Below are 106,515 nucleotides of genomic sequence, written 5' to 3'. Positions count from 1 at the left end.
AGGTAAAAATAAAGCAGCAAGAAATAATAAAAATCCTACACCTTGAAAGCAGTATAGGGGAAGCCAGATTGCGTAGTGATATTTTTTTATTAGAATGCCATGATTCTGCAACAGTATGGCATGCCCCACACCTTGGGAACTATAGTGAGGTAACTTTGAAGCGGAGGTGGCTTACATGCCTTCATACCATATCATGGAGTAACAGGACTTAATATTCATATTAAAATCCCATAGAAATATGATTCAGTGAGAGAAGGAGAAAAGATTGTCCATATGCCATCAAATGCACCAAAAATAAACTGTGATAGAAAAACGATCTGTAAATGGCTCTGTTAAATGAATACATTATATACCAAACTAACTTCTTACATAAAAACAGACACATTTAAATATAATGCCTAATAAAAGAATCTGCCTGTTAAACTAATTATATTTTGGTGCAGCTTTTTTAAACACATTTTTATTGGGTCTACTTTACCATAACACAAGTTGTATTTAGTATTCAGTACAATACATTGACAATATGGGTTTCTTTGGCCTCATGGTTTATTTGAACATATTGTCCCATGTTTTGCCCCATTAAAAAAATACGCTTGATCACAATTGAGGTGGAGTATTATTGGGCCTTCTTTCGGGGTTTCAAAAAACCAGATTATTATTCATTCATATAGTGCTAAAAGTGTGTTAGGTATTTTACAAACCAGTAGAAACACAAAGCCTATTAACCTCAACGCAAAAGGCCAGATTTTGTACTTTGAAAATAATCCTGTGTTGTGTGGCAATGCAAAGCTACACCATTCCAGAGAGAGAAACTGTGCCAACTGATGTGCAGGGAGAGTGTGCATGCTGCACCACTGCTACTGTGTATCCCCTTCATTGTTGCTGATCAGATCTAGTGGCTATTGAGGGGGAGAAGAATAAAACATTTCCACACTTCCTCCCTGCCCCATTTGGGGAGATCTGGCTCCTAGAGGGTACAGCAGGGAGCAAACCTGGAACACAAAGTCTTAGGTTGTTCCTGGCCCTTGTGAAGTATGTGCTCTTTGCAATCTCCCTCTACCATCACTCCATGAACCTGTGTAGTACTAGGGCCAAACTAGCCCAAAGAACAGAGACAAAGGGCCTGATTCATCTCCCACTGAAGTCAATAAGTCTACTGACTTCAATGGGAGTTGGATCAGTTCCAAGGGATGGGAAGCAACAACTAGCAAGTGAATAAGCAGTGAAGTTATCAGGCCTATTGTTAGTTCTCCCCTCCCACCCACTCACCCCCACAAATTATTTTTGTTTGTTTGGTGTTATTTTGTTAACATTTTCTAAGGGAAGGCCTAGGCTTAGTTGTTTATGGAAGAAGTTAGCTCTGAAGGAGGAGAGAGAAGATGCACAGTAGAACGGGCTAAGAGAGGGCACCAGAAATACAGGCAATATGGAAAAAGACACAGGGATGAAAATGGAGGAAATGCCACAAAGAGGGTGGAAAGCTAATTGCCAGTACAGAAAGGGTCTGCTTCCAGTTGTTGTTTTTTTGTTTTTTTAAATCCAAAACTTCACTTATTTCCCTAAGGTCACTTTGAAACTATGTAACACTAATTGTTCCCTGTCCCTTAAGTCTATTAAACCCATGAAAAGCACAGTATCATAATATAATTTGGTATAAACTGTCTTGCTTTATCAGCCTTTTCCAAAATGCTATTTAAAAAGAGTGAAATTGGAGCATTGGCTTGACATTCAAGTGCCTTAAATCCTCTTATCCTGAGAACACTGGATGAAGTAAGTCCTGGAATGCTAGATCAGCACTTTGAGCCTGAAGCTTCCAAATCTCAGTTGCTATTCCATTTGGTCCTGAAAGACAGACAGGAGAAAGTGGGATCCAAAAAGGTCTAACTGGCCTAAAAAGCAGAAACTATTGCAGCATTCATGAATGCCACTTGCAGTCATTGTCATCACCAGTGCAAACACTGTCATCAAAGGAAATTCTTTAGAGAGTTTTATAAGACAAAAATCATTTTATCAGCTTGATTGCAGGATTTAATTCATGTCAAGAAAAATAATATGATCCCAAAATTAGAGTGAATAATAGAAAGCATTAAATATTCACTTAATTAACAGAGGTTGTAACAAAAAGATATATTGCTACAGGAGAGGCGTCTCAGCCAGCTTTTCTTGCTTCCACTTGTTTTAACTCATATTCTTCTGTAATGGCTTGAGATTTTCATAGTTGATGTGTGGTGCAGCCAGGGGTGTCACAGTGAAGTTTCAGTCTCCTAGGAGGATTTGGCCAAAATTCTCAAAGGCAGAGAACATGGGGAACAGGCCAGCCACTACCTCTGAGGGGGCAAAAGTTGGGGGGAGGGAGACAACTGGCCAAAACCCCTCTCCTTCCAAAAAGGATATCAGAGGTGGAGGGGAACAGAGGGATTGGCTAGTGTTTTTTTCCCACCAAACAAATACAGCAAAAAGATAAGGGAAGTGAACCCAGGCTTTTTTCAGGGGAGAATGGAAAAGTCATGGATTTATAGTTTTGAACCTAAGTTAAGCAGTTTCAGTCCAACTCAAAACCCAACTGCAGAGGTGAGAAACATCACCAAACAGAACTGGGGAGAAAGCTTGGGGAGGAAGTCTCACAAACCCCTGCGAAGTGAAACTGCTGTTATATTGAAAGGAGCTATCTGCCAATCTTAACATGTCTCTTGTGCTAAGATGGGCACAGCTGTAGAGATGTAGAGCTGGTGAAGTCAGAGAGACACCATGCTGAGGAAGGCTTTAGGAGTTCTGCCTCCACCAGACAGCAGGTGCAGAAGCGCCCAAAAAAAGTGAGCAAAATGCTTTCGATCCCACCCACTTTGGCAGAGTTGAGTCAGTTTCTGGGAAGCCTCATCCTTTAATTGTTCATCCCTTACTTGCTGAAGTTGGCTGGCAGATATGAATTGCTGCCAGAACAAGGTCAAAATAAACTTTGACTCTGTCTCTCAAGCATTTTCTTCCGTTGGTGGCTGCTCAACTGGAACTCTAGATAGAATGTCCGTGGCTATGAGTTCTTTCCCTGGTACATATTCAAAATTGAAAGAAAACTGCATCAGCCACAGCTGAAATCTTTGAAACCTAGGTGGAAGGTCACTGAAATCAATAATGCCATTAAGGGTTTGTGGTCTGTCTACGTTAAAATTCAAGTCAAACAGATGTGCACAGATGAGCCATTCACGGCCCAAATGATTGTTAGAGTTTCCTTCTCCACTTAAGCATACTGCTGCTCAGATTCTGTGTGGCTTCTTGATATCAATGCAACAGGTCTCTAGTCTCCTGTCTGGTCTTGTGTGTTAACTGCTCCAAACCCATAGAAAGATGTGTCTACTGTTACTGTGTTGGATAGTTTACCAAATATTGTGCCAAAACAGGTGAAAATGTCAGTAGTTATTTTATTTTATTAAATGTGTTTTGTTGCAATATTGTGACCATTAAGGAGATCTCTTATGGGTTTTGTTACACGAGCTAACTTTGGTAAGAATTTTCCCAAATGAGTTGAGGCTGGCTTGTTGGAAGCATCTTAAAACTGCACGTGGTTTCTCATCATGTTCATTTTTCTCTCTGCCATATACCAACACATCATCTGCATGGCAAAGGATGCCAGGCAAACCTGACATTATAATCCAAAAGATTTTCTTTTGGAAATGTTCTGATGCTAAAGACATGCCAAATGGAAGATGATAGAAACAGTACTTTCCTAACAGGGTGATGAATGTAGCAAGGGGATTTGCCGGTAGCCTGCAGGAGCATCTAACTTTGAGAAGACTTTGACTTCTGAAAACTGACCTAATGTCTGGTCAACTGTGGGAAACATATCTTTCTCTGCACACACTTTTATTACATTGGATAAAATCCACACAAATCTGGATTTTGCTCCTGGGATTTGGTACTACAACCATGTTCTTCTATCTGAGAAATAATCCCCATGTCTTCCATTCTCTTTACTTTTTTTTTGAATTTCCCTAGCAAAGGTATAGGGATGGGGCTGTGAGAGCAAAAGGAATCAATGATGGCACCAGTTTTATTTTCTACTCCCCTGACAGCTTTCCAAGCCCTGTGAAGACATGGATACATCTTCTGTATGCTTTGCTTTTTGCCACTAATGAATTCTAATTTCTCTTCTGTAATTCTTATATTGCTGGCAACCCTAATAGGAGAACTGTCAATCCTTGTATTACATATATTATTTGATGAAAACATTTCCCTCCTTTCTCCAGTTTTCCAAGAAACAGGCTACAAACATCAAATGTATTGTTAGCAGCCTAACATAACATTTACTTGGTCTTTGCAGATCTCTATCTGGGATTGATTATAATCTTTTTTTCAAACTGCAGTGACTGCTGCCCCACTATCAGTTTAGAATTTAAGGTTTTGACCACTTAGATTCATGTTTGTGTACCAAGGTGTTGTATCTTCTGTTGAAGACATGGTCCTTAGAAGTATGGACTCCTTGTCATACAATGATAACACTCCCTCTTGGATTGTTTCCACTTCTTTCGGGGATCTGCATGCTGTTGCAAAATGTCCCATTTTGTGTCATCTCCTATATTCTGTCTCTTTTGCTGGCATTGTTGCCAACTGTGGCTGGTATATTGCCATATTTTCCAGAGCTTTTCTCTCTTATTAAGGTTCTTTGCTCTCCAACTCTCTAGTTGTGCATTTTTCTTATGCTGTAAATTTGCCTGCATTGTTCCTTTCATATTTGTGTCTTTTCTCTTTACTGTATCAATATTGTCTGATGCAGTCTTCCCTATGCTGCTAGCATGTAAGTCACATTGCTGTTCCTTTATGGTTTCTTGCTTTCTCACTTTCAGCTATAGCTTTTCCTAGTGTGAGATCTGGGTCTTCCTGAAGCTGTGCTGATAAACTGGTCTGTCTTATACCAACACCTCTCAACATTCTTATTTGCAATATTCATTAAGACTATGAACTGCAGTAATGAAAGTCTCAGCTGTTTTCCCCCTTGGTCCTGGCACCTCCTATTAAATCTGGCCCTTTCATATATAATATTGTCTGCCTTTCAAATGGGCATCAAAAGCCTTTTTCACTTTGGAGTATTCTTTCTTTTCCTCATCAGTGAGGATATCATCACCAGCATCACCCATGGCAAATATCAGGGCATTTACCTGGTATTCTTGTGCTTTCTCTGTTACACCATAAGCACTCCAGAATCACTTGAATCTACGGATCCAGCAAGGCCAGCTGCCTGGGATGCCAAAAATGGAAGTTACTTACTGTAACTGGAGGTTCTTCAAGAAGTTTGGATTCCAAACATGGATGCACATGCGTGCCATGCACTGGAACTGTTTGAAGTAGTATCCATTGACCCACATGTGCATTGGCCACATGGGGCGTCCAAAGTCTTATAAGTCTATGCGGGTCAACAACCCTCCAGGTCCCTCTTACTGAAAGGCACAGAACCCATAGCAGAGAGGATGGGGGGCGGGACTGGAATCCAGATAGGGACCACACATCTCAAAGAACCTCCAGTTACAGCAAGTAACCTCCATTTCTTCTTGGTTGCTGGTCCCTATGTAGATTCCACACATGGGTAACATAGTGAGCAGTATTCAGTGTGGAGGTGGGAATGAGGGCTTGGTAGAAGTGATAGTTTGTAGGACTGCATGGCCAACTGCCGCATCTTCTGCACCTGACTGGGCTATAGCGTAGTGAGCAGTGAAAGTGTGGATGGAAGACACGTGGCTGCTTTACAAATGTCCTGCCATGGGATGTCTGCGAGGAGGGCGGATGTGGTGGCTTGCGCCCTTGTGGCGTGAGCAGTAATGCCAGGAGGTTGAGAGACTCGGGAAAGGGCGTAACACTCAATGATACAGTGTGAGATCCATTTAGAGAGGCGTTGGGAGAAAAGGGTGCAGTCTCGGCAGTGTTCCACAATAGTGAGAAAGAATCTGGGTGAGACTCAGAAAGCGTGGGTGTGTTGGAGATAAAAAGCCAGCACATGACGGATGTCGAGGGAATGTAACACATGCTCCCTGAGGAAGGTGTGTGGTTTAGGGTAGACGGTTAGGAGGTGAATGACTTGACTGAGGTGGATCAGAGAGGCCAACTTAGGGGGAAACTTGGGGTGGATTCATAGGGAGTCCTTGTCTTTGTGGAACACTGTAAAAGGTGGGTCAGCCATCATGGCTGCCAGTTCTCTAACCCATTGAGCAGAGGTGATGGTCACTACAATGATCACTTTCTTGGAGAGTATTCACCTCCACACTGAATACTGCTCACTGTTACCCATGTATGGAACCCACATAGGGACCAGGGGCTCGAAGTGTGGCCTGGTGAGGGCTGAAAGGACAAGATTAAGGTCCCAAGGGCGGGGGCTTTGGACGTCTGCCATTACCTTGGATGGGTTGCACCACCATGAGAGGGAAGTCGAAACTGAGGGAGAGGGGAGGACTCATTTGTAAAGGTGATCCGTCTGTGGATTGTAGACAGAGTGAAGCCACAGTTGAAGGCATCGTAGGTATAGGCAGGCATATGGAGTGATGGAGGTGCATGCTGCCATGTCCCAAAAGTTAAAGGCACTGTTGGAGGCATGTATGGGGACAATGCTGCAGTTCTGCAATGAGGAAAGTGAGGGCAGTGAAGCAGCCCATCAGAAGGAAGGCCCATCCCACAAGAGAGTCCAAGCAAATGCCTATAAAAATGAGTTTGTGAGTAGGCACGAGGGTACATTTGTCCTCATTGATGCAGATGCCCAGTTGGTGAGGAGGTCTCGCGGTGTACAGATGATGACAAGGAGATGTTTGTGGGACGACGCAACCAGAAGCCAGTCATCCAGGTATGGAAACAAGGAATGGCCAAGGCGTCGCATATAGGCCACAACAACTGCGAAGGCCTTTGTGAAAGCATGGGGAGCAGTGGCGATCCCAAAAGGGAGGACTCAGAATTGGTAATGGGAGAGTCCAACTAGAAAGTGAAGGAATTTGCGATGGACGGGATGAATGTTCACATAGAAGCATGCATCCTTCATATCAAGAGCCACAAATCAGGCTCCAGGGGGAAGGGAGGGGATGATCTGTGGGAGAGTGACCAGTCAGAAACAGAACTTGTGGAAACCAGTTTAAATCCTGCAGATCCAGATTAGGGTGAAGGCCACCCCTTTTTTTGGTATAAGGAAATGGGGGAAGTAGAATCCATGACCATGATAGTGGCATGGAACATGTTCTATGGCACCCTTCTGGAATAGGGTGTGTGCTTCCTGTTGGAGGAGGTTGTGTTGAGATGGGTCTCTAGGGCCACCACGAGAGGGTAATGAGGAGGGAGGAGAGGAACTCTATGATGTACCCCTGGTGGATGACGTCCAGTACCCAGTGATCAATGGTAATCTTGCTCCAACTGTGCTCAGAAGAGCAAGACAGACCCCAAAGCCAACCAGAAGGACCATAGGAGGAGTGAAGGGAGGTTCACGTATTTTGAGGGAAGAGTCAAAAGGGATGTTTGGAGGGGTGCTGCAGGAAAACAGAGAAGGAGAAGGTGGGGGTGGTGAGATATTGAGGTCATTAGGTGCATTGTCGGCTGTGGGGCTGTTCCTGCTGGCATAGAGAGTAGAATTGGTAGGTAGGTCAGGTGGGGTATCTAGAGTGGAAGGAAGCACGGTGCAGGTGGTGAGTTGGAGCTGGAGTATAAAGGCCCAAGGACCGAAGCATGGCATGAGAATCTTTGAGCAAGTGAAGACTCATCGGTCTTATTGCTGAAAAGCTTCTGGTTATCAAATGGGGATACAAGAGATTTTTAAAGCTGCTCTAGCTCACAGAAGGAGACCAGCACCAGAGACAGCATTTAGCCACACAGCTGAACATCAGCAGAGGGGGATAAAAACAGCAAAGATTTTATCTGCTTCAATCAGAAAAACAAAAGTGGTGACAGTATCGTGATGTTTAGGGATGAATAGCAATATAGTTAGTTTTAAGTTTAAGGCTTCTGATAAGTAGTAATTAATGATAGTTTAGGGTAAGTTTTAGTTAGAAATCCAAAATGCTGGCAGATGATGTCATCAGTCAGAGGAGGAAAAGAAACAAAATGGAGGTGTTAAGAAACTGATCAATAGCAAAGGTATGATGGGGTGAAATAAAGATCACTCCGAATACCTATAGCGAGGGATCAGTAGGTAAGGAGGAGGATCAGGGGGAAGTCCAAGTTTGAAGTAAATAAGCAAAGCTAATTAGCATATCAGATAGCTGATTGGTTAAAAATGATACCATCTTGGAGGAGGAATGGGGGAGGTCTGAGTTAAACAAGGCGAAACTAATTAGCATAGTGGACAATTGTTTGGTCTAAAATGATCTCACCCAGGGTGGGAAGAAGCCATTGATTGACATTAAGAAAGCAACCAATCAGAAAGGGTCTGAAAAGGTCAGAAAAATCATATAGAAGGCAGAGAGCTGACAGGTTTGAGTGTCGGTGATCGTGACCAGAGTAGGAGAAGCAGGATCAGAAGAACAGCAGCAGCACCCACAACAGCAGCAATAACAGGGACAACAGAACAACTTGACAGATCAGAAGGATCTTTAGTTCATAGTTTCTCAACCTGTCGTACGCGTACCCCTGGGAGTACGCGAGACACAGGCAGGGGGTACTCGGGAAAAACAGAGAGAAGGGGAGGCAGGCAGTAGCTGCCGACTTCTGGGGAAGCCTGGCGGCAGCAGCCCACTTCCCACCCAGCCCCTGGCTTCTGGGGAAGGCAGGCGGCAGCCCCCTCGCTTCCTGCCCAGTCACAGCTCTCAGCTGGGAGGCAAGCAGCAGGCACCACAGTCCCAGGAAGCTGGACTGCAGCTGCCCGCTTCCTGCCCTGTCACAGCTCTCAGCTGGGAAGTGGGTGGCAGCCCCCAGCTTCTAGGGGAGGTGGGCAGCAGCCCCCTGCTTCCTGCCAGGTCACAGCTCCCAGTTGGGAGGCAGGCGACAGCCGCTACAGTCCCGGGAAGCCAGGCTGCAGCCACCTGCTTCCTGCCCGGTCCCAGCTGTGAGGCAGGCGGCAGCTGCTGGCTTTTCAGGAAGGCGCGTGGCAGCCGCCTGCTTCCTGCCAGGTCACAGCTCCCTGCTGGGAGGTGGATGGCAGCCCCTAGCTTCTGGGGGAGGCAGGTAGCAGCCACCCATGTCCCGCCAGGTCCCAGCTACAAGGGGGGGAGCCCGGTGGCAGCCTCCTGCATCTTGGGAGCTAGGCTTGCAGCTGGGTGGCAGCCACCCGCATCCGGCTCCGAGCCGAGGGACAGCCTCCAGTGCTCTGGCTTGAAGACTGGCAGCAGCTGCCTGCCCACATCCCTGGGTCCCAGCTGGCGTGGAAGCCTCCTCTGCCCACCTCCAAGGCTGGCAGCCAGGCAGCAGCCGCCTGCAACTTGGCCAGAGGGCAGCCTCTCTCTCTGGCTCAAAGCCAGGTACCCAGAAAACTTGTCAATTTCACTGCTCTAGCTGAGTAGTGAAATTGACAACCATGACAGCCCTAGATTTTACCAGTTTAAAAATGTTAAGAGGGGCCCACACAGTGTGATTTGCCCCAGGCCTGCACCCCCACTAGGGACGGCCATGGGGAGTGCTACTATCCACTCTGTGCTGCTAGTGTCTGCTCACACTTCAAAAGTTCACACCTGTCTGAGGAGAACACCAGGTGACCCCTGCCATCAGGCCATAGTGATTGGCTGGTGTTGACTTTTGCTCCTAGTATGGAGGAAGGGGAAGAGGAAGGAGGGGAGAAACAGCAGAAGGTTTTGTGATCTGCCACAGCCACACAGCACTGCAGAAATCAGAACTCTCCTGCTTTATGAGAAATACATTCGTTCAGGAATAAAGGTGAAAAAGACTGTTTCTCAGAGTTTAAGCATGTGCTTAAGTTTCCACTTTTAGTGTTTGAATGTAACTGGGCTTGTGTTACTGTTTTAATTTTACTGATTGTGAGGGTGTTAAAATGGATCGTTTTCTTGTTAAAAAGAAAAAATGCAGATTTAGAAGAAAGAAGTTCCCATACAAATGTGGAACAAGTGTTGGAGCCAGAGGATCACGTTTCGGGGGGAAAAAAAAAAAAGCATCAGTAGTGAAAGTACAAAATCTTCAAAGGTTCATAAAGCATGTAGCTACGATGCCAGTTATCTGGCTTTTGGGTTTACAACAAACAGAGGTATACCTCCATTACCACTTTGTGTGATTTGCAGTGAGACATTGTCTAATCACTGTATGAAGCCTTCTCTTTTGAAAAGGCACCTTCAAATGGCACCTGATTGGAAGGACAAATCAATAGAGTTTTTCAAAAGAAAATGCGAAAGTTTGACAAAATCAAGTGCTGCTATGAAATTGTACTCTGCGATCCCTAAACAAGCTCTACAAGCTTCGTTTGAAATCACACACATGGTGGCAAAAAAAACCACATGCCATTGCTGAGAACCTTGTCATTCCTGCTGCTCTCAGAATTGCTGAAATCATGTTTGGCAAAACAGAAGTAGATAAAATTAAAACCATCCCACATTCAAATGACACCATGACAAGAAGAATTGATGACATGGCAGAAGACATAATTAAACAAATTTCAGAAAAAATCATCCAGAAAAAACAGTTCGCTGTACAGATTGATGAATCTACGGATATATCCAAATATGTACAACTGATGATGTTTGTCAGATAAATTGATGATGAAGACGAGCAAGGAATACAGGAACAAACATATGGCTGCAAAGAATTGGACATAAGAACAACAGGAGAGGACATTTCTAAGATCTTAAATGAGCACACTGTAAAAAATGGATTGTCATGGGAGTGGTGTGTGTCTGTATGCACAGACGGAGCAGCAGCAATGGTAGGTCAACGAAATGGTGTTGGTGCTCGCTTAAAAACTATAAATCCTTCAATCAAGTGGAACCATTGTATTGTCCATAGACAGGCATTGGCTGCAAAGCTACTGAATGAAGATTTAAACAGTATGCTAGGAACAGCCGTGAAAACAGTAAACTTCATAAAAGTGCGGGCTCTGAATTCACATCTTTTCCGATCGCTGTGCCATGACATGGGATCTGAACATATTACTGTACTTCACACTGAAGTTCGGTGGTTGTCACCTGGAAGGTTGTTGAATTGCCTGTTCAAGTTGAGATATGAAGTTACTGTCTTTCTCAGAGATATGAAATCTGAATTCTTAAAGCATTTTGAAGATGAAGTATGGATTTGCAAATTAGCCTATCTTTGTGACATTTTTGATAAAATCAAAAACTTGAACCTTCAGCTTCAGGGATACAACACAAATATATTTATCTTGCAAGACAAAGTAAGAGCTTTTGGAAAAAAGTTGAGGTTCTGGAAAAATCGAGCTTTATGTGGAAATTTTGTTTCATTTTCACAGTTCTCAGAATTCTGTGAAGAAAACGAAATCACTCTGAATGAAGGTGTGAAAGAAAATATTAAAGAACACTTGGTAAATTTAGAGTCAAACTGAACATTATTTCCCTAATGCTGAAGAGCATGAAGATCCACAGAACCTGTGGATTTTGAATCCATTTAACGACAGTGCTATGGAACAAGCACGGATTCCAGAAAGCATGAAGGTTTTTGAGCTTTGCACGGACAGTACATTGCAGAAGATGCAGAGTATGGGACTGGGTGACATCCCTGCATTTTGGCAGAAAACAAAACGGGAATACTTACAGCTGAGAAACATGGCTCTCACAGAGCTTCTCCTGTTTGCCTCAACATATTTGTGTGAGACCGGTTTCTCGCACTTGACTGGGCTAAAATGTAAAATAAGAAATCGTTTGTGCCTGGAAAATGATCTGATCGTAGCAATAAGTAGTTTAAAACCAAGATTTGGAATGCTTATGTCATCCAAACAGGCCCAAGTTTCTCATTAAATCCAGCTCTTATAAGAACTCATTTTTATGTTATTTTGTTAAAACTAGCAAAAAGTCCACTCCAGTCCCAAATTTGTAGAACAATTCTAGAGGGGGAGTATCAGTTCCAGTAACAAAGATACCTATGTTTAGACAGTTTTATTAATATAAATGTTTGTTATATTGTTTTTACTGTTCTATAATTTTTATGATTCACATGTTATTTTGTTTCAAACACTTGTAAAAGTCACTAAGAATAAATCTTATATGCTTAATTATTGTATGCCTATTTGTGTGTGTGTGTGCATGCCTTCATGTCTGCCTGCACGTGGGTGTGTCTCAGCATGTTGCTGCATGTGTCTGACTACGTCCTTGTGTCTTTTTATCTCTGAACTACAGGTCCAAACACTCCCTTCACCCACTGCCACCACAGTATTCTTGGAGACATACCCTTTTTAGAAAAAGAGCAACCACAATCTTCCCTCTTGCCCTCCTTCCCTGTCTCTCTCTCTCTCTCTCACACACACATACCCTCTTTTCCGGTCTCTCTCTCTCTCTCTCTCTCACCCCTTCCTCCTCTCAAACCTATGGCAAAAAATTTGGCGTGCCGCACATTGCGTGGCGCTTTATATCCCCCAGCATTGGCATGCCACTCAAAGTCTCCTACCTTTGGCCAACATCACCTCTAGCACAGGTACATACTTGAGTTGTGCACCCCTGGTGTAAAAGTGGTAACCCTACCCACACTAGATCTGATATCTGTCATATCACAGCCTTATATACTCAGCCCTTCTTCAGCATATGGCTCCCATTAGTCTGTAAATATAAAATCCTGTGGAAAATTGAGTGTTGGGGTACTTATTACAATTTTCAGAAGTTAGGGGGTACTTGCTACTTAAAAGGTTAAGAAACACTGCTTTAGATGACACAGAGAGATTAAATCCAGAGAAGAAGGAAGTATGATTTTTCCTTAAAAATAAGGAATGGATGCATATGACTGTAAATAAAGCTGGATGCCTGCACTTGAATTATCTCTAGCCCCACCCATTCTGTTCAACATTCATAGAATGTTTGTTAGTTTATGAAAGTAATCCCTAGTAATGTTAAGTAGATTATTGTAATATAATGTTATTGTATACATATATATAAGGGAATTGTGTATTACATTGTAATAAGTTTGGTCTTACATACATGTGTATGCAGGATTTTTTTATGTTATATGCTGCTACATTGTATGTTTGTTTTGCCAAGCTGCAATTAATTCTAATACATGCTACAATGTTATGAACATTTACCGTATTGTGTTGTGAATACTGCCTTACAACTTTAAAAATTGTGTTATATGGTACCATATATAGTTTGTAGTATTTTAAGTGACTTATTTCATATGTTTCATTGTATTGATTTTCAATTTAAAATCCAAATGTATTAAAACTAGTAGTTAATAAAGAGACATTTGTTTTTGAAGAATTTACTGTCTAAGTGTCAATCCTTTGAGTGGAGGGCTGTATCTGTGTCCTCTCAAGAGTAAACCAAGGTAGGCAGGTCTACGGAGTTTTTCTATGATTTAAAATGGGAACCCCTAGTAAACTCTTGTAAATCCCCTAGGACAGACCACTTTAATTACCCGCTTATAGAAGTAAGGCCGGTGAGCGGTATTGTTAGTATACCCAAGCCAACACAGGGCCTTGTTGGTTCTGAGTTTTAGGGTAACAATGGGTGGTTCTCAAGGGTGGTCTGCACCTCCCTAGGGAAACCAGAAATATGGAGCTAGGAGTCCCTGCAACGAACTACACCTGATGCCAGGGAGTGTGATGCCATGTCTGCTGCATTAACTGCCACTTGGAGGGAGACCCTGGCCACTAGCTTACCCTCATCAATAAGGGACTTGTATTCTATTTGTTTATCCTCTGGGAGGGAGGCCTGAAACTCTGCTAACTTAGAGTATGATCAGAAGTCATACTTTACCAGCATAGCCTGATAGCTGGCAATACGGAATTGTAGACCCTGCGATGAATAAACTTTGCACTTGATCAGGTCAAACTTTTTGGCCACTCAATCTGGAGGACTGGTCTTAAAATGTGTTGCCGGGCATGCTCTGTTATCGCTTGGACCATGAGAGAATTTGGTGGTGAGTGTGTGAAAAGGAAGTCAGTCCCCTGGCAGGGACAATAGCGCCTTTCCACTCATTTGGGTGTCAGGATACAGGATGGCAGGGCATGTCAGATAGCCCAGGCTGTTTGAAGGAACACACTGTGGATAGGGAGTGTGGTGCATGAAGGCCCAGCTGTTTGAAGGATGTCTAGGAACCCGTCCTGAGAGTACTTCACATCCTCCGCTGGAAGGTGAAAGGCTGTTGCCATGTGACACAGGAGGTCCTGGTTTTGGTCATGGTCATCAGGGGAACAGAGAAAATGGGATGAGAGTCTCATCCAGTGACGAAGAGGCTCCCATCAGGATCATCAGTTCAGACGGTTTCAGCGGTTCCCGCAGTACTGGAGGCATGGTGGTGTCTCGGGGTTCCTCATAGACCAAGGGTGGAGTGGTGTAAATAGATGAAGGCTGACGATGAGAAGGCAGCAGTGCTCCGTAGCCACAATAGGGGTCCGAAGGGTGCCAGTAGAACCAGGCATACGGGTCTGCCTATACTGGTGGTCAACAGGAGCATCTGACCCATGGCTCAGCAGAAAGTCCATACGCTGGTGCGCAGGGCAAGCATTGCAGCTCTGGACTATACAAATGTGCTGGTGAAAAGGCGGGGTCCAGTTCAAAGAACCATTCAGAGTTGGAGGGCAGGTCCAAGAAGGGCAGTGTCATCAGGGCGGGCAGAGCTGGTGGTGCATGATGGTCCTGCAATGAAATCTCAGTCTGTGGGGCCTGTGGCGCCAACGTAAGTGGAGTAGGACATTGACAGAGGAGCAACGGTTTGTCCACCAGTGAGGGAGGTTGTACGATCTGAGGCAATTCATTCCACGGCGGGGAGCCCACATAGGGCAGAACAACTTGGCTGTAGGCATGAGGAGAGAAAGTCGGCTGGGTGTGCACGATACTGGCCATGAGATGTCGGATGGATCCAGCGGTGTGGACAAAACCAGAAGCAAAGGTGGTGGTCCAATGACTGAGGCTGAAGACAATGCTGGTTGGTCTCAGCGATGCTTATTCTTGTGTTCTGCCTTAGACTTTATGGGAGGTGGAGCAGACGGATCAATATGAGACTTCTCACCCATCCCGGCATAGCACAGAGAGGCAATGCTACGTTTAGGGGTGGTCTCTCGTGGGGAGCCACACTTATGCCCATGGCTATACTTCTTATGAGCATGGCAGGCTTTTGCTGGTGCTGCTGGTAATGCTCTGGTGGGAGAAGTGCTTGCCGATGGTAAGGCTGGGTGCTCCAGTGGGTCCACCAGTGCCATACTCAAGTGTGCACACTGGCGCATTGCCTCCTCCATGACGTGCTTACAGAATCAGAGTTCTCCAGACTCATGGGTCTGCGGTGGAAAGGAGCAGCAGGAAGAACAATGGGAGAAAACGTGGGCTTCACCCAGGTAGTAAAGACAACGTTGGTGCTCGTCGCTGATTGAGGAGGAGTGCAGGCATAAAGCACAGTTCTTAAAACCAGCTTGCCAGGACGTAGTCCCCCGCAGTGGGTGGGACGTCCTGCACAGGGTAAAGCCACAGAAAGCTAACTGACTATTAACTATCAACTACGAATAGAGAACTATATACAATGAATTAGAAACAGTCTTAAGCTATGCAGTTCAGGATAACGAAGAGGAAAAAGTGGTTCTGACTCTGGCCATGAAGCGGTTAAGAGGGAACTGGAGGGGCGTCAACCCATGCGCAGCCTCATAAGACCTCAGAAGCACCACATGGCTAAAGCACAATGCACATGTGTCGATGGATACTATTTCAAACAGTTCTGCGCACCCACGTGTGGAATACACATATGGACCAGCACTCAAAGAATTAAATTTCTCTAACAGACCCATTTGTGCTATGGGCTCCATTACTGCACTGAGACAGGGCTCTGCCACCTTCCTACTGCAGCTTTAACAGGTCTCCTGCCTGATTTTCAACTTCCCACTTACTCAGCACTCTGGGGGACTTTCTTTTTTCCTTTTGTCATTCTTTAGAGAGAAGGATTCACTCATTTCTGACAACACACAATGTGAAGACAAACAAAGAGTGATGCCTTAAGCAGCAACCAGGTGTATGGATCTGTGGCGTCTGGGACAACTGACATTCTCACATCACCACCAGGAGGGCATACAGAGCCACATCTAAAGACCACTGTGGAAATTAGGCACCACAGGAAGCATTGCCCAAAGGGGACAGAGTGTTAGCACCCTGCAGCCATCTGATTGCCCCACACTTACTATTTAACCTTGGATAGTGCCCCAGGAAGTTGTCTGGGCAACCACTCAGACTTCTGTCTTGCTGCAGCTCTAGATCTCATCTCCTTTTGTCTTGCTCACAGATCTTTGGTCTCTGACCACAGCTTGACTCTGACCCTGACTCTTGCCTTCTGACTCCACCCTGGTAGCTGCTTCTGATCTCTGATGCTGGCCTGCCTCTGACCTTGACTCTTGCCTACTGATTTAGGCTTTCACACTACTCTGATCCCTGCTTGCCAACCACCCCCTCATGGCTGTCCCTTGACTCTGCAATACCAATCCAGCAGTAACCACTATATCAGAATGCCAATGCCCTGGTCCCTTACACTAGACAACTCTCTAGCCAGAAAGTTCCTATTTTACCTTTCATGTAAATAAAATATGAAGAAGCCAGGACACACCGAACTAGAGCATTGAGACATCTGAGAAGATGCTAAAAAAAGCAAAAGTGCAAAAAACTCACAAGCTGGACTTCTCATTTAATTGGAGGACAGAGGCTACCAGGTTTGATGTATAAAATTGAATTTTTGGAAAACAAAACAGTAGCATGAAACATTAGATACTTGAGTCTTAACTTAGAACATAATCATTTGATTGGAGATGTGACTCTCCAGTGTCTCAGGGCCACATTTTAAAAGTATTTAGGAGTCTAAAGATTCCAACAGGAACCCAATGAGATTGTCAAGAGCCTAAGCACCTAACTCCCAAGCATCTTGGCACTTTTGAAAATTCCAGTAGGTATCTATTAGAATCTTTAGGTGCCTAAATACTTTTTAAAATCTGGCCCTTAGTAGTTATGGTTGATGACTCTCTCAAGGAGAATGTACCTTCAGGATCCCAAGAAAAAAATGTGAGCAAAATAACTATGGAATTATGTTCATCTTTCAAGTGTCAGATTTATGTGACAGAGAGCAGACATTGACAAGAGGAAGACAAAGACATAAATTGCAAGGGACATGAGCCATAGGGCCTCTGTACAGATAGCTGTCATATCAGGGATTCACCAAGCACAAAGCTTTCTGGGCGCAATACCTACCCTTCCCATGTGGGCACAGGAAGACGAGGACATGGAGATTTCCTCACAAAATATTCCCTCATGCTTTTAACATGAGAAGACAATTTTGTCAATATATTTTGTAATCTACAAGGCTGCCTAACATATTTTAGCAATTTGGTGAAATTCGGTAAACAGGAAAATCTCTCTGGGAAATAAAGTTTCTTTCTTCTATAAGCTAATAGATATTCATTTCCATGTTGGCTTTCTAGCATTTTGCTGTTTACCAGGAAGAACATTTTCAGCTTACTACCTTAAGGCAGTAGACCCCTATTTAGTTCCCAAATCACTGAGACACATACACAAGCAGTGGGATGAATATATGTCTGCTGTAACTCCAATGAAGTCAATGAGTTTAATGGGACAGATGATTTCTTTAAAAGATCAATAAAAATTACATTTTGATGCATGTGTTTTTTGGCACATAAATAAGTGCTTCCCTGTAAAACCTCTAGATCACATACCCATGACACACAGCAGGGGCCTCAGGGTCCATCTCTTCTCCGCAACACCAACAATTTTATCACAGATAGTCTACAAAATTTCTTCAGGAAGGGTAGATTCCAGCAGGAGTGGAGAAGTGTACATTTTAATCAACCCCTGCGGAATTCTGACATCAGGGCAAGCATTCATGGAACTTTTCTTTCTTTAATAGTAGACATGGACAGGTTTATGGTAGAACAGAGATAATCCCTCATTTGGGCATTTTTGGGAAGGAGCTGGATTAATAGGTAAATTATCACAGGATGACAATGGGTAATGTGAAAGGAAAAGGGACTTCTTTATTAGAGAGGGGAAATAAATGGAGTGGGGGACAATTACATAAGAGGTAAACAAACTACATAAAATATGGTTAAATAGAAAATGTTCAAATAAACAAAAATCAGAAACAATACATTAAAATATGAAATCAGAAAGTTAATCACAGAAATAGTAAATACAGCAAGAAGAGATGTTAAAAATGAGCAAGGGCTACAAAACTAACAATCAGAAGGCAAATGGCCATGAGTTAAAAAACATTAGGTAAAGGAAAAGGTAATATAGGTAGAATAAGACAGCCTAAGATATTGACTAAAGACCAACGAATTTCAATGTTGTCCTCAAATTTCTGTGAGCAACAAGTTTTGTCAGACAGAGGAAACTTCTGTTACCCACAGAACACAAGACAGATAAATGCAGCAAGACAAATACAAAGCAAACTACATTTTAACAGCACAAGACTCAAAATATACAGTCTGATTCTAAATTAGCCCTAGTGTTAAAGGTATCTTTCACCAAGACTATTATGAAATATAATTAGAAAAAATATCAATAAGGCATTTTGCATTTCTTAATACAATAAACATTTCAGGATTCGCAAAATATAGTTTATTAAAAGGCACAACTGATTAAATATTTACAATAGTAAGGAACATTTGAGCAGGGGTGTACTAGAAGTTTAATTTCTGTAGTTGTGATTGCTGCTTTCTTAGAAAGGTTTAGAAAACAAACCAACAAAAAAACCTATCGCTGTTGACTAAGGAGTTTACTGTTAAGGTTCAACCAAAAATAATGATCATAGCAGCAGAATATATGCCAAGTCACACATCTAAAAGAGTAAATCTATTATTTATTTGAAAAAACACTTCAGCAAAAGGCTGTAAGGCCTGAAGTACATTACAGGTCCTAGAACACATTTCTGCAACCTAAGGGCAAGTATGCACAGTAAATCCAAACTCTAATCAAAAGCATCTCACTAGAACCTTTGGAGAATCTATGGGTCAGTTAGTGTCTGATGAAGATCAGTAAATATATTCAGAACAAGCTGTATTTTATTCTGAAAGTTATTACATTAGGCACTGTTCTTAATTTTCTATGCATTTTTGGTATAGTGAACCATTCCCCAAATCTGGGGGGAGATGAGGGAGATGGCTTGCATCCTTCTCACAAATGTAAAAGCCAAGAAGAATCTGGCCCTACACATTTCATAAAACAAATTTCCTCTTTTGTAAGCAACAGATTCTAGAGAAAAAACACAAGTGTTCATATATAATATATATAGTTAAATCTAAAGCTTCTCAACAGTATATCATACAACTGGTACTTATGATGTATAGTAAGTTCTCTCTTGCATGTACCCTTTTACCTATGTTGTATTCTAGTTTCTGTTTTTAAAATAAGCTACAGTATTTTAATGAGAAGTGATCCTACTGCCAAATGGAAGTGTATAAAGCTTCTACAAATTTTAGTTTTATTAAACACAAAATGTACATAAAAGAAATATTAGCATAGTTCAAAGGAGGTGTATGTATAACTTATATACCACTCTGAAAATTTACTCAAATATTTTCAGATTTGAAACATTCATTCAAAAAAATATATCAAGAATAAATCCTTATTTAATTTACTCCTCATTTGGACTGTTTTGTTTTGTTTTTTGACATTCTATGTATTCTTCACTTCTAAATTCCCCAAGCATTCTTTAAAATATTAACAAAATCTTCATCATCCAAAATTCCAGTACTTAATCCTTCATAGTAATCTTCAAACTCACAATATGACACTTCACCGGGATTGCTGCAGGTATCTGCTAGTGTTTCTAGAAATGAAGATTTAATTTCTTCCTCTGTAGCATCACCTGTTAAAATTTTATTTGCCATTAAACATTCTCAGGAACACTCAATATATAGCATTTGATATATTTAAGTGAAAATAAACTTTTAAAATTGTGTTTGCGAAGATTTTTTCCTTTAGCAAACTACAAAATTTTGATTTAAAAATATATTTATGAAAAGAAACAGTTGCTGTCTTTACTTTTAACAGAATTTGGTTTACAATACATGGGTAATACAATCTGAATAGTGGAGACTTTTTTCCCCCATTTGATTTAGGCTTCTAGAACTGTCCCATCTTCATAACACAGGATGTCTCCTCACATTTATCATCATCATCAACACCACCACCACCTCTTCCTCATCAGTCCAAAACAGATTTAAATGGATAGTGAGATCAGAAGTATTTTTCTTCAAAGGACTCCAAAACAGAATGATGCACTATTAGAGCACTTCTGAATTACTGACAGTTTAATCTTTAAGTGAATTTGTTTAGTTCAATACAAATTCAGAGCTCTAGAAACATCTTAAGAAATTGTTTGCATTCTAAATAAGTGTTGGGATTGTAACACATGAAGTGATTTCTTCTTGATCAAGATTACATCCCAAATTACTTTCAGCATAGAAAAGAAGTATCCTCTGAAGATATACATCTGAATGGATTACCACGGTTGTGGTGAAATCCTGGCTTCATGGATTTCAATGGAGCAGGGATTTCACCCTGGGAGTCTGTGGTCTAAGCACATATCCAGTCAGTAAATCCCCTAAACCACAGTTCTTAGCTATTAGACAATCTTATAAAACATCCATTATCCCTGTCAATGCCAATACTGCCCCCATGGCTTTCTTTGGTTAGTTCTTTTTAGGAGCAAAAAGGAAAAATACTCCAAACCACCACCTAACAACAAATCATGTTAAATGGAAAAATACTCCAAACCAAGTTGAAGAGTATAAATTACTCTATAGGAATGCAAATAGATGGTAGTCAATTGAAGTGTATCTCAAAAACCAAGAATTATAATTAAGTAATAGTCCACCCTCCTTGGGCTAGCTATTCCTTCAGCCTTCGCACAGGGCTCACCTTCTCTTCTGGCAGGTGTTTCATAACTGTCTTTTTCTTCTTATTTTTAGGTGTATCAGCATGCCACATTAGGTGGCATACTGGAGGTATAAAATAGGCTCAGGCTCATAGACTCAGACACAGACTCTAAGGTCAGAAAGGACCAATGTGATCATCTAGTCTGACCTCCTGCACAATGCAGGCCACAGAACCTCACCCACCCACTCCTGTAAACTTCTAACCTATGACTGAGTTATTAAAGTCCTCAAATCATGGTTAAAGACTTTAAGGTACAGAGAATCCACCAGCAAGGGAGAAGTGCCCCATGCTACAGAGGAAGGCGAAAAACCCCCAGAGCTTCTGCCAGTCTGCCCTGGGAGAAAATTCCTTCCTGACCCCAAATATGGCGATCAGTTAAACACTGAACATGTGGGCAAGACTCACCAGCTACACACCCAGAAAGGATTCTCTGTAATAACTCAAAACACACCCCATCAAACATCCCATCACAGGTCACTGGCATATCTACCATCAGTAGTCAAAGATCAGTCAATTGCCAAATTAGGCTGTCCCATCATACCATCACCTCCATAAATTTATCAAGCTCATTTTTTAAGCCAGCTAGGTTTTTTGCCCCCACTGCTCCCCTTAGAAGGCTATTCCAGAACTTCACTCCTCTGATGGTTAGAAACCTGCATCTAATTTCAAGTCTAAACTTCCTAATGGGCAGTTTATATCCATTAGTTCTTGTGTCCACATTGGCGCTGAACTTAAATAATTCCTCTCCCTCCCTGGTATTTATCCCTCTGACGTATTTATAGAGAGCAATCATATCTCCTCTCAACCTTCTTTTGGTTAGGCTAAACAAGCCAAGCTCTTTGAGTCTCCTTTCATAAGGCAGGTTTTCCATTCCACAGATCATCCTAGTAGCCCTTCTCTGCACCTGCTCCAGTCTGAATTCATCTTTCTTAAACATGGGGGACAAGAACCGCACACAGTATTTCAGATGAGTTCTCACCAGCACCTTGTATAACAGTACTAACACCTCCCTATCTCTACTGAAAATACCTCATCTGATGCATCCTAGGACCGCATTGGCTTTTTTCACAGCCACATCACACTGGCGGCTCATAGTCATCCTGTAATTAACTAATAGGCCTAGGTCCTTCTCCTCCTCTTTCACTTCCAATTGATGCGTCCCTAATTTATAGCAGAAATTCTTGTTATTAGTCCCTAAATGCATGAGCTTGCACTTTCCATTATTAAATTTCATCCTATTTCTATTACTCAAATTTACAAGATCATCCAGATCTTCCTGTATGATATCCTGATCCTTCTCTGTATTGGCAATACCTCCCAACTTTGTGTCATCCGCAAACTTTATTAGCACATTCCCATTTTTGTGCCAATTTCAATAATAAAAAAGGTTAAAAAAGATTGGTTCCAAGACCGATCCCTGGGAAACTCCACTAGTAATTTCCCTCTAGGCTAACAGTTCACCTTTCAGTATGACTCGTTGTAGTCCCCGCTTTAACCAGTTCCTTATCCACCTTTCAATTTTCATATTAATCCCCATTTTTTCCAATTTAACTAATAATTCCCCATTTAGAACTGTATCAAACACCTTATTGAAATCTAGGTAGATTAGATCCACTGCATTCCCTTTATCCAAAAAAATCTGTTATCTTCTCAAAAAAGAAAAGTTGTATTTTATCCCAATTACCGTTAACCTCAATGTCCTTAACTACTTTCTCTTTGAAAGTTTTTTCCAAGACCTTGCATTCCACTGAGGTCAAACTAACAGACCTGTAGTTACCCGAATCACTTTTTTTCCTTTTCTTAAAAATAGGAACTATGTTAGCAATTCTCCAGTCATATGGTACAATAAACATCTGAGTTTACAGATTCATTAAAAATCCTTGCTAATAGGCTTGCAATTTCATGAATTAGTTCCTTTAATATTCTTGGATGGAGATTTGTTTATCCTTCCATTTAGTTTGAACTGAATTAGCTCATGGACGCTTGAACCAAAGTTGTCCCCTACAACCAATTCTTATATGAGGTCCTCACTACTCACTAATACCAAATCTAAAATGGCATCCCCTCTCATTGGTTCAGTAACTATTTGATGAAGGAATCCGTCAGCTATCACATCCACGAAAATCTGGGCCCTATTATTACTACTAGCACTTGTCTTCCAATCTATACCTGGGAAGTTAAAGTCTCTCATAATCACACAGTTCCCAGCAGTATTTACTTCATTAAAAGCCTTAAAGAGGTCCCTATCCATGTCCAAATCAGATCCTGGTGGTCTGTATCACACCCTAAACACTATCCCAGGGGAAACTCTAATAGTTTTCTTCCCCAATGTGATTTTTACCCAGACAGACTCTGTCTTATCAATTCCATCACTTCTAATTTCTTTACAGTCTACCTCCTCATTGATATACAATGCTATTCCACTAACTTTGCCTTTATATGTCTTTCTTAAACAGCTCATACCCTTCAATTCCTGTACACCAGTCTACTTCCTCCATTTTGTTACCCAGGCTCCTCTCAACACTGTCCCTAGAGGAGGACAGCAAAGGCGTGACAAGATTCTGATGATCAACAGATGGCTCAGGCAGCGATGCTATAAGGAGGGCTTTGGGATATATGGTCACTGAGAGGCATTCATGGACAGAGGGCTGTTCTCTTGGGATGGACATCACCTGGGTAGGGAGTCCTTTTGCTTCAACATTAGATTTAAACCTTGTACATTCTGTTTTATACCCCTGAAAAGAAAACTGGCTATTAACAGTAAAAATACCTCAAGTTGTAAAGGATTAGTGAACTCACTACTCCAGAAAAATATTAATTGTTTATTCAGAAGGTATTTTATATCCTGGATACATTTATGGCTTGTCTCTACAGCAATTCAGAGTATAAATCTACTGCGCACAAGCTTGCCACGCACTAAGTGTTCCTGTGGACCCTGCTGCCTTACACTAAAGCTTCCGTAGTGCACTTTGATCTATCATGGCTTCAAACTCTCTCTAAGGTGTCCACATCTTTCCTAAAGATCTGGCATCCAGAACTGGACACAATACTCCAGCTGAGGCCTTACCAATGCTCAGCAGAGTGGGATGATTACCTCCTGTGTCTCACATATGACACTCCTGCATAGGTGTGCGCAGCACATTTCATTAGGGTGTGCACCCAGGGAATTTTCTGATATTTTCAGGCGTGTCATTTCAGCCACCGCAGCAAAATCTGCCAGCTCCTTCTATTTCCGCATCAGCTTGTCAATTTCGCTGCACTATTCCCCACCGCCTCTTGTTCACCACCGAAAAAAAGCACTGATCCATGCATTTTGGCGGCGCCTCCCTGTATCTTCCTATTTGACACCCCTGCATTAGGGTGTGCCTGGGCACACCCGGCACACCCCGTGCACACACCTATGCACTCCTGTTACTATGTCCCAGAATGTATTAGCCTTTTTCACAACTGCATCACATTGTTGACTCATTTAATTTGTGATCCACTATAACCTGCAGATCGTTTTCAGCAGTATTAGCACCTAGCCAGTTATTCCCCATTTTGTAGTTGTGCATTTTATTTTTCCCTTCTTAAATGTAGTACTTGCACTTATCTTTATTGAATTTCATCTTGCTGATTTCAGACCAATTCTTCAATTTGTCAAGGTCATTTTGAATTCACAAACACCTCCCAGATTGGTGTCACCCACAAACTTTATGAGCATACTCTCCATGCATTATCCAAGTCATTAATGAAAATACAGTGTAGTACCAGAACCAAAACTGACCCCTGCAGCACCCCACTAAATACACCCTTCCCAGTTTGACAGCAAACCATTGATAATTACTCTTTGAGTACAGTCTTTCAACCAGTTGTGCATCTACTTTTAGTAATTTCATATAAATCACATTTTCCTAGTTTGCTTATGAGACTGTCATGTGGGTCTATATCAAAGCCTTACTAAAAACAAAATACATCATGCCTACTGTTTTCTCCCTATTCCTTATGCCAGTAAACCTCTCAAAGAAGGAAATTAGGTTGGTTTGGCATGATTTGTTTGACAAATCCATGCTGACTATTTCTTATAACCCCATTACCCTGTAGGTGCTTATAAACTAATTAATAATTTGGTCCAGTATCTTTCCAGGTATTAAAGTTAGGCTGACAGTCTATAATTCCCTCATCAGTTCTAATAAGACACACATATTCTATGATTCTGTGGTCAACTATAAGTATAGGACTGGTAGGGACCTCAATAGGCTATCTAGCCCAGTCCTTTGCATTCAAGGTAGGACTAAGTAGTAACTAAATCATTTTTGACAAGTGTCTAGGAGTTTTGACCAGTGGACAAAATAATTCTCATTAACAACCTCAAGTCCAAGCCATTAGGAAACAGTTTATAATAACAGGTATTGTATCTCTGCTAACAAGTAAGATCAGTTAGCTACTTAAAATATTTCTTTTTACATGAATTACCTGACAACACTCGAGAGTGTTTCTTGGCACAATAACATTTTCTGATATCTACCATAGGTACATTGCCAGTTTTGTTGAAATCAAGTTTCATATAAGCCTAAACAAAGATAAAAAGGAAATGTGGTCCTGAAGTTAGCAGAAATTATGATATGAATGTATTTAATTACATCAGATATTTTATGTCCAATATAATAGATTTTACTTAGAATGAAATTCTTACATATTTTACATGCGCAATCTCAGTCTGCAATTTAGTCAGAAAACTGACTCAAAATATTGTGGGATTCCATAGTTACTTTCTCTCAATTACTTCTATACAAAATTTAATAATTTTTTTCCCACTAACACAGCAAATTCAACCTAGGATCGGATCTGAAATCAAGCTGAGTTCTGTCTGCCTCTGGCAACAACAGTAACAGATTCTGTAATTAGATCTTAATTGCAACCAGTTATATGGGGCAGAAAAAGAACTCAGTTAAATCTCCCATAACCGTATTGCATTGACAGTGTTAGCAGTAGGAATACAATCTTATTTCATGCATTACTCAGAGTATGGACTCCGTATAAGACTGGGAGAACCAGGTCTTTTAGGAGTAAAGATACGCAAAAAAGGGGCATTGTTCTTAGTATTTAACTTCCAGTCACTACAATATGAGATGGATTCTAACAAGGGTCCTAAAAAATGAAAGGTTCCATATTATGTTACCAATCCCTTTATCTATCCAGTTTTCATACATGCAGACTGGTATTTTAAATAAATAATAGTGATATCTTGCTCTCATACGGTGCTTTTCAATTGTAGATCTCAAATGGTTTATAAAAGAGGTTAGTATCATTATCCTCATTTGACAGAAGGGCAAACCGAGGCACACAGCTGACATGACTTGCCAAAAATCAACCAACAAGATTATGGCAGAACCAGGAATGGAAAGCTATTCTAATTCCCAACCCCATGTCCTATCCACTGGACTGCACTGTAAGAATGGGTAAGCATAGGGAGCACACTAACAACTCATGACATGATGGAAAGTTTTTGTTGTCAGTTGTGGAAATTCCACACAAGCCAAAGAGATGCAGCCTTTAGATTAGTTTAACATTCTTACATTCCTAAATTTCAGATGCACAGTTTAACAAAATCAAAACTAAAATATTATTAATCAAAAATAGGCATTCAACAATTTCAAATTTTTCCCATATATATTGTTATACCTATATTTAGAATAATTAAAACAAACTTACTTTTCTTACAAATTCTTTTCGATACTCATTCATTTCCCCAATAATGGCACGAGTGAACTCCCCATAATCGACTTTACCATCACCGTTGTCATCAAGAATAATCCACAAAGACTCAAAATCCTGCAATTTAAAAGAGTGACTTTCCGAAGTTAGTTCTTAAAAGACCTGTCTTAACATAAGCTGGTCAGCTCATTTATAATAGAAGGTATTACAAATTAATAAAAGAACCACATTATTATTGAAAGACTGTAATTTCATTCACCAAATCACAAACTATTATGTAAAACAGACTGACCATTAGTAGTTAAAGCAAGGACTAAGGGCTTGATTGCACCCTCTTGGTGTGTATTCGGGCCCGAGCCCTTTGAAATTCCCAAAGCTTAATGAGAACCTATAAAGGCTTAAAAACCTATGCCACTGCTATTTAGGAGGCAAATAAATCCTACTTCTCCTCTGGCATAGATGCAGCAAAATCATGCCCCACAAAAATTTTGGGGACTAAATAACCACTTGATAAATCCAACCTATCTTTACTCAATCTCAAAACCCAGCACCTCCTGCTACAAGAAATTATTTTATTTTATAGAGAAGATCATTAAATCCAGCTCCCCTTCAGATCAACAGAAACAAGCCAAGAGCAGCAATAAAAGCCAGGCTCTTTCCAAGAATTTAGGCCAGTAACACAAGTAGCAGTCATGGGAGCACTAATGGCAATCAGAGCCCTACATACAATTGACCTCTGCCCTTCCTGGATGGTAAGAGACTGGAAAATTTCTGGGACCCTTAACTAACAGGGTTAAAATAATATCAACATCTATTTTGGCAATGGGAAATTTACCACCAATCTAATACATGGAATAGCCTAGCCTGCAATAAAGAAACTATCAATCTAGTATACAGACACCATAAATTACCAATCAATCAGTAACCTTTTTCTAAGCCAGTTTCTCCTACCCTACCTATCAGCTGGATGTACACTAGCTCTCTCTTAATTAGGCTCCAAAAACTTTTTAAAATATTATTTTAAAGGGAACTTGTAAAAGAAAAAAAATGGGTTGTGTCCTTTCTGCTTCTTTATGATTTTTAAAGAAGGCCTCAATGTTACTTTTTTCAAAGGGTTTCATGTGGGACTAAAAGAAGAAGTACCAAAAACCACAATAAAAGCAAATACAAGTTATTAAACTAAAGATTTCAATGAAAGCAAGAAGTGATTCCATAAACTTTTAGAAGACAATTGCTTTGGGATCTCACTCTTAATTAGCTGCATCAAGACTTACCTCTTCAGGCACTTCTAAATGAAATGCCATTAAAGCTTGTTTAAAGAGTGCCTTAGAGAGAGCTCCATCTCCCTTTTGATCCAGTTGTCGGAAGTATTTTCCTAATCCTGTTACAACACGAACTCCCCTTTTACTTAGCTTCTTTTTAAGTATATCTAAGGACCAGAAGAAATATAAGAAACAATGTTTACCTGAAGATGTTTTTTCCAAAAAAACTCCCACTTACCACACTGCTAATTAAACAGCACATCCATGCATCCAAGTTCTCTTGTTCTTGAAGTGTAAGGGCAGGTAAACATTGCCCTGCAGTTTGGACTGCGGGGTGTGAATAGCAGTGCACACCAAAATGCTGCGCTGTAACTCCCTCATGTTGACCCTATGTGCACGAACTTAAAGGTTCCTAGTTTGCATTAATGTAGTCCTGTTTGAAGAGGTCTATGTAAATGTGAAACAGCAAAGTCTTCTCTCAAAAGTCTGTACACTGGAATTGATAGATGAATTAAATCTTCCAGTGAACACCAATAAATGTGCACTGACATCTTTATTAGTAAGCAAAATATTTAATATGCAGACCATGAAAATCAAGAACACATCCAGTGTATTAAGAATGACCAAAAGAGCTATCCAACACGGCATTAAGAAAATAGCTTTGTATCTGTGACAAAATGGGGGAAAATTATTAAAATTCAGTGTCATATGAATGGGGTTCTTAACATTTCTTTCATAGGTGGTTACTGAAAGCAACATTTTATACATTACATTTGTAACTAATCTACAAGGGCCTGTGCTGGGCTTTTCCTTTGTCAAAAAAAAACAAAACAAAAAAAAAACCTCTCAAAGCTCAAAGGAAATGCATATATTAAAGCAGAAAGCAAAATACGCATATGTTTGCATTCCTTTCCTCTGATGTTTGATGCCAGTAGTAATACCTATTGTATTAATTTAAATTTCTTGCTCATATTTTTAATTTTTTGAAAAAAGAAATCATTTTAAAAACTTCATTAAGTGCTCTTTTAGATGAGTTGTGAAGACACAAACAAAAATTAAAAATAAACATAATTGTGGTAAGTATACAAACCTCGAACAACCCTGAAAACTATGCTCTCATCAATCTCTTCCTGGGTAATGTCTTGCTTGATTTCCACAGAAGTAGTTCTAAAATTAATCAGTTCATAATGATAAAGTTACATTCTACATTACCAAAACAAAAAGATTGCTACAAAAAATGTTTTGAACAGAAATAAACATAATTCTTATACCACTCTCATCAGCATACTATCTGAGTGCCTTAACTTTAATAGATACTGGCACACAAAACGTTCTTGTGCAATAGCAGTAGGAATGAGAAATTTCTTACCTGATAATTTTCTGTTAGCAGTTTCTCTCAGTCATCACTAATAAGTAACACTTCTCACCTGTGAATTCAGCAGCAATGGTGTTGCTAGAAGCTGCAGTACTAAGCCCCTTCCTTTAGTTTAGTTCTTCCAAAGCTGTATAAATTCTCTATCAACCAATTATTAGCATTAAGATAACAACCTGATATAATATATAAATAACTTTAAGACAATTTTATTTCCAAGTCTCCCTTTAGAGAAATAATTCAATTTGTTACAACAAATTGTATTACAGTCATTTACCAGATGGCTAGGGTGGGTTGAATGAGAAGAGAAGCTGCTAACAGAAAGAAAATTATCAGGTAAGAAATTTCTCACTCTGCTGAACAGCTTCTCTCCTCATTCACCACGAATGGGAAGCAGAAAGCAATGAATCACAGGAATAAGGAGACATGGCATAAGCAGAATTTTAATTATTATTAGAGTCAAATAATTAGCAGAAATAGAAGACCCTCCATACACTGCAAGACTTTTGTCATTTAAGGAATTATTTAGGAACCAACCCAGCAACACTTTCCTACCAATGGAAGCCACTGCAGAGGAATGGAAACCTACTTTGCAAATCTTTCCCTGAGTCTCATACACTTTTTCCCATAATGCCACAATGGACGTTGTAAAGCCTTGACTCTTTCATAATTTCCCACATGCCAGCTGGTGCAGGATTTTAACATCTCGCCTGCAGCAACTTTGAGGCCCTAAGCCCCTAGCATTTTGGACAGAATGAGGTGAACAAGGTACAACTGGGATGTGTAATCTGACTGATTGGGAGCTTTCTGAATTCTATCAAGTAGCTGTGTCATACAATCTCCAGTACCCACTGATCCATGGTGATATTGCCCTAATGGTGGGCTAATAGGGCAACATGTCCCCCAAAGGTGGCACAGGGGACTAGAGGCTATGACATGGGGGGTTCGCAGTTCTCGACCATTGCATCAAAATTGGGCTTTCTGGTGATGACGTGTGGAAATGGCAGACGGCCATGGCCGCTGGGATCAGGGGAGCCGGCAGGCTGGCTCTTGGTACTTATCATACATGGATTTGTGCAGTGGGTAGGTGGCGCTGCCAGAACTGCGGTTTAGATTGGTACCTGGTATAGGTGGGTTGGTACAGTGGCAGATCTTGAGGGACCGAAGGGTTGCCCGTGAGTCCTTCAGTAAATGCAGGGCCTCATCTGTTTTTAAGGAGAACAGCTTGTCCACATCAAAGAAGAGGTCCTGGACAGTGGACTGGACCTCCCTGGGAAAGCCAAACAACTGGAGCCACATGTCACGATTCATCACCACCTCTGTGGTTAAGGAATGGAAGGACATGTCTACCTGGCAGCTGACTTTGGCCATCAGGTGGCCCTCATCCAGCAGGGCCTGGAACTGCTGGCACTTGTCCTGCAGGATATCCTCCAAGAACTCTGCCAGCTTGGTATAATTGTTAAAAGCATACTTCACCAACAGAGTTTGATAGTTAAAAATGTGGAATTGAAGAGCTGTGGACGAATACAGTTTGTGGCTCATGAGGTCCAGCCATTTGTTGCCTTATTCGGGGGGACAAGACATGGTAGAGTGCTGACGTGGCCGTTCCATGGCCACATGCACAACCAGCCAAGATCCTCAGTCATCACGGGATCCAGAGGCACCAGCAGATCTCAATTCCGCTTCATCTTGCCCCCTGCCTTAGGAGATAGCCCTGTGGGGTCATCATATGATGCCTCACTCAACCACACCCGGCTCAGGGAGGAAACACCGTGTGTTGCAGCAATCCACAACAGGGACCACTGCAGTGTTCATGAGAGGGCTTGCAACCTTCCTTGTGCGCCATCTCATGTCTCGGCAGTGCTGATGGATCTGGGCATGAAGCCAAAGGTAGAGCACTCCCACCAGTGAGAGATGGTGCGTCATCAGCACCGATGGTCTGGGATCAGACTCTGCATGAAACTGGAGGAACTTACGGAGGCACAGAAGATGAGCATCACAGGTCCCTGACAGGAAGGACTTGCAAATATCACAGCGGGTGACAAGGTGCATCTTGCCCAGGCAGTAGAGACAATGCATGTGCTTGTTGCTCAAAGAGATGAGTGACGGCATGAGGCGCAGTTCTTGAACCCCAGAACTTGGGGCATAAAGAGACCGGGGAAGGCCCCATATGGAGCTACTATATACACTAACTAACTAACATATTTACAGAAATAAGAAGAAAAAAGGAAACAGAACTACCTATCTACAACCGACCATCATTTTCGTAGAAGCCATGAGCACGAAGAGAGGTAGGACCATGCGGTAGGAGGGCACGTCACCCTACACGGTCTCTTATAACCTTGCATGGAGCATGTGGTGATGTAAGACATCCAGGCAGGTCAACGGACACCACTGCTGAAAAACGTCTGGCTTCAAAGCCCAGCGCACATGTGCACCCACTTTTGGAACACACACATAGGGACCATCACTCAAAGAAGAACCAGTTGTTCTGAGACAACACAGGGAGGATAGTTAATAGAGTGACCATTCAGAACCTCATGTACCTGATATATTTGTTTAGGCTGCAAAGGCTGAGGATGGGTCTTACCTCTTCTTTGGATTTGGAAAATACTGGAAGTAGAAACTATGACCCCAGTGTTCTGGCAGAACCTCCTCCACCACTCTCATTGCCAGTGGAGAGCAGACCGCTTAAAGAGTAGTATCTCATGAGAGGGGTGGGGAGGGAGGGTGGAGAGGAGCTGGATAGCATAACCCAATCTGACAGTGTTTAGGACACATCTGTCGGTAGTAATCAAGCCACTGATGGTACCAAAGCCAGCGTGCTCCAAGTACCACATTGCTGATATGGAAGGCGACTCCCCCAGGGGCAGATGGCTGTAAAATGTCCATCAGTTTGTGGATGTTCTTCTATAAGAACTCGGCTTGGATACCAAAAAAAGCAGCAACATATCACAAAAGGTCTTAGTACACCTTAAAACCCTCTGGTACTAAAAGGGAGGATGAGCCAGGTAGCACAGCATCATCCAGAGATGAAAACAAGGTCCTTAACTGGGCCAAAGCTAGATCCTGTTCCAGGGCTGATGGATGCAGACAGGGCAACTGTGGAGGCTCCACAGGGAGAAGGACCACTGCTCATCAGTGGCTCTTGATGCCAGTCAGGCGATGAAGAGCGGAAGATGACCACCCTGACTCAGATGCAGAGGAGCCTAGAGATCCCGGAGATAAGGGCAGAGCAAGACCAGAGGGAGCTAGTAGGTGGTCTCACTCGTCTGTTGCCCAGAATGAGGCAGGAAGTGGTGCTACTGATGGTAGGGGTACCGCTAATACTGAGCATGCCCTAAGCCACCCCGGACGCATTTGTCGTGCTGAGTGCAGCAATGCCAAGGAGTTTCCAAATACCAAGGTCCCCCATACTGAACCTGGTACTGGTCCTGCTTCCACAGGAAGGGGAACATTGGGGTGTGGTGCCGACAGACCTGAGGATTCAGTGGTTTTCAATCAATAGGACTGTAGTTGATGCAACCCTGGCAAAGTCCTGAACCAAAAGTCAGAGGAGGTCTGTAGTTGCTTGGTACACCACTGACATGGAAATGGTCGGTTTCAGCCTCAACGGCTGCCCAAAGGCTGCAACCAGAGTCAACAGTACAGGGTTTCTAACTGTCCTACTCGGTACCGGGGAAGGGTTAGAGGTATCCATGCTATCCCAGACACCAGCACCAGCTCCATGCTCGTCCATGTTTTTCCTGGAGGAGGCAGAAGAGTCACCCTGAGCCTAGTTGACAGGTTGAGACCACTAAGAGTTCTGACAACAGCCATGGGCAGTAAGAAGGAACTGAGGGAGGATCGGGATGGCACTGCCTTATGTATCCAGAAGAGGGGCTAGGGCCACAAGGCATGAGCACCACTCCTGCATGGGTACTGCTATGCAAATTTATCCGGCTTCAATGCATACATCTAAGTGAAATACATGGTTCCATCTACTTGAAGAAGAACTGTGTCATCTGGCAGCATTTAGTTTGTACTTTCCTGCTTAAAGAGACACATTTTAATGTGATCAGGGAAAGACACCTAATTTGTATTGTATCCAAGGAGCGGTTCTGTGTCCTCATAATGAATTTCTGGAGATTTATTTTGAGAAATCCCATGTAGGGTTTGACCCAATGCACGACATCAGCAATCTTATTTGCTGGAGATAACTGGCTTTGACAGTGATGGTTGAGGCCTCTTTGCATTCTCAGTTACTAATTTTTTTAATATTTTCTCAAACAGCTCCTCACATGTAAGTTTAGATGAAAAGTTGACCTGTTTGAGATGACTGATTGCTATTCATCAGTGGAACCTGGCTTCCTTCTAGCCATTGCATTAGGAACCATGGTTTGTCACGTCACGTCAAGGATTTGACCAGAACAAAACCCCAACACCTCTCATTTTAAGCAAGGATCATATCCCTAGTCAATGAGCCATTTGCTTGCCACCTACCAGGCTTTAAAATTTCTATGTAGTTGTGTCCTCACTCTTACAGTCTATGGGATCTTTTGGAAGGAAGTCCCCTTCTGAAGATGTGACTGTCTTTCAGAAAGGATGCTACTGCTGAACCAACCTTAGGTTTCCAAAACTTATGAAATTCGTTTATGTTTTTATATAACATTTTAGTTTAACTTTTTTCTTTTCGTCATGTGTGTGCAGTACTTCCCTAGACTGATTAGAAGAGGTAAATAGTACACTGTTCAACCTGGTCTGGGAACCCTCAACCAAGAAGGGGGACTCGTCAAATACTATTTTTGTGGAAATAGACTACTAAATGGACCCAGGAGTCTGAAAGGATGCCTGTTTGCTCCCCCATACTGCCTAGCACTCATTTGAGTACTTTAGGAGACTTAGTACCACTTGGGATTGTACTCAGTAAGTTGTTTTGAACATGTGAAGGGATTTTTCACTTACCTCCTTATAGAAGAGTTCCAGAGGGGTAATTGCTTTGCTCACCCATTCTCACCTCCTAATCAATGACTGTCATTAGCCCTCAAGTACCTGGCTTTCATCCACTTCCCCCATTGTTCTCTATGCACTTGTATATCTATGTTTCCTATTTACTGTATCATTCTACCTCTGCATCTGACGAAGTGAGCTGAGTCTCACGAAAGCTTATGCCTACAAAAATTAAATTTGTTAGTCTTCAAAGTGCCACAGAACTCTTGTTGTTTTTACCTCCTTGTAATTCCATTATGGTGCAGCTACATAAGTAGAATCCTCATGTGTTTCTATTTTGGTCACAGACTGCCTGAAGTGCTCCTTACACTTTAGTGTGGAGCCAGCATGTGATGGGAAAAAGGGAAGAGAGAGAAAGACTCCTTCCTGTCCCTTAGACCCCGAGCCCCTTTCGCTGGCACAGCAGGGTCTATGGGCTGAAAATCAGATAGACCCAATTCCCATTACACTGCAGCCTGAGGCAGGGCTTCACATGAGTGACAGGCTTCTTTGAATGCTCAGACATGCTGCAGGGTTGGGGAGGGCAGGGAACCTCATATAACACTCTAGGAGAGGGCCCCTGGGAGGATGAAAGCCCCAAACATTTCCCTCTGGGTGAAAAAGCAAAGGAGAAAGAGTTTAACCTTTCATTTTCACACAACTTGCTCATTAACAATATGAATTGCTGCCTTGCAAAAGCAAGGTTCCTTTTGCTTTTTGGGGAACTAAAGTCTCTGAAGTTTGCAAGATTTTCCCCTGAACAGACTGTGTGGGGTTTTCCTCTCCAAGGGAATCCTCATGCTCCTAATCAAGACTCCCATGGTGGAGTCAGAGTTTCGGGCAGAGGTCAAGGCCCTTCATGCCTATCCAACAAAAAAGCCCCATGTCCTGGCAGTGAGGGTCCACGACTTATGGCAGCGGGGTATAGCACCCCATTAAGTCTCCTGAAAAACTGCCTATAGCGCCTCTTGGACTTGGTTTAATGCTTGCATGGCTTCTTTGCTGCCACAGTAGGGGGCACAGGGAAGCCACTTAAGAGGTCTTGTACTAGAGAAGCCAGGGGGTTAAGAGCCTTAATATTTCAATAATTCCTCACCTCAGAAAAGGGAGAGAAGAGCTAGAGACTGAAATGAAGTAGCTACTGCACAAAATCAAATACAATTTAAAATTATAAAACAAAATGGTTGAGAGAAACTGATCCACAAACTTGTTTTGCCCACGGAGGCAGAAAATCCAGTGGCCTGAACTGAAAGGTGAGACTCAGTCCTGAAACCTTCAGCAACAATACTAGACTATCTCTGAATTCCAAAGGTGGGAACTATTACTATTAGTGATGAATGAGGAGAGACGCTGTGCAGCAGAAATGTAAAATGCCTTACATGAATTATCAACAATTAAACACTTGTCCTCCATTTTGTGAAAACCTTGCCATAATTAGAAGGAAAAAATAGATGTAAATATCATAGATACATATTTCTGGACACTACAACATGCAGATATAGTTATAAATTCTATGGGCCTGCTTCTCATTTACACTATGGCAACTTCACACCACAGTGTAAAGTGTAATGGGACCATAAAGTGGGTATGAGTGTAAATGATAACAGGATTTTTATAACTAGACATTTCAATACACAGTATGAAATATGTAGCAGTAGTCAATTAAGTTGTTCAAATAAAGAAAGTCTTTAGATACTGAATGAATGTCTTAATTATGACATTGTTATTGTTTTTATAGGACAGGATGACTTAAATCCTGAAATATCTATTATTGGCTAACGTTGACTCTTCATCATAATTTGAGTCAACAAACTCCATGAAAGTACATCTTCAAATCACTTAATAGAATTAGAATTGTTCAGGCAACTCAGAAATGGAATCATAATCTTCAAACAAAATTATTTGTAGCAAAAACTACTGTACTGACAATGAAATCCAGAAACCCAAAGGAACACATTAAATGTACATGACAGTTTACTTTTGCAGAGATATTCAGTTGAGAGTCATATTTACAAAATAATGTACATTCAGTGATTAGCCATTCATGTAACCAAAGTTGAAAGGTTACAAAGGTGAAATAAGTTTTTAAAAGTTCCTTTCTTTCAGTGTATGAAATAACTCAATTTAGCAAAGCCTATTTTGAAAGAATAAATGTAGGAATTCCCCTTAAATAAGGGTTTTCCATTGTAAAAAATTATCTCTAAGCTTTATTACATTTCCACCCTGGACTTCACTGGGCATAGGAAAGAGAGGAAATGTATAGAGAAAGGAGGAATCCTACCTCACATCCACAGCCCACCCTCCTGCTGCAGCATCTCCTGGGGATGAGGAAATTCTGCTGCAGAGGTGGCTGAGTCTCCTTTCTGTGGGAAGGGGAAAGATCCATGTACAGCATCTCTCCTAGGGACATAACCAGTCCCTACATTCCTAACTAAATGTATTAAGACTACTCACATTTCACAGATGTTTATTCAAGTTGTCTTCTAAACCAGAAATGTCACTCACTGCTCATTAGGTACACTACAAAGTCAGTAATTCAGTGGTCAAAAAACCCCAAAATGCTCTAAATGATACTCTTATTCATTCTTTGCCACACTCAGCCATGCTGGTGAAGGTAGTGAAGGGCCAAATCTAGTCAAAATAGTCAAACCTTTGTTAGTCTGCACTGACTAAAATGACAAGGACTAGAGAGAGATTACATGGTTACATTCTCTGGCTTTCATGTTTTCAACTTGGCACCATAAGTAGTGTTTTATTCCTTTCTTTTCTTCCAGTTCTTTGGCCTTCTTTCCCTTAAGATAGGGAGCAGACAGTATATTCTTTCAAATGAAGTAATCTAAACTGTTACCATCAGAAAAGTTTCAATATACAATTTGTCTCTAAATAGTTTGTCTTTAAATTCAAATTCAGCACTAAAATGTAGTGAACAAGACATTTAAGGAATGTAATTCTTTTATTTTACAATTATCTCCTACATCCCAACAAACAGTTAAAGGCTCCTTTGTAGGTTATTTCAATACCGTTCATTTAGATGTCTAGTTATTCCTAACAAGACCCTAAATGCAGAAACTTTCAGCAGTGTGAATAACATGTATTTGTTTAAAGCTTGTATATAAATTCTTCATTTCTGAAGATATTTGCACAAAAGGAAAAGGAATTGAAAAAGCTAGTCTATCACACTTACTTTAGAATGTCCACTGCAGCTTTATCAATATTTGTGACACGAAGGGTAAGTACTGGGTTCTGTTTAATACTTTCTGGAAGGCTAAGATTATGACTCAGAAAAGTCAGGTTAGCACCCTGTAGGTGATAACAAATGAATGATTTACAGGTAAGTTGTATATTCTATAAAATATACTATAGCAGATATTCATCAAGAACTAGAATTCTTAACATTTTAATAGGAAAAAATGCTATTTTAGGACAACTGGAATATGGCACAAACTTCTAGTTCATTATTGTAATTTAAAAACACCACAAAACACAAAATTTTAGTTATTCTTAAAAGTTAGAGAATCAGTAAGTCAAATTTTATGCTAGCAGCTGTACTTATATGGAATGAACATGAATTCCCATCAGAATATGCATGTCTGCCACACACCTAATGAAATCTAACTCGCAACTTTGTGTTTTACTTGGTCATCAGTGTCCTCTCCCCTTTCAGAGTTACTCACTTTTGTAACAATATAGGTTTATTGTTCCCTTCTGAGTGCAGCTACATGCCCCCTGGTGGAAAGAGTAGAACATGCAGCCTGTTTTGAGACTACGGTTGATATCTAGTATTTGGCTGACAGTGTGCTTTTATATAGCAGAATGGTCCAGACTGGAGCTGGGCAGGAAAGGGTTTTCCCATTTTGTGAAAACCTAAGACTTCAATAGATTTATTATTTCACAACAGAACAAAACAAACCTTTCAAAATGTTTGAAAAAATGAGCACATCCACCCCAGAATAGTAGCCCACTGGTTAAGGTACTCACATATGGGACATGTGAAACATTAGTTCAAGTCCCTGCTCTGCCTGATTTGGAACAGGGACCTAAATCTGAGTCTCCCACATCCCAGTTGAGTGCCCTAACCACTGGGCTAATGACTATTCTGAGGGGTAAATCTCCCTATCAAATTTCATCCTAATCTGAGAAATCAGTTTCAACTTCTTTCATAGAAATAGATTTGTTCCCACAAAAAGTTTTAGTTTTGCTGAATTGGCATTTTCCAGCAAAAATGGGTTAGTAGAAAAATTTCCAACCAGCTCTAGTCCAAACCCATTAAGATTTAAGGCCTCAACCAAAGCAAAATGAAGACAATGGAAAGACTTTCACCGCCTGCTGCATACTTTGGATCAGTCCCTCCCTTTCCCATGCTAGATTAGAGTCCTTGCTTCAGCCCTGAATTCAAACAACCCAAGTGGCATTTCCAAATCATCAGCAGAGTTGATATATATTCAATAGAAAAATACTTACAACATAAAAGTCACTAAGATCATATTGTTTTCCTTTTCTTTGTCCATGCTGATGACTATAAATTCCTTTCGGAATGAAAGGTAGGGCATTTGTTCTGTGAAGTAATTTAAAATAAATTTAAATAATTAAATTTGAAAGTAAATTCTTCTGGATATATTCTGGAAGATTTTTTTCTTGAGAATTTTTAAGTGTTATTTATCCTACCTATTTTTTCCAAATTGTCGATATTCATATATAGTAAGAGATCGGTCATATATAAAAAAGAATCCAATCAGCTCTCTGCAAGCATCACGCCCATTTCTAGAATGGTAATTGAAAAGCACCATTAGAGTTTTGTGTTTAATGTAATCTATTTCAAGCCGAAATGTAATGAGTACACATCCTGAGTAGCAGTTCAATGGCAGATGCCTAACAATATTATATAATCATTATTTTATAAGTATATTATTGGTTTTAATTGCTTTAGCTTCATTTGAAATGTTGTCCAATTTAGCTTGTGGATCCAGACACATATCTAAATTCAGTATTAGGCTACTTATCTAAAATGCCTTCCATAATCAGGTATGCAGCACATGCAGAAGAAGTTTTCACAAGTCAACCAAGAGATTACATGTATTAGGACCAGCTATGTTCACCATGATCTCTGAAGATAATGGGCTGAATGCTCAGCTGTGTCCAGAAAGCACTGGCTGCAGCAAGAGACACCAGAAAGGAGTCCTTTACATAACCCTGACTCTGGGGTCAAATAAGCCTCAAGGCTGCTCTTAACTATGTCGGCATGTAACAGCCCTGAAAGAAACTTAAAATTACACCCTGTTTAAAATTACACAATTACAATGTTTGACAAAGCCCTGGCTGGGATGATTTAGTTGGAGTTGGTCCTAATTTAAGCAGGGGGTTGGACTAGATGATCTCCTGAAGTCCCTTCCAACCCTAATATTCTATGATTCTATATATTATAAACACATTCACACATACTTCTAAACAGACATGTAATGTATTGCAATTATTTCAATATGCAAAAGAAAATAATTCATTACTCACAGAATTAAAAAGGAGCTCTGTGAAATTTATGATTACCTTGATATAATTCTGCCATCAAAGCGTAACTTATTAGAAAGAATATTTTCAGTTAATGCTGATCTAGTCCTTATTCTGTTAAAAGAATACATGACATTTATCAACAGATACATTCCAGAAATGCAAAATTCTGCACGAAATATCAACTAATTCTAGATCTAACAATAAACCTGGACCGTGGTAACGTAGTTATGAACTGAACCAGTTTACCCCTCCCAGTTGAGTCATAAAGCAGATGAAAGAGGTGGAATGAAGGGAGAGCACAACCACTGTAAATCTGGATACCTTCGGGATCATTAGTTATTTAGCTGTGCTGAGAAGAGTTATGAAGCTGTTGGCTCTTTTTCTTCATTGTCTTTGGCTCCCTTGAGGAAAACAAATGCTAGCAAAGCAATACTCTTGGAAGAATAGTCCCTTAAGAACTTAACAAACCTGCTACTTTATCTTAACACTGAACTGGCATTCAATAATGGAGCCTACCTTGGATTTACAATGCTGGATATCGGGTATGCAACTGCAAGATTGAAGAGTCCCTAGGAAGTGGGTTAACACACAGCCTCTGAAGCACATGGGATGACTTAATCAGTCCTTACTACTGAGCTGCTCTTCAGCATGAAAACCATTTGGCTGCTGGTTCCTCACTCAGAACAACTCCAGGACCTCTTTACATACTTGTATGGTCTGCATCACCATAGTATCAAAACGTCCAGTCAACTTCAGTTTCAATTTCTCTAGATCAGTTTTCCCAAAGTAGAGGCATGCCCCCCTTGGGGCACGAGAGACTTGCTGAGGGGGGCCAGGGCAAGACTTCAAAATTGCTCCAAAAAGTCAGAGCTTTCTTTTTTTTTTCTTAAATGAAGTCTCTTACAATTATATTTGAGTACTTGAGTGAAAATGATGCAGAGATATCGGCCTGCATTTATAGAGAGCCTGGAACAATAGCTCTGCAATATGGACTGCCCCATCCATTTCAATGGGTGTTAATTCAGATATCAGTGACAATATTTTAAATGATGAAGTGTGTTGAGGTGTGGGGGAGGGGGAAACACAAAGGTGTTCAAGTTAAGATGTGCAGGCTTTTAACAACCCATGACATAGTTGGGGGGAGGGAGGGGAGCAGCTGTCCAGCTTTTAACAACTTTGGAAACTCTGCTCTAGATGATCTGTACTGTGGGAAAATATCCACAAAAGCTTAAGATGCTTCTTCCAGGTTCTACATGTGGTTTTGGTAAATCTTTACACACAAACAAATCATGAGGAAAGCATCACTCCCTGAGGCAGACATTTTTCTGTTACAGACATAGTTTCACTGCAGGAAGGCATGCCTGAAGCTGCTGAATTTGGCCATAGGAATGGATAAAATACATGAAATGGCAAGAGGAAGGCTTAGTGGAGACCTAAAACAAGAACCAAAGAGACCAAAACAATTGTCATAAACTGTAACAATAACTAACATTAAATATCATATCCCAAGATTACATATATAAGAAAAAATCCGAACCTTTCCATGAATTGGGGCTGATGGGGACAGCAAAGGCCACCACTGAGCTCCTGCTCACTGCCGACAACAGTTAGAAGGAAATGAAGAGTTGGACCTGTGCACCCTTTGGAGCATGAGGACACATGTAAGATGTGTGTGAAACACAGACACTGCTATCTAGAAAGTTCCAACCTGGCTTATTCAAGGCATATAAATCACCTATGGTGAAGATCATCTAGGCAGTACTCAAGGAACTCACTCATCTTGTTTTTGATTAAACAAACTTCACTACACTTGGTGAAAGAAAAAGAAAGAGAAAAAAGAGAAGGACCAAGCACAAAAAAGTTTCAGCCTGAAAGAAATAGGTTTTGCTAAAGTTATGACTGGTTGAAATTAGGGCTATAAGTCTGTAGCTCAAAAAAACCCCAAATAACCACCACAAAAGGAAAAACTTACTTTGTTTCATGTAATGTTCTTTTTCTAAAGCGCAAGGGTGCAGTCCCAAGACCTGCAAAGGTATGATCTCCCTGATAGGTACCAATATTTGTATTTTGCTCTGGATCACTTATTACAGCCCTGACCGAAAAAAAAAGAACCAAAACAACATTACTCTGTGGTAATCTGTAGATCATTTATGTTCTAACTCTTGTAAATGCTAGGGTAATACAACAATAAAACTTCACAGACTGGCATTAATCATGCATACCTGGGTATATTATGGAAAATAAGCCTGATAATCAGTTATTTTAAGCACAAAGAAGTGGATATCCTATTGTGTTGCATCACATGTACTTTTAAATACGAAAAAAAAAAAAAAAGGAATTTTTTTTTTTTTTTTTTTTTTTGTGCAATTTGGAGGGGCATAAGGTCCTTCTTATCCCCTCTGTCCACTGCAAAGGTTCTATCACTTTCCTGTGGGTCCTCCCAGAGACAGTTATTGCTGTTATTTATACTGGCTAGTGAGAGTCACCAAACAGAAGCACAGGACAGTTCCTCCCTCAAGGCACTGAAATATTGTCTACAGTGCTCCAAAGACCTGCCAGCCCATGCGTCTTAACTGTCTTGTATGTGACATTGGACAACTCAATCTCTCAGAGCCAACTCTGTAAATTTGGAACAATATTGTCCTATCTCAAAAGGGTATTGTGCTGATTAATTCATTACAGTTTGTAACAGTTTGAGATTCTCAAAAGAAAGGCACTAAAGAACTGTAATGTATTATAAAAGGCACCAATATATTTTGCAGAAAGGCAGGAAGATCAGCTTTCAAGAATTTGCTACTGTAAAACATTTAAAATTAGGGTGCAAGTGCTAACATAAATATTTAATTCTTCTGAGCAATATTTAAACCATAATTGTAGCATTTAATTAGAAGGTTGATCATTTTCATCATTAAGTTTTACAAAAAAATAAAAGAATGTAAAGAATGTTTACAAATTAAAAAAACAAAATACTTCCTACACAAGATGACACACTTTCATATAATTGATTCTTCTATGTTGTAAACTTGTCATTATATTTTGTATATTCTCTCACCTAGATAACTGATCCACCATGACTTGCTCTACTACAGTTTGCTTTCTTCTTTCTGCAGCTACATCCTCCTGAAATGAAAGACCCATTAAGAACTTATGAGATACAATAAACACTTTCAGAAAGTAAGGTAATTTTTAGATTTGCATTGCAGTTAAGCAATGCAATTGCCAATATGAAATTTTCAAATGTTTTTTTTAATCAAGAGAATTATACTGTGAATGAGGGTCGGTTAAAATATAGCCACATAATGCATTCTGATATAGTTAAACTGTTTACATATGCATTAGGTCTGTTTATTCTGAGCAGGCTTTTTTCCTTTCCAGATCTCTGAATTACAGGTATTCAGTTTTTATCTGTGATGCAATGAAGTGTTACAATTATCGGTGTCTTATACTAAGTTATTGAACATACTCCTCCTTGTCCATTACCTGCTCCAAGTGATGGTTAAAAGTAATTATAGACTAGAGGACAAAATGATAACAACTGCAAGCTGTCGTCCATGGATCATTTCCTAAATGTCCCTTGATTTCAACACTAAGAATCAAGCAGTGGGTATGTTGAGAAGGGAGAATCCTATTTTAGAGGGTGAAACTTCAACATCTGAATTTCAATTCAGTGACAGAAGACATCTTTTTCTTCTCTAGTGCATCCTTCATTCAGCTGTTAGAAAAATACATGGCGGGGCTTTTACAAAGCAACAGACACAAGTATTTGATTTCAATGGAAGTCATAGGACAAAAGGAAGGAACTCTACTATGAACAAAATAGCCCTTTTATTCAGGGTGAATACAGCTTCTCCTGCAAAACGCTAACTATACTTGGTGACATTCTAAAGCAAATCACAGAAATTGTACGATGGTCTTACTTAAACAGGGGAATTCTCATTTCACTCATACTCATAGATCATGTATATATTTACTATGCAAAATATCTAAAAACTATTCTACACAGGACTTTATATTGCACTTGTCTCCATAGTATCTGAGTGCCTTCCCGTAGTGCGTTAAGCCAGGTGACCACAGGTCTGTCACGTATTGTTTGTTCTCTCATTCACTCCACAGAGGAAGAAGTGCATGGAATGATGTATCCCGTTTTCGGAGGGTGTTGTTGTGTTAAAAATACCTGTTGCAACATGTTTATGTTGGAGAAGGCAAGGTCAAAGAAATGCACATTGCACTTGGAGTGGAAGTCGGTGAGGTTTGTGATAGGCTTCAGTTATTGGAGGAGTTTATTGCAGAGTTTGGGACAACTCCTGGAGAAGATCCTGTCTCCCACACAGATGAGCTTTACTCTTACTGTTGAGAGTTCCATTGTGCCAGAGGAGCAACGTTGTTGACCACAGTCTTCGTCCAGGAGCTTTAAACAGTCTTTTAAGTATCCTGGGCCCATGCCATGGAGAGCTTTGAAGATAAGGACCAAAACACTGAACTTGAGTCTACGGGAAACCAGTGTAGAGAGTGCAGGACAGCGCAATGCTGAGGAGACGTGCTGCAGTGCTTTGTACTTGTTGAAATTCCCTAAGTGCTGACAGTTTCATGACCAGACATATTGCATTGCTGTAGTCCAGCTAAGAGGTGATGGAGGCATGAATAACTGAGGCAAGCTTTTCATCCACCAGGATGGGACAGAGTCTCACAGCCATTGTGATGTGAGAGCTCAGCAATGGCGAGGAATCCAAGAGCACTCCTAGACTATGGACTGAACTGACCAATTGTGGATGCAAACCTTCACAGAGAAGACTACATCGTGGTTCCTATCACATCAAAATACCCCTCAATACAAATACAAAATACTCCTCAAAATACAGTGGCTCACCTCTAAATTATTTTTGATACTGCAAAACAACAAACAGAAGGAAATTACAGAAAAAAATCCACTTTACAAGAATTTTTTAATAATGGTTACACTCAAAGGGAATGTTAACATATATTGTATATTTAAGACAATCTTTTTAAGGTTTTTTAAAAATAAATATACACAACTGACAATAGGTCTGATATTTTTGGAAAAGAAAAATCTTATGGATGAGAATTATATCTAAAATTATATCTATTACATATTAAATCTCTCTCAAAGCACTAAGGATATGACATAAACCAACTCAGAACTGAAATTCTAAGTTAAGGATGCCTTGGCAGCTTTCACTCATTGTGCCTATGTATTCTTTTATAGGAGATATCCAAGTTCAACAACTATTTCAAGATGCTCTGACAGAACCAGTATCTAATCACAACACAGTGAGCTCAATACATCAGATCATCCATAAATTAAGCCTTTTTGTTTTGTTTTATTGGTGTAGTCCAGCAAAAAGACAAGTCCTGGAGGCTGTTTAGCACTTTCATACTGTGGAGAAATTTCATACTGTGGCCTTGGTAAGGAATGGGTGGATACTGAGCATGGCAAATGCATGACTGCTTAAATACAATCCAGTGAACATAAATGGTACATGTAGTGGCTAATCTAATTACTCCTACTGTCAAACAGGAGTTGTGATTAAGAGATGCTCTTGGAAAGAGAGAGGATAAAGCTATGAGTGCCAAACACTGACAGAAATGCTTTTAAAGGTTCCCTTGACATCGGTCAAACAGCTACTTAATGACTCAGTGTATGTTGGTTACAGTGTTTTTGACAGCCCAATCAGCTGGCAGTGCCCACTCCTCTCAATTTTCTGCACCTTAGTTGATTGTGAGTAACAAAGCATGACACTCAGCAATTTTAATGGTGGCCCAGAACGGCCCTTGCACAATTCTCATCCCTGCAGTACTGAGCCCTTAATAGTAAGGGTTTTTTTTTTAATTGTTTAAATAGTTAACAGATGAAGTATGTGTTATAGTTATGCATCTGAGAGTTCTCTTATCATGCAAGGAACTACTGTGCCACATCTACATTCACTTTCATGGGAATTAGAACCATTTAACTGTTTATGATGATGCAAACTTCTATTCAAGCAGATGGGCAAATAGTACTTTCCATTCATTCTACTTGCATTTGCAGTCTCACAAAAAGTTGAATGTCTTACATGCTCTGTCATTATGCTAACCCATTTCAATAGACATTTGTGTCTACAAAAAAAATAAACTATGAAAACAATCACCATTCATGTTCAGTATTGAATCATGAAAAGCCAGAGCTCACCCAAGTTCAATTTCATTATAAATAATCCTAAACTGTGATTGAAGTTCATGTACTATATTTGTCTGCACAGTTCTGACAAAAGATCACAGAAGAGATAGAAGAGACCTATTAGGTCACCCAGTTAATTTCCTTGTGAATGCTAGATCATGAAAGATTTCATCAATATAAATATATTATGTAAAAATACACATATATACAAATTTCTATCAGTGAGATTTTCAAAAATGCTCAGCACTGGGCCTAACTCTGATCCCACTGAAAACAACAGTTACATTTCTTTTTACTACAATGGAAGAAGTTGGGCACTGACTGCTTTTGAAAACTCCATTCTATATTTGTACAGTATATCAAAATTTATACTTACAAGCTTTGATATACAAGGATATTTACATAACAATACCATCCAGGAAACTTACAGCTTCTAACTTCCTTATGCTGTGCTGAATAGTGTAGGGCTTGCTTGTATAGCACTGCTGCAAGAGGGCTTTCTCATCAAGAGCCATAAGATCATGACCAGTGCTGTCTTCAGGCTGTGGATCCTACAGAGAAATAAACTGTATTTTACTTACAATATCATGGACAATCACTGTAGCAAACAAAAAACATTTTTAACAATATATTAAATATATTTTTCTTTGGTTTAGACTTCTTTTGTAACAAACATTTCTTACAGTTTTGCAGAAGTTATCAGTACTCTAAAGAGGAGATCAATGTACAGGGTAAATATATTACATTTAGAAATGAGGGGGAAGAAATACAAACTTTTTTCAGAAGAATTCACCAGAAGCTGAGTATTTTTTTAATCAAGTTTAATTATGCTGAATGCAAAGATTACTTTTTCATAAAACAATTACTTAACTCCCAGGACCTGATTTAAATAAAAAATTCTGAATCATAGAATCATAGAAATGGTAAGGCTGGGAGGGCCCTCAAGAGGTCATCTAGTCCGTCCTTCTACACTGACATGGGATTAAGTATACTCTTACACAACCCTGACAGGCATTGTCTAACCTATTCTTAAAACCTCCAAGAATAGGGATTACACGACCTCCTTAGGTAACCTATTCTAGTTATTCTCACAGTTAGAAAGTTTTTTCTAATAGCTAACCTAAATCTTCCTTGCAACTAAGCCAATTACTTCTCGTCCCACCCTTGTTGGACATGGAGAACAATTGATCACTGTCCTCTTTATAACAACCTTTTACATATTTGACGACTGTTATGTTCCCCCTGAGCCTTCTCTTCTTTAGACTAAAAATGTTCAACTCTTTCAATTTTTCCTCATAGATCATGTCTTATCAGTTTTGTTGCTCTCTTCTTAGACGCTCTCCAATTTGTTCACATCTTTATTAATGTGCGGTGCTCAAAACTGGCCATAGTACTCCAACTGAGGCTTTACCAGTGCAGAGTAAAGAGGAACAATTACCTTCCATATCTTATATAAACCCTCTTGTTAATATATATCCCACAATGACATTTGCCTTTTTTGCCATAGTATTTCACTGAATCATATTCAGTTTATGATCCACTTTAACTGCGAAATCCTTTTCTGCAGTACTACTGATTCACTAATTATTTTACATATTGTATTTCATAGAATCATAGAAATGTAGGGCTGGAAGGAACTCAGAGAGGTCATACAGTCCATCCCACTGTGCAGAGGCAGGACCAGTCCCTGAGAGGTGTTTGTCCATCCTGTTCTTAAAAATCTCCAATGATGGGATTCCACAAACTCTCTTGGATGACTATTCCAGAGCTTAATTATCGTTCTCTTGAGAAAAATCTTTTTAATATCCAACCTAAATCTCACTTGCTGCAGATTAAGGCAACAATTGATCAGTGTCCTCTCTAGAACAGCCCTCAACTTATTTAACAGTTATCAGACTCCTCTTCAGTCTTCTTTTCTCAAGACTAAATATACCCAGTTTTTCTTTAGCCTTTCCTTATCTGTCAGATTTTTCAAACTTTTTATCATGTTTGTTTCTTTCCACTGGACCCGCTCCCATTTGTCCACATTTTTCTTAATTAGTGGTGCCCAGAACTGGACACAGTACTCCAGCTGAGGCCTCACCAGAGATGGGTAAAGCAGAAAAATTACCTCCCTTATCTTAAATACAACAATCCTGTTAATACACCACAGAATATTAGCCTTTTTTGCAACTGTATCACGTATTCAATTTGTGATCTACTATAACCACCAGATTCTTCTCAAAAGCACTACTGCATAGTCTATTATCCATTTTGCATTTGTGCATTTGATTTTTTCTTCTTAAGTGTAATGCTTTGCATTTGTCTTATTGAATTTCATCTCATTGATTTTAGATTCAATTCTCAAATTTATTGAGATCATTCTGAATTCCAATCCTGCCTTCCAAAGTGCTTGCAACCCCTCCCAGGTTGGTTTCATCCACAAATTTTATAAAAATACTCTCCATTATCTAAGTTGTTAATTAAAATTTTGAATAGTACTGAATGCAGAACTGATCCCTGGAGGACTTGATATGTCCACTCCGTTTCACAGAGAAACGCTGATAACTACGCTTTGAGTACAGTCTATGAGTTATGCAACCACCTTACAGTAGTTTCATCTAGACCATATTTCCCTAGTTTACTTATGAGAATGTCATGTGGGACAGTGTCAAAAGCCATACTAAAGTCCAGAGATACCATATGTACTGCCTCCTCCATCCACTAGGCCAGTAATACTATCAAGCAAGGAAATTAGAGTGGTTTGGCAAGATTTGTTCTTGACAAATCCATGCTGGTTATTACTTATCACCTTAGTATCCCTCAAGTTTCAACAAACTGATTGTTTGTTCCAATTTGTTCCAATACCATTCTGGGTATCAAAGTTAGGATGACAAGTCATAATTTCCCAGGATCTCCTTTTCCACATTCTGAAGATAGGTACTGTTTGCCCATTACTAGCTCTCTGGGACCTCGCCCGCTCTCCATAGTTATTGGAGATAATCACTAATGGTTCAGAGATTGATTTACTAGCTCACATATTCTACTGTGATTTTCGTCAGGCCCTGCAATTTGAATACATCTTGCTTATTTAAGTATTTCTTTAACCTGTTCTTTTCCTAGTCTGATCAGAGGTCCTTCTCCCTTGTTGTTAATTATTAGTTGTGTTGAACATCTGGACACAATTAACTTTTTTAGTAAAAACTGAAGTAAAAGGGTAATTAAACACTTGATGATAAAAATCAAGATATTTAAAATAATATATCCTGATTTTTTATTTTACATTTTTTTTTTAAAATATAAGAATTGTTTTTACTCTTCTCATGTTTAGAAATGTCTTTTTAGTGGGCCCAAAAGCAACATCACCAAACATACTTGACTCCAACTCTACTCTGCCCTCCTCTTCCTCTCTGAAAACATGCCACCTGCTGTCCTTTCAGTTTCAATTTCAATTGTGCTGCTCTCCTAAACACTCTCTTGCAGGCCAAGGAGAAGCACAGCATGCAAATGAGTTTCTTTTACACAGGTGCAGGACAGTGTGATGTTATGCTTGTGCAGGAGAGAGGAAGTGAAACTGACCATCAATGGAACACTACCACTGACAGAGTGCTGTACAATGAACCAAGTAAACACAGTCATCAAAAAGGAAATTTTTCCTGTCTTGATTCTCTTGCAGTTATAGGTTCTCTTAAATTTTATTTGAACACTGGCAAGTACATTTGCAAAGGTGATTTCAAGTGGACAATCCTTTTAAGAGAATCAAGCAATATACACAGTACCCATCTCAGCCTGGGACACTAATCTCTCTCTTCCATAACTTTTTCTTTTCCATGCCATTAACATTCAGCAGCTAAAATTATCCTTCACTCTCGTCATGTCAAGCATGTCACTGCTTTTTTAATCCATTCATTAGCTTCCTCTCTTTTTCCATAGTATTCAAACTCATCGTCTTTGATCAAGGCTTCATCCAATTTATAACTCTTCAATGGCCATCCCCCTCCTAATATCTCTTGCTCACCTTCTACTCCCATCTTAATGTCTTTTTCATGCTTTTCCTCACACCTGGAATGATAACTCTTCCGGTGTGCCCAGAATCCTCACCCTGTTCCTCTTCTTCAAAAGAAAATGAAAGGTAACTTTTTTCATTTTGTTCTTCCATTGTTGATCTCTACTCCTCTGCTGTCTACTTCCCATCTTTTACACCACCTCAGTCTTATTTTTTTTTAAATAGCAGAACTTAGAAGATTCATTAGTAATATAATACAATTATTATTTATTGTTTGTATGGTGGTAGCACCAAGAAGTCCCAATCAGGGGTTGGGACCCTGTTGTGCTGGGCACCATACATACATGGAATAAATTATCCCTACCCCAAAGGACTTACAATCTAAATAGCTCACATTATCTTTATGTATTTTAACCCCTTTCCCTCTTTTTCCCACCTCTTCTTTTGTCTGCTATTTTCATTTTCTGTTTGTCTGTAAGTTCTTTAGAGCAGTGGTCATATATTTTTTTCTGTTCTTTGTAAACTATGCTAAGTTATGGCTCTATATTTAAATTAAAAAAGATTGAAAGTACTTCCCCATTCCAATGTACCATCATCCTTCCTCTTTGGAGTTATCAATTATGAATTTTCCTTCTAATAAAAGTGCAAACAAGAAATCTCCTCTATAGTTCATGCAAATCTTGCTCACCTGGCTGGGAGAAGTGCCTTTCCAGGGCATATGCTTGCTCTCCAACTGGAGACTTACGCTTCTAGAGTTCATAAGAGGAAAGGGTTCAAATAGATTTCCTCTATTGTAATGCCTATTTAACATTTGAAATGCTCAGATACTATGAGGAAGTACATCTGCAAGTTTAGAACACAGGTTACCTCTTTATCTGCTGTGTTTCTTGAAGATTCCTCAAGTAGGTCCTTGGTTTTTTTCTTTTCTGCAGTTCTCTGAGAAAACTGTTTATACCCCTCTTTCATTTCTGCTTCATACTGCTGATACTTTAGTTTGTATTTGTCTGTTGGGGATGGCAGATTTTCTGGTATTGTCTTTTGCTCCTGCAAAGAAAGCTAAAAAGCAAAGAATAGTCAGAAATAACAGCCTTCTGCTGTGATACACGTCAACGCAGGATTATTATGTGCATCCAGTACAACACTTTACAGTTAAAAGACTGATGTTCCTTGATACCACACTTAACATTTAGAAGAACATAAATACTGTTGTATAATAACATTAGGTTGTTCTCATGAAACTCTTCTTGTTTTGCCTACGTCAATTTTTTTTTTTTTTTCAGTGAATAAAGTGACTCTCAACCATACCCAGAAACCAAAATTCACCTGTGGTCTCTTGCCAGCCTTTGCAGATGCAGAGGACTGTAAGATTGGAGCTACAGCATGAACCCATATATAGTTTGAAATGCTGAATGAAGGGGCCAAAGGTTATCTAAATCAGACATTGCAGTGGTACTGGGTAATCATTGGAGTGCTGCTCCCTCACCTTCCCCTATACATTGCTCAATTCCAAGGACAGCATCAGTTGAAAAACTTTGGAGCCAGCTACATAGTTCCTTGAGATCCCACTTCCCTTCTCCTGAAGTCAAGTGCTGTGCTACAAACAGCAGCAGTAAAAACAGGGTTGGGGGAGAAACCAATATGCTTCTTATCTCCTCTCCTCTTTCTTCCACTGAGTCTTAACACCTACAGGACTTTGCTGATTTTTTGCCACCCTCTCCCATCTCCCAGACAGAGTAGTGGACCCAGCAGGTGTCACCTTATGAATCATGTGTGGGTCCTGCACCAGTTGTTGAGCAGTGGTATGTCTACACCACAGAGACTGTACCATTTTGGCTTAGCCCCATAGTGTAGACACAGCCTACATTGACAGAAGGATTTTTTTATTTTGGTGTAAGAACAGAACGTTACCTACATCAATGGAAACACACTTGCATCTACATAGCTGCTTCTACATTGGGGGTTATGTCAGCACAGTTACATTGGCTGGGATGTGTTTTTTCTCACCCCTGACTACGCAGCTATGCTGATATAACTTTCAAGTGTAGACCAAGTCCTGTTCTAGAACAGTATTCCTTGCACCATGAAACTAGCCTCCCTTGGAAGATGTGAATCTCTTTCAAGAAAAGTGTAGGCAAGCCTATAAAAAAATGCAGAAATGAGGAATTATTTCCCTTTCACTTGATGATTTTCTGAATGTTCTACAGAGAGGATTTGGGGCATGCCAACACTACAGCCCCTACAGCACTGCGTCATTCATCAGCAGAAAACAAGGTTACTTACCAGTAACTGATGTTCTTCGAGATGTGCTGCTCATGTCCATTCCACTAAAGGTGTGTGCACGCCTCCATGCACGGTTACCTGGAACTTTTTTCCCCTTAGCAGATCCCGTAGGGCCGGCTCCAGCACCCCCTGGAGCCCCGTGCACAAGCCGCGGTATATGAGGCGCTGCCGGCCCTACGCCTCCTCAGTCCCTTCTTTCTGCCAACTCCAGCAGCGGAGATGGGGGTGGGTTGTGGAATGGAGACGAGCAACACATCTCAAAGAACATCAGTTACTGGTAAGTAACCTTGTTTTCTTCTTCGAGTGCTTGCTCATGTCTATTCCACTATAGGTGACTAACAAACAATATCTCTGGAGGTGGATCGGAGTTACCGGTGAGCTGCTCTCAGCACCGCTCTGCCGAATCCCGCATCCTCTCTTGCCTGCTGGACGATGGCGTAGTGGGACATGAAGGTATGCACTGATGACCAGGTGGCAGTCTTGCAGATGTCCTGCAGGGGCACTCTCTCCAGGAAGGCTGTGGATGAGGCTTGGGCTCTGGTTGAGTGCTCTGTGATGGTTCCTGGAAACAGCACCTTCGCCTGCTCATAGCAGAACTTGATGCATGATGTAATGCACAAGGAGATGCACTGGTTGGAGACAGGTGAGCCTTTCATCCGGTTGGCCACTGCGACAAAGAGCTGTGTCAATTTCCGGAATGGCTTTGTATGCTCAATGTAGAAAGCCAGGATTCGTCTCGCGTCCAGCGAATGCCATCTTCTCTCCTCCTCTGAACAGTGAGGTTTGGGAAAAAAAACACAGGGAGAAAAATATCTTGGTTACAATGAAATTGGGAAACCACCTTTGGTAGAAAGGCCGGATGCGGCCTCAGCTGGAACTTGTCCTTATAGAATACTGTATAAGGGGGCTCTGAGGTCAAGGCCCTAATCTCGGAAACCCTCCTGGCTGAGGTAATGGCCACCAGGAAGGCCACCTTCCATGAGAGCATGAGCAGATGGCATGAAGCCATGGGTTCGAAGGGGAGCCCCATGAGTCTCGAAAGGGCCAGGTTGAGATCCAAGGGAGGCCCCGGGTCATGGACCTGTGGATAAAGCCTCTCCACTCCCTTGAGGAAACTGACTGACATGGGATGGGAGAACAGCAATCTCCCCTCTATAGGCTGATGGAAGGACGAAATGGTCACGAGGTGAACCTTCAATGAGGCCAGCGCCAGACCCTGGAGCTCTGGCTGGAGCAGGTACTCTAGGATCACCTGTCTAGGCGAGAGACTGAGCGGAATACCCCGGGACGCCGCCCAACAGATAAACTGCCTCCACGTAGCCCGATACATGACCTGTGTAGAAGATTTCCTGCTGCCGAGCAGGCTCTCTCTCCCTCTGTCAGCCACAGAGCCTCCAGGCTGTGAGGTGTAGGGAGTCCAGGTCCAGGTGCAACAGGTGACCGTGGTCCTGGGATAGAAGGTCGTGCCGCCTCTGAAGCTCCAGAGGTGGGGCAATCGAAAGGTCCAGCAGCATGCTGAACCAGTGCTGTCTTGGCCAGGCCGGAGAGATGAGTATAACATTCGCCCTGTCCCTCTTTATTTTCAGCAGGACTTTGGGTAGGAGCGGAATGGGTGGGAACGCATACATGAGGGCCCCCATCTGGTCCATAAGTAATGCGTCGGAAATTGACCCAGTCTCCTAACCCCGGAGCAAGCAGAACCTCGGACACTTCGTGTTCCAGATCAACGCGAATAGGTGCTGTTGGGGAATGCCCCACTTCTGGAAGATCAAAGCCACCACCTCTGGGTGCAACGACTAGTCATGGCAGGGTAGAAACGACCTGCTGAGGTGATCCGCTTCGTCGTTCCTCACTCCTGGGAGATGAGAGGCAGTCAAGTGGAAATCATGCCTCATGGCAAAGTCGCACAGACGGATAGCTTCCTCGCAGAGGGCTGACGAGCACGCTCCCCCCTGCCTGTTTACGTAAAACATGGCTGCGGTGATGTCCGTCAGCACCTGCACCACTCTGCCTGTCAGGAATCGGAGGAACACCTGGCACGCTAGGCGAATGGCCCTCAGCTCCTTCACATTGATGTGCAGGAGCCTCTCCTCCCCGACCAGAGCCCCTGAGTGCCTAGGTTGGCGCTGATGTGGGCTCCCCATCCTACATCCGACACGTCGGAAATTAGGGTGACCAACGGGACCAGTTCCCTAAACGGAACGCCCTTCATCACTGCCCTGGGAGTCCGCCACCAGTTCAGGGAGGCTAAGACAGGCGGGGGAACTGTGACCACCTGGTCCAATGGGTGTCTGCTCGGCACATATACCGAGGCCAACCATGCCTGAACCGAGCCTCAGGCAAGCTAGTCTCACTACATCCGTGCAGGCTGCCATGTGGCCTAACAGCTGCAGGCACTCCTGGCTGTTGCAGTGGGGCATCGGTGCAGCTGGGAGATGATAGAGACCATCTCATCGAAACGTGGCTGAGGCAGAAAGGCTCTGGCCTGGGAAGTGTCCAGAGTGGCCCCAATGAATTCTATGTGTTGCACTGGGGTTAGTGTGGACTTCTGCTCGTTTATGAACAGTCCCAGTCTGCTGCACGTGGAGCAAGTGAGGGTCATGCTCTCCTGTACTTGGGACCTGGACCTGCCCCTGATAAGCCAGTCATCTAGGTAAGGAAAAATGTGCACACCCTTTCATCTCAGGTGGGCAGCCACTACCGCCATGCACTTGGTTAACACCCTTGAAGCCGAAGATAGGCCAAAGGGTAGGGCTGTAAACTGGTAGTGGGAGCCAACCACCGTGAAACGGAGAAAACGCCTGTGGCTGGGGAGGATAGACACATGGAAGTATGTGTCCTTGAGGTTAAGGGAAGCATACCAGTCTCCTGGATCCAGGGAAGGGATTATGGAGGATAGGGAGACCATGCGAAACCTGAGTCATTTGACATATTTGTTTAGATGATGCAAGTCTACTATGGGTCTCAGACCCCCCTTTGCCTTGGGGATGAGGAAATACCTCGAATAGAACCCCTTCCCACTTCTGCCTTGAGGGACCATTTCCACCGCTCCTATGTTGAGGAGGGTCTCCACCTCCTGCAAGAGGAGTTCTTCTTGAGAGGGGTCCCTGAAGAGGGATAGAGCGGGAGGATAGATGTAAACTGTAGGGCATAGCCTCCTGAGACTATCCCAAGGACCCAACAGTCTGAAGTGATCTTTGCCCCTTCGGGATAGAAAAGCCTTAACCTGTTCAGGAAGGGGCGGGGCAGATCCAGGAGAGCAGTCGGGGCGCCACCCCTAGGCGCACCATCAAAATTGTCTCCTCTGGTTGCCTGACCTCCTGGGGGGCCCCTGCTGGGAAGCTGAGGATGAACTGGGGGGCTGATTTCTCCTTCTAAACCCCCTATTCCTATCCCTATAGGGTTGAAAAGGCCTGGGCAGAGGCCTTGGCTGCTGCTGCTGCGCCTGGGGCCGTGACTGACGCCTGGAAAGTTGGGGCGTGTACAGGCCCAGGGAGTGAAGCATGGCCCTGGAGTCCTTCAGACCATGCAACTTCGCATCGGTCTGGTTGGAGAATAGGGCCAACCCATCAAAGGGGAGGTCCTGAATAAACTGCTGCACCTCCTGGGACAGGCCTGAGGATTGCAGCCATGAGCTCCTTCTCATACAGATGGTGGAGGTTATGGCCCTGCCTGCCAAGTCAGCAGTGTCACAGGACATCTGGAGCACTGCCCTAGCTACCGTGGTTCCTTCCTCAACAATGGTGCTAAAGTCTGCAGCCTAGTTCAGGGGCAGGGCTTCAGCAAACTGCCTGAGGGAGTCCCACAGGTTGAAATTATATCTACCCAGGAGGGCCTGATGGTTGGCAATCCTGAACTGCAGGCTTGCCATGGAATAAACCTTTCTCCCAAACAAATCCAGCTTCTTATTGTCTTTGTTCTTGGAAGTGGACCCTGGCTGACCTTGCCTGTCTCACTGGTTAGCTGCATCTACCACCAGTGTTCCCGGGGCAGGATGAGCGAACAAATACTCAAACCCTTCAGCCAGGACATATTTTTTCTCGGCCACCTTTGATGTAGGGGCGACCAAGGAAGAGGTTTGCCACAGGGCCTTTACAATCTTAGGGACCCTTTCATGGACTGGGAAAGCAACTCCAGCGACTGGGTTCCACGTCGTGGACTGCGCGGTGCCAAGTCCTCCGATGGCGATTGGGTTCTGCGCCGCCTGGGTGCAGACGAATTCCTCGGTGCCGCATCCTCCGACGATGACCAGGTTCTGCGCCGTCTAGGTACAGGCAAACTCCTTGGTTCCGGGGATCTGGAATGGGAGCTGTCCGAGCACTGCCTGGCAGACCTCGACGGGTGCCGCCTCCTGGCATGCACTGCCTCCGGTGCCAGAGATCAACATTGGTGCTGAGAGGGAGACGCCACATCCTGTTCCGGAGCAGGTCGGCTTGATGACGCTGACCTAGAGCGACTGCTGGGGGAGCGGCTCTGCTCTACCTCGGAGACCATCCAGCAGGAGATCTTCCTCCCTTTATCGGGGATCTCCACCACCATTCAGGAGGACACAACGTGGGTTTCCCCCGTGACACCGGCCCCTTTTCCCTCGGCAGAGGGGGGCCAGAGGTGGCGTACGCAAGGCCAACAAGGCTCTTGCCGCCTGAAAAGCCACCGATGTCGATGGCGTCGGCAGGGGCACTCTCCCACTCCCAGGACTCGGGGGAGGCTTCCTGACCAGACATGCAGGCACCGGAGAAGACTTGATGGGCCAGGTCCAGTGCATCTTCATACTTGACTCTGCCTGTACTGACGGCAAAGGGGAGTGTCCGCGCTCCACACGCTGCTTCTTCCTCTTCAGTGCCGGCGATGTTGCGCGGTGCCGAGTTGAGGCCGGTGCTAGAGGTGCACTCTGCATCGAGGTCATGCTTGGTGCCGAGGTGGAGTGGGCTGACTCAGACACCGGGCGGAGTGCTGCCTCCATCAACAGGGCTTTCAACCAGATCTCTCGGTCCTTCTGAGTCCTCGGTTTAAAAGCCCTGCAGGTCTTACATTTTTCTTTCCTGTGGGCTTCCCCCAAGCACTTAAGGCAGAGGTCGTGGGGGTCGCTGAGCGGGAAGCCCTTCCTGCAGGAGGCACACGGCTTGAAACCCGGCTACTGGGGCATGGTCCGGCTGCTCTAAATCCCCGCAGGGACTTGCCTTATCTCTAATTACACTAACAACACTTAACTACCTAACTAACTAAAACTAACTTAGAATATCAAACAAGTCCAAACAAGGGGAATAGTACTTGCTGTGAGGAAGGCTAGTTCCAGCAACTGTCACGGACGGAAAGAAGGAACTGAGGGGGCATAGGGCCAGCAGCGCCTCATATACCGCGGCATGTGTGTGGAGTTCCAGGGGGTGCCGGAGCCGGCCCTACGGGACCTGCTAAGGGGAAAAAAGATCTGGGTAACCATGCACAGAGGCATGCACACACCTATAGTGGAATGGACATGAGAAAGCACTTGAAAAAGCACAGGTTTTTCTGTTGCTTTAGTTAAATCCATCTCTCCAGGATGAGGAAGCTAGATCGATGAAAGAATTCTTCCATTGCCCTAGCCACATCTACACTGGGAACTAGGTCAACCTAACTATGGCACTCAGAGTGTGACATTTTTCGCAGCCCTGAGTGATGTAGCTAGGTGAATCTCATTTTTATGTGTGGACCAGGCTATAGAACAACAGCAGAACTGAGTAGGAATGACCAAGAAATAAAGAAAGAAAATCTATATTTAAATTATTCTTCCACTTAGTCTCTTAGGGAAGATTCACTTTTAAAGTTTCCTACTGAGGAAGCATGATTTTTTTTATTTTGTGTGAAAGTATTGCTACAATAAGGCACCTGAAGCAACCAATACAGAAATCACAGCCACACCCAAAAATATGTTAAAATATTTCAGTGGAACTTGAATACCTTTTCTTCTCAAGGTAAACTAGATGGAATAGAAACATAAAGCCGGAGACTGAGCAGATCTATTCTATTTAGGTTCTTATACCGCATCCACCACTGTGGTATTATGCTTGTTATTAGAGATTACGACAGAGATGCAGAGAATGAGACCGAGACACACACACATACACAGACTTAGTCTACACTACAAAGTTTTGCTGGTATAGCTATGTTGGCCAGGATTTATTTAGAGTGTGAAAAAAAAAATCACACCCCCTAACTCATAGTTTCTCAACCTGTGGTATGCATACCCCTGGGGGTACGTGAGACACAGGCAGGGAGTACGTGGCAAAAATCCCAGTGAAAGGAGGTGGGCAGCAGCCGACGACTTCTGGGGGAGGCAGGTGGCAGCTGCCGGCTTCCCGCCCGGTCCCACCTCCTAGCTGGGAGGTAGACAGCAGCCGCCCCAGTCCTGGGAAGCTGGGAAGCAGCTGCCATCTTACTGGGACGCTAGGTGGCAGCCGCTGGCTTGCGTAGCAGCCCCTGGTATCTTGGGAATCCGGGCAGCAGCCACCTGCGTCCTGCCCGGTCCCAGCTCCCAGGTGGGAGCCTGGCGGCAGCCTCCTACACCCTGCAAGCTGGGCTCGTAGCTGGGTGGCTGCCACCCGTGCCCTGGCTCTGAGCCGAGAGACAGCCTCCCGCACTCTGGCTTGAAAACGGGCAGCAGCTGCCTGCCTCCTGCCCACATCCCCGGGTCCCACCCTGCGCAGAAGCCTCCTCCACTCCAGCTTGGAGCAGGTGACAGTCGCCCACCTCCTGAGCTGGCAGCCAGGCAGCAGCCACCTGCAACTTGCCCAGGTGGAAGCTCCCCTCCCTGGCTCAAAGCCCAGCGCCCAGAAAGTCAGAGCCCAGTGGCTTGCCCAGTCCTGGAGTCGGGCTCTAACCACAGGCTTACTTGTCAATTTCACTGCTCTAGTTGAGCAGTGAAATTGACAACTATGACAGCCCCAAATTTTACCAGTATAAAAATGTTAAGAGGGGCCCACACAGTGTGATTTGCCCCAGGCCTGCACCCCCGTAGGGACGGCCATGGAGAATGCTGCTATCCACTCTGGTGGGCTGCTAGTGCCTGCTCATACCTCACAAGTTCCCACCTGTGTGAGAACACCATGTGACCCCGCCATCAGGCCATAGTGACCTGGCGTTGAACTTGGCTCCTATATGTAGGAAGGGGATGAAGAAGCAGGGGAGAAACAGCAGGGGGTTTTGTGATCTGCTACAGCCACATAGCACTGCAGAACTCAGAACTCTCCTTCTTTACGAGAAATACAGTCATCCAGCGGTAAAGGGGGAAAAGATTGTATTTCTCAGAGTGGAAAATTCAGTGTTGAGGTACTTATTCAAATTTTCAGAAGTTAGGGGATACTTGCTACTTAAAAGGTTGAGAAGCACTGCCCTAACTGATGTAGCTATGACAGCAAAACCCATTATACATGCCACTATGTAAAAGGAAAAGAGCTTCTGTTGGTTTAGTTAATGTTGACCAGAGAGGTGGTTTAGCTATGTCGGTGGAACTAATTCTGTCAGCTCATGCTGCACTTCCACAAGTAGACTCTGCTAACACACAGGCAAAAAAATGCATAGTGAAGCATAAACAAGCCAGGAGGGAGGAAGCAGGGGAAAAGAAAGCCAGAGAGAAAGAGAGCGAGAAAGGGAATGTGGTTTACAGTGTCCTGATTAGCATAAGAGTGACCTAAGACATGGTCATTTCATACAGTGCATGCCCATGTTCTAAGTTAATCAATAGGAGTTGCTATATTATTAACAATTGCTGAGAAGTGATAAAAGGTTTTACATTGTTCCAAACAATGTTCCAGCCTACACATACAGTAGAGTGCTGCTTTCTAAGGACCCAGTCCTGCAAACCACTATTCATGCAAGTGTCCCATTTGATTTCATGGGATTATTTCCTTAAGAACTGCATATGTGCATAGAGGTTCTCATGATCAGGTCTTCAGATGGTTAGACTGTTGTTTTGGACTCACTTTTTGTATTAATTGTTCTTGGGTTTAAAGAAAATTAAATATATTTAAAAGGAATACCAAAGGATGTTTTCTAATTCTTCCCTCAGGACATACGCACATAAAAAGAGGTTAAGATGGCTTCCATTCCTTAACTACAGAAATATAATATAATTTACTAAAATTGGCATATACATCTTACACTTACAACAGAAAATAATACTGTAGATTTTTACAGGTCCTGAATTGGTTTGAAGTTTGGGAAACCACTTCCACATATGGATGTCAGAAGACTGACATTTGCAACCCCTGAACCTTTTCCCTCTTCTAATGACAAAAAGTATCATATTGGATACAGCTTCACAATGCAAATACTAACTATATATAATGATAGGACATTAAAAGTAGTCTCTCAATTAAGCCATTTCGTTATCATGCAAAAGAAGTTAAAACCTGTTCAATTTTCAGTTCATACATCACAATCCTCTCCTTTTCAATTGCTAATATTATTTTGTCAGGATGTATGTTTCCAGCTATTTTACCTCCATTTTCTTCTGACAAGGTTTTCTAGCCATCTGTTTTATGGAAAGGAAAAAGAAATGTTATTTTAAATAGCAATTATCACCACCTATGCTGCATGAATCAAATGAAAGTTTGTCAAATACATTTTTCCAATGTTAAACAAAACAGAAAAATACAAAAGACAACTTCTCACTCTCAAGGAACAGTGACTGAAAAAGTGCTCAGCAGATTCATTGTCAAATGTGTTTTTAATTTCAGTACTTTGGACAATGATTTTGAATAGCTCTGTAATTTTCCAGAAAGCAACTAAAACTAAAACTAAATAACGGATTTCCCTTCTAGAACAACTAGGTGTAGTTGGTCTTTTTTAGAATTTTAGGTTCTTACTCAGCATGGAAAAAGAAGAATAAATACTGATGTTCTATTTAGATTTATTTTAAATATATATATTTTATGTTGTCAACCAAACTAGATACTATTCTGAAATTAATCTCACAATTCTCTTTGAAAGAGAAAGGAAGAAAAAACATTAATAATGAAGTTACTGCACTCCACTAAGATAGTCTATGAGTGGCCAATACCAGCTCAGATTCATTCACAAAATAAATATTTGCTATTTGTTAAACTAAAATTATTTTTGAAATTGTTATGTTTTATTTTGTTTAATTATTTTATTATTTTCTGATTGACACGATTTTCTTAAGATTTGTTTAGAAGTAGAAATCAAGTTGCATGCTACCTGAGTGCTATCACACTTTTCAGATGCTTTGGCAAGTTGTTACTAACATTAACAACTGCTAAGCAAAATTAAAATAATTAAGAATATAAATCAACAGTCTACAATAAATAGTCATTGTGATGAAGAGAAGAAATGGACTTTGAAATTTCTGAGGAGCTTCCTACAAAAAAATCAACACTTTACTAGAAAGTACTTGGACCAATAACACTCTCCTATCTTTTAATTTAATCATACAAATGGAAAGAACTAAATTGTGTAATAAAATTAGATGTGCTTTATTTGCTTGAATTCTCATAAAAAACAATATTTTTAAGATATCTGTAATGACAAACTGACCTGTTGTGTCTGATAATGCTGTGCATAAGGAGTTTGTAATGGTGTACCCCAACTAACAGTTGAAGATGAATCTGGAGGGCCAATGCGAGGATATCTCTTACTGTATGGTATATAAGAATCTCCATCCTAAAATAAAAAGAGAACAAGAATATTTGTACCTATTTCATAGTCAAAAGGAATTTCATAGTCAAAACTCCTGCAAACTTTTCAGATAACACTAACTCATGATTACCTCTTCATCTGAAGATCCCAGCTTGCCCAAATCAAGGCATGGCACCCTGCAGGAAGTTAAAAGATGGCTTTAGTAATATTTCAATACATTCTCTTGCTTCCAATTGCAGTACACGAGAACCCTGTTTCAATACAGTCTCTTGCTTTCAATTACAGTACAAGGGAACCCTCTGATAGTGAAGTATTTTTCCCTTCGCAAAAATATCTTCGCTAAAAACAGTTTCACTATAATTGGAGAGGGCCTACCTGGCAAAAGTCCCTACCAACCCCCTTCTCTTCATGTCAGGAAGTGGTAAAAGAGCCTTTCTTCATCCCCAGTTGCAGAGGACACTGGCAGCTGTGAAGGGCCCCTGGAAGAACCTATCTTCACTCCCAGCCTCAGACAGTTCTATCAAGCCCATCCTGGCTCCTCTTCACTCCCCACTAGGAGCAGCTGCAGCAAGATCAGAAGCCAGGGATTTCTCATTACCTCTCAACCCCAACAATATTGTGGCAAAGCCTCTCCTCTCCATAAATCAGCCAGAAGAAAGGCAACAGGGAAATAAAAAGTAATCTTTTTGAATGCAGCTCTTCAAAACTAATTAGAAGGGAACTGGCACAGTGGAACCCAACTATACTGCAATTAAATACCAATAGTGACTCCCCATTCTGCTTAAAGATATTAAAAAGTCCACTGAAATACATTAAAGCAGGTCTGTACTTTTACTTCATTTTAGCCCCAATTCCACTAGGCGATGAGTGCCCTTACCACCTGCTAAAGTAAACTGGAGTTGAAGATACACAGCACTAATCAAGATGCATTCAGCATCTTTCTGGATTGTGCACTTTGGGTTTAATCCAATGCCCATTAACTTTCAGTGGGAGCTGGCTCAGACCCTAAGGATATGTCTACACTGCACACCACTGGTGGTGGTATATAGGGTATTTATGGCTACATGCCACAGAAAAAAAGTGAGCTGCAGCCACATTGTAGTGCACAATCACACACATCAGTGAAAAGCTCTGGGAAAGGCCCCCATTATCTCACCCTGTCACAGCCTTTCCCAGCTGCCAGAGTCTTTCCCACAGCTCCCTGAGGCAGAGAAAGACTCTGGAAGCACAGAGGCAGAGAGACACTACACTGTCAACAACAGCAGTGTAGGGGTGGAGGGACACATTCTGAGCTATGTAGAGTACATACTACTCCAAAGGTTCACAGGTATCTTTACTCAACCAAACAGTGCCTCTCCACATACATTGCTATATATACACCCATTCAAGCAGGACATGCAGAATATGTACCCTACAGGCCACCATAAAGAGTGTGCAGTGTGGACGTATCCTAAAAGGGGAGTTATACAGTTACTAAATTCCACTGTGGAAGGCTGCTGGTATTTAACTCTATTTTAGCAAAACAGAAGCGTGTTGGCTACAGATAGACTATTTAATCAAGCCTTTATTACCAATACATTACAAAACTACAAGTCACACTAAAACTTGGAATGTGTACATAAAAACACTACTTGTGAAAGATGCCAGATTTCAGTTTTAAGCCTTCTAACACCAACAACAACCCAAATATAGTCTGAGCAACTGTAGTGCATATTTTCTCTCACTTTGCTACCAATATTTTTCAAAATTCCCTAGGATAGGCAGACTCTCAGAGGCCATTCTGTTACTGAAGAATGGCTGAATATACACAGAGATTGAAATATCCCTTTATCCAACCATGGACATTCCAAGGTCATGGTTGATATATATTGGCAGAATGGTATGGAGAGCTAAAATGAAAGTAAAGACTTTTTAAAATACATCAATATCAAATATGGCACTGATAATAGATCACATTCATATACCTATTCCCAGGCCTCAGAATCCCCAACTTTGGAAGTACTGAACAAAACAGATTTCAATTCACTTATTAAAATCCTCCCTCATGACAGGTTCTCTGTATTTATAATGTAATATCTCTAAGGAACAGCAACAGTTAACATGAAAAATTCTTCTACCTTATCCCGTTTTATATTGATAAAAAGTATAAAAGATGGCTTGTTTACAATAGAAATAACTACCGTGAGCTTAGATAGTAATTAAAAGTATAGCTCAACCATCCAATTCTTAAATATTTGAAAAGAAAAAAGCAAAAATGCTGCTGAGTAATCAGTAATAACACGGGCAGAACCCAGTTTATCTCAATGTATATTTGAAAAAAAACAAACCTACTTTATTAAAGTGAAATATATACAAATAAATGTGACTTTTAAAATGATCGTTTTAAGAAAACAATTAAATTCCACTTTAACTAAGTATAAAGCATAGCCAACAAGTTTATGGTGATAAATTTCACATAACTCCTTGGTTTATACGTCAGCACAAAGACTTAATGAAATAAGGAAATTTACCCAAGTTACTTAATGCAGAATTAAACAGACTGTTCATAAATAGGAAGAATAGACTTACTCAGCTGGACGAAGGCCACGAGTTACTTGTATATTTGGTTTCCATCCCTACAAAAATGTTAGCATAATAATTAAATCATGTTTTAAAGACACGGTTTTGTCTTTTCAATCCTGTTCAATATTTATAATGGAGTCACTAGGACAGCAGCAATATGCATCAGGCTACAATAACACTGACAGACTGATGACACTGAGCTGTATCTCTGCTTTTCATTGCAAGTGGATTCTACAGTTTCAGGGTCCACAATGTGTGAGGCTATTCCTTAATCTTGGTAAAGTAGAATTGACTCTTTCCTGGCTATTAAGCACCTAGCAGAATAGACAGAAGCCATATCTGTACCATCTACTGAGAATGTGTACCTGACTTTTGCAAAGAAAAATGGCTCATACTCTTGAAGTCCTAATATATCTATCACTATATATGCAATCTCAGATACCAACAGTGGCCCATAGCACCTTTCATCATCTGAGGTTGGCCAGGAGACTGTGGCAGTCGCTTTCTTGCAATGCTCATCCACACTTTTGTCACCCACACATGGGCCCCAGAGAAAAGTTAGCAATTGCCCAGCGTTACCCTCTGGGATCTCTGAAAGGAAAATACTAATTCAGGGAAGACATATTGTCTTCTGCATCAGGTCGCAAGTGTATTGATACTACCTTGTGTTCAAAGGTACTTGGAGGTACAACAAAATTAGCCTAAATACTTTACTCTTAACAATACTTGGTTACTGATGCACATATGGTGCATATGATCAAATATAATTTTTGTAATCTATTAAATCAACACAAAAATATATAACTTTGCTGGATTTTCTGAGTTGACTTCATCTCAAAAGGAGGAGAAAGAGAAAGAATATACGAACAGTTTGATTATAAAGGTTTACTATGATTCCTTTTAAGGAAGACGTCTAATGAGGAAGAATGAAAGAAAACATATATACAAATGAACCAACATTTAATTTGGAATATTGAGGACCAGGCTGAATTTCCATTTGGTGTCTGTCTACACTGCAGTTAAACACTGGCGGCTGAACCATGTCAGCTGACTCAGGCTCAAGGGGCTTCAGCTGCAGGGCTGTAAAATTGTGGCATAGATATTTGAGCTTAGCTAGAGCCCAAGCTTTGGGACATTGTTTCCTCACGGGCTTCCAGACAGCCTGAACATCCACACTGTAATTTTACAGCCCCACAGTCTGAGTCAGCTGACATGGGCCAACCACAGGTGTTTAACGGGACTGTACACATACTCAAAGAACAAAATTTGAATCTCGTTTTATGACTTTTTTCCATTAATTACTTTCGCAAGCCATGGGGAGGCAGAAGTATCACAGTGGTTACATTATGAAGTCTGGGGGAGAACAGGGAAGAATAAGAATGCTTCTTTCTGCAACATACCAGAGAGGCCCCTATTGAATGACTGGGGTACAAAACAGCATTCCCACCAAAGTACTGGTTGGAGGATGTTATTACAGAACAGGTCTGACAGTGGAATACAGGAAGGCATCTTATATTCCATGTCAGGCAGGAAAAAGGAAGTCTGCCATTGTTGGCAGGTCTAGGTCCTGGATTCCCTAATGTGGTTATGTAGCAATGAGAAGGAAGTTAAGTGGAAGTATGTGGGTTTGAATAGCACTGATTATTCATTAGCATTTGCTTTACTACTTTTAATCTATAAAAGTGAAGGGCACAATACCTATGAAACAAAAAAGGAAAAATCTACAGTCCCATAATTCAGAAAGTATTACTGTTCAGGCCAGTTGCATTCCAACTAAGGTCTACCATTATCCTAGACTGTATTCATACTCACCAAGCCCGTAATTTATTTACTTAAAAAAATTAGCCCGCAAGATCAAGTTATTTTCCTTTATACTGCAGTAACCTTATAACGGTTGCATAAACTAAGCTATTTTAAAATCCTGAACATAAGTCAGAGCTAAATGGTCTGTAAAATACAACTGAAATATTTACAGGTGTGTTTTTTAAGTCAAAATAGAAACATTAATCTTTCCATTAAACATACTTGACTAAGTTTCTTCCCCCTTGATGACAGCTCAGCTTGCCCTCTAGGAGATGCAGCAACTCCTTTAACCTCCAAATCCATGCAAATTTGACTATGGACTTCACAATAAACTGTAAATAAAAAACACTATATTAAAGCCACATATTTTCTATATAAATACTATTATAAATAAAAATAATTAAATTACAAAGAATATGCATATCACTCCCAACTTGGCCATTGTATTAAATGATCTATGGAAAAGTTGCTTTGGATGCTCCTCTCCGTAGCAATTCCTGACTTCCATCTTCCCTTGCCAGTATTCTTATCTTTTGCTGGAAGCAGTTCCAGGCTTCTGCTTTAGCTCCAAGCATCACTCTCTGGAAACTGTGGTTTCCTCTTAGCTTCAGGCTCCCCCCCCCCCAGCACCCTCTTAACAGTAGCATTTGCAATTTGTACCAGACATGTCAACCTTCACCACTCCTGACTTACAACCTACACAGTTTTCTCCAGACTAGATTTTTTGCCATAACCTAAGAATCCTTCTGGTTTCCAGCTGGTGTCTCCCTAATAGCTCCAAACTCTCCCTTCATGGCACACATCTTCTCCTCTGCAAAGTTTCCTCCCCTATCCTGGACAGTTCTGCACCTGCAGTCAGTTTCCCTCCCAACTTCAAGATTCCTAGAAACCAGATGCCCCATGGTGTATGTTTTAAACCATGGCGCAGTAAAAGTTAGCCCTATTTTCAGTTACTCAACAGTTTCAAACATTCTCTGCTCCCCAAAAAGGGGGGGATGGGCCTATTTGTTATTTAAAGTGAGACTGCATCTATCGTCACATAATCTCAAACAACATTTCTTTTAAAATATAAGATTTTCATAATCATAACATGGAAAAAGTTGTCAAACTAGTATATATTTCATTATTAGTATTCACAAATAAATGTAATCAGATTTTAAAACAGTATTTTTATACTAAGAGTCAAAATGTTAATGCTATATGTTTACAATGGTTTAACTACAACACAGAAAAGATATACTTTTACAGTAAGAAAAATCTTGGGAAGTAGAAAGCTCAGAAGTTGACCATCTCCAGTTCCTAGTGGACAAGTTTCCACATCATAGAATCACTACCGCAACTGAGTCTTGTTAGGATGCTGTGTAGTTGTAGCTGTGTCAGTCCGAGGATATTAGAGAGAAGAGATGCGTGAGATAATATCTTCTTTGGACCAACTTCTGTTGGTGAAGGAGACAAGCTTTGGAGCCACACCAGAGCTCTTCTTCAGGTCTGGAAAAGGTACTCCAAGCGTCCCAGGTAAATGCAAAGTGGCCCAGATTGTTTGCATACATATTGAGACCACAAATCGGCCACCCTGCCTTGAATGGTTCTCTAGAATATGGATTAACTACGTATGCAAAACTATCTGTTCTACCTTGCATTTAGCTGTGATGCTGGGAGTACCTTTCCCAGGCTTGAAGAGCTCTCTGTGGCTCCAAAGCTTGTCTCTCTAACCAACAGAAGCTGATCCAATAGATATTACCTGTTAATAGGCTCAAGTGAAAGGCAACAGGATGAACAGGGTTACAGACTGAAAACCTCTCACCCTCAGAGGTGATCTCTCTGGAACGGGTTGGTAGAACAGTAAAAGTGATATTGAAGCTAACTGTTCCATAGCTGTCCTGAGCAGTAAGAATCCAGTGAGTGACACTGATCATAGTACTGCCAGCTGGTGTGATTTCATCAAAAGTCTCACAGTATTTGGTGTTTTTCTTGAAGCACCTGCTCCTAAAGCCAAGCAATTACATGAGCAGCTCCGTTTTTTTCTTTGTTATTTAAGTTCCTAAATCTGTGGCTGCAGAGAAAAGCTTGGCAACATGAAGCAAGCTCAGAAACCAGACGGTACATTAAAAAAAAACAAAAAAACACTTTTTTGTTCCACCCTCACGAGTTTGGGGGCTTGATGTTCCCGTTAAGATGTGGGGTTGGGAAAGCGCTACACGGCAGGGGGGGCTGGGCAGCTGAGCACACACCCAGTAGTACGTGCCAAAGCTAACCCGGCTAACACGCGAACTTCAGCGTCAGGGGACCCCGCACTGGGGCAGCATCGAAAACTGGGCAGACAGATTTTGTGATTCGGGCTGTACTGAGCATGCGCACAGGGACTGAGCCACCTGTGACCTGCCCTGCCCTGTGCGGGGTGGGAGGGGCTGTTTTGTTTCTGCTCTCACAGGCCTCTGTGTCTCAGGGAGACTCTCAGCTCCGGCTCCCGGGGCTGGGTTCTTAAAGGCACAGGCATCCCAATGCCTAAAAACAGCAGCTCCTGCTATACTGCCGGGGTCACAGCTTTTGTCTGGTTTTGGCATGGGGCAGCCCGGGTGACAGAAACACAGACAGGACAGAACCTGTGGCAGTACAGCCGCCGGGAGGGGGGGAGGGTGGGGGCAGAGGGATGTCACAGGTTTTGGCTGGTTTTGGCATCGGACAGAAGCTGCGGCGTTCCTGCGGGGCTCGCAGGTTTCGCCATCGGGCATCCTGCGTGCCAGGAACAGGGACGGTGACAACATCGGTCTGCCCGCGGCTTTCGGCTCAACACCGCCCGGGCCCGGCTTGGCAGGGAGGCAGGAACCGCATAGGGCGCCGGTCACTCGCTCCCAACGTGTCCGCCGCGCCCTGCGCGCCCGGCTTGCGGGCTCAGGGCCCCCCTTCCGGGGAGGGGGGATTTGTTCTGCCTGGCCCGGCCCGCAGCCGCTGGGCTCAGCAGCGGAGAGACTCTGGGCGGGAGAGGACCTCCGCAATCGGGGCGCCGCCGCCTCCCCGTGGGCTCTCGCAGCGGCCGCGCCCCGCCCGTTGCCTGGGTTTCGAGTAAACAAGCGCAGGCGCGCCGGGCTGCCGAGCGCCAGTTGCGCTCCCAGTGGGGGCGCGGGCCGCACCGCTGCCCCTGGCAGTTAAAGACCCCGCGGATTCCCCCGCGGCCGCGTCCTCCCCAGGCGCGCACTCGCCGCCGCCCCCGCTCGCTCACCTCTGCTCTACGGCCGCTGCTGACCCTTTCCCCAAGGCCAGACGCGTCCCCGTGTGCGCGCACCCGCCGGCTCTGCTGCGCGTGCACTCGAGGGGCGCGGACGCGCGCCGGGGTGTGTGTTCGACTCGCCTCTTTGGCCCGGCCCAAGCAGGCTCCTCCCAAGCTGTGCCCCCTTCTCACTCCCCGCCGCTTGCCACTCCTCGCGGGGGGCAGCATGCAGATGAAAAGCCTCAGGAAGGGTTGTGGGGTCTGGCGTCAGCCTTGCTGCCCGGGCACTGATTTTTAGAGTCCTGCCCCTCGGCAAGCATGGCAGGTCCAGTAGCAGCGCCACCCCCACTGCAGCCAGATTGAAGGAGTGCTGGGAGGAGGCTGCCTCCTTGCTGATCTCCCATCTCCCTAGCTGCAGCAGGGAAACTGTACATGTCCTGTAGCCCTGTTTACAACAACTGGGTCCCTAGGCAATGGCTCTCTTCTACAGCCAGGGGGAGAAGAGATCAGTGCTCCCCTTCCTCTGGTTCCAGCAGGGACCCCATCACTTAGGGACCCCGCAGAGTGCTTTGCCATGCTCCCTGTAACAGCCAGGGGGAGGGAAGCATTGATCTCCCATCCCCTTGGCTGTAACAAGGAGCCTGCATCAGTCTTGTAGACCATCAGCAACAAGCTCTGTCTGAATCCTTAGGCAGTGGCTCCCTTAAGCAGCCAGTGGGAGGGGAGTGGCAGGCCACTCTGAAAGACCCTGTGGACCACTTTTGGCTCCTAGGCCACAGGTTGGGAACCACTGCTTCAGACGGAGTCATTGGTTTAGATTTATTTGATAATTAGTTTATTAACTAAAAAAAGATAGATTTTAAGTGGTTAAATAGTCTTAGAATTTGTTCCCTTCTGCCATCTGGACAGGTGAATTGCTGTGTCACCCCAATCCCTCATTCGTGGAGCTCATTTTACCCTGCTTTGAATCCCCTGTTCCTGTGCAGCTAACATACAGCCTATAGCATATAAATTGCCCCCAACTCAGTGAGTGAGTGCCTCTAGCCAGTCATTCATGTGATTACGCAATGGTATGACCCCAGCCACTAACCCAGTCCCAGCTGCAAGCCTAGGAACTGCTGTTTTACAATGTTCTGTGTTGCCATCTAAACACTGCACGCTCAGAATGTTAGTCAATTTATCAAAGAAATTGATATGCACCAGCCTTGTCACTTAAAGAGTCTCTAACACACCTTAAACCAAATGCCTTGCTTTAGACAAAACAAACAAATACAGAAAGATTTTAAATTATTATAAATCAGAGGAAAGCAAGTCAGATTTGATCAAAACAAAATAAAAGGTAAATTGCATTCTAAACTAAGCTTAGCACTTTCAACAACCTTACAAAGTCAGATAATTCTCCCTCTCTGGGGATTCACACCCCACATCCCTCCAGGGTCAGGTGACAACAATGTCCTTGTATGGCTTCCTCCATACCTGAGCCAGTGAACATCTCCATATCAATGCTTAGGCTAGTCCATTGTTCCTGTAAATACCACACAGGTGCTCATAATCCCCCAACACTAGCTGTTTATTGGTCACAGCTGAGCCTGCAGTCTTCTTTATGCTGCTAGCACTCTATCATAATCACATTTATTGCAAATAGCTCTATTACCAAAGTGAACAACAGAGGGAAAAACAGGAAATCTGTCTCATACCTCCTAGATGAACTAAAAGGATGGAATTTGATGACCATTAACAAAAGTAGATATCTGAGGATGAGTATATAGGGCTGCTATGCCCCTATAAAACTGATTTCCAAAACTAAACTTTACCAAAATCTGCCTGAGGTTCTCCCACTCCAACCGGTCAAAGCTTTCTCAGCATCCAAAGAAAGTAGCATAGAGGAAGAATTGCTAGAATTCACATAGATCAAATTCAGAGTTCTTTTGATATTATCAGATAGATGCCTGCCAGCAACAAACTCAGATTGGTCAGGGTGAACATATTTGTGTAAACTGACACTCAATCTGTTTGCCAGCAACTTGGCATACATTTTAGCATCCATATTAATTAAATAAGTCCATATGATGTACAATTCGTAAAATCTTTTCCTTTTTTTGACTGACTACAATTTTTTGCCTCATTCTATGAATCTGGAATCTCATTCCCTTGCAATATACCATTAAACAATTCAGTTAAAATAGGAACTAACTCCTGCTTTAGAGCTCTACAATACTCCCAGAAAACCCATCGGGACTAGGAGCTTTATTGGATTTTAAATTCTTAATTACACCTTCAATTTCTTCTGCTGCAATTTGCCTTCTAGAGCTGCCACATCATCCTCTGAGAGCTGAGGTAGGCTCACACTTCTCAAATATCTATTCATAAATTCAGGATTGGGGTATTCTGAAGCATACAAAGTATAGAAAAAGTTAGCAAATGCTTTAGAGATTTGTTTGATGCCAAAGAATAACTCTCTTTTTATTTCTAATCAGAGGGATGACTGATTTATCCTGTTTCTTTCTTTCTTTTTTTTTTTTTTTACTTTCTGGCTAAAAGCTCATAAATTTAAGTGCTCTTTTTATAATATTTTTGTTGAATATATATAACAATGTTTGCTGAGCCTTATTTCTTTGTAACAGGTTAGTCTTCCTTCTTAGCTTATTATTTTCTTATACATAACCTTTAGATCTTGTACATTTTCAAATCAGAAAGTTATTTAACCAAACTCTCTTCTTCAAGAGCTCTTAGTTTTTTCAGGTAAGATGCTTTATTTATAAGGATCCCTCTCATTGCTGACTTTCTAGTGTCACAGAGAACATTTTTACTGATCCCTTCCTTATTTTCTTCTATGCATTTCTCAAAATTTTATTCCAGTTCTTGAATTCTAAGAGGGTGTCATACAACAAAGCTCTATTCAACCACCAAACACTTGGTTTTTCCACTGAGTCCCAATTTTTTAATCTAATATATGCAGGGCATGATCAGAACAAGTTATAATTCCCAGATTAGTTTTTTTGACCAAATTAGCCCAATGTCCTAGAAACAAAAAGCATATCAATCCTGGAACGAGCTTCATTAGTAGCAGAATACAGGTATAAATGTGGATGTCAGGGTCTATCTCCAGCTAGACAGCCACTAGATTGGCATTTTTTAAGTGAAACAACATATTTGAACTTTCTCCACCTGCATGACCTCTGGATACATTCAATCAATCCAAAGAGGAATTAAGCACCTCATTAACACTCCCTATCCCCAAAAAATATCACCTTCCCAAAAACTTCCCAAACTAGAAAACAGATTTTAAAAAAGGAAGTTTGCCCTTGATTGGGAGTATATACATGGGCTAAGGTGAGAAATTTACCTTTCAAGGACCCCTTAATTAAATATATCTGCCCTCTGTAACTGTAAGATGTGCTGAAACAAGAAAAGGGAAGTGCTTAGCAAAGAGTACTGCCACTCTTCTTGTATTAGATTGCCCTAGAGAGACATGTGGTATCTGTCTCCAAGAAGTATTCAGGTATTTATCATCATTTTTCTTCAAGAGTATTTACCGTAAATAGATTATACTAAGAAAATCCTTTTTCAGTGAGCAGAATACCCTTTTCCATTTTGTTGGATTGTTCATTCCGTTAACATTAACAATCATGACATTACTAAACTCACCCCTGAGTATCAAGTCTGCTCTCGCTCAGTATACCAACCTTTGTTAAAAGGGTCCCCATTATATTTGTCTCTCTTCTTTACATAAAATATTTTCAGTAGAGTTTCCATCATGCACACAGTAATTTTAAAACTCCCACATATATTATTTTTCTTTTTTTTAACGTCTATATTTTGTACCCTGATCCTGTGTCTGATTTGCCATACATTTTTAAATTCTGAGTCTTAACATTCAAACATATAATATTTAACATCTGTTTCTGTTGTTGGTAAATTGTACAGTCAATTGCTTGACCACACTTTGGTTCATTATGAAATATACTCAAGACCAAATAAACCAGGGATTCTCAAACTGGGGGTCATGAGGCTATTGGGATGGATCACGAGTCGTCAGCCCCCCCATGCATGCTAGGACTCTGGCTGTCAGTCCCATGCCTGGCTGACTGCAAGAGCCCTTCAGAGCTGGGTGACCAGAGTGCAGTGGCTGCTGGCTGGGTGCCCAGCTCTGAAAGCAATGCCGCCCCACCAGCAGCACAGAATTAAGGTGGCATGGCATTGGGGGGGGTCATCACTTTTTGGGGGGTCGTCACATTCTGAAATATTTTCAAAGGGGGTCCCAGCAAAAAAAAGTTTGAGAACCCCTGAAATAACCAGTATCAGTCTCCTTTATTGCTAAAAGTCAATAATTTTATAGTACATGGGAAAAGGTTCAATACCATTACCAGTTTTCAGGATACTATCTCATGCAGCATCGTTAAATTCACCTTACACAAAAGCTATGCTTCCAAAATTACATATTGGAATTGGCGTATTTATAGGATGATTTTACAAGCTAAAAACACTTTGCATATTGCAAAAATCCAACCCTTCAGTTTGTCACAGATCCTTATTACTACTGCATAACCACAGATGCTTTTGGCTGTTTTTATGACTACTCCCACCATGTACCATGAAGCAACAGGAAAAGTTCTGCTCTAAGGTATTAATACATCTGCGTATATGTCAATGAAGATGCATGTGTTTGTTTGTTTTCTTGCTAGCAACAGAGAATTTTCCATTATCAGAATTTTTCTGAAGACAGATAGGACTTGATCCTCAGCTGGTGAACTTGTCATAGCCCCACTGACAGCAGCTAAAGATCTGGCCCATCATATAGAAGTTTTAAATCCTACATCAATGGAGTAGATTTTGATTGTGCTCATGACATTTCTTCTAAATTTGCCTGAGTGCAAAGATCATGTCTGAAGCATCATGCCCAGAATGGAAGCCATACTGGCTTTCAGGGAGTATTTTGCAATTTTTAAAAAAGTGATAGAAAGTCAGTCTTGGCCTGAGATTTCATATGCCTAAACTCAGCCCAGGGCAAGTGATATCTGAGTTATAAATGTTCAGAAAAGGTTACCTGTAATAATTTGACATATGAACTACATCAGCCCTAGAATACCACTGTAATTATGGTGTTAATTTTGTTTTTCTAGCACATGGTCACCAAACCTGCTCATAACATTTTCAGAAAAGTAAAGTATGTGTAGAACAAAATTAGAGCAATTTACCCCTTCACTGTAATTGTTAGACATTAACTTTTTAAGCAGCATTTGTTAATCATGCGCGTGTGTTTGTTGCTTAGAAAGCTGTTCATTACTAGATAGAATATTTTACTTTTACATATTCGTTTCCTTGTTCTTATCATAATGAAACAGTTTACCATATGGCATCCATAACAACTTAGAGTCAAATTCATTTGCGTCCTGCCCTGTTTACTACCCTCATATTGCATATTATCAAAGGGAGTTCTTCAAACTAGTTTTTATGTCCTAAGGAATTATATAGATTAGCGAACAATAAATTGACAAGCAATTGCCATATGGAAGCTAATTTTGCATTTTTCTATTATTTTTGATTATTCTTGAAAGTTTGTTTTAAATGAATATTTTTGCTATAGCTCAACCACTTTTAGAAATATGTTAGATGGATCTTTATCAGAATTTAAGAAAGCCAAATGTCTTTACATATTATCTATAGTACAATATTAATATTTAACATTTACTTATATTATGCTAATATAGAAGTTTTTCTTTGTATTTCCCCTACTATAATTATTTTCCATGTTAAAAGAGCAAACAGATTGACTTTCTTCACAGGAACTACTATATCAGGAAAGTATCCTGCTTCTACCATTAAGTCACATAACTTAGATGCAACAGAGGCAGGAAAACTGGCCCTTACAGTAATCTTCATGCACAATTTATTCCTGATTGCACCTCATAATCACCTTATTCCAGAAAGCTAGAGGAGAAACAGTCATTCTAATTTAAAGTCCATCTAGTAAAACTAGTTTTACATTATGTAATATTTTTAGGGTTAATTTCACAAATCATTGATAGAGAGTGTAGATTCTTGCATGCCAACTAGGCTTATCACTGTGGCTATCCAGTATGAAATTTCCTATATGGAAAACCTCAGAGCTTCAAACCTATTGTAATATTCAAACTTATTTTGTACCCAGAAGAAAGAGGACATTTATTCTTCAGCTGAGATTGGAAGCAATAGCTACTAAATTGCACTTGTTTAGGAGAGTGCATTTCCAGAGGTGCTGACCACCTGAAACTACCATTAACTTCAACAGGCTTTGGGAATGTTAAGTATTTCTGGAAGTCACACCACTTAGATGCCTAATCATAGCAACCCAGGATTGAAAATTTGCCACAATGTAGATGGTTATTCTCCAGCTTTCAGCCAATTCAGAGAGGTTACTGGTTTTGAACATGAAGCTGAATTGTGATTAAGGTATTACAACTATGTCTTGCACAGCGAGAAAGGAAAGTCAAACTATCAATTTATATATTTTAAGTGCTAATCTGGCACCTTTAACATAAAACTGTTCTCCCACTGGTTATTCCCCAATTGGTGTCACTGCTTCAAAGGTCTATCCCTGTCATACATCAGAGATATTTAGGCTAGTGCTGCACAATATCTAGCTTCATTTTCTTAAGGAGCAGTAAGCTGTGGGCTCATAGACTTTAAGGCCACAGGGGACCATCATGATCATCTAGTCTGACCTCCTGCACATTGCAGGCCACAGAATGTCACCCATCCACACCTGTAATACACTCCTAATCTCTGGCTGAATTATTGAAGTCCTCAAATCATGATTTAAAAGACTTCAAGTTACAGAGAATCCATCATCATTTACTCTAGTTCAAACCTGCACGTGACTCACAACCCATGCTACAGAAGAAGATGAAAAACCACAGTGTCGCTGCCAATCTGACCTATGGAAAATTCCTTTTCAACTCCAAATATGGTGATCAATTAACCCTGAACATGTGGGCAAGAGCCACCAGCCAGACACCTGGGAAAGAATTCTCTGTAGTAATTCACAGCCCTCCTCCTCATCTAATGTCCCATCACCAGCTGTTGAAGATATTTGTTGCTAGCAGTCGCAGATCACCTACATGCCAGTTGTAGCCAGTCTCATCTTACCATCCCCTCCATAAACTTATACTCCGTCTCGAAGCCAGTTATGTTTTCTTCTCTCCCCCCACCCCCGCTCCCCTTGGAAGGCTGTTCCAGAACTTCACTCCTCTGATGGTTAGAAACCTTCATCTAATTTCAAACCTAAACTTGTTGAGGGTCAATTCATATCAATTTGTTCTTGTGTCAACATTGGTGCTTAACTTAAATAGTTTCTCCCCCATGCTCGTATTTATCCCTTTGATGTATTTAGAGAGAGTAAGCATACCTCTCCTCAGCCTTCATTTAGTTAGGTTAAACAAACCAAGCCCTTTGAGTCTCCTCTCCTAAGATAGGTTTTCCATTCTTCAGATCATCCTAGTAGCCCTTCTCTGCACCTGTTCCAGTTTGAATTCATCTTAAACATGGCAGACCAGAATTGCACACACTATTACAGATGAGGTCTCTCCGTTGCCTTGTATAATGGTACTAACACCTCCCTATCTCTACTGGAAATACCTCATCTGATGCAACCTAGGACTGCATTTGCCTTTTTCACAGCCACATCACATTGGCAGCTCATAGTCATTCTGTGATCAACCAATACACCCCGGTCTTTCTCCTCCTCCGTCACTTCCAACTGATATATCCCCAGCTTATAGCAAAAATTCTTGTTGTTAGTCCCTAAATGCATGACTTTACACTATTAAATTTCATCCCATTTCTATTACTCCAGTTTTCAAGGTTATTCAGATCTTCTTGTATGATAGTCTGGTCTCCACCATATTGGCAATACCTCCCAACTTTGTGTCACCTGCAAAACATTTTTTAACACATTCCCACCTTTTGTGCCAAGGTCATTAATAAAAAAGGTAAGATAGGTCCCAAGGCTGATCCTTGAAGAATTCCACTAGTAACTTCCCTCTAGGCTAAGAGTTCAGCTTTCAGTATGACCCATTGTAGTCTCCTCTTTAACCAGTTCCTTATCCACCTTTCAATTCTCATATTAATCCCCATCTTCTGCAATTTAATAATTTCCCATGTAGAACTGTATTAAATGCTTTACTGAAATCCAGGTGGATGAGATCTACTGCATTTTCTTTGTCTAAAAAAATCAATTATCTTAAAGATTTTTTTCCCCTTCCTTGTGATGCAGGCTTCAGATAGTTTCTGCAACTCCGTCTTAAAGTAATTCCAAGTCTCTGCCACATTCAGATTGTTGAGTTCTTCCATTCAGTCCACTTCCCTAACTAAATTCCCTTAATTTTTTTAAGTCTGCCCTTTTGAAATCAAGGACCCTAGATGCAGATCTATTTTTGTTTATCTTTCCATGTAGTTTAAACTGAGTTAGCTCATGATCACTTGAACCAAGGTTGTTCCCTACAACCAGCTCTTCTATGAGGTCCTCACTACTCACCCCTACCAAATATAAAATGGCATCACCTCTTGCGGTGGCTATTTGGTGAAGAAATCGGTCAGCTATCACAACCAGGAAAATCTGGACCTTATTATTTATACAAAGCACTCACTTAGGAAGGAACAACCAGTTTGCACACATGCAAAAATGGAATGTGACTGCATAGGAAGGAGTACTGTGGAAAGGCATCTAGGAGTCATAGTGGATCACAAACTAAATGAGTCAATAGTGTAACACTGTTGCAAAAAAAGCAATCATCATTCTGGGATGTATTAGCAGGAGCGTTGTAAGCAAGAAAAGAAGTAATTTTTCTGCTCTACTCCGTGCTTATTAGGCCTCAGCTGCAGTACTATGTCCAGTTGTGGACATCACATTTCAGGAAAAATGTGGACAAATGCCCAGAGAATAGCAACAAAAATGAGCAGAAGTCTGGAAAACATGACCTATAAGGGAGGATTGAAAAAATTGGATTTGTTTAGTCTGCAGAAGAGAAGATTGAGGGAGGACAAGTAAAAGTTTTCAAGTACATAAAAGGTTGTTACAAGGAGGAGGGCAAAAAAATACTCTCTTTAACCTCTGAAGATAGGACAAGAAGAATGGGTTTAAATTGCAGCCAGGGGGATTAGGAAAAACTTCCTGTCAGAGTAATTAAGCACTGAAATAGATTGCCTAGGGAGGTTGTAGAATCTCCATCACTGGGTATTTTTAAGAGCAGGTTATGTTGCCCCTGGATTTGAGAGGTATTTTATCCCAGAAGTTGATCAAACTAAATTGCAACCATCCTCTGTGCATTCCGCCGCCATGAACAAAATAGAACACCACATAGTTAAGGGTTAATTTGAACAAGCAGGACTTCTGGAGTCAAGGTCAAAGCAAGCTGGCAGTTTCTGCTGATCAGAATGGGAGGAGGGGAAAAGAAATTCAAAAATTTGAGATTGAAAGAAAACAAGTGGATGGGAACCTTGAATTTAATCACCTTTGATACAGAAGCTTATTATCATTAAGATTGTTGGAATGTATTGCTAATAAGTAGTTATTGAAGTTAGGAGAAGTGATGATCCTGTAGAGGTCACTACGATTTATATATTTTTTGATAGTTAGTATAAAAGAACCAGATAATAGAGTGTACTTTGGAGCAGATTTTTTAAGCTATTTAGAGATACGTATTCCTGACACCTATACTCCCTAGCACGGAAGTGTCCAGCCTGTGCTGATCTGCCAAATTTACTCAATACCGTCCCAAATGCTAGGTAGTTATTTAGAAAACTCTAAACCTATTGTTTATGTCTGTGTGTGCTTAAATGTAATAAATATTAATTTTAGATAGCAGCAGGCGTGCGTGTATTCATCTTTATCAGCTAGAAGTGCTGTGTTCCCATTGACTTATTCCTGAAACCGCCTGGAGTGAAACAATTAAGTTACCATTGCTGTGGGTTCTGAAAATCCTGGGTAACAGTTAGACAAATACCTGTCAGAAATGGTCTAGATCAGGTGTGTCAAACATACGACTCGCGGGCCAGAACCTTTTTGATGCGGCCCTCATTCAAGCAGTTTAAGTAAGTAGTGCTGCCGCCGATAGTTTCTCTGCATTGCCACTTTAAGATATTTCTGGGTTGAGGGCATTACCACTTTAAAAGAGTCTTAAAGCAGCAATACCTTCCTCCGGAGAACCCTGCCGCCGAAAAGCGGAAGCCGCCCTTACTTTTTCCCGCCAAAAAGGGGAAGATGGGCCAAATTTTTCGGCAGTGGGCACTGCATGGTCCCTTTGAAGTACAGTTTCTGTGAATTTGGCCCGTCACCATCAGCGAGTTTGACACCCCTGGTCTAGATAATACATAGTCCTGCCTTGAGTGCAGGGGACTAGACAAGGCGACCTCTCAAGGTCTCTTCCAGTCTTATGATTCTATGATTATTAGTAGCACTTGTCCTTCAATTTATGTCTGGGAAGTTAAAGTCTCCCATAATCACACAATTCCCAATGGCATTTACTTCATTAAAAACATTAAATAGGTCCCTATCCATATTCAAATCAGATCCCAGGCATCTGTAGCATACCCCAAGCACTATCCCAGGGAAACTTTTGGGTAGCTTTATTCCCCAGTGATTTTTACCCAAACAGACTCTGACTTATCCATTCCATCACTTATAATTTCTTTACAGTCTACCTCATTATTAATATACAATGCTCTCCACCACGTTTACCTTTATTTCTGTCTTTCTTTAACAGCATATACCTTTCAATACTTGTACTCCACTCATGATTACTATTTTACCATGTTTCTGTTATCCCTATATCATCTGGTTTCACTTCCTACACCAGTAGTTCTAGTTCCTCCATTTTGTTACCCAGACTCCTTACACTGGTATTCAAACATCTTAGTTGTTTCTGCTTGGCTCTGCCCGGATTCCTCACCCAATTGGGTACAGCCATTCTATTGCCAGTATTGCCTGACTATTAGCTTTACTGCTATTAGCACTCTTTCCTCTTAATGTTCATTCTCTGACCCATAGCTGTTTGTTTCTCCACTGCAATATTATCTTTCTTGATTTTCCTCCCAGTCAATATTAGAATCAGCATGGAGACTATGTGGACATCTTCCAGCCATCTCCCTCAAGATTCCCTCCCTACTAAGGTGCAGTCCATCCCATGAGAACAGTTCTCTATCCATGAACGCCTCCCAGTGGTCAAACATCCCAAAGCACTCCTTATAGCACCACTGCTTGGTCATCATAATCTTGTCTCACCTTCATTCCCCTTCTCTAGGGAAAGGTAGAATCCCACCGAAGACCAGCTGAGCCTCCATTTCTTTAAGCGTCTTCCCCAGCCTGGTATAGTCTCCCTTGGTGTGTTCCAGCAGGAATCTAGCAGTGTTATTTGTTCCCATGTGAAGGAACAATCAGTGGATTCTTTCCTGCTCCCACTAGGATCCTCTTCAGCCTCAGGTCGACATTCTGTAACTTAGCTCATGTTCGGGTGACAAGCCTATCTTCTGTTCTTAAGAATTGTTAAATAGCTGCTGCATTTTCCATCCAAGATGGATTCACTTCATTAATAGATGAAGTATGATCCCATCTCTAGTTTTGTATATCAGTTTAAGCCTATACGGTTTAGGCTTCAGTTCTAGAGCTTCTGTTAAAACATCTGAACTTCTTTTGGCAATTTATTTTAAATAATTAAGATCCTACCTGAATTGTGGGATGATCTTCAAATAATTGCAGCTGAGTTGCGGAAAATTGACATAGAAAATTGCAGAAAAATAAGACCTTTATTAATAGCAGTAATTTGGAAGTCACAATAAACCTGTTTAGGAAAAATTTGCTGGAACAATAAACACCGAATATTATGTTATGCCTGTGAATTTTTTTTTGACAACCAGACAATTTTGTGCAACTACAGGGCCGTAACCTGGGCGGGGTGAGTGGGGCAGCCACCTAGGGTGCACAGCTAGGGAAAGGGAGGAATAATGAAAAAACAGTAGGGGTAGAGTCCTGCAGCAGGGATGGTATTGCCACCCTTACTTTAGTGCTGCTGCTGGCGGCAGCATTGATACAAAAACATTTTCTTTAAGATGCTGCAGCCTGTGTTAAAGTTCAGTACCATAAACAGCTCCCTGCCACACAGCTGAGACCAGGAAAAGATCATAGTTTAGCATACTCTAATTGGCATAACTGAGATGAGGACAGTGAACTATAAGTTGAAAGGACCTTAAACATGTAATTATTTTAGTTTAAGAGATTTTTATAGAATTAATACTAGAGATAGTTTTAAGTGATTGCAGCTAGAAATCCAAAATGGTAGCCACAAGGATTATAGGTGAGAAGACCAAAATGGTGGTTTAGAAACAATGTTGACCAATAGCAAATAGGTAAGTGGGGGTGAAATAAAGTTCAATCCAAATACCTGAAAGGAAGGGTCAGTCAGGTGAACGAACAGGTTCACCATCACATCCAACAGAAACACAGAAGCTGTGACTGGTGCATAAAGGTAACCAATCAAAGCAGTTTTGAACTGATTGGTAGAACGGGTATGCTAATGGTAGGGATTGAAACAGCCAATCAGAAAAGGTCAAAACCGGTATTTAAGGCAGGCATCTGACAGTCTTTGAGTAAGTGCAGCAGAGCAGGAAGAAGAAAAAAAGAGGGAGAGCAAAGAGCAGACAAGAAGATTGAAGAACAGGAAGGCTGAAACATTGAGAAGCAGCTGAAATATCACAAAGAACTTAGAAATCACTGAAGAAAACAGCAGGATGGTGGAACAAAGGAGCGATAGCAGACAGAAGGGCCCATGACAAAGCAGAGGGAAAGAAGACTAAGCATGATAGCTCCATTATAAGTGACTTCAAGGAATGAATGAGATAATAAAGCTGGATGATTGGGAGTGTATGAAAATGATTTAGATAAAGAAAACGGATGCCAGCTGTTCACTGCCATTCTACATGTGACTGCATTACCACATGTACTAGTAAGGTACTGGTTATTGTATTGCATTGCATTATATATTATCTAGCAGGATGATTGTGTTATTATGTTAACAGATGAATGTTATAATGTATTTGTATGACTTATGGTATACAACACAGTATAATCTATATGATCAATGGTGCGCCACATTAGGTTACCAAGTTTATGGTGTCCTGCACTGTATCCTATAACCTGTGCCATTTGTTACATTGTGTTGATTTTTGATTTAAGAACCCTCTTGTATTAAAATCAGTAATTCATAAAATATTTTGTTTTCCAAGAAATTACTGTCTGAGTGTCAATCCTTCAAGTGGAAGGCTGTATCTATGTCCTCCCAAGGGCAAACTGAGGCAGTCAATTCTGGGGAGTTTTCCAGTGATCTAAAGGGAAACCCCCAGTAAACCCTTGCAAATCCCCTAGGGTGAGCCACTTCCAGTTACCCACTTAAGACAAGTTTTGTGATTGCTCCATTACTATAACTAAACTATTATGCGGTGTCTTGGGTCAAAATTTTGGGGGTAACAATACTGCCATCAGAACTGGGCACTGGGCCAGCAGCCACCACCTCCAGGTGCCCAGCTCTGAAGCCAGTACCGCTGCCAGCAGCAGCGCAGAAATAATGGTGACGATATCATGCCCCCTGCAAGGCTTTACTTCTTACTGGGTTTTTTCCCCCGCACGATTTTTCTGCTCCATTTTTCTCCCTCCCCTCGCCCCCCGGCTTTGTGCCCTACGTGGCCACTCCACTCACCCCACCCTGGTTATGGCTCTGCCCAAACTCTCCAAGATCATTTTATGTACTAATGGAGAAAAAAGTGTTTGTTACAAACCTCAAACTGCATGCAAAAATATGGACTGTAAAGCAAGCAAAATAGTGTAAAACAAAATAGTGGTAGAAGCCTAATTGTGCAGAATCTACAATATCACAAATGAAGGACCTTATAAACAATGTTTTAAGGACCTTATAAACAAGAGAATTACCTTTAATATAATATTAAAATAAAGAAAATAGTTATTTAAAGGACATCCCTACAATAGTCATATTCATTTTCTTTCAAGAGATCATGACAGTATGCCTGCAGGGTTTGTTAAGGTACAGGAACACAGTCAGAACTGGTTTAAGTTCCTCTCAGTATCTAAAAAACTAGGCACAGAATAGCTATTTTCCTCAGATTGCATGTGCAACTCCGAAAAAGACATTTAAATCACTCTAAGCTAAGATTTCTATATTTAAAATCATCACTATACAAGTTATATCCATTCCTCTTAGTTTTAATTAGGTATAAAAACAAATATAGTAGTATAATAAATCTTGCTGCTTTAGTGAAGCACCATGTGTAATTTCAGTGTATTATATACAGATAGTACAGAAATATTTTCTATAGGAAAAATAAATAGAAAATATGTGTAAACATTCTGGGTGAAAACCTGCCACTCACTAAGGTCAACTGCAAAACTCCCATTGACTTCAGTGGGCCAGGATTTCACCCCTACTTTTAAAGTATATAGCAGTGAGAAAACATTTTAAAAGTGCATACAATATGTGCAACAATTTTTATATACGTATTTCATTCATATCTATTACGCCTCCTTAATTCAGTCTCTTCTGGTTCCAGTATCTCTCTATTTATTACTTCTTGAACTTCTATCACCTTTGGCTCAATCAGCTGATTAAGTGTGAATTCTTCATCAAACAGTTCATTCTCTTCCCTTCTGTAATGACCATCAGTATCTTCAAGTAGATCTTCAATATTATGATCTTCATTGTCATCTGTTTTATCCTGAGGGTGTTTGCCAAGTGACTGAATGAGATCTTCAAGTTTCTCATTACATGTGTGATTAACATCTTAATTTACAAAAAAGAAAATGGAGATTTAAGATTAGTGATAGCGTTCTCAGTTTCAGAAGTCATTCTTAGAAGTTTCAGTTTTAAATTCCTCCAAAAAAAGTCTAACTAATACATTAGCGATGTTGTGAGGTTGACAGCTCATGACACATTTGGAAAATTCCAGGCTCACAAATAAAGCAGCAGATGATTTCTGGCTATAACTGCAGCAGTGTATTCTGATAGGACTGAGCTATGTTCCCACCTCTTAAGAGCCAACAGCTCAATTTATAACTAGATATACCTCAAGTAAGAAGTGAGCTGCTACTTTTGTAGACTACAACTAGTGGCAAAAAATAAGATTTTAAAACGCTTTCTGATATCTACCAGTCTGGAAGTAAGAACCATATTGCATCCAAGATATGTGAACAGAACATTAAATTATTTACAACTCAAATAAGCTCAACACTGATTTTACTATAGTAAGGATCTACAACATTGCCTGAAAAATGAAATACCTTTTAGTTTCATTTCTGATTTATCCAATCCACTTTCCTTCATCAGCTGTCTAATGGACTGGAGCTGTGTCATTATTTCATCTCTCTGTTCACAAGCCAATGCATTAACACTGAAATGAAGAGAAACAGACAAACAGCTGAAGGGTCACCTGAGCTACAATTGGAAATGTCAAAATCACACTGAAAATATTATTCTGACTCCAGAGAAGACTGAACTGTTTTTTCAGGTGAATAACTACTATCATGACTGGATAAGTGACTAAAAATCAGATTGCCAACAAGTTTTCAAAAGTCATTACATTTCCCTTAACACTGAGAAAAAAAGGACACAGCAAAATTGAAATACAGTTGCTGAATGATTTAATCACTGAATTCTTAGGATGGATGCTCCAGTTGCAGAAGTGCCCACTGAAAGAAGGAATTAACAATGAAAGCTATTCTAGACAACTTGTCTACATAAGAACTTAGAAGGAGAACTTTATAGCTTGAATAAAAGGGTCTCGTGAAGATGTTTTGTTTTGAAGAGACTGCCTTTAGAGTATTAACTAATTGTAAGTTTGTCGATGAATTTTCTGTTTTAATAAGGAGTTTCAACACATGCAGTATCTCTTAACTTTCAATACATTATTGAATTTAGCTCAAAAACAGCACTGAGATAGATTTGTTTCAATTTAATAATGTAGTTCTCATGAAAGGTGTTAATCAACACCTTTGCAGTACTCAGTTCATGCACACATAGGAACTTCATTGCTGCTTGTGATGCGGTGTCTGCCCCACACTGGCACTGAAGGGGTTAAAAGCAGCCTAAGGAGGCTGTGCAGGGAGCAGCCAATTCAGGCCCAGCAGGCCCATATAAAAAGAGCTGCAGGGCCAGAGGTGGTCAATTGCTGCAGGGAGCCCAAAGGAGAGGACTGGGTTCCTAGGGGGCTGCACCTGAGACAGGGCAGCTACTAGCAGGGGAGCGAGAGAGAGAGCTCCTGGCTGGCTGCTGGTACTTGTGAGCTCGAGGCTCTGAGAGGAAGGCGAAGGTGGTGATGGGACCACAGGGAAGAGGCCCAGGGAATTTGAAGGAGCACTGGTGAGAGGCAGCAGGAGGCTGCTAACAACAAGGTCTCTGGACCAGAACCTGGAATAATGAGCGGGCCCATATCCGCCCCCACTCACCACTGTGGAAGTGGCAAGACTATAGTGTGACCCATCTATGCCTAGAATAGCCCACCTGAAAATGCCACAGTCAGGGCAGGCTGCAAAACAAGAGCAGATTCTCCTAGAACCGATGGGTAACAATGAAGTTAGATTTCCTGACCAGTCACAAACACTGCTCCTGATTTTCCACACTGGTTATCAAGAAGCTGTAACAAGAAATACACAGCCCCTGGCTCTCAAACACAAACTGGGTCCAGTAAAGACATAAGTTATCTAAATTCTATTCTCTTTACCAAAATGTTCTTCAGATCCCCAAAGGGTCAGCCACATTTACAGATCCATATAAGTTTGGATCTTACCCAAAATACCATGCTGCCAGCCAATCCCTTAGTAACTAAAACTAAAGGTTCATTATAAAAGGAAAGAAATAAGAAGAGAGATGTTAAATGGTCAAAGCAATCAGATACATACACATGTCTGTAAAGTCCATATTGTGATGCTGGCTGAATTAGGGAGACCATTTATGATATTATGCAACATCAATATTTCAAAATTACAATAATTCATATGAGACATGTCATGTCAGGTACCATTAGAAAAGTCATAATTTCCTAAGTATGATGATATTGTTTGTATGTGTGTGTCATATTTGTATTGGAAGTTATGGATATGTTCGATGTATCTGTATTTCAACTTGTGATGTGTTTCTGGATGACACCCCAAACAGGATAGCTGCAGCAATAGTCTGCTTAATGGCTCATTAAGGAAACTCACAGGTACAATGGGTCCAGGGGGAGAAGCTAGAGATATACCTGATGAGTCATCAGGATTTACTCATGTGACTCTGCACTCCATCTTATTTCTATTAATTTCCACAAGCATCATGGAAATGGCCAAGGGACATAAAAGGCAGATGCACTCTGTCTGTTTTGTCTTCAGTCAGTCTTCACCTACCTCTGGATCAACTACTTAGCTACAACTGAAGCTGTTAAACAACTGGATGTGCACCAGAGGGACTATACAAGCCTGCAAACTCCACAATTCTACTGTAAACCTGATATATATGACTTTTAAATCATTTGTATGTATCTGATTGCTTTAGTCATTTAACATTTCTCTTATTATTTGTCTCTTTCCTGTTATAATAAACCTTTAGTTTTAGTTACTGAAGGATTGACTGGCAGCGTGGTATTTTGGTAAGATCCAAAAACTTATATTGATCTGGTAATTTGGCTGATTCTTTGGTGCCAGGAAAAACTTTTTGGTAAAGAGTTTTAAATAACTTCTCTCTTTACTGGACCTAGTGGCTGATTGGGAGCCAGAGACTGAAATGGAGTAAAGGGGGCTGTGTATATTTTGTTTTAGTTTCTTGATAACCAGTGTGGGGAATCAGAAGCATTGTTTGTGGCTGGTTGGGAAGTCTGACTTCAGTGTCACCCACCAGTGTTGGAAGAATCTGCTCTCCTTTTGCAGCCTGCCCTGACCTTGGCATTTCCAGGTGGCTACCCTAGGCACGGATGGGTCACTCACTCACTCTATATATCAGAGTCTCAGTAGAACTGTGGAGTTCGAGGCTTATACAGTCCCTCTGGTGTACATCCAGTACCTGAATGGGTCTCCGTCCTTTCTTGAACAGCTGCAGTTGCAGATGAGTTGATCCAGAGGTAAGAAGCAGAAATGAAGACAAGATGAGGATGGTGCAGCTTCTTTTTATGACCCTTTGTCATGTGGCTTGTCCCAAACACTGCCATGCAGCACATGGCATGGAAAGGCCTCAGAGTCCCCTGTCCCTAGGCATTTCTTACAAGCCCATGTGACTCAGAAGGTGTAGCCCCTGGGTTCTCTCACTACCTTTGAGTTCCCTTGACGGGCCATTAAGCAGGCTTAGTGCTGCTGCCATCCTGTCTGGGGTGTCACCCAGAAACACAGCATAAGTGTTTGGATACAGATATATCATACGTATTTAGAACTCAATACAACACTAGTACATACATATAAATGTACTTACCAATTTTAGCAAATTATAACCCTTATAATGGTACCTGACATGGCATATCTCATATGAATTATTGTAATTTTGCAATATTGACATCAATAATATTATAAATGGTCACCCCTAATTCAGACAGCATCACACTTTCTACCAAAGAAGTCTTATTTTTTTGGCCTCCTTGGCTTTTGGTGTTGGGCCCCATTCCTGCTCATTGGCTGCTGTCACAACCAATGAGCCCAGTGGTAGGTATGGTGTTCAGAAATTTGTAACCTATAGCTGGGACATATTTCTTTTCAGTTTTCTTTGCTGTCAGCTGAAGGGATTCTGCAGTCTGCTACAACACCTTGATACAGTCTATAATGGCATTATTCAGAGCCACTGTAGGCAGAGCACTGCCAGGATGTCCATGAGCGCATGGTAAGACTCTTTGATCTTCTCCACCTGGATCCCAGGTTCTGAGCCACTCTCTTTAGGAGCTCCTGATGCGTCTTGTAATCATCCTGGGAGTGCAATGTCTGTTCCCAAGACAGACTCATCCAGGGAAGAGGAGAAAGATGCCTGGACCAGTAGAGGGCATGGTTCTTCACCCATGGCACCATATGGGTCTCATGGTGCTGGCTCATGATATATGGCATCAGCCTCAGTACCAGAGCCTGGATCCTGCTCTGAGCAGGGTGGTGAAAGTGGTCTAGACTCTGAAGCTATGGAATATGACCTTCTGGAGTGCAAACCTGGCTGCAGTGAGAAAGGTCAGGGGTTCCAGAAAGGCCAGTATACTGGGAACTCCCACTGTCCTGATGGCCACACCACAGGTTGGACATCCTGGCTAAGATCTACAACCAGAGAGTGCTGACTGGAGGGCTGATGCTGGCTCCTATGAGAGACCTAAGACTCCACCTCTGAGTCAGATGCTGAGAATTACCTACCCAGCAACCAGGGCAGAGCGGTGCTGACGATCGGTGCCAGGAGGAAGGAGACCATGCCTGGGCCATTATGGCCAGTTTCCCCTTTGATGGCACCTGAAGCCTCAGTGCTCTGGAGGTTCTCCCTGCTGGCACCCTAGCTGACAGCTCCCGTATGGCCGGGAACAGTACCAATAGAGAGAATAACTCTCTTGCTGTGGCTAATGCCTCTGGTGTCGATGGTACCTCCAGGACAATGGAGCTCTGGTGGCTCTCCTGTGATGAAGAATCCATCGGTGCCAGACTCAACAGTTTCCAACCCAGAACCAGAGTCAATGGTTCTGTACGTGTTACTGGAGCCACAGAGTGCCCCGCACGGGTTGTGCTCTGCTAGAGTCTCTCTGCCCCACTGACCTTGGGGTTGAGGATCAACCTCCTCAGTTCTTCTGCTTCTTCCTCGGCACCACTGATGGAGAGCGGTGCTGACGCTCCCTTGCTGGGGCGTTCTTCAGTGCCGGAGGTGACAACCGGTGTTGAGGCTCTCTAGGAGTAGAAGGAGCATCTTTTTTTGGTGCCAGAGATGAGGAACGGCAGTGAGAATCCTGAAGTATAGCTGGGGCGCCCCATATTGAGGCTGAGGTGTTCAGAGCAGAGTCTAAATGACTGGGTTCCAAGGAAGATCTTAGTACTGCCTCCATTAGAATGAATTTTAGCCTAGGATCTCTGTCCTTTATAGTGCGGGTCCTGAAGCCTTTACAGATCTTGTAGCGCTCCTGCATATGAGCTTCCACCAGGCACTTAATGTAGCTGGAATGGGGATCACCCACAGGCACAGGCTTGTGACAAGTCACATGAGGCATGCCCCAGTACTGGGCAGAGATTAACCCCGCTGAGCGGGGTTCTGTTAATCTAACTCATTATTTATCTAAAAGAACTGAAACTTAATTACTAAAAAGAAGTTAACTATATACAATGAGTTAGAGAAAAGTCCACTGAGGAAGTACTTGCAGAATGCAAGGATGAGGCCATTCCAGCTACTGTCACGGGCACTAAGGAGGAACTGAAGGGGCTGTGGATCAGTGGAGCCTTATAAACATCCGCGACTCCAGGGGGCACCACAGCCGACCTGACAGATACCACTGAGGGAAAAACTTTCCACCGGCGATGCTCAGGGCAAGCACACACCTACACTGGAATGGGGGGACATGAACAAGCACTTGAAGAATATCACTTTACAGTATTACCTCTCTTACTATGCTGCTTACATTTGTATGTGAACAAGGGAGCTGTCTGTAGGATTGCCTGTTTAAATCTGCAGAGTTGGCTACTGTCTGTACAGCATTATACAAATGCTACGTTACAAACAAGGTTTCTCAGTAACTCTCACCTCATAAATAATATCTTTTCAGAGGTTTGTAACTCCCTAAAAAGTTAGAAGGCAATTAGTAAAATTGTATGCATGGCATAAACGGTATTCTTTATCCTGAAATTACTCACCAGTTTGACAGGGGATCTAACTGAGTCAATAAAGAATTTAACATTTTCTCTGTCTGCGCTAGATGCTGCTCCAGTTCCAAAAGTTGATGTTCTAAAAGAGAAGATTACATATTAGACATGAGTTTGCACTGCAAGATGGTAGCAAAGAAACAAAAGCCAATTATGTTTTTGGTTGGGTATAGATTATCAAAGAGAAAAAAAGTAACCCCTTCTCTATAAAACTTTGGAGTGACTGTGTGTGTGTGTAAAAGTTGTTCAGCTCTTGGAACTACCTTACCAAAAAGAGGTAAAACCGGAGTTAAGAAAAAGAGTAACTCCATTTATCAGATAAATGAAAAAAAATTGACTAATGAAAGAAAAACTTCACACATTAATATTTTCCTAAGGCATGATATGGAGGACACACCAACAGGCTGTGGGTATTCAAAGGATGTAAATCCCAGTAAAGGCAAAGGAGTTGGTTAGGGTAGTAAATAAAAAGGAATGTAACTAGGAGCAATAATGGGAAAATCATGACTATAAAGGGAAAGACCTCCCAATAGTAACTATTAAGCTCTACTGCAGGTTCCCCAAGAGAAGTTACAGAAACCACACTACTTGGCATTTACCCTATGCTCTGTAAGATACTAGAACATGGGGAACAGTCCTTTATTAGCATGAAGTGTAAGTGGATTACTCCACTAATCGTTACTACATCTTTTCTATAAAGCTGGTATGCTTCTTAAATACATTAAAGTTTGACATGTCCAGTCTGACCTACTCTAAAAATGACACACTAGTTCAGGGGTCGGCAACCTTTGGGAAGGACCGAGCCAAGTCTTCCCACTGCCCCTTTCCAGGAGCTGTGGGCCCCCAGCACCCTGCCAGGGGCTTACAGGGTGTCCGGCGCCCAGGGGCCAGTATTTTTATTTGCGCCCCTCCCCGGTGCCGGCGGAGTGGGGGGTCTGCAGGCCATTTCCTGCTCTCCCTCTTCCCCTCCCAGTCAGCAGCATGGCTCTGGTGCCGGCCAGGGAGGAGGGCGGGGGCGGGCTGGTGGGGGGAGGAGGAGGAGACATGCCGGCCAGGCCCTCCTCTAAGGAGCCAACCCCCGCTGACATCCCTGGCAGCCCTCCAGCAGGGAGCAGGAATCAAAAAGGTAGATGCCACCGGGCCACCCAGCGGCAGGGGAAAGGCTGCCTGGCCCCTGTGCACCCAGGGTCCTCTCGGCTCCCTAGACGCTCCCAGCGCAAGGGCGGAAGAGAGGCCAGGAGGCTGAGGGCCTGGTTGGTGCATCACTGGCCGTGGCCAGGAGCCTCTCCCAGCCCCAAGCAGTGCCATGCAGTGGCCGCTCCCCCGCCCCCACCTGCTTTGCACCAGGAGTGCGCAGCTCCAGCCAGGGCACCGCTGGGCCCATGAGGGAGAGGGGCGGGGCCACAAGGGGGAGTGGCTGCTGCACAGCGCTGGTTGGGGCCGGGAGCAGCGCAGCTCCAGTTGGGGCGCCCCCACTGGGCCCATGTGGGAGAGGGGCAGGGCCGGAAGGGGGGAGCAGCTGCCACGCAGTGCTGAGCTGCTTGGGGCTGCGAGTGGCGCCGTGTGCCGCTCAAGATCATTGTGCGTGCCACCTTTGGCATACGTGCTACAGGTTGCCGATCCCTGCACTAGTTCATACTGATCGTCTGCTCTAGAGAGTCTGACCAAAAAAGCAGATTATAATCTACTTAAACACCCACCCCTCCACCCACCCACCCACCCACACCAAATTAATGTATTGGAGAGCATTCAACCAACCATAAGAACGCCCATATTGAGTCAGACCAATGGTCCATCTAGCCCAGTATCCTGTCTTTCAACAGTGGCCAATGTCAGGTGCTTCAAATAGAATAAACAAAAAAGGGCAATTATCAAGTGATTCCTCCCCTATCGTCCACTCCCAGCTTCTCAGAGTCAGAAGCCAGGGCCAGCCAGAGCACAGGGCTGATCCTTGACTATATTGGCTAGTAGCCAATGATGGACCTATCCTCCATGAAATTACCCAATTCTTTTTTGAATCCAGTTATATTTTTGGCCTTGACAACATCCCCTGGCAATGAATTCCACAGATTGACTGTGCATTGTGTGAAGCAGTACTTCCTTTTGTTTATTTTAAACCTACTTCCTATTCATTCCATTGGGTGATTTCTGGTTCTTGTATTATGTGAAGGAGTAAATAACACTTCCTTTCTCCACACCATTCATGAATTTACAGAACTCTATCATATGCCCGTCGTCATTTTTTTTCCAAGCTTAAAAGTCCCAGTCTTTTTAATCTCTCCTAATATTGAAGTTGTTCCATACCCCTAATCATTTTTGTTGCCTTCTCTGTACTTTTTCCAATTCAAACATAATTTTTTTGAGATGGGGCAACCAGACCTGCCCGCGGTATTTAAGTATTAGGCATACCATGAATTTATATAGTGGCATTATGAAATCTTGTGTTTTATCATCATCTATCTCTTTCCTAACGATTCCTAACAATGTTAGCTTTTTTGACTGCTGCTGCACATTGAGTGGATGTTTTCAGAGAATTATCCACAATAACTCCAAGACCTTTTTCTTAAGTGGTAACAGCTAATTTAGATCCTATCATTTTGCATGTACAGTAAGGATTACGTTTTCCAGTATGCATTACTTTGCATTTATCAACCAAGAATGTCCTTTTATAGTAGGTTATTCTAAATTGTAGTTATGTCCTCATTGCCAAGCAGAATGAACCAAGCAATCAACAAAAAAAGTCATGTCCTTAACATTTTGAAACCAAATGCTCACAAGTAGCTCTTTAATTACTGAAAAAAATCAAAAAGGAATAGTAAAAGTGTGGAAAGAGACAAATTGTTATGGATGAATACAAAAGAATAGGACATGCAAGTAGAGTCAAAAATCAGACAGCTTAAGGCGCAAAATGTGTTACACCAAACAAGAACCATAAAAAAAGACAGTAAGAAGAGGTTCTATAAATACATTAGGGGCAAGAGAAAGAGAAAGGAAAGTGTTGGACCACTGCTTGGCAGGAAGAAGGAGAACGGTTAACAGGTGACATCAAGAAAGTGAAGATGTTTAATGCCTGTTTTGCTTCAGTCTTCCATAAAAAAGGTTAACTGTGACCAAATGCTTAACACAATATTAAAAACAAGAGGGAAGGAAAACAAAAGCCAGTATAGGGAAAGACTAGGTTAAAGAATATTTAGGTAAGTTGTACGTATTCAAGTTGGCAGGGCCTGACAAAAAAAGTTTACCCTAGGGAACTTAAGGAATTAGACATAGCAATCTCAGAACCATTAGTAATTATCTTCAAAAACTCACAGGGGACAGCTGAAGTCCCAGAAGCCTGGAAAACAGCAAACATAGTACATATCTTTTAAGAAGGAAGCAAAGAGGATGCAGGATATGAAAAACCAGTCAGCCTAACTTTGATACCTGGAAAGATACTGGAACAAGTTATTCAAAACAACAATGAATTTGTAATAACCTACAGGATAATAGGATTACATGTAATAGCCCACACGGATTCATCAAGAATAAATCATGACAGGCCAACCTAATCTCCATCTTTGATAGGGAGACTAGCCCACTGGATGGGGGAAGTAGTACATGTGATCAATCTTTGATGTTAGTAAGGCTTTTGATACAGTCCCACGTGACAATCTCATAAGCAAACTAGGGAAATGTAGTCTAGGGGAAATTACTAAAGGGTGGATGCATAACTGGTTGAAAGACATTCTCAAATGGTAGTTATCAATGGTTCACTGTCAAATTGGGAGGGTGTATCTAATGGGGTCCCGCAGGAGTCAGTCCTGGGTCCAGTACTATTCCATGTTTCCATTAATGATTTGGAATGAAGTGGAGAATATGTTCATAAAGTCTGCAGATGACATCAAGCTGGAAGGGGTTGCAATCACTTTGGAGGACAGGATTAGAATTCAAAATGAAACTGAAGAATTGATCTGGAGTCAACAAGATGAAATTCAATAAAGATAAGAGCAAAGTACTACACATGGGAAGGAATAATCAAATGTGTAAACACAAATTGGGAAAAAACGGGCTAGGCAGTAGTATCGCAGAAAAAGGATGAGGGTGTTACAGTAGATCATAATTTGAATATGAGCCAACAACGTCAATCAGTTGCAAAAATGTCTACTGTCATTCTGGGGTGTATTAAGAAGAGTATTGTAAGACACAGGAGGTTATTGTCCCACTCTAATTAGCACTGGTAGGCCTCAGCTAAAGTATTGTGTTCAATTTTGGGCAGAACGTTTTAAGAAATATGTTGGTAAGCTAGAGAATTCTGTGGAAAGCAACAAAAATGATAAGAGGTTTAGAAAACCTGATATATAAGGAAAGATCAAACAATGGGGCATATTTAGTCTTGAGAAAAAAAGCTGAGAGTGGACCTGATAACAGTCTTCAAATATGTTAAGCGCTGTTATAAAGAGGATGGTGATCAATTGTTCTCCATGTCCACTCAAGGCAGGACAAGAAGCAATTGGTTTAATCTGCAGCAATGGAGATGGAGGATATTAAGAAAAACACTCTCACTATAAGGATAGCTAAACTCTGGAATAGGCTTTCAAGGGAGGTTGTGGAATCCTTGCCAGAGGCTTTTAAGGAAAAGCTGGACAAATTTGGTGCTGCCTCAGCACAGAGGATGGGCTAGACAATTGTTCTGAGTCCCTTCCAGGCTCACATTTCTATGATTGTGGGTATGTCAATACTGAGCATGGCTCTATACCTATCACATATCCAAACACCTCGTTTTAAGCTTAATAGCCTTGTTAATGTTCCTTAAAACATTTTAATAAACTAAGAACTGGATTTTGTTCTGCAACATATCAATGAATACATATTGTTTGATTGTAGAAGGAAAACTGCATTTTGTAATTATGCATGTTCTGAACTTATGCCTTGCCTGTTTCTTTTGCCTTATCTTCTGAATTTTTCTCTTTCTTGGAAGAGCTTCCTTCTTGAGATTTCATCTATAAAAAAAAAGTGAAGTTACACTTAAGCCATCATAATAGCTCAATATGTGTTTTCGACTATGTGCGCTTAAATAAGGTTTCTAAAATGTATTAAAAGTTTCAGCCGTTATTTACTTTGTGATGTTTTTTCAGTCACCCCGATCCCTCCGACTCCTCAAACTAAGCTAAGTCAAATAGAGCAAAGCTCTCACTGAAACTATCCAAAGCTTTTTGCCAAAAGTGATATTTTTAAAAGTTTGTGAAATAATGTCCATGAAACATTTGTCCAAATCACTATAGTTTTGCTAGTATACCTGGTGTCTTGTTACTTTCAGCAGATGCATTATATAAAACAAAACTATTTTATTTGTTTCATATAATCTCACAAGTACCACCCTCTTCAGAATCAGACAATTTACTGCAAAGGCTGTCAAAAAATAGGCCAAGCATAAAATGTGTGTACAAAACTACGTTCAAGATCTTACATATGTTCATCAATGCACAATATTTTGACTTCTATCTCAAATGTGTCAATGCAAGCACATAGAAAAAAACACTGATTTACAGTGCCATCTTAAACTAGGTGCCACATTTTAGTCAAAACAGTTGACAGAATTTTCCAAGTCACTATATGAACAATGCATGAAAATTCTGGTATAAGACTACTCAATCATGCAAATACACAAATTGAACTCACAAATATATTAAGGAGAATTTGTTTTAGGAGACATTATTTAATACCTTCAACTTACATTTAAAATCTTTAGAAATGTAACCTTCTGTACCTAGGCCATTTAAGAATGCAAGACAATTAAGACTCCGTTTTTGAACATAACTGTGTATGTTAACTGCCTCAACTACAGAATGTTAATAAAGCTGAATATTTAGATAAGTGAGGACAATCTCCAAAGTACATGAAGAGTATAAACACCAAGAATGATGAAGAGTGCCAGCATATAGGATGGTAAGGAGCAATATCACTGGGAGTAATAACATTAAGAAATAAAAAATGTGTGCTGAACATCAGGAAAATATTCTTGAGAAGGTGTTTCAGGCCCTGGAATTCTCCCCAAGAAAAGTGATGGAAGCCCTATTACATGAAGCTATTTAAAAAGCAAATTGTGTGTTTGTTGGGGGGGGATTTTACTTTATATATTGGATAAGCAACCTCTAGCTATGACCTTTTCCCTCCAGCCACACAGGTAAGTTTTTTGTAGCACAGGCCCTCATCCTGAGTCTCAATTATCACTACCTCTTCCCCTCCAGCTTTGATAAATGCAATCTGCTTCACTTATATTGCTGCAAAAATAGTTTTCATGGCTCACCGCTTTCACTATGTCATCCCCCTTTGCATTCCTCCCTTTTGTCACAGCAAAAAAAGCTACTCATCTTTGCTTTTAAGGCCCTTCAAGGCCTATCCTTCCCTATTATCTCCTATGCACATCAAGAGGTCAACTTCAGCAACATCTGCTCTGACAATGACACTAGCCTTCGTAAATTTAACAAAAGTGTTATGAAGCAGCACCTTCATGTTCTCTCCCATAAACACCCACAAGGCCACCTCCTCCTCCTCAAAACTCTCCTCTGTCATGATACCCACAAAAGAAACGTCAAAAGCAGTCAGGCAGCTGCTATGTTATGACAACTTCTTTTCATGCTGAGCAGTTTTGACTCTCTTGTCTCATTTAGACTGTAAGCACTTCAAAAGAGCAGGGACTGTCATTTTCATGTGTGTTTGTATAATGTAGAATAAGATCACAGGGTTCTAGGTGACTGGAGCTCCTAGTAGCTACCACAATGCAAATAACAGCATCCCACTTTGCTAGAAAGCTGGATAATTACTTCTTTTACTATACTAGTAACACACATGGTATGTTTTGTAAACAAAATTCCCCATTGTTGCTTCATAACTGATAGGCAAAAAAAAAGAAGTCTAGACTTTTCTTACTGCTAAAGATTTTAGGGTGTGTCTACACAGTGCTGCTAGCACGTTCTAGAACAATGGTCCCCAAACTGTAGGGTACCCCTTCCTTGGGAGCATGGAAGAATATTGGGGAAGCACAGAGGAACACTGGGGGGGGGCAGCAGGGCCTAGAGCAGCCCCCACAAGAGATGGGGAGCGAGTGCCCCCAGAGCCCCACTCTGCACCAGATGCAGCTCCCAGCCTTGGCCTCTGGTTGCAGCTCTGGCTTCCGCCCCCAGCTCCTAGGGGGATGCGGACCAGGTAAGGGGGGTGTGGACCAAAAATGTTTGGGGACCACTGCTCTAGAAGGCACCTAGTTACATGAATTAGGTTTAGAGTACACCAGTAGGGTCTACACAGGGCAGTTAGAGTGCAGCATGTTAGTGCACTTCAGAAACTGCACCCCTCTGGCATGCTTTGCCATGCCATTTAGACACTCCCTTAGACTGCAAAAATCACCTCCTCCCACTCCAATTCAGTCTGAAGGGGGGGGGGGGGGTGCACACACGCACTGTTGCTTAGGTGATAGTTATCAATAGTGCTATCTCCAAAGTCTTGTCCAAGACCCAGAGAGGGATGTTAGGATCTTAGAATTACATTTAAATGTACATTTGAAATGTAAAAGATAAGAGGAAAATAGATTAAAATAGTTAGAAAGGTCTTCATGCATAAAGAAGGAGTGAACAGCAGTTTTTACATTGGGCAAAAAACAAAATATGTGTATTTAAAGAAGAATCTGCACAGGGGAGGAACAAATGACCTATTGGGTTTTTACCAACTCTCACTTCTATGGTTAAGATATTTACCTTTAGGAATTTGTATGCTGCAAACACTCCCACACCAACAGCATACAAGGGCATGAGGATAAAAGTGAAGTCTTTGCCACTTCCTTTAGTTCTCTCACTTTTCCCATCCTTTTCCACTGCATTCCTCATCTGCTGAAAGCTCTGGTATGTTTTACTTTCAGAACTTCCTGAATTCAGATGAAACTGATCAACTCTCTTAGATCCACCTGCAAAATGAAATATTTTAAAAGAAAAAGTTTAGCCATTATTAATTTCAAAATGAGACTGTCCTGAGATTTTTCTTTTTTGTAGATTCACTTTTTTTAAATATTATGTCAACTGAAAGCTATTATAGAACAGCTACATACAAGGTTACAATAGACCAATAGATCATGTATGCACAGTAAAATGTATGCTAAAAAATTATCAAATTAAGATTCTTTCTCCTCCTAACAACTAAGTAAAACACAATGCCAGTTATCAGGCAGATTTCTTCCATACTAATGGAAATAATTTGGCACAGTAATTGCAAACTGCAGTGAAGTTAGATATAACCAGTAATACACTGATATTGAAAACAAAATGCAAATAGCAATCTGGCATTGAATTTAAACCTATTAGAACTGCTTTTCACTTTTAGCACCAAACTTTCACTAAGTTTTCTATTAATGCTGAAATCAACATTTTTTTAAATCTACCTTTAGAAACAGAAATCTAATGTTGTCCTGTCTGAGCAAGAGACATTTACTTAAATAACCAGATTAGCATATGTAAAATACAAATTTTAGCTGTAGGCTTAGTGTTGTTATGAATGATCTTACACATGTGTAGGAGTGCCATAACTCAGCAGAGTTAAATATTTAATGGAAAAGAGCCAAGCATAGCATTACACATGTGCAATACACATTTTCCAAATACTTAACTCTATTATTTCTAAAAAGGCTTTCCATATGTCTAATTAAGATGTCCTATTGACAACTAAATCAACAAGGAGTCTGAAGTATTTGAATTGAGGGGAGCAAGAATCGTACTGAAGCATAAGAAGTCTGCTTCCCACATACCAATATTGTCTAGAAAATGGCAAATGAGATTTTATCAAGCTTCACATGGCTAACATATACACCCATAAGCTGAAAATAAGCATGAAGTTTCAGACTAATTTGTTTTTTCCCCCCAGAAATAAGTAACATTAAAACATATTCTTAGCTGAAGTGCCACCTCAGTCACAATTTCTAATATCCTTCAGAAAACCAGTACTGCTGAGTATTTCTAGTGAGAATAATGATGAACATAAATACAGCCAGTTCTTTCACATGGATTATAATAAGCTTACTACTTCTGCCAACAGTTGCTAGCCTATGGACATAATTTGCTGCCTTTTGAACAATTTGCCTTAATTTTTCCAGAGATGTGAGCCTTTTCATTCAACACCACTTCACAAGCAGGAGATACTTTACTTGAAAAAATACATTCCCTGGTATTATCTTACATCAAGATAGCAGTGAAGTTACAACATGTGGAATTCAAGCCTGAAATAAAAATAGACATTGCATTTTTGTCACACTTACAGTAGGAAAGATTACTAAAATGGATTCCATTAGATGGAAGATTTTACTTTACACTGGGCAGCTCTTGCTGGCAGGGAAGCATGGGGGCGGGGGGGGGGGGGTAGTCATACCTGGACTTGGCTCCACACGAGCGATGGGAAGGTGCGGAGTACAGTGCGGGGGGGTGAGCCCAGCTGTGGCTCGGTCACCCCCTCTCCTGCCGGGCTCCGCGCCTCCCCACCACTCGCGCAACTAACCTCCCCCTCTCCCCGCTGGGCTCCACTCTTCCCTGCCAGCAAGAACTGCCCAGCTGCGGCTCCTGCCCCCAGCATTTCGCCATTTATACATTCTATTTTTGGAACATTTACAGGGATTTTTAATTAAACTAATTTTTACATCCCTATTACATACTAAATGATTCATGTGTTACTTGCGATATTTTTGTCAAGCTGCATGTAGATGGGAAATTGGAATTAAATTAAAGATAACTTTAAAAAGGGGGTTGTATTTTTTGTTAGTTAAATAAAACAACCTTAAATTCACTGGATATGCAAGAAAAAACATTTATCAAAATATATTTTGCATTTAAAACTAACTCTTAATAAATAAGAGAAGTATCTATAGGTCCAATTGTTTCTGGTCACGATATCCTTCAAAATTTTAGAACTAGTAGATCACATCCTCTCCCATCATGTTTTTATTCATCGATTGGAAGAGAATAAAAAACAAGCTTTCCTGCTTTTTCAACTGCCAATCAGCCAATAAATTGAAACAAAGTGTTCTCTCTACACCTGAAGAAGAAACTACTACTGTCAAAAGATGGTTTAGTTCTTCAGCAAACTCTGGTTCCAGGTGATTAGCCAGTGATGCCAATCTTGATGTAATTTTGAATAGGTTTATTCTTTAAAAAGTAATTTAAATTTTAAAAATCAGTTTTAAAAATATTGATTTTTATCCATCCTACAGTTCAAGTCATCTTCAGTAGTGATCACAGAACATACTCAGATGCAGGAGGGATCTCTTTTTGTTCATTACATATCAGAGTTGATGAGCTATAAAAGAAGTTTTGTTCTTTATTTCTCCTTGGCCAGATGACCAAAATAAGGTGTAATTCTCAAGCCTCCAAAAGACACTCTCTTTTACTAGGTTCCTCTGAAAGTTCAAGTGATTGCTCACATGGATTCCATTTTTAGTACGTGTATGCCCCATATGTGCAAGATCAGATTCTTTTGGCGAGTAGTGTCTGTTGGAGCCCCACAGGTCTGACTATGGCTCATGGGTCTCAGACTGCAAGGCTACAAAACTACAATGTTCAGACTCAGGCTCCAAGACCCCATGAAGGTAGTTTTCTTCAGTATTTTTATTAGTCAGTAGACATTATCCCCCACCTCTGTACAGAGACACTAGTAAGACGGCAGAAGCTCAGTCTCCAGGATTCAAGATGTATTCCCCGTATTTTGATGCCTATTAGCAACGGACACTCTCAGTGCCTACTCTGACTACGAGAGGGACATATCCCAAGCAGTGTTTCTCCTTCTCCAAGCATGAGGGAAGCCTGCATGAACCTATTTTTCCTCAGATCAATGCAAGCCTCCTTGGACACCAAGGGAAGGCCACAGCCAGGCCAGATATCTCATCAATCTCTCTCAGTCAGTGCCCCACTTACCAGAGATTCCATCCCAAACTCCCAGACCACATCTACCCCATTCATCGGCCACTATTCCAGTGTCAATATCTCCTGATCAGGGCAGAACAGAGCACTAACCCAGGGAGGAGACAAGGTCACCTTTTCTGTTGCCTTGCAGGCAGAGACACAAGAGTCACCAACCTCCTAAGGGCCAAAATTCTGACATAGCCCCTTCAGGTGCTCTGATACTGATTAGCAACAGGACACTTTGGTACCCACTACATCTATGGGTCATGTCTCTCCTGGCAGAGTTCTACAGTATTGAGCATGGGTCTAGTGTTGGAATCAACTCTCCCTGAAAGAGAGGATGGCAACATCCTATCCACCAGCTTCTGAGTTATTGGCTAAGGGGGTAGCTGCAGTATCAACCTTCCCTCCACAGAGGCAGAAGAACCCCTCCTTTGGAGGAAATATATTCCTCCTCCTCTACATACACAGGAACTTCTCCTCCTCCTAGGGTAGCAGAATTCAATGTGAAACAATTTCTTCATCTCCCCGATTTTTCCCCAAGCCTCACTCAGCCTTGGGGCGGGTGGGAGGAGGACTTAAATTTCACACATTTGTCCTATCAGTGTAAAGGGATAGTGCCCTTACATGAACATAATTCAGGAACATATGCAGGTTTTTTGTGGCCTTTGCAGGCAGAATTCAAAGTCAGGCAATATCTTCTCAGAGATTATCTAAATCAGTTTCCAACTTTATAAGGACATGTTATGATTTAGTCAAGTTAGATTTGCCTAGCCACAAAAGAGCTAGTTACACTAGAACCCAGGTCTCCTACATCAGGACTGCTGCCTTTTTAAATAATATCCTTATTTCTGAAATCTGTAGAGCAGCTACTTGGAGCTCAGTCCGCACATTTCCAATATACCTTCTTTGGTAAAGGCTTCCAGATCAGATGCCCATATTGGTAGAGCTGACCTGAAGTCCTTCTTTAAAGTAAGACTCTGAGGAACCACCTCCAAGCAAATAGACAACTGCTTGTTAGTCATCAAGAATGAAATCAATGTGGACAATCACTCAAGGAGTGGTTACATACCCTACAGTAACTACTGTCTGAGATGTGTATTCACATGGATTCCAAGACCCTGCCCTCCTTCCCTGCTACTTACGCAGTTCTACTTCTCTGGGATCCTGTATTGGCAAAGGAATTGAGGGATGATTGGGCCCACTCAGCCCTTTATATCCTCAAGTAGGGGAGCACGAGAGCATCTAGAGCACAGGCACGGCTCCAATGGATAGTGTTAGCCAACAGAATCCAATCTTGGATGCACGCACACTAAGAGTGGAATCCATGTGGGCAACAAATCTCATAAAATCATTATTCTGTAACTGTTCTTTTTTGAGATGCATTTCTAAAAGGGGCATCATGACGGGCAGCTTAGGTTCATAGGCATACATACTATATTTCGTCTATCTTGATTGCACAATCATGCTTGTGAGCCAGTGGACTACTGATATTTACAGGAATCCAGCATCATCATTTGTTGTTGAAGGAATACTCTAGCAAAGTTGGGGTTTGTGTATTTTTCAGGCCTCCATTTGGAGCATATAGTTCTCATAAGAGGATTTTCATCCTCTCATACATCAACATGGTAGGTAACCTCCTCTCTACCTCTCATCTCCCAGCCCCCTGATGCACACTAAATTTTAAGCAGGGAAAACTAGAGTGTATAGTTTGACAATGGTTTTACACTCACCACAGGAATGTCTTAAACCTTAATTTCCCCTCCCCAAATGGAAGATTGCAACAGAATTTACAGTTACCCACACAGTTTCCATAGGAGTACTATATACAGGGGCTTGAAGGGAAAACTATAGCTCCAAGAATGAAGCCATTAGTGAGCATTGTTTATTTAATGTTTTTTTTTCCTTCTCCATTACTTTATATTTATGATAACACCTCACTTCAGTGGTCATTTAGAAAAATCTAAGTCAACAAACTACCTTATATAGTGTATATAATTAGGATTTGAATTATTATGGTGACATTTAGAAGTCTCAGATCCATTGTACTAGGCACTATGCAAACAGAACAAAAACACATCCTTGCCCCAAAGAAAAAAGTTCAGAACGTGTAACATTCTATAGGTTAAACCTAAGCTTTAGTGCCATTCTGAATTGCACAAAAAGATTTACACATTGTATAGAGGCTCATAAATTGTCCATTTTATTGCCAAGTATCCAACAGTGAATCATTAGAAATCACAGATCTTTTGTTATTTCTCCTGCCTTCAACTTATCAAGTCATAAGGTTGTCTCAAGGAAACTTAAATTAATCTAATTTATTGCACATATTAAAATGGACCACTTGCTTTTAGAAATTTGGCTGGTATAAATTAGCAAAGCTCCATACCAATTTAGACCAGACAAGTATTTGGTCTTAATGAACAGCTAGAATCTCAGAACTGAAGATTATTAATTTTAAGCAAATGTCTTTCCTAATGCCTGTTGGCAATACAGTGTCTGCTTAATTCCAGAAGTAAATACTAGCCCATTATCAACCAATCAACATTATTTGATTTCTTTATTGAGACTGTAACACTCAGCTTTTTCACCCTTCCCTGCATCCTGTTTTTAACCAATTCTTCAGAATAAAAACAACTAAGAACACCAGTTGGTCACAAACAATACCTCTTACCTATTCCATGGAGTTAGCTTATTAAAATGTGCACTTTTGAGAACAAAGCATCACCTACACTTTGGAGGAATTCCCCTTACCCTCCAAATTGCCTCTTCTCTATTAACTGAAGCAATGTCTGTCTGATCATTCTCCAAGATATTCTTTATCTTGTGAGTCCTTTATTATGACTTCATTCTGTTGACTGCAGACAGTTACATTTATTTTATATACCATAACGTATGAGAAGCATAGGAAGTTAGAGTTTGACTTATCCAGAGTTGATTGTCACAAAATTCTTTTCAAGCTAGCCTCAGATATGTGGCTCTGTAATTATGTGAGAACACAAAGTGATTCCCACTACAAGTCACAGACAAGTGTTTAAGTGATTACAGAGAGGAAGGGAAAGGCTAAGGCCTGGTCTACGCTACACAGTTAGGTTGATGTAAGCTGCCTTGGATTAACCTACTAGTGACTGTGTCTTCACTTAAATAGGGCTCCCATTGACATAAGTGCCTTGCTACACTAATTTAGTAATACCACCTCCCCAAGAAAAAGACAGTGACCATCAATGTAATTAGGTCAACACAGTGTCAGTATACACACTGTCACTTATGTCAACTATTACTGGCTTTCAGGAGCCACCCCCACCATGACAGTACAATCGACACAAGCGCTCCTAGTGAGGACATGCGCCGTGGAGATGAGGAGTCAACGGTGTGTGTGCACGCCTGCACGTGCACACGATTAAATAACTACAGTGACTGCATGCCAATGTGAGTTAGGTCAACATAGTTTTGTAGAGCAGACATGGCCCAACAGGCTGTAGCTTCATCCCCTTCCACAGAGCCCGCCGGCCGGGGGCGGGGAGGGGACAGAAGAGAAGACGAGGGTCCCAGACTGCACTTTCCCTCACACCCACAAACCTACCCTGCTACGCAGGGAAAGGGAGCAACGTAAGACTGCAGCAGGCTGCCACTTCTTGCTCCCACCACCCTACCTCCAGCTCAGGGGACAGGTGGGGCGGGAGCCAGCCCGTTACCCGAAGCCAGCCCACCCGGCCTAAGAAGGAGGCGTAAGAAGGAGTACCGCCAGCCTGCCTGCCCGCCCCGCGCCGCTGTCTGGCCAGAAGGGAGGATCTGGCGGCGGCTCCTCCCGGGGCAAGTCGCAGCGCCCGTGGGGGGGGGGGGGGGGGGGTTAGGGTCTGTCTGTACCTGCGGGGAGCTGACGGGGATCGTAGCGAGCGGGGCCAGCCTTGCCCCTGCGCAAGGCCCTGCCTGCTCCTCCGCCTCCTCCCCCGAACAGCCTGGGCACTGCCACGAAGAGGCAGAGCAGCAGCACGACGGAGACCACGCACTGCTGCAGCGCTGAGACCGCCATGGCCGAGCCCGGCCGAGCGCCCCGACAACCCGGCCAGGCTCCCGTCCGGCCGCCGCAGCTACAAAGACTCTCCGGAGCGCGGCGGCGCCCAGTCCCGCCCCTTCCGGCGGAAGGACCCGCCGAGGAGCTGCCTGGGAGCCCGGGCCGACAGGCGGCCCCAGCCATGCTGCGGCTCCTCCTCCCCTGTCAGCATCGCCCCCGTGCGGGCTCCAGCCTCCCCGCGGCTAGGCGCGGATTCTGGCCGGGTTCAGACAGCGCGGCAGTGGCAGACTAACCCTCACACTCCGGAGTGTCCCCAGGCCCTGTCCCGGGACATAGAGACGGAGTCCCAGCTCCCTCACTGCAAAACAGACAAAATATACACAGCCCCAAAACACCCCTGCAAAGAGCCAGTTAGTGCCACCCCCACCACAGGACCAGCGCTTGATGCCCTACAGTCCTAATACACCCACCACGGGAAGAACGTGTGGTGCCATACAGTCCTAATACATCCCGCACTGAAACACCATTATACAGGACCACTTAATGCCCAAGTCATGTCACAATACAGGCCACACAGAAACACCACAATACTGAGCCATTCAATGCAATAGGACAATAAACACCCATTATTTAATTATAAATAAAAAGTAAGATATTATAAATACATCTCATCCATAACACACACCGCCCCCCCGGATTTTAGTAATGTCAAATATCTTTCCCATGAGTGCTTTGAGTTGAGATAGGTGATATGTCTTTAATAATTAATAACAATACGTTGTTGTTATTATTATTAATTGGAGTATTGTAGCTGAATAGCATTTACAATTTCAAAATTATTCCTCTCTTTCTCCAGACACACACACACACATACTTACACACACTTTTTATTCAGCATGTATCCTTATTATTCAATAGTGAAAATATAATTAGACAAAAACTGTGCAAAGTCCAAGGAAAGTGGCCTTTTGCATATGAAAGTTCTACAGCCACTGATCATCATCCCACACTTCCATAATGATGTGGTCCCACCAGTCTGTGCTTGTTTCCTGGGACCAGAACCTGAGCTCCACCGACTGAAGATGCTGTAGCAAACGGGAATTGTTTTGCTCTATGGCTTGTAGCAGGGGGCCTCAGTAACATCGCAATTTTCCATGCTGCGGTTCCTGTCTCAGCCTTGAAAGTACTGCAAGATAAGTTGTGAGGCATTTGTAACGCTCACAATGATAGTGGAGAGCTAAGTGTGCTCTATGCCTCTCCGGCAACGGCGTACGTGGCACAGACTGAAGG

General features: G+C 41.8%; 1 protein-coding gene across 3 annotated transcripts; it reads right to left on the bottom strand.

Annotated features, from left to right (window-relative positions):
* Window positions 1-17,824: 17,824 nt before the first annotated feature.
* Window positions 17,825-105,327, bottom strand: CAPS2 (calcyphosine 2). 3 transcript variants are annotated; one of them, XM_067559924.1, is made up of 23 exons: window positions 105,078-105,327; window positions 98,031-98,236; window positions 95,213-95,279; window positions 90,292-90,382; window positions 84,754-84,863; window positions 66,449-66,558; window positions 64,430-64,476; window positions 61,992-62,037; window positions 61,760-61,885; window positions 60,705-60,737; window positions 50,816-51,004; window positions 46,392-46,514; window positions 42,841-42,908; window positions 41,761-41,880; window positions 39,825-39,899; window positions 38,949-39,044; window positions 38,745-38,838; window positions 37,468-37,583; window positions 29,034-29,110; window positions 27,956-28,110; window positions 26,679-26,798; window positions 25,440-25,536; window positions 17,831-19,911 (listed from the first exon to the last, which is right to left on the bottom strand). In XM_067559924.1, the coding sequence occupies exons 1-23, from the start codon at window positions 105,241-105,243 to the stop codon at window positions 19,736-19,738; spliced, it is 2,508 nt and encodes an 835-aa protein (XP_067416025.1). In that variant the 5' UTR covers window positions 105,244-105,327; the 3' UTR covers window positions 17,831-19,735. The 3 variants fall into 3 exon arrangements, with proteins under 3 accessions (XP_067416022.1, XP_067416023.1, XP_067416025.1); XM_067559921.1 differs by lacking the exons at window positions 84,754-84,863; window positions 90,292-90,382; window positions 95,213-95,279; window positions 98,031-98,236; window positions 105,078-105,327 and adding an exon at window positions 69,447-69,618 and having other exon boundaries at window positions 17,825-19,911; XM_067559922.1 differs by lacking the exons at window positions 64,430-64,476; window positions 66,449-66,558; window positions 84,754-84,863; ... (2 more) ...; window positions 98,031-98,236; window positions 105,078-105,327 and adding an exon at window positions 62,237-62,386 and having other exon boundaries at window positions 17,825-19,911.
* Window positions 105,328-106,515: the final 1,188 nt, after the last annotated feature.

This window comes from Emydura macquarii, unplaced genomic scaffold (assembly GCF_026122565.2).
Source record: "Emydura macquarii macquarii isolate MOO-44397 ecotype Brisbane River unplaced genomic scaffold, CSIRO-AGI_Emac_v2 contig_2205, whole genome shotgun sequence".
Lineage (NCBI taxonomy): Eukaryota > Metazoa > Chordata > Testudines > Chelidae > Emydura > Emydura macquarii.
The sequence above is the reverse complement of the archived record's forward strand: the minus strand, read 5'-3'. Positions and strand labels throughout refer to the sequence as shown.

What these genes read in the sequence shown, in the direction of transcription:
- CAPS2 (XM_067559924.1), bottom strand. Translation starts at nt 105,243, where the DNA reads ATGGCGGTCTCAGCGCTGCAGCAGTGCGTGGTCTCCGTCGTGCTGCTG. An exon ending in CAGCATACAAATTCCTAAAG is followed by an intron (nt 95,280 to 98,030) that starts GTAAATATCTTA and finishes TTTTTTTTATAG; the next exon opens with ATGAAATCTCAAGAAGGAAG. An exon ending in GAAAAGAATTTGTAAGAAAA is followed by an intron (nt 25,537 to 26,678) that starts GTAAGTTTGTTT and finishes ATCTTTGTTTAG; the next exon opens with GCTTATATGAAACTTGATTT.